This window comes from Tachysurus vachellii, chromosome 19 (genome assembly GCF_030014155.1).
Source record: "Tachysurus vachellii isolate PV-2020 chromosome 19, HZAU_Pvac_v1, whole genome shotgun sequence".
In the NCBI taxonomy this organism is placed as follows: Eukaryota; Metazoa; Chordata; class Actinopteri; order Siluriformes; family Bagridae; genus Tachysurus; species Tachysurus vachellii.
The window spans coordinates 7,212,891-7,336,900 of record NC_083478.1 but is presented as its reverse complement, the minus strand read 5'-3'; the positions used below and the strand labels follow the sequence as shown (position 1 = coordinate 7,336,900).

General features: G+C 38.9%; 4 protein-coding genes across 8 annotated transcripts; 2 read left to right on the top strand and 2 right to left on the bottom strand.

Annotated features, from left to right (window-relative positions):
- The first annotated feature begins 3,225 nt into the window (after window positions 1-3,225).
- Window positions 3,226-17,192, top strand: myt1a (myelin transcription factor 1a). 2 transcript variants are annotated; one of them, XM_060894741.1, is made up of 23 exons: window positions 3,226-3,314; window positions 8,125-8,216; window positions 8,732-8,786; window positions 8,966-8,996; window positions 9,108-9,170; window positions 9,281-9,513; window positions 9,643-10,650; window positions 10,860-10,994; window positions 11,138-11,228; window positions 11,341-11,463; window positions 11,579-11,793; window positions 11,966-12,156; window positions 12,311-12,535; window positions 12,683-12,837; window positions 12,953-13,015; window positions 13,380-13,448; window positions 13,780-13,842; window positions 14,153-14,236; window positions 14,577-14,798; window positions 15,020-15,111; window positions 15,201-15,304; window positions 15,499-15,642; window positions 16,169-17,192. In XM_060894741.1, exons 1-23 carry the CDS (start codon window positions 3,290-3,292, stop codon window positions 16,307-16,309), a joined length of 3,624 nt encoding a protein of 1,207 aa, XP_060750724.1. In that variant the 5' UTR covers window positions 3,226-3,289; the 3' UTR covers window positions 16,310-17,192. The 2 variants fall into 2 exon arrangements, with proteins under 2 accessions (XP_060750724.1, XP_060750725.1); XM_060894742.1 differs by lacking the exon at window positions 3,226-3,314 and adding an exon at window positions 5,297-5,325.
- Window positions 17,193-17,929: 737 nt separating this feature from the next.
- On the top strand, window positions 17,930-21,923 carry pcmtd2a (protein-L-isoaspartate (D-aspartate) O-methyltransferase domain containing 2a). 2 transcript variants are annotated; one of them, XM_060894872.1, is made up of 6 exons: window positions 17,930-18,166; window positions 19,402-19,713; window positions 20,091-20,193; window positions 20,313-20,484; window positions 20,796-20,919; window positions 21,329-21,923. In XM_060894872.1, the coding sequence occupies exons 2-6, from the start codon at window positions 19,407-19,409 to the stop codon at window positions 21,739-21,741; spliced, it is 1,119 nt and encodes a 372-aa protein (XP_060750855.1). In that variant the 5' UTR covers window positions 17,930-18,166; window positions 19,402-19,406; the 3' UTR covers window positions 21,742-21,923. The 2 variants fall into 2 exon arrangements, with proteins under 2 accessions (XP_060750855.1, XP_060750856.1); XM_060894873.1 differs by lacking the exon at window positions 21,329-21,923 and adding an exon at window positions 21,097-21,286.
- A 913-nt stretch (window positions 21,924-22,836) lies between these two features.
- Window positions 22,837-39,999, bottom strand: asxl1 (ASXL transcriptional regulator 1). 3 transcript variants are annotated; one of them, XM_060894870.1, is made up of 13 exons: window positions 39,392-39,999; window positions 34,077-34,159; window positions 33,898-33,900; window positions 33,682-33,799; window positions 33,338-33,500; window positions 30,539-30,612; window positions 30,339-30,423; window positions 29,636-29,755; window positions 28,148-28,314; window positions 27,953-28,049; window positions 27,725-27,830; window positions 26,743-27,646; window positions 22,837-26,547 (listed from the first exon to the last, which is right to left on the bottom strand). In XM_060894870.1, exons 1-13 carry the CDS (start codon window positions 39,446-39,448, stop codon window positions 23,485-23,487), a joined length of 5,040 nt encoding a protein of 1,679 aa, XP_060750853.1. In that variant the 5' UTR covers window positions 39,449-39,999; the 3' UTR covers window positions 22,837-23,484. The 3 variants fall into 3 exon arrangements, with proteins under 3 accessions (XP_060750853.1, XP_060750854.1, XP_060750852.1); XM_060894871.1 differs by lacking the exon at window positions 29,636-29,755 and having other exon boundaries at window positions 39,392-39,534; XM_060894869.1 differs by lacking the exons at window positions 33,898-33,900; window positions 34,077-34,159; window positions 39,392-39,999 and adding an exon at window positions 34,378-34,383 and having other exon boundaries at window positions 33,682-33,801.
- A 2,501-nt stretch (window positions 40,000-42,500) lies between these two features.
- Window positions 42,501-56,848, bottom strand: dnajc11a (DnaJ (Hsp40) homolog, subfamily C, member 11a). Its single transcript, XM_060894363.1, has 16 exons — window positions 56,714-56,848; window positions 52,627-52,756; window positions 50,431-50,504; window positions 50,251-50,352; window positions 50,037-50,165; window positions 49,162-49,284; window positions 48,992-49,065; window positions 46,462-46,651; window positions 45,834-45,919; window positions 45,585-45,701; window positions 45,352-45,507; window positions 45,189-45,258; window positions 44,475-44,532; window positions 44,011-44,153; window positions 43,644-43,773; window positions 42,501-43,538 (listed from the first exon to the last, which is right to left on the bottom strand). Exons 1-16 carry the CDS (start codon window positions 56,783-56,785, stop codon window positions 43,513-43,515), a joined length of 1,680 nt encoding a protein of 559 aa, XP_060750346.1. The 5' UTR covers window positions 56,786-56,848; the 3' UTR covers window positions 42,501-43,512.
- Window positions 56,849-124,010: the final 67,162 nt, after the last annotated feature.

Below are 124,010 nucleotides of genomic sequence, written 5' to 3'. Positions count from 1 at the left end.
ACTTAATTAATTAAAAATCTAAATGCTCTAAATATTTTACAACAGCATAACTTGTACAATGAAGTTCACTGAAGTAAGTTTTTTTGTCTGCATGAATACAAGATTAATAACATCAGCATGTCTTGAATCATTACTTTTGCTAAGACAAGCATTGTTTCTTTTATTTTTTTATTATTATTTAAAAAGGTTTTGTTGCATTTTTTTACCGATGTACTAAAAGTACCTGTGTCTAAAGTCTCCAAAATGTTTTTATAAATCCATTTGATCTAACTACAAACTACTAAAATGCTTAATTATCTAATTACTTTATAAACTCTTTGAAAGCATATACTAGATTTTTTACATTTTTGCATGAAAAGAATGCTCTTCACTGGAGAAATATCATGATTGTTTCACCAGCACGGAGCTAATTCTTCATCTCTGCAGCTACATGTGTAGAAACAAAGGCGTCTGCGGAGGGCAGCTGTACGCAGACAAACACCCTCGCACCTTCATTTCCAAAACACTTTTTAAATCAGGCTCTGAAAGCTTTGTAGACTTTTTGCATGCCTGGTGTCCACTAAGTGTGGATGCCTTAATAAGCGCCCCCTGGCTCTTTCCATGCTCCAGCCCCCCACCCCTCCCTCACTATGGCAACAGCAGGAAGGGGGGTATGCTGGCATCATTATCAGCAGGGCCATCTGTCATGGGGAGCTGAGAGTTTAGCTCATGGACTGGGGATACCTCAGTACCTCAGCACATATGCCTCTGCACTGTGTTAATGGAGAGAGAGAGAGAGAGAGAGAGAGAGAGAGAGAGAGAGAGAGAGAGAGAGAGAGAGAGAGAGAGAGAGAGAGAGAAAGACAGAGACAGGGAGATAGATTAAGCTTGTGAGAAAGAGAGTGATTGAATATCCAATGATTTTGATTTAAATGGAAATTCTGTCGAATGCTTGATTGGTTGATTAACTGGTTGATAGAGACATCTTTTGAAGTGAGGACTGTCATAACAAAAAAGAGCAAATGTCATCCACTTCTATTTTTCATTTGTAACCTATGTTATTGTGATCATTTGCAGCAGAATAAAAGTAAAAAGCAGATCTGTTGTGTGAGTTTGATGTTCACAATCATGCTATGATTGAATACATATTTTAACAACATATATATTTATGCAGCTGTGTGTATGCATGTGTGTGTATATGTGTGTAACCACTGCATACAAAAAAGTACATAAACATACTGATATACTATAAAGTATATGTATATAGCACAATTTATTTGCGATGGACATTTTCTCAAAGCAGCTTTACAAAAGTCGATAAACATAGAATAAAAATGGCATGTATGTATACTGAGTGGTGTCCAAGGTCTGTGTGAAACCATCAAGAAAAATGCTTCTGTATGTACTTATCCTGTAATATATACTAAATTATATTCCAGATATACTGTATGTACATCATACTGCACATAATTATGAGTATGACCTTTACTAAATTACCTAAAATTTTAAGAAATATTTGAAATAAAAATTTCCCTAGACAAACTTTGTATAGACCTAATGTGCGGCATTATATATATATATATATATATATATATATATATATATATATATATATATATATATATATATATATATATATATATTGGGTTTTTTTTTTAAATGAAGTATATAAGTACACTATGAGGATATATAAAAGTATATAAACTATTTGTTTAGGTATACAGTACTTTAGTAGTTAAGTACATTAGTATCCACACATTTTTATATCCATTGCTGCACTAACTGGATCAAAATGAATACCCACTTTAGTGTTCTTCTTTTGTTATGCATTTCCAAGCTTGTACTGCAGCTTCTTTCAGTTGTTGTTTATTTTGGGTAACTTCAGTCACTTCTTCAGGAGGTGAAATGCTGCTCATTTAATGTCTGCTGATTGACTTGGCCAGAGTAAAACTTTCCACTTTTTTCTTCCGATGAAGTTCTTTGTTGTGTTGGCAGTGCGCTTTGAGTAATTGTCTTGATACACAATGAATTTACTCTCAATTAGACTATTTATTTCTCTGTAAATTGGCAGAAAAAATGTTTCTGCTGCCATCATGAATTACATCATCAATAAGATTTGTTAGCATGTCCCAGAAGCAGTAATGCTGGCCCAAACTATGACACTACCTCCTGCATTTGTGACTGACAAGGTTGTATGTTTTGGATCTCATGCAGACACTTTATTTCTCCACACTTTGGCCTTTCCTTTACTATAGTAGAGGTTTATCTTGGTTACAGAACTATTGTGGCTCATCTCTGCATTTCTTTGTGAACTCCTATCTGGCCTTCTGATTCTTATTGCTGATGAATGATTGGCATCTTGTGGTCTTTATATAGCCTCTGTATTTCTGTTTTTGAAATCCTCTTGGAATGGTCAATAGTGATAAATAACCCCCTAACCTGTGGAGGTTGTTAATGGTGGCACTGAATGTTCTTTTTAGGTCTTTCTTCACAACTTTCCAGAATGTTTCTGCTGTTGTTGAAGACACTGATATATTTAGTGGATAGCAAAAAAAAAAAAAAAAAAAAAAACACAAAAAACTATCCTTGTATAGTATAAAATATATATTAATATATATAAGATATATATATATATATATATAATAAATATTAATATATATAAGATATTATCCTTGTATAATATCCTTGTATAAGTATAAAATTGAGTACATTTTAGTTTAAAAACTTTAAAACTAAAATAATAATAATAATAATAATAATAATAATAATAATAATAATAATAATAATAATAATAATAATAATAATAAATAAGGTCAAACTTCATTTTGAGTTTTCATTTTTTTATTTGGACTTGTTCTTGAATATGTTTTTGCTCTGTTCTTGAAAGCATTTTTATTTATTATTATTATAAGTATTATAATCAAATAAATATCCTTCTGAAAACTGCAAAAAGCATTTGTGAAACTTTATCCAAAAGTTTTCTCTAGAACTATTCGGTGGGAGTTGTGACAGATGAATGGAGAAGTGGTTCCCCTTTGCCGTATGTCTGCTTTTGAACAGAGCCAGCCTGCACTCTTTTGTTTTCACTTTCAATGCTCTTTGTTTGCTTGTTTTGGGAGCTCTCGACTTCGGGATCCTTCTGATTGGTTCTCCTTTAGGAGACCGATGACGCAATATGCTCTGATTGGTTAGCTTGGAGAAGTCTTCCCACTCCGGCAAGTTTTCTCTAAGTTATGCTTTCTCTCAGGAAGCAAAGTTGAATGAGTTTGAAAGCTGTGAGAGTGTGAGAAGTATCGGGATCACAGCCAAGATGAAGCTGTGTAAAACCTTTCTCGGTGAGTTGACTGGTAACATTTTTAAACGTTTACTTTCAGCCTAATGCTTTCGCTTCCGGGTGTTTAACAAGGCTTTGGAGTGATTTGACAGAAATCCTTGTGATTATTGTGCGATTCTTTATACACTACAAGAGACTAGTAACAATAATAATAAATATGTAGTATTTTGCTACGTCAAAATAGAAGGATGTTAGTAGAAATATAAGTGTCTGGTTATGTCTTATGGTTTTCTAATGAGCCACATTAACAGTCAATAATAGATATGGAACATTGACATTTCAACAGTATACAGCATTATAGTGATATTTGTAAAGATGTATTATAAAAATGTATGTTTCATGTTCATATAATAAACTAAGCCGAATAACTTCATCTGTGTGCTGCAGGAGATAGTTTTTTACAACTTTCACAACACAATTGCACGTCCAGACAGTTCTCAAACAAAGGGAACTTTTGTTCCCAAAGGGGATTTTGTGTCTCAGCTCTGTGGGGACTTCAGACCACTGCTGTATAGACCCGTTAAAAAGTTTGTATGAGGGAGGGACTTAGATTAGTCCATCTGTCCACGGAGAAGGAGGGGTGCAGGGCCACGGGCTCCTTATTCGCTCAGCTGGCACGTATGTAATATTTATACACGGTCCCTGGCCCCGAGAAACAGACCGCGAAGTTAATTGTATGCTGGAGCAAACACGGCTGTCCATCTGTAGCAAGGTTTAGGATGAGACCGGGTTCAACCAAGTTCCAGCTGGTAACCGAAGAACTTTGGCCTGATTAAATATGCAGGAACATATCGAAGAGGGTTTTTTTTCTTTCCTGGTCACAAGAGCGATACTTGCCCCAGAACTTTTTTTTTTTTTTTTTAACTTTTTTTCTATGAAGTTACTCAAATCGCATAGAACATATTTGCATTCCATATAAACTTTTTTTCCACATTCATATATCACGTATATGTCATATAAACACTTAAGTGTAGAGTAATATTTGCATTGCATTTTTTTGGACATTTTCGTGTGGTTTCATTCTCGTCTCCCAAATGTTTAATTTTCCTTTACTTGATTTTGACACTCAGTGAGCAATCAGGATATGTTCATACCCGGAATCTTGCAAATATTTTAGAGACAAAAAATAGTGAATATATAGTATAACGAACAAGCATAAAATGTAATCACAATATATTCCGCTAGCAATCATTAACTGAAATGTAGCAAAATTGATCGTATTGCATTTCCCTTTGGCTGTGCACCATTTTATACAATTTTAGGTCGTGTTGCTGAATCTAGGTCTGCTATACATAAACTGTATCTCTGCGCATGATAAAGTAGTTCCGGCCCGTGTCCCTGATCATTTTTTAAAGGTCGTAAAACCTTTACAAGTGAATAAAAATATATATTCAAGATGTACATGAAGTAGTACATCTAATCTTTTGTCGTTAATTTGGTTGAAATGATCACCGGTGATGGAATATAAACAACTTTTTTCTTCTCTTAAGTGAACAGTCGTTCAGTGTAATGTAATATTCCTATTCTCTGTGCATTAGAGGGGAAAAAACAGTTCAGGCTTGGTTGCAATGATGCTTTGTGCCTCAGTGGAAGCTGCAGTGGGAAAGAGCTCCTGTCCAAGGTGCTGAAATAAGCTTGAGCTGTCTAGCGTGCTGAACTTTAAAAATAGGCTAGTTCACTACTAAAAATACGACGATCTGCATAATGCTTTGTAATTGTGGCTTTGCAAACACGGCAGAATAACGTGTGTATGATTATTTGTATCAATGTGTATCAGATCGTGTTTTAGTAATTTGCTTGGGTTCTTTTATTACGTTTTAAGTCAGGTTAAAGATCTCATCTTCATCTCATGATGATGCTTTTTGAGATGTGTATATGTTTAAAGTGTGTGTATACGTGCGTGTGTTTGGAGGGGTATGATGGCGCCCACCCCTCCTGTATTGTACATTTTACTATGATGATGTCACAGCATTGGGCAGGGGAGGGGTGAACAATGGGCCTGTGAGCTAAAGGTAAGTTCATATTATTCTCGCCGACAAACGTTATATAGAATTGTTTTGACGCCTATTTGATAATATTCAAACATCAACATTGGATAGAAATGACAAAAAACCCTAATATGAAGAGGTTTCGCACCAGTCTTGGTCGGATTATTTACGGTTTCTGACGGTCAAGGCTTTTATGAAAAGGCGAAGCGGAACAGCACTGAAGTTACAGCTACAAAGAGCAAAAGGCCGCTTGCATCTCATCGTCGGAAGCAAAGCAAAGCTTGCGGTAATATCATACCGAGATGCGGTTTATAAATGCTGGATAAAAATGTTTGCGTTTTCAGTCGGTTAATCTTCTGCCTATCTGTCGCGCTCGGTTGTTGTCGTTTAATGGACGCCGGCTCCGTAATCTTTTAAAGAGACATGTTTCGACCTGGTTTTCTCCTGCCTCGTTTTCATTTCTCATTTTATTTTTTTAAGACTGAAGTGAAATACTATTTTGGGGCTAAATTGAAATATCGAGATATACTATAATACCAACTTTCTATGGGCTATATTCATATAAAGGAGTAAATAAGACAGGTTACTCGCGTTTGATCATTCTAGCTGTGTCGGAGAAGTCAGATTGTTGGTTTGTTGTGTGCTACTTTCAGAAATGCGGGCCTGAAATACTGTCAGTATTTGTCCATGACATGAGCAATGCTAGTTTAACTGCATTAACACAACCTAGCGAAGTTTGTTCAGCGTCGACGGAATATAATATGGATGATTGGACGACTGTAATATACTTTACGTATATTACAATGTCACGATAAAGAAATACATGCGAATAACGAATAAAAACATTTTGTGTGCTTTCCAGTTGATTTCGTAATTTGCCAAAACTTACACGTTAAGGCTAGGTAAATTACGTGTTTTATTTTATTAGTTATTATTCCGAGTTGTTAGATCTGTATTGTGTTATTAATTGCACTATAGGTCATGAATTTCCTTAGATTCCCTGTAAATAAATATAAAAAACAAACAAACAAACAAACAAACAAACAAATAAATAAGCACATTTCGATGTTGACAGCCTGCATCATGATCATGAACTGTGTTTTACTAAATGCTCTTTATGGCTGTGCGGTTATGAAATAGTTGTGATCAGGTTCGTGTTTCCATTAGGATACTTGCTCATCTCCATCATGTATGCTTGGTGAAGGACTAATGGACTTTTTTTTGCTGTTTGGATGATGGAAGTCACTTAAAGGCGTGGGTTGCGTCCATTAGCCTACTTTATTCGAGGCGTACCATTTTAGAATACTATCTTACCCATCTTACGTATCTGGTTTTGTTTGCTATATGTTCTATATTCTTATAGAAAACAAGCTTGTTTACTTTTTCGCAGGTCTGTGCATCAATTCGACAGTTTTTACATATCTTCCTGTGACCCTGACGTGACAAAAACTGTATATAAAAAAACACCAAAAAGTGATTGCTTAATTGTATTGTATTGCATTTTGGATGTGATTGGACCGGAAGTGGCCCGTATGAAGATTTTGTGTCTTATGGATAATCACGTGTAAATGTTTTTGAAATTTATTGGCACATAACATGTCATATTTAATGCCGTAAGAAATTATTCAAAAACTTTAAAGGACAAATTGTTTTTCGTGTGTGTGTGTGTGTGTGTGTGTGTGTGTGTGTGTGTAATGGCGGCATATTTCTCTGGGGACACCCCCACCCTCTTTCATGGGAGCACCAGGTGCCAGCAGAAACCAAATCGCAGTGCTACGTAATAATGGCCGAATGGAACAGCTGGCTCGCGCTCGCAGAGCTGTTCATTCACAAGACAGAACGTGTTCCATTCAGAAGTGCGCGTGCACGACATGTTCCCGCAGAGGCCACGCCCTCCCTAGTGACAAACCTCAAGAGTCATGAACTTACTAGTTTATTATAGACGATTAGTTAGTATACAATTATACAAATGTAACTTAGTAGACATATAGACATTTCTTCACACCACACTCTGAGAAAAATAGTTTAGCATGCAATTCTACTGGTTTACTATATTCTAACCTTCTTATTATTCTGACATAAAATATGCTATTAAGATATAGACTACATTAAATATTACAGAAATGTTAGGTTCTAGAATGCATAAATGAACAAAGTTGTTCTATTGTTGCATAATTTCAGATATCTAAAGTTTTAGTTCTAATTTTGATATTGTTTTAGGAGTTGAACATTTCTGTCGAAGTAATAACACTGAATGCGTTCATCATACATTAAATTAATAAAATGCTCTGTACATCTGTTTAAATAATGTGCAAATTTTCTGCTGCTAGTTATCCATAAGCACAATAATATGATTTGTGCTTAAGAACAACAGAAAATAATTGTATTTGTAGGTGAAAGCAAAATTCTCGAATTTCTATTCACAAATTTTTGGAATACTTCCAAATGGCTGTATGAGAGACAAAGTCTCCTTTCATGGGTTTTATTTATATTATTTTGACTACAGTCATGGTCCAGCAATTCCAAATTCAGTTCCGAGAGTCTTCTTTTTTGCCGAAGCTAACAGTTAAGAACCCCAAAATGCACCAGAACTTTAGTGACAGATATTGGAATAGACTAAACAGGGGCTCTCCAAAGAGTGGAGAGGGAAATGGTTAAACACACAAATTCACTGAATCATCCTTATTGAAGAAGCTCACAGAAGGTGATTCAAAGATATTTGCCAAAATTATAAAGCAGGCCTATATAAAATATAGTACACATTGTACTTAGTGAGTAAACTACTCAATGTGCCATAATATCTTTCTTTAACTCATCCTGTAGAAAATGAGTTCCACGGGCAGCTGCTGAGTCAGAGGTGGACAAAAGGGGACCGGATCAGCAGCTGGGAGAGCAAGAGGAGCAAAAGAATCAAAGTGAGAAAAAGATGTAGTGAGATGTAGTGAGAAAAAGAAGTTGTAATCTGATATTTTTTAACCCATAATGACTTTGCACTGTTCACTTTATTTCACTATTATTATTCAGTTGTGCTCTTTTTCTTCTAAATCATTGCTTTCCTTGTGTAGTAGTTGAAGTATTTCATTCTTATAGTTTCTCTCCCACATCCTCTCCCTAATCCTCTCGCTGGGTCATGTTATGCATCTCAGAGGAACTCACTGGAAGTGTATTATTGATTTTGCTGTTTCACAGAGTGTAAAGTATACACAGAGCCACTCTAGTTACTATAGCATCTCACTGCTCAGCGAACATTAGATATTTCACTGGAGGAGGACAGAATAGAGATCTTGTTATAAGAAATTCTGTTCTAAATGGCTGTTAAATAAAAAAGACATAGAGATTAGACAAAGCGACAGTAAAACATCGAATTTAGAGCAAAAATTACAAATGTTAATAAGCTAAGTTCAAACATTTATGTTTTCATGTACTCTAGATGAGCCAAGACACAGAGGATAAAAGGACACGGACGCGCTCAAAAGGCATCAGAGGTGAGGATAGTTCACTATATGCAATGTGATACAGGAAACCAAAGACAAATCTTCGATCTGTCTGGCCTATTTATGTAAAACCTGCAAGCTACTATATGATATGTGCATGTGATGTGATATATGTGGTAATATTTTTAGTAATAAAACATAAGGAACATCTTTTCCCTTTTCTATCATAGTTCCTCTTGAGCTTGTCGGACAAGAATACAGGTTTGTTTGTGTGTTTTTTTTTTTTTATTATTTGATAACAATTTTATATAGTTTAAACATACTAAATAACAATGTTCTATAACCAAAAAATATGTCTTTTTATAATTTTAGTTGTCCAACTCCAGGATGTGATGGCTTGGGTCATGTCAGTGGAAAATATGCTAGACACAGAAGGTAATATTAAATGAAAGGTTTGTCCGTCTTTGACAGGCAATGTCAGTTTAATTTGATGCATATGACTTTCATTCTAATGACTGTTGGTTTTTGTTCTGTTCATCACACAGTGCATTGGGTTGTCCATTAGCAAAAAAAAGGAAACTCCAGGAAGCAGAAGAGAACCAGTCAGTCTCTAAGAAGAGGCCCAATCCCCTGAAGCTGGCAATGGATGATGGGTTCAATGCAGATAGCGATACAAACAGTGAAACTGAACCAAAGGATGAAACAGTAGAGTCTGATGAAGACACAGAAGATAAAGAGGAAGAGCCTAAGAAGGACCATATATCAGAGCCATTGACAGGTATGAAATAAAATTATTAGCTTTCGCCAATTAGTTACTCTTAGTGTGTTAGTCGCACATAATGTGAATAATACTTGGATTATATTTCCCTCAGTCCTACACCTAACCATACACTTGTTGTTTCTATAGAAGTAATCTCACAAGAAGAACCTGAAGAGAAAAACATCGAAGTCAAAGACATTTCTATTCCAGTAGCTGAAGATGAGTCTAAAAAAGAACACCTTGAGCCTGAAGCGACTCCCATCCAACAAGTGACTGTTGAAACTGAAAGTGAAGTGGGACTTAATGTTGCTGAAGAGATCCAGGCCGGAGGGGAAGAGGAGGGAGATGGATCAGAAGATATGACAGAAGAAGAAAGAATGACTCAGCAGCTAAAAGCCGCTGATGATCCTGTGCAGATATCCGAAGGAGACGGTGAGGAGGAGGAAGAAGAAGAAAATGATGAGGAGCATGAGACCCAGTGCTCAAGTCAGAAGAACAATTCAGACCATCAGTACTTCAGTGGAGACTTCAACAAAGTCCAGGCCAAAGAAACTGATGAGAAATTGAACGATCAGGAAGATGATACTGATGAAATGGAAGAGGAGGAGGAGGAGGAAGAAGAGGAGCAGGAACAGGTAGAGCCAAGACACTCTCCCAGCACTGTAGCCACCAGCTTCTCAGCTCAGGTATCAGAACCAGATGCCATGACGGATAGTGGTGAAAAGCCAAACACCCATTTAAGTGAGGATGAGGAAGCAGAGGAAGAAGAAGAAGAAGAAGATGAAGATGAAGATGAAGAGGATGCATCTAACAAAGCCTCACCCACTGTGGTCATAGAACTGCAATCTGACGACGAGGACGAGATTGAGGAGGAAGAAGAGGATGATGGTGAGGATGAAGGGGAGGAAGAGGTAGATGAAGCAGAAGATGAGGAAATGGACAGCGTGTCTCACAGGTCAGAGGTGACAGATGAGTCTGAATCCTATGACATGACACGGGGAAATCTGGGCCTACTAGAGCAGGCCATAGCAATGAAGGCTGAGCAGACAGCACGCAGTTCTGAGGAGAGTCGGTCTCCGGAGCAGCAGAGCTACCACAGCGCAGACGAGAGGAGCAGCAAGATAGCAGAAAACACACCACGCAAAGGATACTATGGTAATGGTACAGTCAAAACGCATGCTCACTGTTTTACGCATCTGTGTCTGGACTCCGTTCTGAAGCATTTCATAAACATGTCCAGCATTTTTAAGCCATGGAACTAAAACGTACATTATACAGCTTTGCTTTTTCAAATAGTAAACAACAGGCGATCTTGATATACATATGTGTTCTGCTTTCTTCTTGCTGCTCCACTTTCATCATAGAAGGATCCAGGTCAGAGAAGAAGGAAGTAAAGTGTCCAACACCAGGATGTGATGGGACAGGTCATGTGACTGGACTGTACCCTCACCACCGGAGCCTTTCTGGGTGCCCACATAAGGACAGGGTACCACCTGAAAGTAAGTTCATTATCTAATATGCATTCAATTATGGATTACTAATATAAATATACCCTATTGTTCTATTCTTAAATCTATTGCATCCCAGTTCTGTTAGAATGATTTCACACTGACTGTGAATTTTTTTTTTGTTATTTGCTTAGTCTTGGCCATGCATGAGAATGTGCTGAAATGTCCAACACCTGGGTGCAATGGCCAAGGCCATGTCAACAGCAATCGCAACACACATCGCAGGTATTCCTCAGTCTGCTAATCAATATTATCGGTGAATCATTGTTCAAAATGAATTAACAATCCTAATAAACAGTATTAATTACATTCATATAATTTTAAATTCTCTTTTCAGTTTATCTGGCTGCCCAATTGCTGCTGCAGGGAAACATTCAAAGAATTATGAGAAGCCATCTCAGACCCAGGCTTCAGTCAGTGACCAAGCTGTTGGTGGCTCTAACTCGGACAGAGTACTCAGGTAAAATGTCTGCTAAAACATCGATCTCTTCAGTATACCATGTGAAGATTCAAATCAAAAAAGGGGCTTTTCAAGCAATTTGTTTAAAATTGTTTTCTTATCATATCTACTACAGGCCCATGTGTTTTGTGAAGCAGTTGGAGATTCCTCAGTATGGTAGCTACAGGCCTAATGTGGGACCAGCCACTCCACGAGCAAACCTGGCAAAGGAGTTAGAGAAGTACTCCAAGGTGTCCTTTGACTATGCAAGCTTTGATGTGCAGGTGTTTGGGAAACGTATGCTTGCCCCAAAGATACCTGTCAGTGAAACCTCACCTAAAGCCTTCAAATGTAAGTTTACTTTACCACTTTAGCCACTTTATCTGAGGCAGTGACCTCAGCTTGCTATGACATTTAATGGCAATTTAAAATGTATTTTAATCGTAGCAGATTTTTTAATTCACAGTAGTTGTTTGTATTTGTGTCATTGTCATGATTAACAACAAAACAATTTTTTCTAAAGCTTCCTCACCGAACCAGAACATATCAGGAGGTTACAACAAGAGCAGCTCTTCCTCCACCTCCAGTGGATATGATTATACCCACGATGCTGAGGCTGCACATATGGCTGCCACTGCCATCCTTAACCTGTCTACGCGCTGCTGGGAAAGGCCAGAGAACCTCAGCACCAAAAATCAGGACCAGACCAGCAAAGTAAGTAGCTACACTGCAACCCTTAAAAATCCTGTTATGGGACTAACATTGCATAAACTCGAGGACAAAGTAGTCCTCTAAAATGCTAATAGTTGCATATATGTTGGCTGAATTGTCAAAAAACTAATTATCTATTTCTAATTATCATCTGCAGGATATGGATATTGAGGTGGATGAGAATGGAACCCTGGACCTCAGCATGAAGAAACCCAAAAGAGAAGGTGTGACGTCACCTGATCCTTCTTCCTCATCATCATCTTCCTCACAACAGCTTGGAGTCACTTCACCTCACTCTGGTAATACCTACAAAATAGATGAGTGGGAGGGGCCAATAGACTACACCAAGACAACCCGACAGAAAGAGGAGGAGCCTGAAGAGGTTATTGTTATTTTATCAGCTATTCATAATAGTATTTACAGTAGTAATAATATTATTATTCATATACTCTATATTCAATAGAAATCGAATGATAGATTCTTTACAATGACCTATTTTATTCATTGTGGCACTTGTTTTGACTTGCAGGTGGAATACGCAACTCAGTCTTATGCTTCTTCTGATGGAGAGGATGATGACGTAACACAAGAGGGACTAGAGGACAGGAAGTACCCTGGTGAGGTCACCACTTCCAGCTTTAAGGTTAAGCTCCCATCCAAGGACAGCAAGAAAGAGCTCCTGATGTAAGTGTCCTCTTTACAGTCAGCAGAATTAAAGTAACTTTGAGTGGGACGAGCCTGAAATCATTAACTAGGTATTAATTGACTACTGAATCATAACATGTTAAACTTTGTCCAGATGTCCCACACCAGGATGTGATGGCAGTGGTCATATAACAGGAAACTATGCATCTCACCGCAGGTATAACCCAAACTATATAGTAGATCTGGTGCTTACTAATCTTACAGCTATTCTCAGGACAGCATGCCTTTCTCTTTCACCTTAACGCTCTACTAAACCTTTTCCATTTCTGTTTGTGGCACTTAAATAAATGCATCAGTAGCATGCATTTTCCATTTACTCAGACTATTACTACTACAGTAATACTGTACATAACAGCAACATCCATTATGACCATTTAAATGCTCATTAAGTTGAGCCAGAGCAGAAATAACCCTAATCCCACTTGCAGAGTTACACCAGTCATACAGGAGGAATCTTCCTTTTCCATCGTGCACTCAAATTTCTCTTGTCTTTCTTCTTCTGCTCTGCTTTATTCTTCCAGTCTCTCTGGGTGTCCTCTTGCTGATAAAAGTCTTCGGACCCTCATGGCTGCCCACACTGGTGAACTCAAGTATGTCTATGCTGATCTTTCCTCTAATGAGTCTTTGCCACACTGCTTTTTCTACTGAATTCCAATTTTCCACTTTAATCCAATCTACGAATTACAACACTATGCTTTATTATTCTTTACTTTGCTCTGACAACATCCTCAAAACATCTCAATTATGCTTGCCACTGCTTCTAGTCACTGGTACTTTTACAAGAAGTGAACTGGCACTGGCATCCCTTAAACTACAATAATATCTAAAGATTCAGCCAAAAAGAATAATTGTGGTAACAGGTGATGTCTCACCTGATGACTTAAAGATGTTTGGACTGACTGATAACTCTTTGACCTCTAGATGTCCTACTCCAGGCTGTGATGGATCAGGACATATCACAGGAAACTACGCTTCACACAGAAGGTACATCAATTTTATTAGTCTATCAGGATTCTACTGCGATCTAAAACAACTAGAACTAACAGTCTACACAGACAATAAAGAAAGAAGCCTTGAGGAAAATGTCATTTTCAATATCAGAGGCAATATGCCTTGCTACATAGGTTTCTAATACTATGATGTAATGTCCTCACCAGTTAGTTTCTAATACTATAATGTAATGTCCTCATCCATACTGTGTGGTGCCAGCAGGAAGCTTTCAAGTACCATTCAAACAAAATCGAGTTAGAGCAAAATGCAAATTTGTTAGTAACATTTAGCATGCTTTTCATAGTTTGTCTGGATGTCCTCGTGCAAAGAAGGGAGGAGTGAAAACAACCCCCACCAAGGATGACAAGGAAGATTCAGAGTTGATTAAGTAAGTCTCTTTAATTAAAAAAATCACATCACCTTATTTTTGCACCCTTAACACTCTTCAGCTTTTGTTCCATCAAACATCACCATCATGTTGCATGAGCATGATTCAATCTGATTCTGCTGAGGTTTTATATTACAGTTCTGTTAAGCCTTAGTAAAGTCAAAGCAGATACAGCATTTCAACTATATAAAGTAGTACATTTTTGTAGCATATGCTTGTTTTTGTAAGCAGAAAAAAATCCATATCACAATTCTTGTTGTGTTTATATATTGTTAGATGCACCATGCAGTTTATGATGTTTGTTTTTGATGTAATTATTAATGTTAATATCTTCGTTCAGGTGCCCAGTGCCTGGCTGTGATAGTCTGGGTCATATCAGTGGGAAATACGCCACTCATCGCAGTGCCTATGGGTGTCCACTGGCAGCACGCCGACAGAAAGAAGGCCTGCTGAATGGTACGCCTTTCTCCTGGAAGTCCTTTAAAACAGAGGGCCCCACCTGCCCCACTCCGGGATGTGACGGCTCAGGCCACGCCAACGGCAGCTTCCTCACTCACCGCAGGTATGGCAAATGAGTCTAATAAACTGTTTTGTGCGAAATCAACATTATCACTGTTTGAGATAAATACAGCAGAATGGGATATTTCAAATTACATAAGTGGCTTGCACTCAAAGTAAAAATACAAAGTAAGCCACATGAGCAGTATTGAGACTGCATATGGAATGTTAAGGGAGAAAACCGGAATATTATGTAACTGCAATTTTCCACCTATATTCTCACAGCTTGTCAGGTTGTCCAAGGGCTTCTGCTAACAAGAAAAGAGCGAGGTTCCCTGGAGATGACTACATCAGCAAGAAATTCAGGGCAAGCGATGGTAAGGCATGAGGAGCAGTCATTTTGGGATCGGTGGTATATTTGGTGATCTACCCTGCAGATTTTAAAATGTGCTTTTTTTTTTCACAGTTCTTGATAATGATGAAGACATAAAGCAGCTGAACAAAGAGATCTGTGAGCTGAATGAGTCAAACTCTGAGATGGAGGCAGACATGGCCAACCTACACACACAGGTCAGTTCATACAGAGTGAACTCTGTTTGCATGTGTAGTTGTCTACAACAATAAGATGTTCACTTGAATTTGGAAAATTAGATAATCTGATCATTCTGATTCACTGGGTATTATCACAAATGTGATCAAACTTTTTTTTTTTCAATAATTTTGTAATTTTTATTTTTTTTATTCCTTTTGATGCAATTTGGTAGATCTCATCAATGGAGAAGAACCTGAAGAACATGGAAGAGGAAAATAAACTAATTGAGGAGAAAAATGAAGCTCTTTTCATGGAGTTGTCTGGCCTGAGTCAGGCTCTTATTCGGAGCTTGTCCAACATCCGACTCCCACAGATGGTGAGTAAACTAGCGATTTATAGTACAATATGATTTGTCATTCCAAACACACTGCATACACAGCAGAGATTCTCCATACTGTCCACCACCTACTTTATCTAAACAAATTCAAAATATTAGTTTATTTGACAATTGAGCATCTCTAAAGAGTTATATATACATAGCATCTCTAAAGAGTTTATATATATAGTTATTTATAGTGGTTATAATGGTTAAGGTATTAGCACTGCATACTAACACACTATTTAATGCTAGCAAAATCTAGTTACACAGAATCATGGTTCATGTTTTCCATCTCCTTGATTCTAACCTGAAAAAAAAAACCACACATTACCACAGAAAATGCTTGTACATTTGTCGCCACCCAGATTGGTAGCTGTGATGTGCATTGTAGAAGGGAAAATATTAGGATTTTCCCAATGCAGTAACACAATTAATCTCTGTATACACTAATTTAGCATCAAATAGCGAAGGATAAAGTTTGAACATGGTAACCCTTTGCAATTTTATCATTTTTGTTCATCAGGAGCCCATCAGTGAACAGAATTTCGACACCTATGTGGACACTCTGACCCACATGTTCAGCAACAAAGAGTGCTATCAGAACCCTGCGAACCGAGCCCTGCTCGAATCCATCAACCAGGCTGTCAAAGGCATTGAGGTGTAAAGACCAGCTGGGATCAAAAAGAGGAAAGAGTGTAAACATCATGAGTACCATGAGAACACCAAAACACACTGTGGCTTGTAAAACAGACCAACAATATTTGCGCACTGTTAAAGGACATTCAGGTTTTGTATGTGATGATGAAGAGCACCATGAGGCCCTGTGCAGTTTAAAGAGATGGACCAAATTTGAAAATCCAATCGTGCTGCTGTACCATTTCAACATGACCCCAAAAAGTCAGTTGGGCACAGTGCTTAAATTGGTTTTTTTGGGAAATCAACTCTTATTAGTGACTGGCTCACACCTGTCCCAGTCTGCCTTCCTTACTCTTCTCAGTGAATGGAAGTTGTCATGAACAAGCTGCCAGAGAGAGTGAGTGTGTGTGTGTGTGTGTATGTACACATATATGTGTGTGGTTGACATTTAATGTCTGCAGGTACTTTTAGGATTCCTGGCATCCCCTTTATGGATCATGATTAGGCTGCAGCACTGCTGTTGTTTGTATGATGTATGATGGTGTTGTCTCATATTTGGTGGAAATTGGTTCCTGTCCCATTTAGAAATGTTCATAGTATTTGAAAACATAGATATTGCACTTCCATAATAGTTTGTAGTTTTGTTATCTTATTGTTATTGTTATTACTATTTAAATTTGATCATTGATATGTTTAATTTATTATTTATTCATGCCTGGGTGATTATTTTGTTTATTTATTTGTCATTGTCTATTTAAGAGCTTATTTATTTTACAACCACAAAATTCTATAAGCAGCTTTTTATCAGTCAATATAAGGAGAATAGTTGCCCTTTTGTGTTGAGAAAGAGGCAATATTTTAAAAAAAATATCCACTGCAAGTGTTTTATAAACCTTCGTATTTATTTCAAAGACAGAGATTTTTAATCTCTTTTTTAAGTGCAAATATTTTTTATCAATTTTTATATTATTTTCTAATATTCTCTTTTATTTAATCAGTTTTGTTTTCCATAAAAGTATTTTGACACCGTCCACAGTGAAGTGGTTTGAACAGATACAGTATGATGTATTTATTATTATTATTATTCTTATTATTATTATTATTATTATTATTATTATTATTATTATTATTTATGTGATATTTAAGTCAAAATTGAATGGCGCTCTTGTTGCAATATTTATTTTGTAAATGTATCTGTGTTAGTGACTGCTGCATATTGATAGACTTTTGTTCATCTGTTGGTGATACAATAAAATGAAATTCTATCACCTACATCACGTGATTTGTTTTTTAGGAATGTAACCACACGGAGAAACAAGAAATGATAGAAATATGTGGAACAATTGCATGCTAATTATAGCATGATTTCACAGTTTTGTTTTTGCTGACATCTGCTGGATGAACAAGGAAACTACAATTAAAGATATTCCTCCACGTTATTTTCTGCTGCACTTTTAGTAGCCTAACCACCTTACTTTTGCTTTGTTTTATTTTATTGAATGAAAATGTCTCAATGTTGTTCACATATATGACTGTATAAATATTGCAAACATATTTATGTTTGAACTGAGACAAAGCCATTATGGCCATATACATATATACTTATATATACTCATGTGGTTTTTTTTTTTGGTGAGAGTGACGTCACGCAGTCAGCTGTTCAGTGTTTACATCCAGAACTGTGGCCGCTTTGTGCTGAGCGTTTGTGGATAAAGACGGCAGTATTTTTTTCACCATGCACAGCTTTAACAAGAACAACAAACGCGAGTTAAAATAAAAAAAAAAAATCACATCGATTATTGTGGTGCTGACGATATTGTAGCACAGACCACATTACCTGCGAAGCAGCAATCATTTCATCCAGACCGACTGCTTACAGCTGGAGGTGAGCTGAGAATTAACCATTCTTTTTTTATGAGCCAGATGGAATCCATACTGCAATGTTATCAGCTGGACTGAAATAATTTTATTGCACGACCACGATTTCTGATCTTAACAACACAAATAACGTTTAATACGGCGTGCACATAAAAGAAGGTCTTTTTTTAAATTCTGCCACTAATTTGTAACTTCAGCCTGGTTATCATCCGAAAGCATCGACACAAACAACACATAACGCACTAGATAGGTATAAATTCTATAGCACAGTTACCATAGTAACCGCGAAAGGGCTTCTAGGTTAACACGCTACTTAAGTGCAGTAGTGTGTTGTTTTGGAAGTAGTCATTAAACGCACACTAATTGTTTGAGCTATTAAGGAAGGAAGGGTTGGTGGGAATCTTTCTCACAGGTGCTCTTTTGGAAGTAGAGTCTCCTGGAAAATTTGGGAATTCCTGCTTTTCAGTGACACCCTTTGAAATATCTGGGAAATTGCAAGATTTTTCTCTAAAGTTGGGTGAAATGATTCATTTATTCTTTTATTCATCCATCCATCCATTTTCGGTAACTGCGAAAGACTGTTCAAGGTTATGGTGGATCTCGAGCCTATCCTGAGAGTGCAAGGTCCATTGCAGAGCACAATGTGCCATACATTCACAATTATTGCCACTTTGGAGTCACCAACCCACCTACCGGTAGGAGAGAGATCAAATACCGCAGAGGAAACCAACTCGGACATTGGGAGAACACACTAAATGACCCTGAGTGAAATGGTTGTGGATGAATAGATGACATTGTGTGTTTTTTGTATAGTAAAACACTCTCTCTCTCTGTATGACTATAGTACTTTACTTTGTAGAACTTTACAAAATACATTATGGGTTCTCTGGGTCTCTTACATTCTTATTAAATGGGGTTCTGCAAACCAAAGAATGTTTAGGGATTTTTAGATTTTTCGGAGGGGCCAGTGTAGGTACCAGGTTTTCATTTCCAGTGAGGAGAAGCCACACTTGATTGTCTATTGATAGCCAAGCTCAACTTATTAAACAGGTGAAATCAAGTGTGCCTACTACTTGACTGAAATGAAAACCCACACCTGCCCTTTGGGGATAAGATTGGGAATCCCTGTAACGCCTTTCTTAAAGGGACAAACTGAATAACCTTTTAATAGTTAAATGGAACTTTTTAAGATTGTCTTTGTTAATATCATCTGATTAATATGTCCACATTTTGGTTCCTCAGCAACTATGGGAGGTGCAGTAAGTGCAGGAGAGGACAATGATGAGTTGATTGACAACCTGAAAGAGGCCCAGTACATTCGTTCAGAGCTGGTGGAGTGTGCATTCAGAGCCATTGACCGAGCCGACTACTACCTAGATGAGTTTCGTGACAGTGCTTATAAGGACTTGGCCTGGAGACATGGCAACATCCACCTGTCTGCACCCTGCATCTACTCAGAGGTGATGGAGGCTCTGGACCTTCAGCCTGGCCTGTCTTTCCTCAACCTGGGAAGTGGAACTGGCTACCTCAGCACCATGGTGGGCCTCATACTGGGTAAGTCCAAGGTTTATGAATAGTTGCCTGCCGGGAAGGTAGAGGAAGGAGTGAAAATGTTGTATTATCTTATCATCAGGAATACATGTATAGTGTAAAGAGTGTAGTACATACAATTTCCTATTAAGGCTTGATGACAGGAACGTAATGTTTTGACAGTAATTAAATACTGATATTGAAACATCTCTGTGGTTACTCCTGCTAAAGTCCACATAATAGTTCTTGTGTCATGATAATCAGTATGCAAAATAATCCTATATTTACAATAACATGTTCTTGAAAGTCACAACTGTAGGGGTGGTTAAAATATTCATGAAGCTGTATTATAATTTTTTTCAGGATTCTCATGTTTATTGACTCTACATTAAACTGTGTAGGTCCATTTGGTGTGAATCATGGTGTTGAACTCCATGCTGATGTCATTGAGTATGCTTATCAGAAGCTGGACTGCTTTATCAAGACGAGTGACAGCTTTGACAAGTAAGTATCCATGTATTTATTTATTTTTTTTTGAGTTTTTATAGTTTAACATTCCAAATAAGATCATAGAGAATGGGATTTGGCATTATGCTATGACTATATTGTATGACATTCATCAGGTTTGAGTTCTGTGAGCCATCATTTGTGGTGGGAAATTGTCTCGAGATTGCCCTAGAGAGCCGAAAGTATGACAGAGTATATTGTGGAGCAGGGGTCCAGAGAGAGCATGAGGACTTTATGAAGAACCTTCTAAAGGTTGGCGGTATCTTGGTGCTCCCCTTGGAAGAAAAGGTGCGCCTATCTGTCATGTGGTCAACCATGGTTTCTACAATCATTAAAAGACAAGTTACACTACTAAAACTGTTACACTGAGTCTGAATTGTAGTTTGTGCCTCTGTGTGAATCCTTCTAGGTTTTGTGAAGAACCCATTATAAATAATGATTTTTGTACCTTAAAATACCTTTAATGATACAGATCATATAGATAAAGTGTAAGTAGAATTTTTTTAACAATGAAAAAAAAAAGTGTAAATATTGAGTATACACAAGCTTTTTTTTTATGTTTAGGTGTTAATAAACCTTAAGGCAGTTTTTTCTTTCAGCTTACCAAAATTACTCGGACAGGGTACAACTCATGGGAGAAAAAAAGGATCATTGCTGTGTCCTTTGCACCTCTTGTACTTCCGAAACACAGAGAAAATGGCAAACCCACAGCAGTACCACTACGTAAGTATGTTACAACAGTAAATCAGATTTATCTGAAGTAGGACTATTTGCTAAATACATTTTAAGATTAATATGAACTTTTTGATGTCTAGCTAGATGTTTTCTCAGTATATAGTTTCACAGGAGGTAGAGTGACAGTGTTGCCATGTTTGTCAGCTTTGGTTTATGTCTGTGCAGTTTCACATCCCTGTTTCCATGGGTTTCCAGTCAAAACATCCCAGTAGGTGGATTGACTGCTCAATATTGCCTCTAGGTGTTAGAGTATGCAAATGTGTGTATGATGCCCACCCAGGATACATTATCATACATCCCATCCAGGGTACATTCCTTATTTACACACGTAGCTCCTGAGATGCTCTAAAGTCACAGCAACCATTACTAAATGATTCATTTTTAAAATCTTGTACAGCTGCCATGTTTGAAGTGCGAAGCCTCCAGGACTTGGCTCGCATTTCCATCCGGCAGACACTGAAGAAATCTGTGTCTGGTTCCTGGACTCTTCCCCAGAAGGTGGGTTCCAGAGGAAGGTCTCGTCTGAAACAGAGACGTGAACAACGCGACTCCAACCTCCTTACTAACCACTATATGTTTGTGAGTCGCCTGATCCCCAGAGCCATTGACGACAACCAGTCAGAGTCAGATGACGAGGACTGCAGGGGCGTTTGTGAACGCGTGGGCGATGAGCTTGGAGAAGGTGAGGATGGAAGGAGGAAGGAGGGAAGAGTTACAGAGGCTCCTGTTAACTTCCTGAGGGAGAGAATACTCAGCCTGCCTCTTCCGGAGCCACTCAAGACATACCTTCTATATTATAGAGAGAAGTAGGCCACCAATTTAGTGAGTTAACTTATTTCAGTTAATCCACAGACTGTACAAGTCCTAAAATGTCCATCAATTCCTCCTCTCACATGACTTTTGGCTTGTTGGAAGTAATGTGCACAAATTACATTTTTAATGGCTAAATAATCAGCATGGTTAACAGGAAGAAATAAACTCTTTTGAGACATCAGTAGTCAGGCTCTTTACTAGAGGTGCAAATCATCCTGTATAGAAAACACAATCATGAATCTGACAAATAAACCCTGAAATATGAACAGTATACTACCTATACTGGTAACAAACTGTCCCTGTATATACCTTGTATGGCCATCAATACCAAATATATAGTGAAAAACAGTGCAGACAACAAAAGAAAAACTGAGGACACGTTTTCATAATTTTAGTGGTAGTGTTGCAATAAATCAATAAGTACGTGCCTACTAAAAAGTTGTGGCATCATTCGCCTCTCAAAATTATTGTGCATCCTTTTTTTGCCCTCATATTTTAAAATACACAGCAAACATAGCATGCTCTTAATTGAGTGTATGAAAATTAATTACTTTATATATTAAAATGTATTTCCAAGTTTTTCATTTGTCCATGTGCTCTTTCCAAGAACCCTTAAATCTGCTTTTAAGATGTTTTCAAACACTTCAACATTAAACCCTGTTAAAGCTCAGCTCATGATGTATTATTCTAAATATTTTCTCCTAGTGTGTCCTTCTGAGTGATGCACGTTACCATAGGGGGAAAAAAAACATATCAATAATTAATCGAAGTCATGTCTTCGAGTTGGAAATTGTACATTCTAGGTCACAACATATATACAAATATGACCTGTAATTAAATGTTTATGGCTAACTATGCTAAATAGTAAATGTCTGCTGAAAAAGAAAAAAAGAAAAACAAAAAAACTTTGTAACTTTACATTATAATAGTCCTACAAAAGGCCAAGAGGGCGTTCGTTTTTCTTTAAAGGTGTGAGAAATTGAATTGTGTGATACTATTTAGTATTTATTCCTAATCCACATAATGTCACATCAGCAAATAGACGTTTATTGTGCAATTAAAAAAAAATGAAATTAAATGTACGAGCCAATCTGTTCGTTGTCAGCTTTATTAGATTAGAATACTGTGCTTAACTGCCAAGTACAGACTGGACTTCACTTTGGATAAGAAAATAAAAAAGGAAAGGAAGCACTTACAAAATAACAAAAGAATTGGCTTGTTTAATGATTTAAAAAAATATTTCTTTGCAAGACAAGATGCGCAAAACAACTTTTTACGCTCTCTTTTCAGAGAGGTAGGTGAGAGAAAAATGCAAACATGAACACCACCATTTTCACACTGAACCAATGATTGGTGTCAAGTAGATGAGGTAAATGTTTTGTGGGAAAGAAAGAAAAGGCACAATCTACAATCAACCGTGCCATGTAAATTCACTTAATACCAACAATAATAATAATAATAATAATAATAATAATAAACAACAACAATAATAATACACATCATAACACCATCATAACAGCAATAGAAAAAAATATGAGGCAAAAAATACAGACTAAATTTGATCTTGCAGGGCATCAACCAGCCCTATTGTTTTGTCCAACATCAAAAATTAGGCCAGGTATCCACACTAAGAGTTCAACCATATATTTGTTGCTCAGTTGAGTCCAAAAGTTTCTCACAGTCTTGCAAGGCCAATGCACAAGCATTGACTTAGACTCAGATGAGAGGTGCTGTAACATACTATCTGACCACCAGACAGGAAACACAAAGTTTGGAAGGGCCAATGCAATCGTCATGGCAGAAAGCACCGCACCCCTGGCACATAATCATGGCCTTGAGGCGGCAGGAGCACTTAAGAGCCACCTCCTCTGCAGCACTTTCAGCAAATGCCTGGATACTAAGGGCAGTGCTCTGGCTTCCAGCGTTCCCAACACTAACGCGTGGCCTCAGTTGGAGCACACTGTCTGCAATGCTGCGTGAGAAGCCACTACCATCCACTACAGAGACATTAGCGGTGTAGCTGAAGCCAGATGATCCTCCTCCAGTGTCTCCACTCAGTGAACCTCCACCTCCACTCTGCTGCAACTTAGGCAGCTTTCCATACAAATGGTAAGAAAATGATGAGGCAGAGGTAGCAGAAGAGGAGGACACAGGTGAGACTGAGGAGTCTGTATGACGGGTGTAAATATTTTTACCTTGCTCTTTCTTTGCCATTCGTGCAAATGACATTTCCATGTTAAGCAGTCCTTCCATAGCTCCACCACTACCTGTATAATTGTCTGTGGAGCTCTGGGGTTCTTTTTTGGGTACAACAACAGAGCTATTTCCTCCAATTGAAGCCTGTGAATTTTTGGTGAGAGCTTGCTGGCATGAAGGGCGTGAGGCGACTTCATGTTTCACACTAGCCCCATGAGAGAGCTGCTGCTGATAAGACTGAGGTTGGAGTGGCTGTGATTTGGATGGACGCCAGCTGATCTTAACAGTAGGTACAACTTCAGAAGGACAAAGGTCACCATGTGGAGGGGAGGGAGCATCAGGTGTGGTTCTGCAAATTGGCTGGGAGAGGTTAATAGTGTGTACCTGAAGACCAGCTGCTTGCTTATCTGGAGTGTCACCACGTGAAGGCTGAGGGATGTGGTGCTCTTTTATTACAGCGGACTCCAAATTTTGAGCACTTTGAGAGTTCATGTCCACTGAATGCCTAGAAGAAGAGAAAGTGGAAGGGAGGGAAGTGATGACGGGTACTGCACCAGCAGGCACAACACTCCCTGACTGTTGAGGAACAAACTGCTGGACAACTGTACCACGAGAGCTGGGTTCATCAAGCATGCATGCCATTCGAGACTGTGAAGTGGCAGGTGGTGAGGGACCATAATTTCTTCCAGGCACAGGTGACTGATGAGTAGAAGGGGCCCTGTGCTGCAAGTCCAGACCAGCAGGTTCTGTACTCCCTCCAGTTTCGGTAGGGGCTCTGAAGCGGGGAGTCATGTTTCTGGGAGATCCTCCAGGCTGGCAATTTGATGGCAAGCCTGCTTGTGCCCCTGGGAGTCTGTTTATCTCCAGCTTACTTGCAGAGTGTGACTGGGGTAAGACTTTCTCCAAAGGTAGGCTACCTTGAAGAAGCTGGGTTACCAGAGGGTTGTTTGCCTCTACAGAGGACACAGGTCGTGCATTACCTTGAATTCTCTTAACAGCAGAAAGAGTGGCACAATTTTTAAATCCAGAATCATCTGTAGGCAATCTGCAGAAAGGTTTTCCCTCATCTTCTGTTGGGATGAAGGACTTTCCTCCACTGCCATCATTTGGACCGTGAGACTTGCTTTGATCCTTCTCCACGTGCATGAGATACGACTGCACATGGACCTGGGTCAAGGAAGTGGCATTTTGATCCTGAACATGGTTTATGCCGTGGGTGTGGACTGAACGGTGCTTTTGTGTATGAATCACTGCCTGGTTTGGCATGCCATTGGGGAAACGAGCCTGAATGACAGTTTGACTGTGGGCAGGGTTAGAGACATGTGCCTGGATGACAGGCTGCTGATGCTGAGGAGAGCTCAAAGTGCATGAAGTAAGACGATTTGGTGTCTGAATGACAGGCTGAGTCTGAGACTTTGTATTCTGACCCTGCGCTCCATTATGGTCCATTGTTCTATGCCAGTCCACTGTATCATCCTCGGGAGTTTCATTCTCAAAGTCTGATGCAGTCTCTGTGGAATCACTGTGCACACCATCTTCCTCTCTCATATCATTTGGTAGACAGGAGAGGGAACTTGCGTATTTACCCTCCGTTTCAGTCTCTACGCTCTTGTGCTCCTGCAGTAATCTCTCTCTCACCACATGATCCTCTACACCACCTACAAAACCATTGCGGGCTGTAACAAAAGTCTCTTTGGGGATTTTCACATCTGACCCGTGCTGAATGACCCCAGTAGTGCCAGAGCGATGTTCACCTAAATATTGCTCACCTTCCCAAGACTGAGATGATGCTGCCAAAGTTCTGATCACATCCACTCCTTGGGCACCAAACCTAGGAAGTGAGTCAGGTATTGATGTGGGAACAAGATTTACTGCTTCAGTTGACACCGGTGTAATTGTGTAACTGGGAGTCACTGTTCTGCTCTCATTTGAATCTGCTTCTTCAACCCTACTCTCTTGCTGACTGCCTACAGACTCAGGCTCACTGGGTGTAGGCACAGGAGTGTCCGATGTCTGCTCAGAGGCTTTATCACAAGAGCTGACCATCACCTCCTCCCCTCCACAGATATCCGCCTGGTCCTGGGAGGCTGGACTGTCCGTCTCAGTTGGTGATGGCGTGAGGGTTTTAGGGGACTCAGAAGGCAGCACTGAAGGATTAGAAGATACAGATGATGGAGATGGCATAATTTGTGGGGTAGAGACTTGTTTTTCTACATTTGATAGCTGTAGTTGTGCTCCAGACGAATGAGAGCTTGCAGACGATTCCTGGTCCTCCACGTCAACTCTTCCTCCTCCTCCTCCTCCTCCTCCTCCAGGTTCAACGGGACCCGGGTGCTCTCTCGAACGCCTCCCGCTGGAGCAATCCGGTATCCCAACACCACCCCCCGGGCCGCCCCCCCCAGGCCCTGCCCCGTCCCCAGTGGCTGCAACAGCAGCAGCGGCTTCCCGCTGTGCACGGGCTTGCTGGGCACGGGCTTTGATGTCCGCCAAGGTGCGCGCCCCCGTCCCACTGCGCCGCGACCCCTCGCTGGGGGGCACGATACGGGGACAGATTTGGTACGTTGGCGGCCCTTTGACCCACGGAGGTTTGATCCGGGAGAGCTGAATCTAGGAAAAAAGGGTACAGAAGAAAAAGGGGAAAAGGTGGGGAATAGGCACTTAGTTAATTAATGGAAAGTATTATTTAAATTGAGGCTAACTACATAAAGCAAAAGCATAATTATAACATTCATTTGAAAATATCCAATAGAACAGCCTTAAAATCCTGACAAACACTAAATGTAAAAAACTTGGCCGCCATACCCGGATTGGCGGGACCTTGGGTTCCTCTGTTGTAGGCTGTGGCTTTTCTGAGTGCACACAGTCAACTGTGTTACGAAAGGACTGATGCTCATCCAGTCGCGCCCTCTTCTCGGGAAAGCTGGTAAAGGCCTGGGACTCATCGGGTCTCCTCTTCTGTTCCTTGAGCTGGATGGCAGGGCTGGCTGTAGAGGGACTTGCCGCTGGGCTGCTCTCTCTGCTGCTTGCTCCAGTGCCTGCTGTGCCAGTAGTGATTGAGGCACCATCATCGAGTGGGTCAGTGGCAACAGCAACAGTTGAGGATGAAGAGGAGGATGAGTCAGAGCTAGCAGCAAAGGCTCCTTGCTGGTCAGAGGTAGAGGAAGGCGATGAAGATGGAGAGGATGAAGAGGATGTTGAAGAAGATGATGAGGAAGGAGAAGAAGTGGAGGCAACAGTGGGCTCAATAACTTCAGGCAGCAGGCTGGTAGAACCTTCTGGTTCATCGCACGTTGAGCTTGTAGAGGCAGGAGCAGGAGTAGAGACAGGGGCTGGGGATGGTGCTGCCTCTGTACAGAGTGTCTCCACTGGTGTTTCTGATTCTGATTCGGCTTGAAGGACCACCTCTGCTTGCTCTGTGCTGGTTTCTGGGACAGGTGAAGTAGCTGGAGCCACAACTTCTAAAGGCGCTTGGGTTTCCGCCTGTTCTTGAGCCACTGCTGCAGGAGTAGTTTTGCAGAGTGGGCGGCGGGCCCTGCGTCTAAGGTCAGCACGTGATCGTCTCCTGATACGACCCTCTCTTCGTCGTCTTCCAACACCTCTCCTCTTGGGTGTGGCTGTAGCAGTATCAGCCCCGAGAACTGTCCCAGAAACCTCTCCAGCATCACTCATTGTGAGTTTTAATGCCTCCTCACGAGTTAAGCCGGATCTATAAAGAAAGTTGTGGAATAATCAGCGCTTAAATAAATACAACAGGGTTATTTTAAATATGACAAAAGAACCTTACTTTTGGCCATGATACTCCTCGAAGAATTTCTCCTTCCATGCCTCTACTTTCTTTTCCTTTTCCATCTCTTGTCTAAAGCGAACCTGCATCTCATGTGTGAACTCACCTTAGGGAGAAAAGGACTTTCCATGTTAATCTACTCTCTAAAATAAGTGGACATATCATGGCCATACCAGTTACTGAATGACTAAAAATAGAACTGTGTCCCTGTATCAAAGTGACCCTCACCTTCAGCAAGCCTCTCTTTCCAGCTTTGAGAGGCATGAGTAAAAAATTCATTATTCAGTGCTGAACTGCTGAGTCGGGCAAGTCCATCAGGGCCAACCTAAACAATAACATACAACAAAATTCAAAGACTGAAATGAACTGTTGACAGACATCGTAACAGTAAAGGAGAAACGGACAGCAGCCGTAACCACACACCTGCCTATCTACTTCAGGGAGAAGCTGAAGAAGCTGTTGCTGAGAGTGAGGAGGAAATGCTGCAAAAGTGCGTGTATTAATTAATGCACGGATGTTGGTGTTGACAAGGATCGAGCCTGGGGTCTCGAAGTCCACCTCCACACCACCTCTATTCCTCTTCATGGGTCCTGAAAATTCAAATGTGAAATCAACACGGCTGCTGAACATATAAAGGCAAATGCTATGTGACAATATAAAACCCTATATTACATAACCCACATTAGCTCCAAATATATTGACAGATGTCAGAAGTGATCACAGTGACAATCTCTGATTTCAGGTTGCAAACAGTATTTTATAGCACAAAGGGCTGCATAAAATATCCGTGCTTTATAACGGAGACCATGATTTGTCTCTTCCTGAAATTTGATTCAAGAACTAGGATTTGCACTCCTGCAACCAATGAATAAAACATTCACTTTTCCTCCTTATTCACTGTGACCAATGCCCACTGACACGACTACACACACACACACACACACACCATGATGACTTGAACCCAAGCTAAGCTGTGAGTAAATTTTAAAATAGTCCAAATGCCACTGTTGAGAATAAACAAATTGTCCTAAACAGAATACATCAGCTTATGCGCTAAATGCAAAATTCTCAATCAATAAACTTGAAACGAATGACTGGCTTCTTGCTTAGAATTTAGCAATACAAATGTAACTAAGCCAGACATTCAAAGTGAAGTCAAGCTGTCACAAGCATCCATTAGGAGGTTTAGTATTCTGCTTAAGTAAGGTAAGAATTTAACAAATACGATTTCACCACAGCATGCTCGAATTCTTAATTTTGATTAGAAGGAATGTGTTAATTTCCTAGAAATCGGCTGGGCTACGTTATAGTGTCTGCTAAAAGTCTGCAAAAATACAACTAAATGGCTGATGCATCATAATTTAAAACAAGAAATCAGGGTTGTCTTTTTTTTTTTAAAAACATTGGCCAAAAACATTGGATGTTAAACTTTGGGGTAAATAACTTCCTTACACATATTCCAGTAATTTAAAGAAAGCCATAATTGTTCAGTGAAACATGTCGCTCAAAGTCACACCAGCATGGCAGGAAAAAGCAAATACATGCCCTTCATTCAATCCCCAGCCAACATAAATTTAAATGAACAGACAAGCAAAAACATCAAGCAGTACAGTTGCCATTCACTGATGCATTTCCCCAAACAAAAGAAATAAAATGCTCACTGGAAAACATTCAACTCAAGTTTAAAATATGGCCATTAGATATTGACAAATTAAAAACAAACCCTTGTTCAGTGCAGCAAACCCTAACCTATTGGTCTTCCACATTATTTTAAGAACCTATCATTTCATCCTATGACAGGTCTGGAAGGTGGTGCTGAACAGTGTAAATAGATGGGATGGTTAAGTGGTGCATTAAGTGGGTTTGGGGTAAATAGCAATGATGGGTCCCACAGGGTCTCATCCTCTGTACCTGAACGTAGGCCACGCATGCTCTTGAAGTGCTGGGGGCGTTTCCAGCCCAGCTCGGAGCGGGCTCGAAGTGTTGGGCCTGGACCCCCCCTAGACCCTTCCCTGCGCCTCCCCGCAGCTCCTGAGGGGACAGGTGGGGGAGGAGGGAGGCTGGTGAGACTTGGAGAACGAGAGTGTGGGAAGGGCAGCACAGGCAGAAAAGCCAGTGACATTGGAGAGGCTGGAACAGCAGGCAAAAAGTGCTGGCTAGTGTACACACACAAAGCCACAAGGACAGATGTCCCAGACATGGAGATACTAAGCAAGAAGGGTAAGTGGATATCTCAAATGAAGATGCAAACGCAAAGCAGAGGGGTCAGATATCCATAGGTCATAAAGCAGGGCTTACAACCAGAAACACTGGTTTCACACACTGCGAGCAAAGGGAGGTACTAAGAACAAGCTACACAAAGTCAGTGCCTGCTGGGAAGATGCTGTTTTAGTGTTAACAGACACACAGAGGAGGCTGTTGACAGGATGGAATTGTGGGGGTACTGGCCTTGAGAAGACAGCAGAATAAATGATTAAAGTCTGTCAGTGCATAAAGTTATAAAAACTGTCAGATCACAGTCAGAGTAAATGGGCTTACAAACCACTGCAGAGAGAGTAGAGTTTGGCAGGAAAGGATGAAGAGAAGGAAAGGATGAGAGGGTAAAGAAAGTAACCTGAGGAGACGTGTTCACCGTTGACTTTCAGTGGAGTAAGAACCACACGAGGCATCATAACAGATTTCTTCCTCTGTCTCCCTGACTGTAGAGAGGCAAGGACAACAATCAGTAAAATTTGAACCATGCGTTTACACGGAAAAGAAATAAATAAATAAAATAAAACAGTGAATATATAGGGGTCAGTTTTCAACATTTACCTGTGAGGATCGACTCAGTCGTGTCTGTGGCTCTGTGGAGCAGGAGGCGCTGGAGGAAGTCTCATCCACTGATGCTGAAACAGGAAGCAAAACCGGGAAAAAATTGGTAAATGATCGCTTACTATAATGTCAATGCAGTGAGAGGATGAACTTCTGTAACATATCTGTAACAATGCATTATACTTTGTTTAATAACATTCAAAAGTTGAGACAAAAGTTTAAGAGTGTAAAACACATCCAAGAACGTGTGCAGAATGTGGAAGTAAATCCAGAAATGTTAAAGACCTTTTACATTTTCTCAGTAAAATGACAAGGTGCTCTTTATGTCTTATAAACTCCAAAAAGAAAAACAATCCGATGCTACCGAAGGAAGAATGGTCAAATATTGATAATCGGAACTAACCCATCTCATGGGCATGCCACAACATTAATTGTAACTATAAATAGATAAAATGTAAAATGTCATTCTTTAATAAAGCAAAATTTGATAGTGTCAGCAGATTGTTGTGGAACAAAAAGAATTGAATACTTCAGAATGTGCAATTATTAAAAAATAATTACTGGTTGTAGAGCATGACATCACAGTTGTTGATTCTTTCAAAATAACTTTTAATTCAATACTTTTCAAAACATTTCCCCTAACATTACAAAAATCTGTTAAGTGACAGTTCTTAAAAGGTGGGGTCTCTGCGTTGGACTGCCAAACAAAACAAAAACAAAACTAACGTGTAGCCAATGAGCAGAAAGGGGCGCGTCTTGTCGATATGGGCGAAGAGTGTTCAGTGCGCATGTGTGACATCAGCAGAAAGTGGTTTTAACATTGACATGGAGGATAAAAACAAAAATTAAGCGAAGAAAGGCTTACGATAAAGGCAAGAAGTAGGACCCGTGTTAATATAGGATCAGCTTTCCAGCGCTGGAGAGAACTGAAGGAGCGGGAAGGCCTGTGATGGGACACCGAGGGACTTATGTAAAGTTGGCCGCATATTAAATAAAGTAGGCCGTTTGTATTAAAAAAAAGACATTTCCCCCAAATAAGTGTTGTGGTATAACTATCAGGACATCAGTGATGTGTGAGCTGAATTTGGTGACAGTACAGTGTATTACAGTGAAGTTATTGACTTTTTTTTGGGGTTTTGCACTTTGCAGACGGTCCCTTGGAATCTCTCTCTCAGTCGACCGCACAGAGACTTGTGTATTTTGTCCACCATGGAAGAAAGCTGATTTTGAGGAAAATTGGGTTGTATCTGCGTCTCTACATTACTACGATAGAAAAGAGGTGTTATTTGTGTAGTAACAGCATTTAGCTCAGGAGTTATTGACTCTGGGAAACTCGAATCTGTGAATATGTGGCCAACTTTACTTAAGACGCCGAGGTCGCTTTTTTCCTTCTCGAAAGGTGAGTAACGTTGGTTTTGCTTTGTTTCACAGAACTAATATATGCCGTCCGTTGCATGATTATGCTTGTGTGTCATTTTTGCTTGTTTGTTTATCTGCAATCGTACTGTTCTTCCCTTCAGCTATGATAGACATTTCTTTCCATTAGTTGCCTGGGTTACGCATGTATGTGTGGGCGGAGCTATCAATACAGGGGTGGGACCCATTTGGGTTAGGGGCATGTTTGTTTTGGTGATTTCAAATGTCAACATTGGCTTTCAAACAACGGAGACCCCACCTTTAAGAAAGCTGGAAGGTGATGTTGAAAAAAGCAAGGTAATGAGGAAAAATAGGTGCATAACTTAGTATAGACACTCATGCTATGCGTATCTCAGGACATGTTAATCCGTCTTGGTCCAACCTAATCGTGTACATGTGAAACTTTCCGCCAGAATATTTGGTAGGATGTCTGCACTACAAACACGTGCACTTTGAATGTACGATTGTGGTGATTAGTGCCAATACGAATATCAAGATCAAAGACCAAAATGACAAGCATAGCTGAATACAAAGCTATGATAGTTAAGATTCAGAAACGGAAGTCTTTATAAAAAAATAAATAAATAAATAAGACACCCCACCCCTTCACAAGTGCACTTGAAATCTGCCTTCTGACTCCATATGTAAAACACTTTCATAATTTAGCTCTAATTGTCCCTATTAGATTTGTCTCCCTCCATCACACACACACAATCATATGCATGCTTTAAACCACTCTCAACTAGGTCACTGCGGGATGTCATGTGCTGCTGCAGTATCCATGGCAACACACACATTCTCAGTGGAAAAAAAAAAGAAAAACAGGAAAGAAATCAATGTTTCCCTCTCATCCTGTGTTCTTGAAGCTTAAGGTAGCTGCGGTCCTTAATTTGGTTTTCATTTTATGTAAAGCCTTAAATCTCTGAACACATGCCCAGAACAAAACATGTATTGTAGTGTTAAGATGCACATAGCAGACAAAAAACATTTAACAAAATGCATTATATTAATACTCGTTTAAGAATGCACAATATATATCTTTTTAAATCTCTATGTGTAAAACACTTGAGACAATTTGAATTTCAGATCATTTTTATATCAATTTTCCACTACAAAGCATCATCTGCTTACTAGGGATGATGATGCGAGCCTAAAAATGTTGACACATGATTAATACCTGCCCAGATTCCAGGTTGTATGATAAGCCATACAGGTTGTATGATACTTTCGTATACTGAATACGTTATGCTGACTGGCATCTAACAGATCTTGCACACAAGCACATTCCTGGTGGTTCTACAGTGACTCCGGGACATCCTGATATAAGAAGCAAAAGATAAACCTTTAGTGACGGTGCAAACAAACCAGTTGAGTTTCACACACCATCATTCTCACCACTAGCAGCTGTAGTTTCTGTGGAGTCACCGCTCTCCTGCTCAGCCCCTTCTGCTGCTCCAAACGAAGCTGTGGATGAAGCTGCTGGTGTTGCGTTTGGGTCTGAAGCCTCCGAACCCGATGGGTTCTTCGTCCACTGGAGGGCATTTTTCTGGAAATAAAGAGACTTGTATATCAGCACCATCAAAATCTAAAAAAAAAAAAAGTACACAGCATTTGTAAATGCATGGCTAGAACAGCATACACACTTTCTGGAAATTAGCACTGTGGGCTTCAACACATTTGGCCAAATCAGTGAATCGTTCTCAGGGGCAAACATGCATCATTGCTACCTTTAGTGTGAAAAGGCTCATTCTTCCTGGCAGCTTGAAGAAGATGCTGTTCTTCACTCGATCACCTCTCACTTGGGAGTGGAGCATGGTAACCAGGCAGGCCAGTGGGGCTGTGCCACTAATTGTATGACAGACACAATTAGATCAAGTGAATACAGAAACTTCATAGCTTCAAAACATTATAGCATAAAACAACATAAAATCAGATTAACTCACCTTCTATTTTGTGGTAGTGGGTGCCATCAAATATTAAAGATTGGAGAAGAGGGAAAACAAAGATATTCAGTATACAACTCATAAAAACAGCTAATGTATAGCATAAGAGATTTATCTAATATATCCGTCTCATTCTCGCATGCACACACATACATATACATACAGCATTAAGGACAAACCTCATTTCTTTGAGTCCCTTTGTCTGGATGACGTGAAGGATCTGTTTAGGGGTCATTGGAGCATCTGAGAAGTTCTCAAGAACCTATGGAAGTGGAGGAGAACATCTTACTTGTGAGACACATGCAGGTCTTGTGGCTGAGCACAGTTACGTGACTACATTTGTCCACTCTAAATCTAGACCAGGTTTTGTCCAGCAGTTGCAACTGGCAGCATCTTATTCCTACAATAATGGTCTTTCTTTCAGGTCTGTGCTCCAGCCATTATACCGGAAACCTAAAATCAAACAATACTAGTTTATTCTCTCATTTCTTTTGCTGGTTACTCTATATTCCATGTTCCCCAGGGTTTTAGGAACAAATCAGCACACGACAGCAAATTTGCCATTATAAGCTAAAATCTCCTCAGGTAAACTTTACTATGACCATGGTAACAGTATGTTTAACAGGCAAAGGCTAGTGCGAACGTTTCTCTCTGGCTACAGCAAGCTGTTAAGGATGTTGACGTCTTCCTTGTACGAAAGGGAAAGCCACAAAATCGTCTCTGGTGCTGTAACAAATCTGAAACCAAGACAGTGAGACAGGAAAAGGAATTGAAAGTAACGCTGTGCCGTGCAGAAGAACAAACACACCCAAAGAAACAGGTCACTCCAGCAAAGGATATTTAACAGTAGTTAGAAGGGGGAAAACCTAATACTTAACCAAAATGTGGCCAACCTACTGTACAAATGTATTCATTTAATACTGTATGTATGTATGTACTTATAAGCATACATGTAGCAACCTCTGCTTAGTATCCTCTGTTCAATTAGGTACGTTAACTTCATAACGTGTTAAAACAAAAAACCAAAAAAAAGGGGGGGCATCAATTTTCCCAGTTCGTCTGTCAAAACCGGCAAGGTCAAAAATGATGTAATCCATTTGTGAGAATTAATTTTTTTGTAAAGCAGCATTATTTTTTACATAAAGTTGTTCATCTGACTTACATACCCGTACCAATTCCATATCTCTGAAGCAATATTTAAACCTTTATTCGCTACAAGCCCAATCCTCAACAATGTGCTGCCTGTATAACTTGGCTAACTAAGTGTGTAGTGTTTGGGAACAGCAGCATTTATCAGGATAAGAAGGTTGTGTTTTTCCTTTGTTTTAGTTAGAACTTTTAAATTGCATTTATGGAGGTTTTTCATTCATTCATCTTCTACCGCTTATCTGAACTACCTCGGGTCACGGGGAGCCTGTGCCTATCTCAGGCGTCATCGGGCATCAAGGCAAGATACACCCTGGACGGAGTGCCAACCCATCACAGGACACACACACTCTCATTCACTCACGCAATCACACACTAGGGACAATTTTCCAGAGATGCCAATCAACCTACCATGCATGTCTTTGGACCGGGGGAGGAAACCGGAGTACCCGGAGGAAACCGGAGGAGAACATGCAAACTCCACACACACAAGGTGGAGGCGGGAATCGAACCCCGACCCTGGAGGTGTGAGGCAAACGTGCTAACCACTAAGCCACCGTGCCCTATGGAGGTTTTCATTTAAAAATATATACGTGTGTGCATACAGTCTCAATTAGAACGTTTCGAAAAATCGTGTCAAAACATTCATCCAAAATAACCAAATTATTGCGAAAGTCAGCGAGCACTATAAGGACCGTGACCTAGAGGTTTTTCAGAGCATCTAAACAGAGCACAGTGTCGCTCACATTGACAGCTTGTGCAAAAGATATTGGAATTTTGTTAAATGTGCGCCGTTCAACAAAGGCTTCATATTGGGTATTTCTAAGGGGTATTTTTCAATAATAAACAGTGCTCTGTGGGACATTTAAGCAAAAAGCAAAACATCCAAATCCCAGTCAAACTAAACCATCTGGAGAGAACATCCAAGCATTTATGAAGTGTCGCTTGTCCCCACAAATATGCAGTCCCTTCTATTATAGCAACAGCTTAAAAAAAAAGCCCCACCCAGTTTTTGCCATGCAACAACACATCCACACACCACACAAGCACTAATGAGGCCAAACTGTGCTTTGATAAAGCAGTAAAAGGAAACCGTTAAAAAACGTTAGATGCTCATATGGCACATTTATGAACACACTGAGAAAGCCTAGGGAGTGACACATTATTACATATAGATACCCTTCATATTTAGATCTCTGAATGTAGACAATCTACATTCTAGTCTCTGAAAATATCCTCCTGCATAAACAGTGGATTTCAAACATGTCTAGTTTTTTAAACCTTTGGTAAATAACTGGGGGCACGGTGGCTTAGTGATTAGCACGTTCGCCTCACACCTCCAGGGTTGGGGGTTCGATTCCTGCCTCCACATTGTGTATGTGGAGTTTGCATGTTCTCCCCGTGCCTCGGGGGTTTCCTCCGGGTACTCCGGTTTCCTCCCCCGGTCCAAAGACATGCATGGTAGCTTGATTGGCATCTCTGGAAAATTGTCCCTAGTGTGTGATTGCGTGAGTGAATGAGAGTGTGTGTGTGCCCTGCGATGGGTTGGCACGCCGTCCAGGGTGTATCCTGCCTTGATGCCCAATGACGCCTGAGATAGGCACAGGCTGCCCGTGACCCGAGGTAGTTCGGATAAGCGGTAGAAAATGAATGAATGAATAAATAACTGATCAAACTGAGGGGAAAAAAAAGCATGGTAGTCACTACAAACAGTAGACAATACAAGCATAATAATAAATAAGCACTGTGAAGGCTCCAATACCAAAAAAAATAAAAAAATCTTTGCAAAATGTATCCAAAATTTTTCACAATTGAGTTTATACATTTTCAGTGAGAACAACAAAATTAATACTAAATACTAAAAATACTGAAATTCTTCTCATGGCCGGAAATTGGGACGCTGTCACATGGTTGCAATTACATGCGTAACACCAGATGTGTTCACACAAGTGTGGGAGACGACTACATGTGTGTTTACAAAGAAATGGGAATAGTGTAGAGGATGTTTTGTAAATAAAGTCACAGGACACCCTGTACATGTATATTCACACACACAAAATTTATGTGAATGGACATTTCTTACCAACGTATACTGAATGAATGAATAAAAACAGAATATTTGGGAATACGGTTAAAAACCTATAGAAAGTCCTGCAGATATGACTTGGGGCCATGAAAGAATTTCACCAACTGTAATTTATAATGTAGTTCTATGTATACAAACTTAATTTATGTAACATTAAACGATTAAATCTGACAATTTTGATTAAAATCTCATGTCTTCAATCAATTTGAAGCCTCTTAATGCCATAATTTTTGTCCCAAATGTAAAAAAAAAAGCAAAAAAAAAAAAACTCATGTTGGATTAACCACGATGCTTTGGGAACAAAATGCTTTATACAGATAAAATAAAAAGCAATATGAACCTGAATACAATGATTAACTGTTGATACCATTTGCAAACACAGTCAAAATAAATAATTATAAGCCTAATATTTTTATTTTTCTATTATATTAATCTTTGTATAATAAACTTTGTGTGTTATGTTTCTTATGTTCTGTAAAGCTGCTTGAGACAACGTCCATTGTTAAAAGCGCTAAACAAATAAATTCCAATTGAATTGAAGTCATGCAACTAGCACTGCACTACTCTCATCAGATGTAGAAACCATCAGACAGACAGACTACTAAGCAAACATTAGTCAGGCTATCTAGAAAGCAATGTGTCAAACAATTAGGAAACACGTGACTTCAGATAACACTACAAAGCACGCCTTTTTAAAAAAAAAAAAAAAAAAAACCACACAAGTGCCCCTGTATGACAAAATATGGGGAAACGGTCTGGTGACAGCACGCCCCACCCTAAACAGTAACCTTAGACTTGCAGAAGCAAATGTCACTAGATAACCGGTTGCATTGGCATCGTGTGGCTTTACATTTCATGCCAGAGTCTGAACTGTTGTGTCAATACCCAGTCCAGACATTCTCAAATCATGATCTAATATCATGGATAAGATCAGACATACATGCATTATATATGTATGATCTATAGATATCAGATAGAACATTTAAGAAGTTTAAAGTAAAACTAGTAAATATCATTTACAGGTTAAAAAAAAAAAAGCACTTCTGAAGCTTTTGAATGATCAGCACAGGCCATCAGAAGTAGTAACGCATGTTTATCCATGTCTACCAAAGCAGAGATTTTATATTAAGCAGTGTGACAACAGTAAATATGGCTCTGCTCTTCAGTGGTTTAGCTAAAGCATTTCTCTTGGCTGCTATTCAATACTTTGTGGAGAACATCTGAAACAGGAAGCACTTCTCCTTCTGGGTCTGATGTCTTTTATCTACAATACAAGTCGCTGCATGTACTTCAATTCTGGTTTGGATCTAGTTTTCAATAAAAACATTCTGAGGTTTTAGATGAAGTTTTTTTAAAAAAAAAAGGTTTAGCCTATTTTCAATACGGGTCAAAATGTTTGTATTTTCTTATCGAAATACATGTTTTTATTTTTCCACATCCATTACAAATTTGCTCGATATAAAAGCCTGTTAAAATAAATACCTAAATAAAGCTCTATAGAACTACAGACTAATATTTAGGAAAGTGAGGGGATAATATTAAGATTCATATTTACATATTAAAAAAAAATAAGGTGTTACAGGAGATTAAGAGAAAATTAAATCCAGCTCAAATTCGTCAGTGATTTTTTTTTTGTCAAGGTGGTTCGTGTAAATCTACCTGCTTGTAGTAGGATTTTTACACACTTTAGACAAACGTGTATTTTGTATTGAATCGCTTATTTCCTTTAGCAATCTGAAGCTAACCAGTTAGGAGGCAGGAAGCCCTGGTTGCGTCAAACTGTATAGAATTTAAAAAAAAGCCCTGCAGTTTAAAACTAAAACAAAAACAAAAAAGGTCGAGCTGAAACCGGACAGGACGTGGTTTATGACAGAAAGGGAAGGATGGTGTCGAGTTTAGCTATTACGTGCTTTCTGTAATCTTAAGCTAGCAAGCTAACGCTAGCTAATATGAGACACGCAAACAAAGGGTCAAACGGGTAGCAATGCTAATAAAGATAGCTAAGCTACAAGTCGAGCGTTCATTCGTGTACGAGCACAACAGTTATACGTGTCAACGGGGTGTATTTTAAAACGTGTTTTATTTAGACTCGAACCCCACGGCGTTGTCCTGACTGGTAGGGAAACGTGGGATGAGCTACACAAGGCGTCCGTCTGCAGCGGCTTCATAGTAACAGGAGCTTTGTCTGGGTGCGCGTGACGCACAGAAACATAAAAACTGCCATTATGAAGACGATACAAATACAAAACGTTCGTGATTTACCATGCGAGCAGCCTCGGCCCATGTGCGCTCCTTCTTCCTCTTCTGTTTGTCCTTCATTTCCTCGGTTTTCTCCGTGTTTCTGCGGCTGGCTATTGCCGAATAATCGGCGAGCGCTGGACAGGAAAACGTGTGCGCGTGAAACAGCTAGATCGCTCGTGAGCGGAGCAAAGTGACCCGGCCGAGCTCGCTGTGATCTCCAAAACACTCCACACCTACTCCTCTTTTTTCCCCTGGTTTTAGCGCCCTTACACTGCAACACACGCGCCTCGGTTAAAATATAATACAGCAATGATGTCTCGCTGCTAGATCGAGAGCTAGCTAACTGCAGATGCAGGTAGGTAAACAGCGCGAGCCTTTTGTAAGCTAGTAGCTAGTAAACACGTCTAGGGCGCAGCGCGTGCGAGCTACCTCCTTCTGGCATACTGCAGGGAAAACCCCTCACTTTGGTATGCAAGGAGAAGAGAGCACAACAAGGAGGTCAAAGGTCAAGCACACTGCAGGAATGCAACACAAAACAACTCATTGCCCCATCCCCCTCTTTTAAACTCGCTTTTTTCCTCCCACAGCCAACCATAGACCGTGAATGCAGCCAACCCTTCACTACACAAGCGGCTCTCTTTTTCTGACGTATCAGACTGCGCTGGGGTGGGACACGCCCATAATTACACACACACACACACACACACACACACGCGCGTTCAATCAGCGTGCTGGAGCACAGCCGCATTGATCATGAATCAGCATCAAGATTCATAAATAACATCTATATTCATTCCTGTCTATTGGACGTCGTTACAGCAGTATATATATATATATACATATAACATACAGAGTGCATTGCACAAACTTTACATTGGCGTTTTCAAAGTAAAAGCTCCATATCCTGTTCCATAGCCTGTTCTCTCTAAGGCCCTCTAGGGCAGAAAAATAAATTGCCCTAAATAAATAAATAAATAGCCCTAAGTACAATTTTTTTAATGAATAATCCACTTATTTAAATATCGCATTTATTATTTAAATGTGTACAGGAAACATTATGTATATGTTTACATGTTTTTGAGTAACTGAGATTTGGATTAAGCCCATTAAATTCCAGTCAAAAAATAAAAATAGCTATAAGGGATTTTTGAAGTATATATATGTGTGTAATATATGTAAATATATGTGTATATATATATATATATATATATATATATATATATATATATATATATATATATATATATATATGCGTGTGTGTATGTGTGTGTGTGTTAATTTGATTGTCTAACAACTTTTTAACATTTATAATTGTCCTTCATTTTAAACTACTATTCAATTAAAACCTATTTCATTATATGCCATAAAATCTCTCATGCTCATGTAACACGTTATGATATGCAAATGATCACGACGAATTAATGAATATGCAAATTATCCACGGAATCGTCTGGCTGCATCCTGCTCGTTCATTTGCCACTAGTCCCTGAAAAGGGTTGGAAACGCTGATGATTTGTTGTTCATTAACGAGTCGACTCTTTGAGCCGGCTCTTTTAGGTGAAGGCTGAGCTGCGGTTCAGTAGAGTCCATCGATATTGAGCACTGAGCTGTGATTAGTAACGAGCACAGAGCAGGATCATCTCAATAAGCTCAAGCCCATAAGAAAGGAAAACCACCTTATATGAGTAAAGAATGAAAGAAAAAAGGGAAAGCAAAAAAATGTTGCTTAAATTACGTCATAGTGACTTTTATTTTGGAAAAACGCTGCTACTCAAAACGGGAAGTGAACTATTGAGACCAAATGTGTAGTACTCAAACACGTTATATTGAATAATAACACTAAGGGTGCTATTATTTTGTAATCATTCCATCACGGCAGTAAAAAAAAAAAAAAAAAGCTTAACATGTATTAGCGTTTTAATCACTTCATGTCCGTATGTATGTTGTGGGTAAAAATGCTTAAAAGATGCTTTGCTTAACATTTCACCAGCAGGTTCAGTAACATGCTGTATGCCATATAAAACACAATCTTATTTAGTTTGTTGTTTATTGTCAAATCTTTTTCTATTAGCCATAATCATTATTGAAATAATGGTTGAATTAACATTATTAAATTGACTAACATGCTATTGTGCTATTATTAAATAGGCTCATGGTTATGTTTACTCAATTTGAAACCTTCATATTGCACTAAAATCATAAAAACCTTCTGCAGAATGCTGTTTTGGGGGATGCTCACATAAACACAACCCATGATGATACACACCCTTGATGATCTTTTAAAGCTCACCTAAGATTTTGTCTGCATTCAGAAATTTTTCTTTTTTGTTACTTTTTTCTTTTGGGACAGCAACAGGTTTAAGGAAGAGACTTAATGACACCACAAGACTGTATCATAAGGATAGGTCGAACATCTTTTAACTAAAGCAAAGTCGATACAAACAGTTTGCCAAAGCTGGTGTTGAAGTTCGGGTGTCCGTTAAAGAGCATTAACATCAACACCACTAAACAGGAATGCTGACTGCAACCCAGGCATCCTCACCTGTTATCACCTCTTGTAGCTGAATGAGCAAATCCCACCAGCATCGAAAATCGAAAAATGTAGTTAGAAGCCTAACCAGAAGGAGATGAAGGTTATTATAACGGTACATGGAGACTAAATTTGGAACGGGAGCGTGAGGTGTCCACAAACCTTTGGTCATATAGTGTAACAAAAAGGAGTAAAGGAATAGTATCAAACACACAACAGACAGGCCACTCTCATTTTGTCTGACATGCAGCTTATACTGTGGTTGAGAAGTACTGTTAACATAAATACAAATTACATGGCACCTGTTTTTGGATAAAATCAGGTGAAAGGATTTTCCTTCAGATTAAATTTTTTGCTCATAAAAGTCTAGCTAACATGTATATATACATATACACACTGTATATAGATAGCCCTGCGATGGGGTGGCACTCCGTCCAGGGTGTATCCTGCCTTGATGCCTGAGATAGCCACAGGCACCCCGTGACCCGAGGTAGTTCGGATAAGCGGTAGAAAATGAGTGAGTGAGTGAGTGAGTATATAGATAGATAGATAGTCAGTAAGTGATTGCTCCCACCCCCCAAAAATATACACCATTTAAAACCATTTTGATGTGATTTTAATTAATCTCTCCCAGCCCAATGGCACATGTTTATTTTACTAATGATAGACTCTTTCAGAGTGGAACAGAGTTGTTGTGCAACTACAGAAGTCATCGTCAGTTATTGAAAGTTTGTGATTGCAGTGAAAGAAGTAAAAAAAAAAAAAATCCAAATAGCACAGAAACAGGACTTTTTAGAGAATTCACTAAGGCATGGGAAGATGATGAAAGCTTACACACAAAAAGTTTTACCAACCATATTCAAGAACTGTACTTGATATTTTATTGTGCACATTCTGTGGCATTTTAAATCAGTCTCTCCAGACACAGAATGCCAAAGCATGTGGTGTGTCAATTTGTTTGATCACAGAGGAAAAAATTATTCTAATGTTCCCATGCTTTATATTCATGTAACAGTTTCATATGGGAGCTGTTGATTAGTTAAATTTCAGCTAGAATGGAATGGTAAATGTATTACAGTTGGCCAGCACCGGTATCACAGAGGCTTGGATATCATTTTTTAACAAGTATAGAACTGTTGAGAGATTCTGTTTTATATAATATTTATATGTTGATAATCAAGGTCAATGCTTGGGACACTCCTATTGGTATTTTTAGTGGGATTGTGTGGATTGTTACAGCAGCATGCGCTGAATACAGGCACAGTTGAGATCCTGGAGATTCATATGTTACCATTGTTTTCCTGTGGGGAAAGGAATTTGCCTGGGGAAAAAAACCTGAGGCGAAAATAACAAGAAAAGTAACAAATACTTTGCATATTCTTACTCAGATTTTAGCTACAGATTTATCAATTGGGGATTCAACAATTTCATGCATTTTCCACTGGACTCCATTAAACATGCCTTTTTACTTAAAGATTAAAACTCCACAAAAAGAAGGCTGTAGTGCATGTGAATGGCTTTTAGACCACATGGAATATCCAGTTCACAATAACAACCATTTCTCTCATACATCAGTCCAAGTTGTCCCTTTCAGCGATGTAGATAAATGTTCCTAAGTGTCATTATCAATTCTGTGAGCTAGAAAGAAGATGGAAAAGACAAATACATGAGACCAGTGGACAAATACAGACAGAAACTGAAATTATATAGCAATATAGCAAAGTAAGAATAGCAGAGACTTACATTGTTTTGGTATCCTGAGTGCTTCTGTGTCACCAGACAGAACCTGGTGCATGACGCCCCGAAACTGATACAGCACCTTCAAGCTCTTTTCTTCTCCCACACAGGGGTCGTAGAAGCCTGGTAAGCCAGTCTGACCACAACAAACCATGTCAGTGAAGCACTTTAGCTGAGGTAAATACAATATCATTTGATACATGTAATTTTTTATGTTTTTTTTACACCACAGCACTGTTGAATTAAATTCTTAATTCTGATTGGACAGAGACTATGGAGAAATTTCTAGCATGTTGCCATGTATTATTGCTTACATATTAAACATGTTAATGATGATCCGGTCATATTTAGTTAACTGGTTTGAGTGTGTTACCTTTGAGGCCTCTGTGAGAATGAGTTTGGAGTCTTTCACCAGGCACTGTAGAGGTACAGTCACATCAATGACTCTTGCTCTTTCATGCTTCCTGCTGTTGTCCGTCACAAACTTTCCATACCAAGCGTTGAGTATGATGAGTCCTAGGGAGATAAAAAGAGGACATAGTTAATGAAAATCTGTTGCAAATTAATCTGAGGCATTATTTTTTTTCCGTAAATGCTATATTCTTGTCAGGGTCAGCGTGGATTAAATTACTTAATAGTTTATATTGTAAAAATGAAAAGAAATGCATAAAGACTTACCTTGACTTATCATGTACTGTAGTAACACCTTTATTATGTAGTCTATGACAACTCAATATTTTACCAGTGAACCAAATGCCTGTAATTTCAATTGTGTTCAGAGTTGTAGATTTGTGAAGTGCGTTTTGACACGAACCACATGGACTCATAATTTCGTACCCATTTTGGACTCCTCAGCTTCAATGATCCTGCGCACTGACTCCTGCATTAGCAGAACCTGAGACACAAGAACACAAGCAAAAATTTTACCTTATCCATTAAAAAAATATTTTGAAATTACGGTCACAAAATTGTTTTAGGTTTACGTTAGCAGTACAATATTGTGAACAATAGACAGGTTGTATATTTTTATTTTTGGCAACCACAAATTTAACATAGTTTCTCTATATTTGTGACAATTTTAAGGATTTTCAAAATTGTCGTTTGTTGTGTACTGCAATCTTTCACTGGAATTTGAATTAATCCTACATTTTTGTATTTTATTTATTTATTTATTTTTTTGTTTTCTCCCTTTTTTTACTCTTGAACGTAATTTCCAGAAAATTTTGACATTTGAATGTTAAAATTGACAAATGTTGAGTACAATTCTTATACTGATGGAATGGCTACCGTGTTGAATTTAAGGCATAAATGAAAGGTTGTGTCATTGTTTTCAGAGACACCTGATGGCGCTGTCCCTCCAATTGGTGTCTCCAATTTGTCCCACATTTCAAAGTGTCATAATTATCACCAAGAAAAGTAGTACTAATGGATAAATTTGGAACTGTGTAGTCTAAATGTATTGCTTCTGTTCATGCTACTCAGAAGGACTGCAATTAACTAGTCTACGTTAAGAACCATCAGCCGTATAATAATAGTGCCGTGTGGACGTACAGCAGACTCGGCTTCTTGCTTCTTCTTGGCAATCTCAGATGCGGCACTCTCCCGATGCTTCTCCAGTTCCCTAAAGTGAGAAAAAGGGTCACGGGTAAATTAAATACAAAGCCCAAAATTCCTGACAATTTTGAAGATTTTCAATGGGGAAACTGTTCCTTACTGTTCCTTCTGAGCACACATGTAAGGTTTGATAACAAGACGCTGGATCGCCAAGTAAAATACAAGAGGACCGACAGTGGCGTAGAACACTGCACTGGGAAGGAGCTGGTCTGTCAAATGGATTGGAAAGAAATATGTCTGGCTGGCTCTGTTCAACCTGAAACGTAAAAGTTGTTTTATATACATGGTGTCAAAAATGAATAAAAACAAAAACAGAACACGTGAGCTACATACTTGATCTTGAGGGAAACACCTTGTGGCACTCCAACACTGACTGTAGCACCGAGAACACTGTGTCGACTGATCTTAGTCTCAGCACCGTACTCCACCACTGTTCCGAAAAAGCCTGATCTATACACAAAGTGTGGAAAAAAAGACTTTAAAATCGTTTCTTGTTCATATAACAAGGTAGGTTTAGTAACCCAAAGGCAAATTCAACTACCTATAATGGAACCACTACATAATAGTTACTCAAGCACATACTTGACTGAACCCTTGATCTTGGTCTGGTCATCATCTTGGAATTTGTACTGGTAGCTCATCATAATAAAAGTATGTGGGATCCCCAACTGTCAAACGAAATACAACAGGATGACACACATGTTTTCAGCCCTCCTTTTTTGACATTTGTAGTATTAAAATCTGAAAGTAAAATGAACTGAATTGGGACTAGAGCTTGTGAATGCACACCAAATAATCCATGATCTTCAATTTGTGAAAGTAAACAGAGTTCTCTGGATGTTATTGAGTGACAAAAGTATGTGAAATTTATTCATTGTATTTTCTTTCCATGGGGGAAAAAAAAACTGCAAGATTATTTCAAATAGAACACTTTTCTTAAGTTTAGGCAAGAGTGCAAAATCTTTAAATGTTAAAATGCTTCACAATACAGTCGCATTTCTGCTGCTAAAATCTAAATTTACATCAGGTAAGACATTGTGTTGAAGAAAACACAGTGAAACTGGAAGAGATTTGGGATTTTTTTCACTTGGATCACAAACAAAAAAACCTCTACTGTAAAAAAATAATTGAAAATTATTATTATCTACTTTCTAAGAGAGCATTGCCGGTGGAGCCACTCTGCAATAGTCAGCTTTATCATGTTACTGACCTGCACAGCAAATGTGAAGTGGCTGCTCTTTGTGTCTCTCACAATGCTGGTGTTCATGGAAGACTGAGCACCCCAGCGCCACTGTAGGTAGCCCATTGTGTTTTTGTCTAAGTGGCGCGCAAGCACGGTGGTTATGCCTGGACGTACACCACGTGACGAAAACTGCATTGCACATTGAGCAGTCATGAAGCTGAAAGACACGAACACACACACATCCATGTGTAGTACTAAAAAGGTAGAAGAGTGAATAATCATGATTGTTTATAGGTCTTGGACAGTTGAATGAGAAACAGAAGACATTTTGGTTATCAAACATTTTAGATTCAGGGAACCTTTTTGTATTTAAAAATACAGTGATGCCTCGAGATACGAGTGCTCTGACATGCGAATTTTTTGAGATACGAGCTGTGATTCGACCAAATTTTTGGCTTGAGATACGAGCAAATTCTTGAGATACGAGCATCCGAGCCGCCGCCGCCGAAACAAAGATCCCCAACAACAACGTGTGCTCTGTTTCCCCCGCCTCAGCTTCCAGCGTCTCACTCGGTTAAAGCCTCCTTTCCACTGCACATGACAAACGACGGCCGATAAACAGGAAGTCATTCATTTCCTATGGACAGTCGCAAAGGGGCTACGTGAGGTGCCGACCATCTGTTAAAAAATTTTTACTTGTGCGACTACACCGCATCTGATATGCCGACCGGACGGGTTTTTATTAAAACGACCGGCAGATGTTAGTGAGGAAAGAGTGACAAAAAAGGCAAAAACAAGTGACGAGAAAAGCGATGAAGAAAATTAAGCAAAATGAATGCAAAGAAAACATAAATTGTAGCAACTAAGTTCAGAGAATTTCAGTTCTGTCAGGATCACTTTGTCAAAAGAGAATTTATTAGATGATATGCATACAGTGTGAAAAGTAGTGTTGGTGGTATGGTTCTGTTCTGGACAAGAATCCATGCGCCCGTCCGCATGCATGGACTGAGCGGAGAGAGCAGCGAAAATAGAATAGACCCCCCGTATAACAGAACCACTAATCATGCATAGTATTAGATATGCTCGCTTACGCGTTTTTGGAAAGTAATAAATGAATGAATTGATAAATAAATAATTAAATAATTAGAGAGAGAGAGAGAGAGAGAGAGAGAAATATGTGGAGATTTATGACGTAAACTGGTACAACGAACACAGGTTCCGGCATGGTGGAGTCGGGGTTGGAGGAGGGAGTTTAAATCGCGAAGCGCTAGAGCGGCTCTATGAATGGGAATTTAAATGGTCGGGTAATATGGATGTCGTAACCGGATTGGTGCGCGTCGTGGACAGCTGATTAACAGCTGATGCACGCTTGACGTCGTGGCCTGCAAGAACTAACATGATGCTTGATTTTTAAGTTCGTTAATTTTAGTGAAGTTTAGTTAAGTTCCATTTAAGTATAAAGTAGCATTAAGAGTGTACAGTAGCGAGTAAGTGAACGAAAGTGAAAGTGTACGTACGAGACAAAATTCCTCCTGTTTACTCCTCCCTCAACCTCCGTGCGCATCTTCCGTAAAGTAAAACCAGTTTATTTTTTTAACATTCTCTTTTATTACTGTATGTTTTTATACAATATTTGTCATTCATAAATACAGGTACTGTACATTTTTCATATTCAAAACACAAACAAAACAACTGGAGTGGAATTTTGTGAGCTGGAACGGATTAATGGGATTTCAATTCATTTAAACGGGGAAAATTGTTTTGAGATACGAGCAATTTGAGATACGAGCAAAGTCACGGAACGAATTAAACTCGTATCTCGAGGCATCACTGTATGAGGCACATTCCTTAAAAAAATTAATGATTGTTTTAGTTTCTGAACTTGTCCATAAAAGACCCTAAAATAACTAACTGCACCATTTCACTCCAACTCTTGTATAAATGCAGTCTGGTTTCAAAAAGCAGCAAATGGAGAATCTAACAGGGGTCGAAGAAAACTAGCCATGTCCCCACGTATAAAAAAAAAAAAAAAAAATCAGGATTTTATTATTAAATCCTGTAATATATGCACTGAAAGAGACACTGTCATGTGTTGGCCTTCTACATTCTACACTGGTGGTGTTGCTGGTTTATCAAAACTAACACATAACTAAAACTATCGCGGCCTAATGGTTAGAGAGTTTGACTCCTAACCCTAAGATTGTGTGTTCGAGTCTCGGGCCGGCAATACCACGACTGAGGTGCCCTTGAGCAAGGCACCGAACCCTCAACTGCTCCCCGGGTGCCGCAGAATAAATGGCTGCCCACTGCTCCGGGTGTGTGTTCACAGTATGTGTGTGTTCACTGCTGTGTGTGTGCACTTTGGATGGGTTAAATGCAGAGAACTAATTCTGAGTATGAGTCACCATACTTAGCTGTATGTCACATCACTTTCACAAGCATTTCTCTGAGTTGATAAACCATCTAAATGACTGAAGCTCTTTTGTGTCAGGATAGTTATTTTCAGTTTCTTTTTCTTTAAGAGAACTTCACTACACTGCTGACATGCATTACTCACCAGCGAGGTGTCAGGTTGCGAAAAATCTTCAACCCAAATAGAGGACCGTGTGTATCTCCTGCTCCTAACTCAACCTACAAACAGAATAAAGGTCAAAATGTGTCTTGCATTCCCTGGAATAACAGTCATCATAAGTTTGTATTAAAATAGCAAGCCAGCAAAGTTCACACCTCTCCCCAGCCTTTTGCCGACGTCACCCGTCGCAGAGCCAAGTTAATGCTTCCACCGCCGTTGCCATTGTGTGTAGAAAGAGAGCCAGAAAGAATGGCCGTGTCTGACGTTGTCAGAGGGGCCTTGAGGAGAGGAAAAAACCCAAACGACAAAAAAAAAAGACATATGCGTGTGAGATAAAATGTCTAAAAAGCAAATCTCATATAATGCTGACAGCACATACTAACATAAAGGAGCTGACTCTGATTCATCAAAGACATCCAAGGTGAATTAAAGCAGATTTTACACACAGTGTCAACTTCAACTTTGAATGCACACCTGCTCTGACTGTTAACCGTAACCTGCAGTTAAAGCAGATTAAAGCATCCTCGTAATTTACGTGAAAACATTGTGAGAAGAATGTTTTGAGAGTCATAGCCTCTGTTTGGCTACTATAAGAATAACATCATAATAACGAATGAAGGTTAAAACCTTTTTTCCCCCAATATTCTGAGTTAAACGCACGGTTTAATTGTGTAAGGACTTGAAGGAGAAATGAAATGTTGAGGAAAATGAAATAATGGATTTCAATACGAGTTGTTTATGTCAATGTAAAACGTTAGCTTCGACCGAGTCTTCAAATTGTGTCAAGCATCCTGAAAATATTACAAATATGACAATAAATGGAGATCACAATCATATCATAGTCACCCAAGCTGAAGAATTTTCACATCCGAACCAAACGCTGACCAAATCATCATTAGTCAGTGTCTCTTCATTACACATCTCTGATGAAGAAGATATTAGGCCTGATCGCTTTTTAATCTCTAATTAATATAACAAGGTGGAATCGACTCAAAAATATAATCAAATTCCCTCTGGAAAAATCACACACCTCTATGGACTGAGATATATGCATCTTGTTAATCTCAATGTTGGGGAAGCCACCAACAGAGAGTTCTTCATAGTCTTCCTCATAGTGATCAAAAAGGTCTGTGGCATCCACACCCACACTGATTGTCCCCTGCCGGAGAGATGATGAATAAATCAGTAAAATCCAGACGCCTTGAGACTTGAAGTGAAACGTTCAAACAGAAGAGAAATAAAACCTTAGGATTGGTCCTCTGGTGAAGCCTTCTCTCCTCCCTCTCTCTCTGAAGGCGCTCAAACTCTTCCCTGATCTCAGCTGGCGTTCTTTTCCTCTCTACTACCTAAAAGAAAATTAAATTCTCTCTTTATTTGTGCTTATTATATCGTTACAGGCAAGCTCTATTTGAACCCAGACTTACCTCCCATCCTTCCACGCTCAGCCCTCTCTTCCCATAAATATCATAGATAGCTCTGGATTGTGGATCACTTAGAACTGCACGGAGAGAAAATATTGTAAAATCGCAATGTTGTTCCTCCTCTCTGGTACAATATACAACTTGAATTCCCAGAAATGTTGGGACGTTATTTAAATATGAATAAAATGAAAACTAGAAGACTTTCAAATCACGTGAGCCAATATTTTATTCACAATAGAACATACAGTAGATAACGAATGTTTAAACAGAGAAATTCTACCTTTTTATCCACTAAATGAGCTCATTTCAAATTCGATGCCTGCTACAGGTCTCGAAATAGTTCAACGCGGGCATGTATACATGGTGTAGCATCTCCTCTGCTTTTCAAAACAGTTTGAAGACATCTGGGCATAGAGGTTATGAGTTTCTGGAGTTTTAGTGTTGGAATTTGGTCCCATTCTTGCCTGATATATCAATAGGTTTCCAGCTGCTGAAGAGTTCGCTGTCGTTTTTGACCTATTTTTCGTTTAATCATGCACCACATGTTCTCTATAGGTGAAAGATCTGGACTGCAGACAGGCCAATTCAGCACCCGGTCTCTTCTACAACAAAGCCATGCTGTTTTAATAGCTGCAGTATGTGGTTTTACATTGTCCTGCTGAAATGCACAAGGCCTTCTCTGAAATAGACGTCGTCTCCAGGGGAGAATATGTTGCTCTAAAACCTTTATATACACCTTTCAGCATTCATAGTGCCTTCCAAAACATGCAAGCTGCCCATACTGTATGCACTTATTCACCCCCATACCATCAGAGATGCTGGCTTTTGAACTGAATGCTAATAACACACTGGAGGGTCTCCCTCCTCTTTAGCTAGAAGGACATGGCATCCGTGATTTCGTACAAGAATGTTAAATCTGAACTCGTCTGACCATAGAACACTTTTCCACTTTGAAACAGTCCATTTTAAATGAGCCTTGGCCCACAGGACATGACGGCACTTCTGGCACAGCGGGTTGTGATTTCCGACAGTGGTTTCTGGAAGCATCCCTGGCCCATTTAGTAATGTCATTGACACAATCATGAGTGATGAGTGATGCAGGGTCGTCTGAGGGCCCGAAGACCACGGGCATCCAATAAAGGTCTTCGTCCTTGTCCCTTACGTACAGGCATTTCTCCAGTTGCTCTGTATCTTTTGATGATGTTATGCACTGTAGATGATGAGATGTGCAAAGCCTTTGCAATATGACGTCGAGGAGCATTGTTTTTAAAGTATCTTTTTACACACTCTTTCAAAGATTGGAGAGCCTCTGCCTCTCTAAGGGCCTTTTTACAGCTGGTCACTTCATGTGTTTTCTCTGATCCGATAGCTATCTGATTTGTTAAAACTGTTCCATTTACATTAGGCCACATAAATGCATCTTGGCGAATCGGATATCAATCCGATCTTTCTACTCCCGCCCAAAATGCAAATATATTTGACCTCATTTCCGTTTCTGGCGCAATGCACGACTCGTGAATCACTTGCGAGTAACGTACTTCCGTTTGGGAGGAGTATAGCGCTGACATATGTGGCTTGAACAACCACATTCATTTACACCTGTACAGTTTCATCTGAAATGCGTCCCAGACCACCTCCTGAAGTGGTTTGAACGATCGGATTTATATCCGTCTTGAAAACGTTTTGGAGGGCATTTAGACCTGGTCTTTTTACCATCGGATCACAGAAAACGCATGAAGTGACCAGGTGTAAAAAGCCCCTAAGACATCTCTTTTATAGCTAATCATGTTACAGCCCTGATATCAATTAACTTATTTAGTTGCTGGATGGTTCTCCCAGATGAATATTTTCAAAATATCTTGTTTTTCAGTCATTTATTGCCAACTGTTTTTGAGAAATGTAGCAGACATCACATTTGAAATGAGCTCATTTAGTGTATAAAAGTGTAAAATCTCTCCTAAAATCTCTCTCCTATTATCTTATCTATGTTCTATTGTGAATAAAATATTGGCTAATGTGATTTGAAAGTCTTTTAGTTTTCATTTTATTCAAATTTAAAAAACCTCCCAAGACTTCCGGAATTCGGGTTGTAAAATAAAATTTCATTAAGAGCAATAAAATAATAGGCTGAAAGCAAAAATGGCCGAACCGTACAGCTTAAATATTTTTTTTTGTGTGTGTTAAACGCTGTTATCTCACCTTCATATGCTTGGTGCACCAGGTTAAAAAGCTGCTCGGCCTGTCTTTTCAGCTCAGGGTCTCTGTGTTTATCAGGGTGATAGAGCATGCAAAGACGCCGATACGATGCCTTAAGTTCCTCTTGCGTGGCCTGAAAGTACAATATACGCATGATGTATCATGGTTATAGACTTATAGTACTGTTTGTCTGACCACTTACAATACCCATAAACACAAATGATCTAGATGTAATGACTAAACAGCATAGGCACTATCTTTACTAGCAAATTAGACACTGTTGCCCACATCCGATTAAAGGAGGTTAGAGACAAAACAGGTTTTTAGAACTGCATACAAGGACAGTATATCCAGCTATAGACAGGCTCTAAAAGCTGCTAGCGCTGAGCACCTGAGCAAAGTCATAGAAAATAAGCAAAACAATCCAAGGTTCTTATTTTGCACAGTGGCTAGATTAGCAAAACATCTGATATCGGAAAATACTATTCCTTTACAGTTCATTAGTGAGGATTTTGAGATTCTTCACTGATAAAATTTAAAATATCAGGAACAAAATAGTTGGTGTTCAACCCGTGACAGCATCTCGTGATCCAGTCTCACCTAAAGCTCTACACTCACAACTACAGCGCTTTACAAGTGGACAGCAAGCGCTAGATAAACTTTTACTACAGCTACTACTACATCAACATGTTTGTCAGATCCCATTCCAACTAAATTACTGAAAGAAATGTTACATACAGCTGGTGAGCGTCTTCTTAATATCATTAATTCCTCGTTATCTTTAGGTCACATCCCTAAATCCTTCAAATTGGCAGTTATTAAGCCCCTCATTAAGAAACCTAATGTAGATCCTTAGATGAATGATCGAATTACAGACCCATTTCAAAGCTTCCGTTTATGTCTAAAATATTAGAAAAAAATTTGAAGAGTTTCAGTCAGGTTTCCGGCCCCCATCATAGCACAGATACTGTTAAAGTTACAAATTACTTCTTGTAAGTTCGGACCAAGACTGCATGTCACTAAATTCTACTTTCTCTCACAGGGCTGCATTTGACACAATATTCTCTTAGACTGCTTACAAAATTATACAGGTATTCAGAGACAGGTTTTAAGTTGGTTTAGATCCTACCTGTCAGATAAATAGCATTTTTTTTTAGAATTTAATTGAGAATCGTCCTGTTTCCTGCCATTTAATTATGGGGTCCCTCAAGGATCAGTTTTAGGACCTCTGCTTTTCTCAATGTACATGCTTCCATTAGGGAACATCATTAGAAGGCATACGATTAGTTTCCGTTGTTATGCTGATGATACCGTTATATATATCATCAAAACCAGATGAAATATCTAAATTGTCTAGGTAAACCAAGTGCAATAAAGAGATAAAAGATTGGATGACCTGTAATTTTCTGTTGTTAAATTTTGATGACAGAAATATTACTTATCGGTCCAAAAGAAAAAAAAAACTAAACCGAAGGTCTCACAATTCAACTTCCATTTTAAGGGATGTGTTGTAACTACTAGCTCAACAGTGAAAGACCTGGTTGTTTTATTAGACAGCAACTTTTAAAATCATATCACCCATATTACAAAAACAGTCTTTCCCACCTTGCAAATATTGCCAAGCTAAGAAACATCCTAACGTTATCTGATGCTGAGAAGCTAGTTCATGCATTCTTGACCTCTAGACTGGACTATTGTAATGCATTACTAGGTGGTTGTCCTGCATCTTTAATAAATAGGCTACAGTTAGTCCAAAATGCAGCTGCCAAAGTTCTCACCAGGACAAGAAAATATGATCATATAACCCCAATTTTATCATCTCTACACTGGCTACCTGTTAAGTTTAGAATTTATTACAAAGACGTTCAAGTCTTTTAATGATTTATCTCCCATGTATCTAACCAGACTTCTAACACACTACATTCCTTTATGCTCTTTGTGGTCTAAATGTTGTTAGACAGGATCAATCGGTTACTAGAGATGAATGAATGTGAATGTGAGTGAACTAACAATGCTGATCTGCTTTTGTATCTTTCTTAGCTGTAGTACTATAGCTTAGTTAACCAGTCTTTAGAAATGTTAGCCATTGTGTGTTATCTATTTGCTGACTACTGAATAGTCATTTATTCATAAATACACCCCAATGTCTTTTCCTGTACCAGTCTCAGACATCATTAAGAAGTACTGTAAGAAGTACTGTGTAGTAAAAAGTAATAAAATCGTGTATGTGAAATGTTTCTAAAACAGTTATGACCTAATCTCATTAACTTGTATTGACTTGCAATGTTCATTAATCTCTCAGTCGTGTCGAGACACTTACATATTCACGAATGCATTAACAACAGTTCTCAGACATATATAAGACAGAGATAATGTACCATCATGACAACAGCAACAATGATATTATTATTATTATTATTATTGTTGATGATTATTAAAGTAAATAATTTTAAAAATACAGAAAAAAAATGACTTTCCTTTGTTAAATGGTTAAATGGTCATAACTATTTTTGCTGCTATAAGACTAATATTTAACATTTGTAATGAATTGGTCCATCTCTATTAACAGTTATGATTTAATGTCAGAAACTTACATTAACGATTAATTCGATAGCAAGTGAAAGCAGCACAAATTGAGACCCAGTCGCTATTGATTAGTTTGATTAGTGACGTCAATGACAGAGCCGACGTTAGTCAACATGTTATTACGTTTCGTTCAGTGAAGTCTGCATTGAAGAACCATCTACAGGGCTGTCAAGTATCGCGCATTGAGCGTGACAGTCACTCATTTGGGTCTTTTGTCACGCTCTCACGCCACACATTGTATTTCTCACGCAGAAAAACCTACTATTTATCATATATTTTATATGCCGCAGCACCCAAAATGTATCTGTCCGCACTGCTGTCTCTATGGAACCGGACAGGAATCAAGGAGCTCCCCTGGAGTTCTTAGTCGAGACTGACACTTATCAGCCAATCAAAAAAAAGAGGCTACACAATAGCCAATCAGAAAATAGCACTATTGTATATGGGTAAGATTTAACGCAACAACCAATGAAAAAAAGCATATCCTGGAATTGTTCAGCAGCATCCTCATTCACCCACAGAGAAAAACACTGGAGCTGCGAGCATCACTTTGAGCACAGAGTAAGTCATGATCTCCTGTTTTAATGTTACAACAAATTCACAACTTGTTTGACACAAACAATGACATTTTGACTGCTGTTAGAGATGTTTCCCAGATAATCAGCATCAGTTTTTCATGAGTGTCTGTAACTTAGCCAACAGTTTTACAGCCTGTTCACTGACAACACCTGCTCAGAACAAGTAGTCTAGGCCAGTGGTTCTCAAACTGGGGGCCCTGAGATGGTGCCAGGGGGCCCCGGGTCACTGACAACACCTGCTCAGGACAAGTAGTCTAGAACAGTAGTTCTCAAACTGGGGGCCCTGAGATGGTGCAGGGGACCCCGGCTTTATGACACTTTATAAAATAATGAATTTATCATAAATTAAATCTCAAAAAATAAGGCTACTAACCAACAGCACTAAACTGTATCATTTAATGTTTTGTTTTTATTCAAATATTAAGTTTTGAAATTTTTTATGTCATAAATGGCCAGTAAACGTGATTCTGATCAATTTTCTCTCTCTTTTTTAGGGGCTAGACATATTTAAAATGTCACTCTTGCCTGTCTTCAAAACCTGAGAGCCCTGCATCTAGAAAATAACGCCAGTCGCCTGTCATATTGAAACTCAATGTGCTCAGTGCTAGCTTCATAGCACGCTAGCTTTGGGTGTTAGAATAACTTTGTGTAACAACTTTAATACAAAGCATGTAGGAGATTTATGTAAAGGGTACGAACATTTCCGAAGTCACACATTTATACGGTAAAAAAAAGAAATCAACAGAATTTAAATTTGATATGAATAAACAGTGTCTTGCTGCAATGTGCAATGATAAGCAAAGGGTCACAGTGCTAACGCGTTAACTCAATTCACTCTAAATCTTCATTTGCTTTATCTTTCTGTCAAATATTACCACATATAACTCGAACTATACATTCACAACTAAATAACGTGGATCCCATACCTCTCTCCTCACGTTTAATAGCGAATAGTAATCATCATTGTCAATCTCATCCTCCTCCAAGGCCGCCGCCATGTTTACAACCTTTCATCCCAACCTGCGTCCGTTTTCATACGGATCTGGAAACGTTATCGCCCCTTCAGGCGCGGAGGTGAACCTTTTTTTCCTCCTTCCTTGCTGAGCATATAACATGCTGCATAGATTGTTTTTAAGAAGTTACTGCTCTCTACATTGGTTAAATATAATATAATGCTTATTAAACTATGCTCTAAATTTATTTGCACTTTATATAATCGACACAGTAATTATTCCTAAATGGAAAGGATTTATTATTAACTCAGATTGCACAGTTTGATATTTCTTTATGTACCAATTCTTACCCCTGGAGATCTACAAAGTCTAAAAGCCTATTTTGAACGCCTACTCTATTGCACATTAGGATATTCTTTGTTATTGGTAGGCATAGGCATCTTTAATCTGAAATTATACTTTCACTAATTATGACACGCACACTGACAAGATTTATTAGCTTCATAAACAAACTATTGCAAGAATAAACCCAATGCAAATGAATGAACACACAGGCGTAGTTAATTACCAGTGAACATTTCGTACTTACAAAAAGTAAACAGAATTAATCTATGCAGCTACAAGCCTAAGTACACTATTTTAAAACTCCAATTTATTCTGCTGAATGAGAATTAAACCCCACATGATCGTTAATTGATCTCAGTTTTATTATGCAAGAAAAGGTTTTTTGTCTCTACAGAGAAAGCAAAGGTCTGACAAAACAAAGGTCTTTGCACTTTGTCAATTAGGCTACTTTACCACTTCATGACTTTTCTATCGGCGATGAAAAGGTCAGGATTTGGAGAGTGTTACCATTTCCTATGTTATCAATCGAATGCAAGCAATAAGGATCATATTTTAATGATGGCATTTCACGGTCTGTTTTTTGCTGCGGGCAAAGAAACATTTAATTCATTATCTATGAGCTTGCTGCAATTAAAGAATGTTCATTAATCTCTCAGTTGTGTCGAGCCACTTACATATTCACGAATGCATTAACAACGTTTCTCAGACAAATCAGATAATGTAACTAAAGAAAGTAAAAGTGGATTGACCTAAAAGATATTCATCATCATCATCATCATCATCATCATCATCATCATCATCATCACAACAGCAATATTATTATTATTATTATTATTATTATTATTATTATTATTATTATTATTATTATTAAAATGCCCAAAAGTCACTCTCAGGTTTAGTAACACTATATGGCCAAAAGCATGCAGACACGTGACCATATGTATCTATTTCAAACCATGGACTTTAATACATTGCCTGTCCCTGTTTCCTGGTATTGTACCTTCCACTATTCTGAAAAGGATTTTCACAAAATTTTGAAGCCTGGATGTGGGGATCTGTGCTCATTCAGCCACATTAGTGAAATCTGGAGGTGATGTAGGGAGAAAAGGCCTAGTGCACAGTAAGAATTACAATTTATTTAAGCTGTTCTTTCACACCAACTTCATGATGAAATGTGGGTTGGTGAAAGGAAATTTTAATGCTTCTGTATACAAAGACCGTGTAAACAATTGTGGGCTTCTGAATTTTGTAACACTATGAACCACATACGTTTGACCACTCTATGCTGACCTACACTATATGTAATCTCAATTTTGAGAGGAATCTTAAGAGACACTCACTTCCATTTTTATTTGAATTAGGTTTTTAATAAGGACCAGTTGGTAGTGTTTAAAGCCTCCTGCACTCTCTGTATGAGTCTTGCTCTCTCTGGAGCTGTCCCTTCAGCACCACCTCTGTGTGATAGCTAGTTCTATTCTGTTCTCTTTTTTATCCATTAACCATATACCGACTACGTAATTCACACAAGCCTACCTCATTACTGAAAATCATTTACCTCATTAATAGATAATCGGGCAAAGTTCCTAATCACAGTAAATTTAATTAAAATGTCTTTAAAGGAACACTTTAAAAGAGCACAGCATTTTCTTAACCTAATCTCTATCTACATCATTTTGTAGCTTACTTGATTACTATTCACATGCATTTCCAAAATGTTCCTACATTAAAAACCTATTGTACTCAAATCTTACCCATAATGGATGTTTAATGTAAGCTGTTTGGGGAATAATAAAACAATAATAATAAAAATAATGCATACACTTTTATGAATCTTTTTGGACAGGGTTGTTTGATATGGCCTGATGCAAAGTGGATTATGTTCCTATAACAGCACACCCAAAAACACTTTATTATTGCTATAGCACAGTGATGTGGTATATTATTACCAATTGTTACTAGTTCATTTAATAACAAATGACACATTGTTCAATTTAAACATTTATAGTTACATTTAATGTTGTGGAACCTCTGCAAAACAAGTTAGTTCCAGTTAATAGTTGCATTATATCAGTTATAAACTACTGCTCCTTCAGCAGTCTTTCATTTTTCTTTCTCCCTAAATTAATAGAACAAAAAACAGCATGGCACCTCACAGAGAAACTGTATAGTGTAAACCTGTCTGTTCAGAAAGCTTTCTGTGGGGAAAAACCTACCAACAATGCAATGTGCTGATACTAGAGTCTCCTTCAATAAATGTCCTGCTGCATAAAACTTCACCATTTTCTTTGATAAATAACATATTTTTGAAATGTCTGAGACTTTGATTATGTCGACTGTGAACCATATGAATATGAATTGCCCTGAAATAAGCTGTTATTATAGAACATACTAGAAACCCATTAAACTATGTCTGTGATTTGAATCACAGTCAGCGCTAATGTCAGCGCTGCTGTTCATCATATGTATTCAATACCAACAGCTCCAGATTCTACCACAGAACAAACAGTGCTGTAATATAAACCTTTAAGATGTTGTTTTTTTCAGTACACATTTATGGATTCTCCAGTAAAAAAAAACAAAATCTGTCTTTTTCTTTGTGACAAATCTGTGGTCATTGTAGAAAACGGCTTGCATCTCACTTTTATTTATAGTCCTGAATAGTGTATTTCTTAAACATCTACTCATGTAATTCAGCAACTGCCATTAGAACTACCATTAGATATTATAGCAAAGCTTAAACTTTCATACAAATGCCACCTTAGGTGCCATCATCTTGGCACCCAAACGCCAGCTTCTCACAGGAATAATAAAAACGCAGCAGCATCAAGCATCAAATTAACAGTAGATTTGATAAGACACATTTCAAATACTTCAATCTAAACGTATGTGTTTCGGGGTTGACATTGCCTTTTAAAATAAAGCACATCTAGGTTAATTAAAGAGTCTGTATTTGGACATCGATGGTGCAACCCCTTTGCCTTGTCCTTTTTGCCACCCTATGCACACGTTTATCTTAAACTTACTAAGAGGAATTCTCTACAGAAATCTCCCTTGCACATTTTATAGTTTCAAAAGAAGCCTCCTGTGCCCGTTTAGTCTTACGCACTCCTCTGACGGTGCACGGTTCAGGCACGAGCTCATCGCGTATTGGCTGTCTGTCTCTCCGAGGCGTGGAAGCTGCGCCTAAACATCCCTCCATCACCCAATGATCGCGAGCGGACACTTGGAAAGGGAAGTCGTTTCTCGCTGAGCTCGCCGGCTATTTCAGCATCCCGTGGCCAGTCATCATCCCACAGCCAATGGTGGAGTGGCTTGGAGTTGCCTCCCGCTCAGCCGGTCCCTCCTCGCGCTGTCCTCGACGTGCACGCGCGTGGTGGTACCCAACGCTCGCGAAGAGGAGGAGGAGGAGGAGGATGTGGCGCGCGGAGGGGAAATGGCTGCCGAAAACAAGCCGGAAGGTAAGAGGCAAAAGCTCGGGGATTATAAATGTTTTTGTTTACTACTAATGACAACAGTGTGAATGGAGTGAAAACATTAAACAACGGGTCCGAGGGGGCTCGCAACTTGCGACGCGAGATGCTTCTCGGGTTTCCGCATTTATCCTGACACACTCGTTATTTCTCCATCATTACCCTAGCCAGCTATGGTAGCTAGCCAGCAATGTGTATTACATTAAAAAAAGAATGAGAAAATTAGGAGACTGAAAGAAAAAGAAAAAGAAAAAGAAAAACCCGACAAGCGTAAAAAAAAAACGCTTTTTCTCTGCGTCTCAGTTCAGAGAGCAAACTTACTGACAGCACCGTTTTAGTAGTCGACCACTAACTTCTCTTTTATTTATCAAGCTTCTCCGGATGCACAGGAATTGTTCCTAAGTTGCCTGTGTTGAATCGCACTGCTTTTATCCACCAAGTCTGGCGCTGACATGTCTCAAAAAGCTTAGCTTGTCTGTAAGAATCTACTTCTAACCACAGTGATGTGCTACTTTCTGTGCTCCAAAGTACTGCTCTGTTGCTACAGCATGTGCATGAACTACTCAGCTGAAATAAAAATACACGTAAACTATACCTGTGGGACAGCTTTAGAGTTTTTTCTTAATGCCAGCATGTTAAATAAGAAACCAACAACTGATTTGCATGTATTGGATGTGATGTCATTTTGGAAAACTTTACATGTGCTGTCAAGAAGGAAGTTAGGATTGAAATCAGTAGGTAGTCCCTGTAGAATAACGCAGATCAGAGCAATTTGATATATTTCTTACAAAAGGCCTTAGACTTGTCATTTTGGTATTAGATTAGTTGGAGGATTACTGATGGTGATGTTAATGATTAGGCTATTTTCGCTCTCAGTGTGTGTCTAGATCAAGTGTAGTAGGTATACATTATGTTCTTGCTGAACTTCTGTAAGGATTAAACTAATCACAGCTACTCTTTATTGTGATTGATACAATTGTCTTTGGTAGAAAGTAAACCGTAGTCAGTGGTTGTTTCAATTTAATAGAAAATTGACTATATATATATATATATATATATATATATATATATATATATATATATATATATATATATATATATATATATATAATTAAAAAACTACTAATAGCTGAAGGTTGTCTTTTTTTCTAGCCACAGGGTGGAGACCTTGTGTTAAAAAAAAAACTTTTATAAAAAAAAAACAACAACAACAACAACAACAAAAAAACACCAGTATTTTTATTGCACAGACTTATTTCTATATATCCCGTTATTGCTGTGATTTTTGATTACTGACATAAGCAAAGTTAAACTTAAAGAGTTCAAAAGGACAATGCAATGAATCCGGTTATTCCCTCATTGACCTTATACTAGAATACTAGTATGAAGCAGCACTCATGCAAGTATTACTGGCTTACTTATTACCTTGTAATTACAAAGCTATGAATATAAAATCAGCGATCAGGAAACAATGCAATGACAGTAGGAAAAGTGTGTTGGGTTTGAACCAGTGCTGGAACACAGGGGGGTGGTATTGAGCTTTGTTAGTCGCCACACTACACGTTTGTTTTACTATGCACGGCGTGTCAACTGAGAAGGGGAGTATTGGAATAAAGAGATATCTACCTTTGTGTTGAAAGCATCACATGGCTCAGGGCTACCCAAGCTTGTTCTCTATTTGTTACAGATGCAAACAAACACATCCGGGCTTGTAATGCGCACCACATTCATGTTCTTCCTCCCGCTGCGTTATGGCTGCCACGTGCTTTTTAGATCGTCTGAGCTGAGACTCCCCTGGCAGAGCAGGTTGAGTTATTTTTGACGTTCTTGTGAGGTCAACGTGCGGAGGAGGAACATGTGTCACACACTTACTCATGAACGTAGCTGCTTCTGTGCTGGACAGGTTGAGGGCTTTTGGTTTTGCATATATACACACACACACACACACACACAAATATTCTATATATAACTATATTCTATATATTCTACCCTACTGTGCCAATTTAATACTCTAGGCCTACTTAGTAACAATGTGAAAAGTGAGTGGAACATTGCATAGTTTTTACATTTCTTTACCTTTTTGATTACTCTCTGTCCCGTAACCTTTTGTCCTTGAAGCAGCAGTGTTTGTGTTGAGCGCTGCTCTCCAGGGCTTCAATATTTCACAGATTTTTTTGCACATAAGGACAGGCTGTTCTTTGCTAGAGGCTACTACGAAAACATGGATAATATCTCTTATGTCCCACTGAGTGCTCCTGTCCCCTGGTTTGACCCTTCCAGAGAATCCCACTTCCAATACAGTGTTTAATAATAGGGTCTTTAGCAGCCTGTTGGCTATCACATGAAACATGATATTTTTTGACTGTGACACTATTTCACACAATGGTTTTATTATTATTTAAAAACTATGTTATTAATAGTAACTAATTTAATATCAGTAACAGACTCTAACTGGATTACGACCACCTGCAAACAAAAGGAAAGACACAAAACCTACGAAACTCTCTATATATTGTTTTTTTTAAATGTGGTAAATGTGCCAAATCAGTAGGTTATATTCATTCTTTTTTCTGATTCATATCGCCATTTATTCCACTGATATTTGCAATGGCTGAGCGCTACTTCAACCCTTTTTTTTTACTTTAGCAGTATATAAAATGAGTTTCTGAGAGAAACATGTTTGACTAAACAGACTAACAATATTAGTCTGTGGAAATAAAATGTCACTGCAAGTGGATTTATTAATATTTAGACATACATTTATTCTCCTGAACAAAAATGAAACAACAAAACAAACAAACACAAATCTATTTGGTATGTAAGCTTATGCTAATGCTAGTTATCCACTTTCTAATAGACTCATCAGCCGCTTCACTAGCCAATAAAGTGAAAAACAAGTGATAGCAAATGACTGTATATATAAAGTAAAAAGTAAGGAAGAAAGAAAGAAAGAAATGTGTAAATATATTTTGAAAAAGAGGAAGAACAGAAAGAGGACATTTTCTTATGTGTTGTGACATGGCATGACTCTACTGTAAATCTGTGCTACTCATGCTAACACTAGCTTGCTAATAAGTGTGCTAGCTATTCATTTTCTGAACTAGTCAGCAATGTAAAACTGATGACCTTTCACATAAAGGAATAAAAACAAATACATTATTTTGAAGCAGAGCAGGGATATATTTCCTTGTGTGTTTTGATTCTGTTTCTGAGGTAATTATGGTTTAACACTAGCTTTGAGCTTCATAATAAATGAGCTAGATATTTATTTGCTAAACTAGGCAACAGTCCTCCCTTACGACCATTTATTTAAAGGTAGCCATATATTGGGAAATTATTGTAAATCAGAGCAGGAGTTTAATTCTTTGTGCTGCTTATTTGATATTTAGCAGTTGAGCTGAAGTGTATTTTTTTTAGAAGTAACACAAGGATTTGTACACAAGGCTGCACAAAGTATCAACCATTTATAACTAGAAATAAATAGGAATATTGTTCATAAGTATTCCAGTCTCCGTCCTAGAGAGACAGGACAGTTTGGTGATTTTTTTTTGCTTCAAGATACCTGATTCAGATCGTCAGTTAATTATAGGGTTTAGTAATTTTGTGAAGGAAATCACCAATTTGATGTCTAGTATCAACTTTATATTTAAATTGCCTCTATAACATGTAACACTTAAAATAATCATTTGAAGTTGCGTTTATACTGTACAGTTGTAGAATTTGTATTAACAGGATCAATGCATTTTATTACCAAATTAAATTGCGACTGATTCATTTAGATAGAAACTACACCGTAAAGTGCATAATACATTTTTTTCTTTACCTGATTTTATTATACCTTGAAATCAGAATATCACAGCATATCTCAGAGCTGTGTTAATGATTTATTTTCTAGCCCAACATCAGTATTGATATTAGCTTCAGAAATCTCATGTTGGTCAAGCTTGAGTGGAGATCCGCTTGGGGATTTATAACTCTATTAAATGAATTAGATCATTCATGTGGTGGGGGCATGGATGAGTTTATCAGTGCGTACTCTAATGTAGAAACAGATACTTTAACCAGTTGTGATGCCTTACCTGCTTCAGACAAGCAGACATCATTTTGCTCAATGCAATGCAAACCGAACTTCCAAAAAATTTCCTAAAGCAAAATGGAGGAAAATGTTTGAATATGTATTTCTTAATGCTCAGCAAAACCAAGGGAGAATAGAAGGTCAGGAAAAGAAAGAAATACACAAGCAAACTATCTGACACTGTGAAATTAACTGGCAACATTTCCCAAAAGGCATTATCCCAGGAAGGAAGAATAAAACTAAAATGTCTCTCAGCAGTTACGATAACTCTGTTATGCTTTTGGAAAACCATGCACAAGCAGTTAAGATTCTCCCTCGCATCATCTTTTCATTGCATATTCAGAACTTTACATATTTTTTTCAGAGTTGCCACGTTGATCTTTTGAAGCTGAATTATAGAGTTAGATTCTTGATCTTCAGCACTGGCCCATATACTGTAAATAATAAACAGAGTGTGTTCAGGTCTGGTGTAATGAAAACATACACACTGTCATCTTCTACAAGATGAAAGAGATTGCTTTTGTACCGTCTCAAAGCCCAAACCTGAACCCAAATAAAATTCCACATGTCCTCACCACTAGGGAGCAACTTAAGTCAAAGCAATCCCTTCTGCCCCTCTGAACATGCACAGTGAAACAGCGGTGTAGACTTCGTGTAGAGAAGTAACTTTGGCTTAGTGAACCTGAAAGCCGAATTGAAGAGATTGCATGAGAGAAGTTTTTCTCTACTCAGTGACGCACATGTCTGACATGCATGGGGAGGGAAGCTTGGGTTCACAGCAACTAGCCAGTAACTGGTCAGTGTGTGTGCATGGGGAAAATGTAGAAGGTCTCAATGTTAAGTTATTGTGCAGTTTTCTTAGTCTCTTCTCTTTTTCTACTCTCTCTTTCTCTGCCTCCGGAAGGACTGAAGAAAATTCGTAATCCGGATCGAATGTACAGATCAGCTGTGTGTTATTCCGGCCATGCTGCTCCTAAGGGTGTCAGTGATGACACAGAGATGAACAGTAAGAGCTGGTTATTAATATTGCATCCGTGGCATTGCTTGAAGGGGCCACTTGCTGGCTGATCTATTATTCATTCATCGATTCATTTATTTACTTCTTGATTTCATTATATCTTCCTCCTTATCCGCTGGGAGTTCCTTCCCAGAGCTTTCTTTGAACCTTGAAGTGTCTTCTTGACAGCAGCATGCTATCAATATCACAAGTGTTGCCATTTGCTAAGAGCCAGACCTGTCCATAAAGACTGCATTACGCCAGACTCTCATACTAAATGCTGCCATCCACTACACCGCTGACCTTCTAAAACTCGCTACTACCATCCATCTAAAAGCACAGACTTTATCATGTTGTATATTGCAGAGTAGGCAATGCTGTAGTTTGTTGAAATGATTTGTGAAAACCGCGAGTTAATCTCATTTCGAACCGAGAAAACAAATGTTTTCTCTTCAGAACGAAAAAGCTATTTGCCTTTAGATCAATTATGTGTATTAATGTATGCCGACGCATAGAACGTTGATTGCTCCATTAGTACTCCAGAAGTCTCCATGCTTAATACGCATCGAGCTGCTCTCCTGCCACCCCTGGAGAATTTGTTGATCTGTGTAATTAAGTGCGTTTATGTTTGCCGTAATTTAGAAAACGGAGCCAGATCACGCTCATCTCCTTGTTGTGCTATTCACTGATTATGCTCTTTCCATTGAGTTCAGTCCTCAGCGCTTCAAAGCAGTGTTTTAATGAACGCTCTTCTGGGACTGGAAAGTGAATGGCAGAAGCTTCTGTTTGCATTCATCCAGTATACAGCTGTGCATTTGTCTGTCTATCTGTCTATCTGTCTGTCTGCCTGCCTGTCTGTACCATATGTATGGGCTTGCTTATATCACTGAGATTCCATACCTCTTGCATGCAGCATGATCTAATCGCTCTGCGTGACTGCGTCTGGTGGCCCAGTTAACATGGCAGCCTGGAGGTTTGTGTATCACTTGGACCATTGAAAAAAACAACAAAAAAAATAAAACAACGTCCTGTCCGAAGCAGGTAAACCACTCATGTGAGTAATTGTGGAAGTGGTTATGATAAGGATAAAGGGCTTTAGTGGGGATCTGGCAGTGTGTCCTCTTATTGTTTAGTGGGTGTGTGCATGTGTGTGTGCTCTCAGGTCCTCACCTCCTTTCTCCCTGAGATGGGATTTTCATGGATGGGTGAGTTTGGCTAAGGCTGAAAACACATAAAGAGTGTTTTTTTTTCCTTCCCTCAGTTAAGGCATATACTTGAGCTGAATTAAGACATCGATTTCCAACATTTCTGTCTAAAGCAAGAGTGTTGATATTAGAATAGAAAGCTTTAATAAGTGTAACGCCTAACGTTCAAAAGCGCTGAACATTTTTACACTTATTAGCCAAGGTTAAAAAACAAAATGTAGATTTTTTTTCAGTAAATAGCAGATTTAAAGGTCAAAAGTAAATTTTCACATCCTCATATTATAAGAATGGTGAGAAGATAGTAGTTTACAGAAGACATTCAGGCTTCGAAAAGGAAGCCTAATAAAAGCCTTTATTCAAAGTAGCTCTTTTGCCCCATCAGACCTATTCATCAAAGCTTAAAATATTGACCTTGAAGCCTTAAACACCATGTTGCAAAATGATTTTTTAATCATATTGCACAAACATTCACCCTTTAAAGCAGGGCCTCCAGAGCTGAAGAAAATTTACCCTTCAACAAGACAATATCTAGAGCTGTTTCCTGTCATGGCTTTGTGATTAATGGTTCTCGGTGTCCTGCCAGCCATGCGAAATACCACAAAACCCTGACATGCCATCGGTATAAGTATGTGGAAGCGAAAACTTGGTAAAAGGAAAAAAAAAAGATCAGTTATAGACCTTTGACTGGCATGTCATCTCTTAAAAGCGATTCTGTACCTAATTTGCTTTGATATGTCTTCCCTCTCTGTAGCAATATGATAGTTCTGGCTTTTGTAGTTAAGCTAAAAGCATGGCTTTGACATTTAATCTAGCCATGTGTTCATTTTCCTGAAAGCCTTCGCTGCTTATAGACGAGCCTGTGATCTAGATCTAAAAAGATGGTGCTAATTAAGTGCGTAGTCCGGTGCAATCAAAGCTGTCTTTTAAAAGCAAGTGCATCTATCAAGGAGTCTCATTGACTTTGGTTGAAGGGACAGTGTTGCCTATGTATTTTGGAATTCTAGTTTTTGAGATGTGAGTATTTATTAGGGCACCCATAATTCATAGCTAGGAGAAACCCTAGCAGTTTTCGTCTAGTTGATTGGCTCTGATTGCCAGCATTGTGATTTAGGCAGCTTATTGCAACTTGTTAAAGAGGAATGTTCTTCATTAGCTGGGCTGATCACAATCTGGAATGAAGCTCTCTTCTTATTCCAGACTGTTATTACTCTCTACTGTAACATCTGTTAAAGAAAAAAAGCCTGCATTGATAATGTAGTCAATTATTTAATTATATAGCAGAAGTGGATTCCTTTCTTTAATTTTTCTGATTTTCTAAATATTTGAGTGTCAGGACACATTTTCTGACTAGACTTTTCCTTAGGAGAAGTTGGAGAAGTCCAACCATATTAAAACTCTCATTGTTACACTAGCATTAAAATCTTATGCCTCCTGTTACTTTTAAATACTGATTTTTTTCTAATCTCTATTTTGAACGTTGGGTAATTGAGTCATTAAAAAACGTTTGAGATTTTCAAGCATTGCATGTGAGTAAAATCCTTCACTGACAGAAGACGTTGATCAGTAAAAGCTGAACTGTGGCAGATTATTTTGAAAAATGATCAGTAATACAGTATCTCACAGAAATGAGTACACTCCTCAAATTTTTGTAAATGTTTTACTATATCGTTTCATGTGACAACACTGAAGAAATGACATTTTACTACAATGTAAAGTAGCGAGTGTGCAGCTTGTATAACAGTCTAAATTTGTTGTCCCCTCAAAATAACTCAACACACAGCCATTAATGTCTAAACCGCTGGCCACAAAAGTGAGTACACCCCAATGTCCCCAATGTGAAAATGTCCAATTTGGTCCCAATTATCCATTTTCTCTTGATGGTGTCATGTGACTCTTAGTGTTACAAGGTCTCATGTGTGAATGGGGAGCAGGTGTGTTAAATTTGGTGTTATCGCTCTCACTCTCTCATACTGGTCACTGGAAGATCAACATGGCACCTCATGGCAAAGAACTCTCTGACGATCTGAAAAAAGAATTGTTGCTCTACATAAAGATGGTGTAGGCTATAAAAAGTTTGCCAAGACATTGAAACTGAGCTGCAGCACGGTGGCCAAGACCATACAGCGGTTTAACAGGACAGGTTCCACTCAGAATGGGCCTTGCCATGGTCAAGTTGAGTGCACGTGGTCAGCGTCATATCCAGAGGTTGTGTTTGGGAAATAGACGTATGAATGCTGCCAGCATTTCTGCAGAGGTTGAAGGGGTGGGGGGTCAACCTGTCAGTGCTCAGACCATACGCCACATACTGCATCAAATTCGTCTGCATGGCTGTCGTCCCAGAAGGAAGCTTCTTCTAAAGATGATGCACAAGAAAGCCCGCAAGCAGTTTGCTGAAGACAAGCAGACTAAGGACATGGATTAATGGAACCATGTCCTGTGGTCTGATGTGACCACGATAAACTTTGGTTCAGATGGCGTCAAGCGTGTGTGGACTCCAGTGGCAACCTGTGGCGCTCTGGTGAACTCCGTGCCCAAGAGGGGTAAAGGCAGGGCAGGAAAATAATGGTGGCCACACAAACTATTGACACTTTGGGCCCAATTTCGACATTTTCACCTAGGGGTGTACGCACTTTTGTGGCCAGCGGTTTAGACATTAATAGCTGTGTGTTGAGTTATTTTGAGGGGACAGCAAATTTACACTGTTATACAAGCTCTACACACTATTTTACATTTTAGCAAAGTGTCATTTCTTCAGTGTTGTCATATGAAAAGATATAATAAAATATTTACAAAAACTGTGAGGGTGCACTCACTTCTGTGAGATACTGTATGTACCATCTAATTTCCTTATAAAAAAAAGTGTACCTGAGACTAATGCTGCATTTTTAAAGGCAAAACTCCAACTACTGACTTTGTTCAGTTTAGTGCTGTTTACTTCTCTCTATATCTTTTTTAAATGTAGAAAATGTTTAATTTGATTAGTTTCAAAGGCGTCTTTGGTTTTTAAAAGACTTTTTTCACATCACTGTGTTTGTTTGAGAGACCCATATTGCTACAGTATAATTGAGTTTTTGGTCACTTTATGTTGCTGTAGTAAAAGGAAAAAAGATTAACATCAGTGCTGTGGTTTGTTTTCATGTTTTTTGCTGCATTGTTTCTTAAGCTGAAACATTAACTGAATGCCACAGTCCATGTTTTTAATCTGTCTGACTGCTCTGAAAAGATACAGTATATGCCCAATGTTTATGGACACCTGACCATTACAACCATAAATGTTCCTTCCTCAAATGCTCGCAAAATTTGAAGCGCACTATACTGTAGAAAATATTTGTTAGCTGTAGCACTACAATTTCCCTTGACTGTAACTAAAAGGCCTGGACTTCCTCCAGCATGACTCTGCTAGCGTGCACAAAACAAAGTCCATGAAGACATGAAGGTTGGGATGGAAGAACTTTAATGGGCTGCAACTGAACCCTGACCAAAATCCCAATGAACACCTTTGGAATCAGTTTTAAGAATAGAGTAGAAGGCTCTATTTTGTCACATATACATTACAGCACAGTGAAATTCTTTTTTCACATATCCCATCTTTGGAGGTTGGGGTCAGAGCACCAGGTCAGTCATGATATAGCACCCTTGGAGCAGAGAAGGTTAAGGGCCTTGTTCAAGGGCCCAACAGTGGCTTGAACCACAATCCTCTGATCAACAACCCAGAGTCTTGGCCACTGGAGCCACCATTGACATAGTGCCACTCTTGCCTGTGACACCAGGACTTGACCTCACTAATGGTCTTGTGGCTGAACAATCAGAAATTCCCAAAGCCATGCTCTAAAATCTAGTTAAAAGCCTGGGGGTAAAGGGGGACTAAATCTGGAATAGGATGTTCAAAAAGCACATATTGGTATGATGGTCAGGTGTCCACAAACATCGTTGCAAATATACACATTACAATTATATGTTGTGGAGAACATGTTTATAACCGCTACCCAATTGAGTCATAAATTTAAATGGGATCCAAGAGAGTTCCTTAATATGCTTAATGACTATTATTATTATTACTACAATTGTGTATTTATTTGTAACTAGCCTTTGATTGCCATTTATGGCTTCTATAGTTTTCATAATGTTTATTCTAGATAGCGTAACAGGATTTTTTGTGCCATGATATAATCAGTTGATGTAACGTGCTAAATGACAAAAACTATTATACATAAAACACAACATGACATGCTATTATAAGAAAATAATGACCAATATGCAGGTGTGATGTGGCAGAGGGCTTCGCACTGTGAAGTTTATTATTTTCCAATAACAGCATAAAATGACATTCCAATAAAACCCCACAGTCACTGAAATTTGCTAATTAGTTTGATCCCTTTAATGATTTGGAACATCTATTAAACAAGTTGCCACATCCACTATAGCAGCTATAAACATCAGTTCCTTCATGTGATTCTTTTGCAAGGTGCAAACTTCTCTGTCCTGAACACTCCCCTGTGGCGGAAAACTCTTACTAAGCATTGATACTGGAGACTCCTTCCAAAAATGCTAACCGCCTCCTACCAGAAAACCAATTGATCAATTTATATAGATTGTGTACCACATAAACTTGCGATTTGTCAGAGCTACTGTTATTGAAATTGAACCCACTTCTTCTGACCAATCAAGATATGAAAATAAAACAGTCTGGGATATATCATTTTAGTCTTAATATCGCTGGGTTGTTTGTGCACATGACATTTCTATTATTTGCTTGTGGTGCACAGTAATGCACCTTGTCAGTATTTGTCAGTGCATTGTTAGACATCTTGTATTATTCAGTTCAGTATAGTGCTTTTAACAGTGGACATTGCCATGAAGCAGCTTTACAGAAAACAAATATATATATATATATATATATATATATATATATGTATATATATATATATATATATATATATATATATACATATATATATATAGTACACTCCAGCTATAAATTTTCCCTAATGAGCCAGTCAGAGGCAACCAGAGCAAGGAGCAAGGAAAAACTCCCTGAGACGACATGAGGAAGAAAGGGATCCCGTCCTCATCTGGGTGACACCAGAGAGTGTGTCTTGTGTTACGTGTTTCCTTGCACATCTACAAATCTCATGAATTATTTGTCCTCACTATATGGTGAAATCTGACATGTATGTGAACAGAAGGCTGTGATGGTGTGCATAAGAATATAGCATCTGTTGGTGATATCCATGGGGTAATGCTAAATTTAGATGACATGCCAATCTCTGGAAAGCACAAGTTATTTATTTATTTATTTATTTATTTTTTTTAGAAGAAGCTGGCCTGCCAGGTTTTTGTTTAAATTGAGTTCATCTTTTGAGCTGTGGGCGTCAGTAGCTTAGTAGAATGACGCACTGCTAACAAACAGCTCGATGGCTACGGTTCTCCATCACGATGGGAGGTGCACAAGGGCGAACTAGGATTTCAGTGTCGCAAAAAACAATTCGGGTCTCGCCAGAAGATTGGAAGGTGGGGTCTTGTTGTTTTAGACCGTTTTATTGCATTCATGGTCTTGCATCCTTGATAGATTGATTTAAAAATGACTTTCACTACCACAGTGCCCTGATTATTATTTCAATTCATTTTTCTGGCCCTTTGGTCACAGGAGGCATGCTTTATTAGATTAGTATTGAATGGATCAATACTGCAGTTGAGAATGATTTTTATAACAGCCATCTGTTGTAATGTCAGGTGACTAGTGGACTACAGAGAGCCGCTTTACAGTCTTCTGTGTTAGTGTTCATGTGCCGAATTAGCATACACGTTTCATGTCTAGTCCAGAGTTTATACACTGAATATGGAAAAGATTATATTCGCACCATTTAACTCTGCCTGAATTGATAAAACATGCTTTTAATATTTTACAACATCCATAATGGTAATCCTGCTTGCAAAGGAAGAACAGAAGGGCTTTGGAGATTGAATAGACTATTTGATGAATGTAGGCGTACTCTAGCATTACAGCTACACCTCACTGAAGGAGGCAACAATTATAAGTGAATAGTGTCACTCAGCGAGCAAGCACGCAGACAAGGAAGGAGAGAGCGTGAGAAAGAGGAAGAGTTTTGTGTCGTGCGAGATATCGATTTGAGATTTGTTTTTGTCAGCCCTCTCCAGTTTCATGACCTGCTCAAGTCTCCAGGGTGACACCGGCGCAAGCTAGCATGACTGATATTGTTAAAGCTTCTAAACAGACTCCTTAAGGACCAGTATCAGGGATAATCTGGGGGAATTTTTTTCTCCTCCATCTTTTGGTTTGACATGCTTTCCAGAAGCTATAATCAGAAATAACTTTGGCGTTTGGAGAGCGTCAGGATGTGAGTGTGGGCGGAGCATTATGGGTATAAGGAAACATCAGCAATTTTTGAAAGGGTATAGATTTTGAAAGAAAAAAAAGGCAAAGACAAAAAAACCTATAGACCTGATTTGTGGTTGCACACACACTGACAGGAAGGTCCAAGTTCAAGGAGAGCCACTGATCCAAATCTGATCTCAGACTTCAGATGTCATGGTTGGGTTTTTCTCCTACCTGGTTTTTCTCAGGAAAGATTCTCCTTTTCGTGTGGGTGGCAAGTGCAAGCAAAAAAAAAAAAAAAAATCTCTATTCCGCGATCTCTTTTCTGTCTTTCTTCATTCTGCTGTTACACTTCTACCATTTCTTCCCATTTTCCTTCTACGATACCCAGTCTGTCTCTCTCTCTCCCTCATTTTTATCAGGAAGCCACTTTCTCTATATCACAGTCCCACTGTTTTTTATTTCCTTCCAGTTCTCTGTCATCTCTTACTGTCTCTCTCTTTCTCTTTCTGTCTTCCCTACATTTTCATTGCCATGTGGGCATGTGGGCTCATTCTCCTGATCAGCCCGGGCTCTATAATTGGCTGCCTCCCAGCTCAGCTCAGCCCTGCACATATAATATAGTGGCATTCCAGTTTCTAATATAGCGCCGTTCCCGTTTCAGCCTGCCTTGCACTTTAGGCTCTAACAACTTGATTGTTTTTCACTGCCAGGGAGACTGAGTTATGCTAATGCTTTTGTTGTCGTCACTGTTTTTAGCAGGAAAAACAAAGTGTGTGAGTCAGCAGCGGAGGTTGGCTTGGGTACAGTGGTGTGTGTAACCCACATCCACGCGAGCACGGTAATGGCTTCCACTCAGCATCTGCAGTTGTAGCTACCGCTATGTCTCTAGAGGAGACTCCGTCCCCTTGTTGTGTTATTGTTTGTGTGTATTTCTCGACAAACCGGCCACCGTCTCCTCTATCTGCCTGCTTGCTTTTTATTTCTACTTCTTTTTTCCTGTTTGCTCTTACCTAGTTTTCTCTTTTCTGATTGAGCGCTCCAAAGCCCTAATAATGCCGCATAAGTTTGTTTATGTGCATAAGTATTTTTTTTAATATAGTATATTCTCTTGATATTAAATTAAGCAGCGTCATGGGGATGAATTAATATTCAGCCCTGTTTCTTATACTCTTAACTTCCAAGCAATAAGCCCTGTGTTCTGTCACATCTGTTTAATTTAGTGAAAAGGGAGCAAATCAGAGACTTCCTAAGATCTGTCCCATACTGCATACTTGGAGAAGCTACACAGTATTTTACCAGTGTGATGAGTTTTTAATTAACAGTCATCCAGCATCATCAGAGATTTTTTTTTCTTCTTTTCCTCAGGATATTCCTAACCCTGCAGTTCCACGGCACTCTTTGTAACATCCAGAGTTCTTCAGTAGTCTCTGCACTGATGTAGAAAGGAACGAAAAAGCTCATCGGACTTTTACCTTCACAGGTTCACTTGGTACCGGATCATGAGTCAGGGTCTTGCTCTGTGAGCCAACGGAGAGAATGATTACATCAGTAGGAGTGTTTGGGAAAATGTTATAGCTCCTTTTGATCAGCGAGACACAGAGACAGTGCTTAATTATGAACTGAGTGTGTGCCTTGGACAGGATTGATCACAGCAAGCCAAGCAGGCAGTTGAGCAGAGAGAGAAAGAGAGAGAGAGAGAGAGAGAGAGAGAGACTGTGAGAGCTGCTGCTACTCTGATCTGTGCATGAGGCTGTCTGAGACCAGCAAAGGTCTAAATCATACCTCCACTTTGATTACTGATGCAGTGATGCTACAGTTTTTCATGGGGTTTAAGTGCACAGGGCTCAGTATCGATGTATAGTGACACTCAGTGGAAATATTTCTTATAGAGACAAAACTCATAATGTTAGTCTTTATGTATTTTCTATTTTTTTTTTAAATATTTGATATTATTTTCAGTTTGATGCTACGGAAAATATTTTTCCTAAATTTATTATCTAATCTAATTTAATCCAATCTAATCTATTATAATTTAAACATAATCTAATCATAACTTACTTGAAAAACAGCCTTTTTTTGTCAAGCTGAATTAATTAATTTCACAGTTACATTAAGAAATGTTTTATGAAAACTAAATTACTTCAGAAGATACGCGAATCGTGTGAAATTTATGTATAAGAAGACCGACTAAAATGAACCTCGGCACGATCGCCTTCAAATAACTTAAATGGCACGGGTTTGCTCTAAAAGTGGCAAAAAAATCCAGCAACTTTACAGATTATGTTGTCAAGCTTAAGTAGCTGATTTATCTCAATTACAGATCCAATCTGAATGAAAATTTTGCGATACTTTGTGTTTCACATTAATGAATATATCGGACAAAGGAATAGAATACTGTAAGAGGAGGAAAGTTGTGTTACTGCTGATGTGCTGCAATGGATGAGCTGGATTTATCAGCATATACATGTTAGCACAAAGATAAGCAAAGATTTACAAAACTTTTGTAAATCTAGCAGGAACTTTTATTTTGTTTTGGTCTATATAAACATTCACATACAACTTTTAGGATGCTTTATTTGTGGCTCCTGCTGTAGATGTATCACGTACTTCCTGCTCCATTATCCGCTGGAGGGATTATATCCCACTGTTGACCTGGGAAAAAAACACGGTCTTCCAGGAGTGTCTGGAATGATCTTCTCAGCCTGCTGTCACTACGACTCCTACCAGAAAAAGTGGGAAGAAAAAAAAATGAATGAACCTTTTACATAAGAGCTGGAAAATAAAAAGATTCTATCTATCTCTGGGGAAACCATTAAAGGTAAAATAGGGTTTCAAGTAGAATCCAGATATCCAGAATATCAGATTGCTTAACAATCCAAAGAACCTCACTAAATCAAAGATCTCAGCACTGCATTTAAGCTAACTACTGACGTGGTAAGCTAGTTGATAGACATGTTTGGAGTGCATTCCTCTTTAGATAAAGGTGCAAGTATAGTTAAATTTAAAATAGTTAAGTATGGTTAAGCTTTTAAGAAGACAAAGTCTGTACAAAGCAGCGATTTTAAAAATGTTCACTGGGTTCCTTGTATTTGGAAGGGAATGTGAACTGTCAGGCTCCGGGCCTAAAGACAGACGATCTTTTCCTGTGTTTGGAGTCAGACTGCTTGTATAAGTTGTGTATTTATTTTTCTTTCTTCTTCAAACCTGGAGTGATGCTAAAGCACCTTGTTATTTGTGAGCAGCTGCTCTGTTGCAGTGTTAATTGAGCGAAGCAAATCATCCTAGATACAGTATCTGCTCCCTACTGTAAGAGCAATTTAGATCTGCAAAGCCCATTTTCAGCACACGGCATGCACCAAATGTCAGGGCTGAGTCACCTCGGTGCAAATGGAAGAAAGCCTGGGAGTACTGCTCCTGGTTCGCATTCTGCTGTGGTAGATAGGAATCCTTCATTAGTCCCTAGGAGTCTTTTTACTTTTCTACTTTTTACCTCTCTTGTCCACCATGCAGTCATTCTGTAGTCATTGAAAAGATGATGTAAGCCTCATCACCCTTTTAGAAAGAAAAAGTTTTTGCAGCCATGGAACTCTTTAACTTACAGAAATCTGCATTTTGCTTCAGTATAAACTTAATTTTGCAATATTATTTGCTAATAATGTAATATAAGAATACAAATAATACAAAAATATAATAATAATACAAATAACTATTTGTACGATTTCAACTGTTGCAATATCGGGCTTATTTTTTCAACGTATGCAGTCGTATGTTTGATTTTTGGGATTGATTTCTGAATTTTCTGCTCACCTTTGGGTTAACATTTGGCATAATTTATAAGCTGATTTGTTTCTAACTTTTTACTGGTTTTACTTTGACCCTGACAGTTCAAAACGTGTCGAGTCTTAGGGAGTCGATACAAATGCAGGCAGGGTCAAAGTAGCATAATTGATTGAAAAAAAAATGGAAACACAGGCACTGTTCAGAAAAGCAGAAATACGTTAATGATAAGAAACGTTGCTCAGAAATGCACAAAATAAATGACAAGAGTTTGCAAGGAGGAGAGAAATAACAGGGTATGAATAATATAGTAATTAATGAAATAATTTATTCATAGTACAGGTGAACACATAAGGGTCATTAACCAGTGTACAGGAGTGGAAACAAATAAAAAACATAAACATATAAAAAAAAAATAATATTAAAAATAAATGTGGAAATCAAAATAACCAAATAAAGCAGTATTAGCGGTACTTTGAATTACGACTCTCGCTAAGAAGGAACATTCGTGACACACATAGATAAATAGGAGACCTCAGTAATAAACTGATAAAAGTGTGTTGTGGTTTCTGCCTTCTGGGGGTCCCTGAGCCTGACTTTCAGAACCTTGGCTTTAAGATCGTTCACAGTATCTGACAGTTTTACGACTCGAGCAGATCATTAACGAAAGAACGGCTCAAACCGAAGTAACAAACATTTTATCCCAAATCCACTGAATCGACGCAAGCAGTAAAATGCTTGCTCACACACTTTGAATAAGTGCTACTCTTATTCCACAGGCAGTGCTGGTGTTAAGGGACAGGAGGGCGAGTAAAAGTCAAAGCTGTAGTTGGAAACTATTGTTTTAAGACCACTGGGAAAATGTCATGCTAGTGGATTACATACATTAATTACATATTTAAAATTATGCATTAAAAAGATGATAAGGCTTAATAAATGCTGAGGCAGATGGAACAGCTCAGTATTGCATAAAGCCTTGGGATTATGACTTGAATTAGCCCGCCGTCATTAAAACAAATCACACGTTTGTATTTGTACTTTGGATAAAAGCGCATTTTTTTGTCGGGCCAGGGCCGAGAAGATAACAGGAAAAGAATAATAAGAAAAAAATTCATTTAAAGCCATATTTTTCTGAGTCTAAACAGATGACAACGTGCTCTTTGACAAATGTCTGCAATATCAAGAGTCGATTGCCTGACAACTAGGGAGAGCATGAGGGATATGCAACAGGGACGCCGCCACCGCGCTTTACATGCGGCTTCTGTCATTTCACAAAGCAAACACGGCCTCTGAGGATTTCTCAGAAGAACTGATATTACTTCATTGTGGTTGTCATCTCCTTCTTATTGTGTTATTTTTCATTGTGTGGATTGGATTGAAGGGAAATTGATTTAAAGAAAGGCACCCTCATACTATGGTAATTTCAATTTTGCACAAATTGCCCAGTGCGTCTCGCACGCAGCCATTGCTGGGAATGATGTAATTGGCTTCACTAGGTGTACCCAGATATGTCATCGGTGATGTGAGTGGCGTTACAATACGGTGTGAAGAGTAAGCCCATTAACTGTAATCTCAATTTGCAAGCTTTTAGTTTACTCCAATTGCAGGCTTGCTTGAAATGACATGTGAATTGTTATTACACTATTGTAGCAACATCAGAGTCGTGCTGGTGTTTCTGACGATGACTCAGAAGCGCTATATGACACAGTTGACTCATCAGCGGTTTGTGTTTTGTTGTTCTCTCTAAAACCTTAGCCTCTTGCTAAAACCGTGGGATCATGTAGTTCTAACTAAGATAGCAACTAATTAGATAAAAAATACCCACTTGAATCATTCTTTTGCAAATGATTCATAATTGAGTCATGTACATTTCAGCTCAAGCAGGATTTAGAAACGGATTATCTTTCAAATTCCTCTTTTGTTTTATTCATTTTAACACTTAAAGGGTAAACGTATATAGATTAACGTTAAAGCCGTCACCGAGTAGCTTTCTTGATTTGTCAAAGCCCCTGTATTCTGATCCAGACATGTTCCTGGGGGAGGATTTCTGGTTTGATGTAGGCATGTGCGATATAACAGTTTAATCATCCTTGCATGATATTACACCACCACGATATCCAGTGACGTTCACTCTGATTATATTATAATACCAGACCTGCCATCCATTTTGCGTAGGAGCGCTGCAGTTTAACGCTGTAGTACACAAGTACGAGTTATCATTTAAGAAGGAAAAATCGATATTGCACAAGCCTAGTTTGAACCTGCTGAAATATTTTGTGACAGTTTCAAAGGTTTATTTGTGAGTGTTTGACATAAAACTCGTAGAGCGTAGCGGATTGTATCCATGATGAATTGCTCAAGCGATGAACAATATAGGTTACAAATTCACCATTAGACATCTTTTATATTTAATGCTCCAGACAAACCAGTCTCTTAGTGTGTTTAATTTTTTGTTTTAATCTTTTTTTTGGCTACCACCTGCTATTGTGAGAAACAGGATTAACCAATCAGGATCATACAGTTCCATGTTTCTGTTTAAAAGATGCTCGTCAGCAAGCTATAATAATGCAGAACAGGATACTGGTGGGGAGAAAGATGTTGGTTTTATAACATAAGATGTCCATTTCTGCCTATTACTAACATCTTATATGAATCAATTTCCAGTACTGTGATTTTATTTAGCATATTTTGCTCCTTCCCCATTGATTTCTTTATTGAAGGTTGCTGACTTTTTTCATCTTGCTAATTTTAATCCAGGTTGAATATTTGGTTAAATTTACATGTATATTATGGTTAATGTTGGAGTATTATTCTGGAAAGAATCCTGTCATATCCTATAAAGATAACCTGTGTGTGTGCGTGTGTGTGTGTCCCATCCTCTATTCCAGTGAGTTTTTTTATTGCAATTGGAAGTGAGTATTATGTGAGTGGGTGCTGGTGAGAGACGAAAGCGGAATCGTCACAACAATAGTAACAAGGTGATTATTATTGCACTCTGTTCGCAGTTGGAGACAATATCATTATAATTTAGACATTCTGCTTCCAAACAATGAAGGCAAATAGCAGTGATTGGACGAGTCTGTTAAGCCTTTTGCCGTCAGCGAGACGTGGCGATAGAATAGAAAGGCTGATTTATAGCCCTGCCTTAACTGCCCTCTGAACAAACTGTATTCGCCTTTTCTTTTATCCCTCCCTGGCATTTGTGCTTTTTACCGTTCCGCCTTAGAGAGACGATCAGCATGGCTGTGGACTTTATTGCATAGTTAAAGTCTTAATGAAGCTTACCATCATTCCTTATAAGGCTTTAAAATCCAGCATTGTTCCAAAGCCTTCTGCTAACCATGCACTCTCAGATGTCTAAAGCCTTACTGGTTACTTTCTTATTAATGTCCTGCTTTCACTCCAACTTTTCACTAGACAAACAAATTTATTTATAAGTGAGAGTAAAAGTGGGGGGCACGGTGGCTTAGTGGTTAGCACATTTGCCTCACACCTCCAGGGTTGGGGGTTTGATTCCCGCCTCTGCCTTGTGTGTGTGGAGTTTGCATGTTCTCCTCGTGCCTTGGGGTTTCCTCCGGGTACTCCGGTTTCCTCCTCTGGTCCAAAGACATGCATGGTAGGTTGATTGGCATCTCTGGAAAATTTGTATGTAGTGTGTGATTGTGTGAGTGAATGAGAGTGTGTGTGCCCTGCGATGGGTTGGCACTGGGTCCAGGGTGTATCCCGATGACGCCTGAGATAGGCACAGGCTCCCCGTGACCCGAAGTGAGTGAGAGTGAGTAAAAGTAGTTTGCGGCATATGCGAATCATGACTTAATGTTGTATGAGATTTATAGTTTGTTGACTGAAATGTTGCTTGTTTCGGCTGACAGGAGAGGAACCCGGTATGTGGTTTTACCTTCAGGTTTGACATGTTGTGTATCCTGAGATGCTTTTCTGCTCATCACCGTTGTAAAGAGCGACTATTGGAGTTACTGTAGCTTGATCCTGTCTGGTCATTGTCCTCTGCGATCTCTCAAAACTGCTGCTCACTGGATTCTTTTTTGGTTTCGTTAAGTCTATAAAGTTTACACAGTATGATGTGAAAACTGAACCCTACAAGAAAACCTAACATTACATTTTTAAATTTTTTTTTTGTGTTATTTTGTTGTATGATTGTCATGGGGAGATGTTGCAGGTGTATGGGGCAGGGGTAACTAAAGGTTGGGATTTGGGGTTGAGGTTGCAAGGCAGTATAACAACCAGAAACTGAAAGGGACTTAATTGGGATGATATATCAAGACCTATAATACTGAAAAAAATGAAGTCTACAAAATAAAGTCTGCAAAACTAAAACAATTAGAAATCCTAACCGTAAGGCTAAGTTATTTGACTACCAGTCAGAAGGTTGTGAGACTGAATCCAAGATCCACCAAGCTGCCACTGCTGGGCCCCTACAGGCCCTTAACCCAATGGCCTTTACCCTCAATTGCTCAGTTGTATAAAAAATAGAGAGACAGAGAAATGTAATTCACTGTGGATAGGTGCGTCTGCCAAATGCCATAAATGTGTAAATAACTCTTCACCCTCACTGCAGTAAGACTCTATAATTTGTTCCTTTTAAAAGAGACAGGGCTACAACATCAAATCTTTAGCTGGCTAATAAGGAATTACATACCATCACATCAGATATCAGGAGAGTTTATGGGTCTGAGCTTATGGCTCTATTTTACATATATTTGGAATAACAAAGATGCTCTTTTCTTCTAATCTTACAGCTAACTTACATTCAATAAGACGATTTATTATTTAGAACACGGATTAAAACCTTTCCTGAGCAGATCCTGGCGAGTGGGTGGTATGACTGACAACCCTGACCCGTAAGCCGAGTTTGACCAAGATATCATATTTTAGATGTCGGCTGTTTTATTTAGGTTTGAACACAGACCTTGTACTGCCACTGACCTACTTTATTGTACAGTGTGTAAAAATGTATATACTCAAGACTTTACCTCGCTGACACACTTTCTGTGCTCTTCTCTGTGTCCTCAGATGAACATGGACATTTGAAAATATACCTGCCCAAAAAGCTGCTTGAATGTCTACCAAAATGCCCCTCATTGCCAAAAGAGAGACACCGGTGGAACACGAATGAGGTAAGGTCACCTCTCCCTACCATCTGCTGCTGTCTTTTTTTTTTTTTTTTTTACTGCTGCTGACCTTATAGAAATCACACCTCTTTATTTTAAGCTATGCATCTGACACCGGGTTTTAGAAGGAAGTGTTACCGAGGCTCCGCACACATATTGAGCAAAAGCAGCTGCTGATTTCTATGTCAAAGCCAATCGTATAAACTTTTAACACGGCTTTGACGCGTTGTTACGTAAGGATGCAACAATACCACCGCTCCTTCAGTCTTGAGTACGAGTACCTGTTATTTGTACTCGTTGATAACGATACTGATAATAAAACGAGTGACGTACAGTACTTAACCTATGTGACCTACAGTAGATAATCAACCAGGAACATCATGGAACATTTTATTCAGCTATGTTTATATTTCTCTTACTTTAAATGGTGGCCTTGAAGAACGCACACGTGTCCGTCCATGCACGTATGTTACTAGACTTGTACTTTAAAAAAAAATAGTTTATTTTAATTCAATGCTTCAGCTGGTTTTTGATAATGGCTGCATGCATGTTTGGTTAAATTCAGGAAAGTGCTTCTGTACAGCTCTAGGTCAAATTTCATCACCTTTGTTGCTTCATTTTCTCAAGAGCCTCAAGAACAGCCTCAGGAACAGCTTACTGGATAAGAGCTGTTATTTTCACTAACCTAGCATTGTGTGAAGCCATTTTTTCTCATCTAGCTTTCTATAGCATCGGTTACTAGCAACAAACTCTTTCTGCTTTTTATTTGACATTTATGTTTAAGATGTTTAATCAGGTAACAGGATTCTGGCGTTGCATTGTGTTTCTCAGCACAATAAATTAGAAACGGTTTACGTCACATAGCATCACAGGGTATTGGAGTATTTTTTTGCACGAGTGCACAAGCACAGTGTATGACAGATACCCGATTATAGTACGGTATACAAATATAGCATCCCTATGATTACAATATTATATATAAAAGACTACTATTGACATGTTGCTAATGAGCACAGCTGCATTCATTATCGGTGTATTAACATACATATTTTGCCTTCCCTGCATTGTGAAACATGCTTCAGTGCTTCATTCAGCATAGAGCAGAAAACTCATTAATCATGTGAAGTAATGTACATTTTACATACTGTGAACACTGTACTCTAGTATACAGGCGTGTGAAATTTCAGTCTCTCTTCTCAGATGTAGGTTTTTCTGATCCCCTGAACAGCAGTTTGCAAGTTAGAACTACATCATATAACTTTCTCAACCATCTGCTTCCACCATTTTTATTAACGTTACCACTATAAATAGAGTGCGGATTATTTATAGAAGGGACTAACATATGGTTTTGGTTGCATTAGTGCACACTGTCATTTCTCTCGGTACCACTCCTTATTTGGGCTGGAATACGAGCACGGCTTGTCTTTTCCTCAAAATGGATTTCCCTCACTGTGTAATGTCGAATCTCTTTTTGAGCCTCGCCAATCTATACAAGTTCTTTCACAGGTATTTTTTTTAAATGGCAGACTCAGCGTATCTATAATCTTAACGTTAAAACATATAAAAGATGATTTGCTGTAGAGGATTTGGACATAAAGCTCAGTCTTATGGTTTATCTCCCTAATATTGTAGTCAGCATGCTATTTTACACACATCCGTGCCCCTGCAGAGCAGCCGGGCTATCTTAAAAGTGCAAAGCTCTAAAAATCTGCATATGAAAATGCACTTTAAGTGCATTTTATCAAAGTTGGAAGGTATTTCACACAGAACGCATCAAACAAAATAGGAAAAAGATAAGAGCGCTTTCAGATTTTCTTCCATTGAACATGAAAATACTCACTGTTTGTTTGGGACTTTGTGAAGAAAAAAGACACAGAAGCAGTTTGCTGCTAGTCCTTGACCTGTAGGCCAGCCATTTTAAATTAGTTCATTTCTCTCAGTCTGGCTATTTTATCGTTTAATGGAAATGAGACAGTGTTTCGCTTGATTTTCACATTTTATTTGTAGTTCGTGTTCTGTCTGCTTTTGTGGGTTTGCTTTTCCCCCACACCATTCGATCAGGAGAGTGAAACTAAGCATTATTTAGCTGCTTAAACCTGGTAGAATTTTAAATGATTGTTATTGCACAATTTCTCAGCAGGAATTCATAAACTCCATGACTATAGAAGGTGTGGCGTGTCTAATACAATACATTTGATCCATGTCGCTTTAGCACATTAAACGACAGGCAGCGGTATCATCAAAGTATACAACCCTTGGTGGGTTTTTTTTTTTGTCATAATTCATGAAGTTTTTAAATGGCTCTCCTGTACTTTTTAATGAACGCTGTTCTCCTGAGAAGGTTGTTAAAGGGGGTGGGTATTGTGGGGGGGTGGATAGTGTCGTGGTGGGTAAGCCTACCTCCCTGGAAATCATAAAGCCTGCCACCGGCATGTACATAACTCAAATGTCACTCTCGCATCAATTTCAGACCTGTCTAAAGCCCCCGGTAACAAATCACTGCCGCGGCCCTCTTAAAGGGATATTTATGAATTGAATACACTACTTCATCCCATGGTGTATACTTTATGGAGTGACAGCCATGTTTTTTTTTTGGAGGGGGTGAGCAGAAGGAAATGAATGACAGCGCTGAAATGTAAAGTTTGAAACACTCTTTGTGTGTCTTGTCTGGAGTAACTCGAAATGTTTTCTCTACATCGCTTGTGTTTTGTTTGAATATACAGTACACATCGTTCAGATCTTGCAGTCTTTCCTAGTTGTCAGTTAACACGTTCCTAATTGAAGCTGATTATGTAACATATCTGACCGGCAGTGTTATGCTCCCAGTCAAAATTAATTTGTTTTTTTTTAATTGATTACAGAATGTCTGCAACCTCACAGAAGCGAATAGCTGGCGGACGCGTCTTCGTACAGTCCGTCAAGACGTTCATAACGGAAATTAAATAACGACAGACGGTTTATAAGGAAGGAGAAAACTAGTATTGTTTTCAGCATCACATTAAAGAGCATTTAATATGTTGTCAGGTGCCCTTTAGATTAATGTCAACTTATCAGTGTGTGGATGCTCAGAGCGGGCTGCGACTCAGCCACGGAGACAACCTAATTCTTATGTGGCGCACATCAAGAGAGGCGGTAGCATGGGAAACCGGGGAGTCAACCTTCCCCAAAACCAAGGGCATTTCTCTTTCATGTGCGCCAGACACACACACAAGGGCTGGAGTGACTCACTGATGGCAGGCTGAGAAGGATTAAGGAGTCTCTTGTTGCTGCTGATGGTATGACTCTTACCTAAAGTGACAACTCATTTATTCTCTGCATATTCCTCCTGCCTGTCCTGCATCCCTAATGCCTCCTTGTTTTTCTCCTTGCTTGAAATTTAGAGTGTCTTAACATGCAAAAGGGAGCCATTGTTTTATTTTAAACCTATAATGATAAAATTGTTGTTTTGTGCCTTTTTTGTGCAGTTGATACTTGAAAGTCGTGCACTGTAGTTCTCGCATAGTTTTTTGTGTCCATACAGCACACAGTACAGCGAGGTACTCCAACTTTTTTTGGAATCCAAACAAAATCAGTTCACCACTGCAGCGATTTAAACTTCCCTGCAAGTATACAGTGGCTTTTACAGTATACAGTGGCTTTTACTCCAGTCATTATAATATTAGATACTTATACTGTACCTGGCAACCATTACACATTCAGTGTAATTACACTAAACTTTACACATCACAATTCAACATAGACATCTGCCTGTTACTTTTACCTCAATTGCCTGGTGGTATCTTGGAGTTTCAGAATATAAGAATATAAGTGTTGGATTAAGGATTTTGTCCAAAAGTTGTAGCTTGATGATGCTGAGAATTGAATCTGTTCAGTAGCCCAGTATCTCAACCACTGAGTTACCACAGCACTATCATATGTTCCTGAAATGTCACAAATGCTCCTTTTCCTGTCTTTTTACCCCGTCAGAGTTGATTTTGATAGATGTTAAGTCTAACATCTGGCATCTAACATCAAACTGAAAAAAAAATTTATATCATACTCCACAAACAGACAAGAGGGGTCTAAAAACCAGCCTGGTGCAGAAACTGTGTGTACATGGCAACCTTTCCCCATTCACTCGATTTTCTCTGAGATGTTTGAATATGAGTCATTGCCATGATGATTCATCCATGTTTTTCTGATTCCTGATTCTCCTTGTGTACACACACAGGAAGGAAAATGTGCTAGAATACATCTCAACCAGAAAATAGATAGTAAATCCATATCAAAATAGAAGAGAAAGCAGAAGTAGTGAAATGGGGTAAATAGGGAGGCGGTTAGGAACTTTGTTTCTAAATTGTCATTAGGAGATTAGGAGGAAATCTAGGCCAGAGCCAAGCAATTTATTTAGCAAGAAAAACCAAAAGCACTGCACTCTTTTATAACAAAATCAGTATTGTTACAGCATTATTATCTCAGTCTGAGAGATATTATGGCGGCTAATTATAGAGGCAACCTAACAGAGCTAATGATGAAGAAATTCAGAGCTCTTATCAGACCTCTTAGGGCCCAAACCTAATTTTTAGCATCGCTTCAATAGCATGCAGTTTTGGGCTGTGGGTGCGATCCATTTTATAGATGGCAGCATGTTCCTGAATGTCCCATCGCATACTAAACTGGGTTTGTGTATGTAATAATTTATGAATAAACCTTCCCAGAATTCTATTTCTCAGATCATTTACTAGAACCTTTATTCCAGTAAAGTTTCTTATGAGAACAAAATGTTTTTTCCAAAATTGAAGTGACACAGCAAGGGCTTTTATTTACTATGTTAAAGATTAGAAAAACAGTTTAGGAAAGCTGGAGTCCTAAAAGAGACTTTCAAAAAATGATCACATCAGTGCTATTATGAGACGGACCAATTATGTTTTAACTGGCCACTTTTGTATTGAAGTGCCAAATATGTCAGTGTGAAAGCAGCACTGTATAAGAATACTGACATACTGTACGGAGTGTCCTTTCATATGACTTGAGTTGAGGGTGTAGGTTATCTGCTTTGGTGCGAAGTGCCATGCCGCAGTTACAGTGATGAAAAGCTTAGATCTCCAGTGCTGAGCTGGTTTGACATCCAGGCCTTTAATAAGTTTTGTCCATTCAATAATACGCATCTTTGGGATACACGAGCCGTCAGAGTCAACCGAGCCGTGTAAGAGCTCTACATTGGCCTGTTTCACATTTAATACCTTGTCATTAGGTATAATTACCTCCACCTTACACCGGTGCGTTGTGGTGCATTGGCAAACCAACATGGCACTGGAGCGGCCCTTGAGAGAGGTGAGATGAGAGGACCGCAATCTTCCAGTTACACACTTGTCCGGTCGCTCCTATCCAGAGAGAGGGTTCTCGTTACGGAGCAGGAAGAAAGGAAGGAAAAGAGAGAGGATTGGCACACCGGGGCAGAAATGACTACATTCCCCTTACCAAATCACAGACAACACGATCCCTCTCAGGAGATGGGACGAACCCGCCAGTGAAACCCATTTGCTTAGATTATTGAGAAGAACATTCTTCTGTGTCTGTATTATGAAAATGAGTGCATCTTGAGCATCCCTATGAGCAGCAGGCCATTGATCAGAGCTATGGGAAAGTTGGCAAACCGTAGGGAAATTCTACTTCACTAGGTCTAAGCTCTAACAGGAAAGAGTTTTCTCTTTCATATCTCTGTTCGTTCTTTTTTCAACAGTTTTTGTCTTCCTGCTGTTACGCAGCAGTCATCTGCGTACATTTTGTCCTCTGTCCTTGGAAAAATAATGACAGGTTTCTAAGCATTTATTAGAACAAACTCTGAGAGAGATTTTGTAATAAAAATGAGAATGTCATTTCTGAAAGGTAGAGAGGTGTATTCTTTCTGAAAACCAGCATGGAGCATCATGTAACGTTCTGTATATTCCTCTACAATCCAAGAACCAAAAGTGGCTTTCATGTCCCAGGGGTCAAATCACAAGATACGGTTATGCACCTATAACATGTCTGAAGAAATCTGAGAATCCTGAAATGTATCACCATTAAGAAAATCCTGACTTTCCCTTTAACTTCTTCCTTGACTTGCCTGGGGAACGCTGTCAGGGTATTCCTTATTAATTTTAATACTCTCATATATACTGTCCTGACAATCCAGTATTTATGTCCTGTTCAGACTAGCCATACTTCGCATAACCTGTGTGATTCAGCCGTTGAAAGTAGTAGTAGATCAGCATGACTTTTTTTTGTCCTCCGTAGCAGCCTGTATGCTAATTTAATTACATTTATTTCCAGTCTTATTTTAGATTTTATTTTAGACTAAATGTTCTGTTTTCTCCATTTACAAGTTCACGGAAATATCAAAAACTCCCAGATCAGCCATTTCTTGCGCAAGTGCCACTGACTATAGATAATCTTAGATTTCTTGGCATTGTTTTGTATAGTTTATGAGTTTCTTGAAGTTCTTCAGGCCTGAAATTCCATTATGCTTCAGTAGGAGTACAGCAGCTGAGATGCTGAGAAAATGGCAAGACTTTGCAAACAGTAGGGGAGAAGGAACAGGGTATAAATAAGTCCACTAAATGAGTCCCAGGTGAATGATATAATGAGATGCAGGTGCCGGTGGCTAGTAGGACAATGATTCCAAATGCTGAGAGCCTGGGACAGGAGGAGGAATGGCAGGAGGCATAACAGCTAAGTACAGGAGTCGCGTTTTGAGTCGGTTTTTTTTCCAGTTATAATCTTGCATCGTGGCTTTTTATGCAGAACGGCTCATCGCTTACACAGCGGAAGCTTACATTTGTAGACTGGGTTCTAAAATAAAACCCTGTGAATTAAAACAACTGAAAAATAATGGAACGTGTTCAACAAAGCCAAACAGGGATCCGTGTTAAACAAAATTCAGAACACCATTCAGAATAAAGCACTGTCTGCATTGAATCACATACATCCTAATGTTTTTGTTGGATAGCAAGATTCCACCATTTTATACTGTGTATAAGAAACACACCTCAAAATTAAGTGCAGGCTTGATGTCAGACTCCGAATGTTCATAACGTCACAGGAAGGATATTAGATAATTCGATTAAATATATTAATAAGTTATTAGGCTAATGATTGTAACTTTTTTTGTTGGGTTTTTCTCTAAATTGATTGCATTCATAAAGTAAACCTTTACATCAGCAGGGTTTTATTAAAACTCTCAGCATGGCAAAGATGTTAGCATATAATATGTACTGCATCTCTAGCCTTTAGCTTCATGTGATGGAGAAAATCACGCATATTATATGTGTAATCGGTTTGGAAAAATAAACCCGACGCGAGCTCTCCTTGTCGTAACCCGTCTGCCACCCGGCATGAGATGCTTTTCTGCGATTGGTTGAATCGTATCTTTCCTATCTGCTCAAATGTCTCTGGTCTTTCTCCTCACATTCTCCTCTAGCATCTCTCAACAAATTGATCTGCCGCTCGCTGGATGTTTTTGTTTTTAGCACCATGCTGTTTAAATCCTAGATACTGTAATGTGTAGATCTCAAGAGATCAGATCTTTTGACCTGCTGCGACATGATAAGCTAATTGGATAAATGCATAACTGTGTAGGGGTAGGTTGATGGAAAAGTTCTAACATTTTATATCGAATTGTACCACAAACACTGACATCATTCGCTTTTGATTTAATACACAGTAAATGAACTTATATTATATTTAACTCCCTTCTGATTTTGATTGCGCAAAAACAAATTAGTTTATCTTATTGTTGCATCGTCTGCGTTTTCCATAGTGAAGCTCTTCTCATGAGAAAGAGAAGTTCTCTTTCATGTTAAATTATTGTTACTATTGTAGAGGGCACAGAAATACATAAAACGAAGAAATCGCCATGCATTTAACACACAATGTTCTAAGGTGCTCAAGGGAGAATTCTCACCACAATGCAACATTTGTCCTCTAGATGCATTTACTGTCTGTAACATCAGATGACAAACACACCTAGAATGCTCCGTTCCCATCCATGAGCAATTTGTTTTCTTTAATAAGTTTAGATTTTCTTTATGTCAGCACAGCACAGCACAGACTGCCTTATATTGCACTTGTTGCACACAGAAGAGTCCATGATCCCTGACTAAAATTTAGCTTGGCAGACATTTGCCTGTCCAGAATGTTGATATATTCCTCCCTCCATGGCTTTTTGAGCCGAACATTCGTGTTCTTGTGGGTGGCAACCTCTCCCCACCTCCCTTCCTTGTTCCTTCCCCTGCTTGTGTGTTTGTGCTGCCGAGGACTCGGCTCAATCCCCAGCAGAATAGCCTGACCTCATTACAGGATTCGTCTGGATTAAGGCTCGTGTGTATGGATTAGAACAATTCTTATTAAGACGTTTTAATTGTTTCTGTCACAAAGACAGGCATTTAACTTTTTAATGACCCATTTGGATACATTTTGCTGATTACGCAAACAAATTAGATGATTTTGGCAGCTGTCAATTCTTATCCCTTGTCACTTTCTTTTTTAGTTAATTGAAGCCAATACTGTTCATGATTAAATGTTTGTCTTCCCTTGAACATGTGAATGAACCCCCCCACTCTCTCCTCTCTCTCTCCTCTCTCTCTCTCTCTTTTTTTTTTTTTTTTTTTTCTCTTTCTCTTTTTCTCTCTCGCTCTCTATTTCCTTCTCTCTAGACTGTGCACAATTAAAATTACCCTGCCTGAATCACAAGTGTTTGTCGAGACGTTCATTAGCTTCTCTGGGGCAATCAGTAGAAATTAAAGGTCATGTTTGTTTTCTATGAGGAAATGCCTTAACGTTTTTTACGAGCAGCTGTCCAGGGCATGACTGGAATGTCTAATGCGTCGAGCAGAAGTCTCGGCTTGAGCTGCCGATTTCTCCTCAAATGTCATGTCTGAGATTAGGGCTTTGAATATCATCTTCTGCTGGGAGAAGCTGCATTTACATAAATAGTCCTGCTTTCATTTACATGCCATAACATTTGCATACCATTTGTTTGCTTCACTTGAAATTGTAAATATAACAGCGAGTACCCATGTATTTGTACGGAATTGCTTACTTCTTTGAATCATGATGATATTTTCGCAGTAAATTATATCTAAATGAGACTGTAGAGCCAGGGTCTGGAAATGCATCCTTAAAAGCCTTGTTAACAAAAAAAAACCACACACACACACACACACACACACACACACACACACACACACACACACACAAAACAGCTTTTACATGACACAGCCATAATTAGGATCTTAGCCTGGATTTCTTTGTGGTTTACAGACCTAGCAAGCTGGGCTGATAAACCTACGACCTACGAGGGACGTCTCGACTTTTTAGCTGTAACGTTTTTGAGCACGCTTTTGAGTGAAGTGACCAGGGGGCTTTTGTGTTGTGTTATTCATAGCACTGACTATGGCTCACAGTCAGGGGGGTGATGGGGTGTTGGTGGGAGCAGGGGATCATTCGATCCCGCCGGTCCACTTGCGATTGTTTGTAATGAGAACCTACATACAGGTCAGTCTGGGGCCATGAATGCTATGAGGACCTTTCAGTTTTCTTCTGGATGTCTGTCTGTAAGGCAGGGGGCCCCCTTATGTTCACTCTGTTGACAGGTGGGGCCTCACAAAATTCACCTGACCTCTATTGTAGCCTATACAGTTCACCACACCTCCTGTGGGTACTTCTTAAATTGAACCCAGTTTGTTCTTTCGATTCTTATTCCACTTCCACCTCCCGTGTCCCTCCTCCCGCCTCCCATTCTCTTATCTTCCGTCTTTCTTCTTTCGTTCTCCCTCGTGTTCATCGAGGTGAGAAGTTATTCAGGGAATGGAGAAATAGATTTCTACCTTTGGTATTGAACTGCTTGGTCAGGTTTTTGTGTTCCAGTATTGTAAATAGACTTTTAGTTTATTTATCAGGTTAAAAAAAGAAAAAGAAAAAAAAGAAATGTGGGAGGCCCTGATTGCATGCTTTACTGCCATACGCGAGCATTGCTGGTTTCAGTGAATTGTTTTGGCCCTAATATTTACATGATTGTGCGAGTAAATGCCATTGTGTTCTCAGCTCAATGGATCAAATGGCAGGGGAGCTAAGCCACACATGCTGAAGGCTTATGTATTATTCTATTTCATACGGGCTGGCAGCCTGGTGTGCCTGCACTGCTCTGTGTAATCGACACCCCTCTTCCTCTGCCTCTTCTTGAAATAAATAGGATTGGTATCTGTCTCCCTGTGTCTCCGAGATGAAGTGATTGATGCATCTTGGGCTGGATTAATTATTGAAGCTAGTTGTTTCGCCTCTCACAGGCAAAGGAGACTACACAACTCAGCCAAGGCTAGCCCGGAAGATGAGGTCTTGCCAATAAAATGACTCATTGTTTATGGAGACGGTTGCTTGGAAAAACCCGACAAGATGTTGCTGATTAATGATAGATTTGCTGTACTTTGCAGGTTGCAGTTCACATTGTTTTTTTGGCACAAATGAAAAAAAAAAGTGACTAGATTCATTTTATTCCTTGTCTTTCTTTTTTCTTTGCTTTTCTTTTCAAGGAGGATTCTGAGCCTCATGTTCAGGCATTATGTTCAGAAGCATCTGCTAACATAAACAAAGGATGTGCCATATGTAAAATAAACGGACAGAATGAACAAAAACTGCAACATCCTCGACGAAGACACACAGAGAGAATAGATAAAAGATGCTAAGTCCCAAATGTGTGAAATATGCGTACGTAATGCAAATGTAAACACCCCCGAATCACCCTGAATCTTTTTCCAAGGATCTGTCCCATGAGGTGCCAGAAGCATCAAATGGTGAGTTGAGCCAGCAAGTGGACAAGGATGGAAAAGGTCTCAAAACATATAGACACAGGATTGGGCCAAGGTATAAAGACACCGGAACAATGTGGAATCAGCAATACTGTGACAGGACTGGAGGTGTCGAATACCTGCATCAATGAAAAAACAGAGTTTCTTAGCTTGTCAATTTGTCCCCGATTACTCCACAAAGTTGCAGAAATGCTTGACTACATGCATCTGATTATGAGACGCATTAAAGAAAAAAAAAGTCAGCATAGGTATGGGATCCATGGATTTAAGCTTTGGCAGAACTTGTGTACATTTGAATGGATCATACTGTATGTCAGTGGAAGTGCTTATGTCAACAACTGTTCGGGCATTTAGGCTAGTTTTTATGCTAGTTATAAATGTAGCTTTGGGTATTTTTTGCCACCCCATGCCACCCCAATTAGCATTTAGGTGTCGTTGGAGATTTCTGAGGCGTGATTAAAATGTTTGAGTTATTCATATGCACATCAGCTCCTCTTCTCAACTTTGTCTTAATGCAAGACTGACATCCTGAGTCTTTATACTTATCTGTTTTTTCTCAAGTTTATTGTTAAAAGCGCTTTTAACATTGTCACAAAGCAGCTTTGACATTGTCACAAAGCACCATTATATGAACTATGAACGCACATGGATTTAGATCCCTAACGAGCAAGCCAGAGATGACAGTGGCAAAGTCTCTCAGATGACATAAGAAAGAAACCTTGAGAGAAACCAGACTGAAAAGGTGACACCATGTCGAGGGATTATAAATGATTACTTTCTGTAGTCAAGACATGTTGTGAAAAGCAGTCTTTATTAATACTCAGCAAATCGCCAGGTACAAAATCGTCAGTCTTCTTCTGAGTAGTACTTGTAGATAAATCTCAGGACTTCACTCAGTACTCTTAGTTTCCAGCTGGTTGTATTTTGTTGCTTTTCTTTGGTCAACCAAAAGGGTATTGCATGAACACTTTTGTTAACACCACTGGGAAGCTAAAGACTGTTCCACCAAACCTCATCTCACCATGAGTGCACATAACACATACTTTACTCGCACATAACAAGCAGTAATGTGAAAATTGCTGTGTGTTGCATTTGGAAGGAGATTCAGAAGGAGGAGGGGGATCGGACCGAGTAGATGGAAGTGAGTCACAGAGGCTTGTTTTGAAACCTCTGGCCTGACGCTTTGCCTTTGGATCGGTGGGTGGGATGTTCTCGCCTAATCAGTGCAAGGGCACCCGGGCTCTCTTCTGCTTCACAGTGCTGCTCCTCAGCCACGCTTTCTTGTTGTGTTCACGCCTTTGATCTTTAAAGGTCCTTGAGAATGAGGAGCCAGCAGGCTGAGATTCTCTCTGGCTTTGTGTGTAGATTGTGTGATGGACAGCACCAGACTAAGCAGACTGCTTACTCTCTCACTATAATTTTTTATGTTATCAACTATCCATATTTATTATGCTCTTTTTGTCTTTCTGTATGTTTTAATGCAGTGATTTATTTCTATTTATTTGCTTGTTTTGGAGTCTGATACATTTATTGGCATTTATCTGTCCCTTTTTGGGTGTTTTTTTTTCTCCTGGAAGCATCTTTACTTCCTTGAAGATGCAGTTCTTGACAGTGGAGTTTTTGAGATGGAGATGTTGGGTGTACTGTAAGCGTTTATAAGACTCGTAGAAAAAGAACCAGGGCTTAAGCAAAATGACAAGGCTCCCTGGAATGAACTAACTTGGCTGTCATTACAGTCGAAGTTAAACTTGGTGCTGCTGTCAGAAAGAGAATGGTCTAACCTCTGCTAACAAGATTTTTTGCCAGATCATACTTTGCCGGTTTTAAATAAATGTGCTCAGGTAGTCATAACTTGAGTCTTTTTTTTTCTTTCGTTTAAGCCAAGTGTCAGTCTTATTGAATTCCTCGAAAGATTATTGCTAAGGAAAGTTACATGCTTGATGTATTAATAAAAAAGAAATGAATCGATAACCATAGATATGATCAGAATTGAGTTTATCTATGGTAGAACCATTATACTGCCACAAAAGTCCATTATATTTATTTTTCACCTCAGTAAGAATATTAAAATCCAGTGAAGGTGTCCTTGAGGAACTGTGACACGTGACCCTTATAGACGTGAAGACATCTCAGACTGCCGGGCTAAAAAGGCTGACACGGCCATAATCATTTATCCCTCTGCTCTCCGCTGCTTCCTGCATGTCTTGCTATGTAAGTTATATGCGATCAGTATGCGATTGCAGAGGAGCGATCTACTTACCCACATGTGTCTGGACTCCATCCTCTTATTGTGTAATGATTAGAGATAATCCGCTCAAGGGTAAGCATATTTCTTGTTGATGGTGAGCCACAGTTACATGCAGCTCCAGAAAGAGCCCTATAAATCACCTCGGAGTTAAAACGCAAAGCACCGTCTGTTTAAAAAGCCATCAAAATTGCATGAAAGCTTCTATTTGGTGACTGTTCTTGTGTTTTTGCTGTTTGGTTCTCTTTTAAAGAGAGTAAACTGTGATGTAAAATGCCCCATCAGTTATTTTGCTGAGCATATTCACACACATTCTTAATCTGCGATTTTAAAAGCAATTAGATTAGCAGATTAGATGCTATAACAACACTAGCGTGTTAACCAACGGTGTCAACACTGACACATAAATTTTGCAGGTGTGAGAGTTTTATCATGCTAGATAGATCTTCTTCGTGCTAAATGAATTCGAAAGTTACCCAGCAAAGGTCAACCAGCTAAATTCAGATTTACCGCATATACGGACTTCTAAGTTTGAGGCTGTTCTTTTTTTTTTTACGTCAACAGGAGATTGTGTGTAGCTCAGAATTATGTGCAGGTGTAATGTTTGGACTAGAGGGGCATGAAGTAAGTGTAAGTTCTCAGCGTTTATTTTATCATAGGCTTTCCAGGAATCGTTGTCAAAATCTATTGCGGGGGGGCAATATACAGGAAGAACGACACCACACATGGACAATCTATAAACACAGAGGGAACGGTCAAATCAATGAAACAGGACCATGAAAATAAGGCTAAAAAAATGGAACAGCAGGGTATACATTTAGTCACTCATCAGTTAGTAACACAGAACATGTGGATACAATTGGGCAACAAACCAATGACAGGATGGGGGGGTGACTGGGGCAAAACTAAATCCAACACTATTACCAACACTGTGGTAATGGGAGATTTGTGTTGAACAGATTACTTGCTAATAAGATCATATTTTGATCAAGATATCACTAATAAAGCTTCTTTTAAAGCTTTCAGACTAAATTTCAACACAGGTTTTACAGCTAGATTTTTTCTAATTAGATAAATAAAAACTTCCATCCATCCATTTTCTTTACCGTTTATAGCAACGTTTATCGTGGAGAACCTGGAGCCTATTCCAGAGTACTTGGAGTGGGCGACATGGGTGGGACTCTAGAATGGATGACACACACGATACAGACAATTTAGAGATGCCAATCAGTCTACAATGCATGTCTTTAGTCTAAGGGAGGAAACCATTGAAGCACAGGGAGAAGTTGCATGTTCACGCACACAGTGCAAAGACAGGAATCAAATCCTCAACCCCAGAGGTGAGAGGCAAACATGCTAACTACTAAGCCACCGTGCACCAAGTAACTATGGACTTAGAACATGTCATGTCTTATGCTTTATTACGTGACCAAACAGATTATACCCCATAGGGTAATCAAGAAACCCAACACATAGAACAAAATTCTAAAACCGTTTTTGAGTGATTGTTAAGACTATTACATTTACAGCACTTGCCCTTCTCCAGAGCGACACATCTGAGGATGAAGGGCCTTGCTCAAGGTCACAGTAGTGGCAGCTTGGTGGACCTGGGGGTTTGAACTCGCAACCTTTCGATCAGTAGTCCACCACCTCAACCAATGAGGTACCACATCCACAAGATTTGTAAATAGAAGAGGAAATATTGACAATACATATAAATTACATAGCTGTTGAATTTAATAGCTTTAGGAGAGGTGGCATGTTGGTGCAGCTGCTGCATCTTTTTTCCTTGGTTTGATCCTGAGGTCAAGATTTTTCACCACCAGTGGTTTCTTCTAACCTTCCTAACTCATACCAGGTGGTGGATTGTCTGAATTGTGTGTGTGTGTGTGTGTGTGAGTGAATGAGTGTGTGTGTGTGTGTGTGTGTGTGTGTGTGTGTGTGTGTGTGTGTGTGTGTGTGTGTGTGTGTGTGTGTGTGTGTGTGAAAACATGGTGTCGTGCCATGGACTGGCATTACATCCAGGGTATATTCCTGCCTCATGCCAAGCATTTTCAGGATAATCTCCTGTAACCAAAACACTGACCAGACTGGAGCAGTTTCTGAAAATGACTAAAACATACATAAAAACCCCGAAAGCTGAAGCATTGAAATGTGTTTTTGGCAATTCATTAAAATATTCCTTATTTTCTCCTCAGCAAAGTTGTTAGCGATACAAATTAGGCGTCGTCTGAATTTTGTCGAGCTCCTTTTTTTTTTCTTTTTTTTAAATATCTTTAGATGAGGTAATGTGGACCGGCGATAGCACTGAGCTCCGAGCTTGCACCGAGCTTGCACCGAGCCTCAGCAGGTCTGAAAAATGAAAGCAGCTGCTTAGCGGTAAAATCTGAACCAGGCCATGTCTGGCACTGTGATGGTCTTTGAGGAAACTTCAAATATCAAACTGAGTGAAACAAGGATGTTCATTTCTATTTGTTAATATATGAAAACGCTGTTTCCAGGGTTTTGTTTTTTGCTGATAAATGATGAGTAAAACAGCGTCATGGGTGACAATAACTGATTGCAGCATTTCCGTTAATTATTAATGATCACAAATTGATTTTTACTTATCGAGCCTGCACAGTGTTCTTCTCTACTGTTATCAGGCTCCAAAAAAAAAGCCCATGTTAATTTATTGGCATCATTACAATTTAAAAACATTTTAAATTGGTTGAAAACCTAATCCTTAAACACAGGGTCAGCATTATTTTGCTCCCTGTATAGTTAATGTGAGTTTTAGCTGCAGCAAACAATTTCACTCCAGATTGACTTGACTATATAAGTCTATGTGCTTTCACTAAAATATTGACATTAGGGATTTATTTACTCATTTTATAAGGTATTTTTTGCTCCAACATTCTCGTGTACTACACTTCCCTCCAGTTATTTTTAGCACGATGGATTTAATTAAGGCGTCATAAATGGTGCATTTGCTAGTTAGTATTTCAGAGTGTTACTGGAGCTTTCACACTGCAGAGAAATAAGACACTTTAATTACAGATATGAGCAGGGTTGTAAATCTACCCCCCCTCTTCGGCTGTTGTCTTAAGAGATGAATCGGCTAAGGCAAGCACACATCCAGACACAAATCTTCATTAGATGTGGCTTGATAATCCATTAATCCATTCTTTCAGTCTTTCGTTTGTGTGCATTTTTATCGTGTCCGTCCACGCCCAGCAGCAGCACACAGAGTGCCAGTCTGCAGAATTCTGATCGCATACTCTGAATTTTGATTCAGCGCCCAGCTCTGTGATATGCATGAGGCCGGGTGTGAAAATGAGTTCATATGAACGAGTCCTTTAGATATTTCTTTGATATCGTCAGACTGATCAAAAGAATGGGATATTTAAATGGAGTCAAATGAGTTCTGTTTTAAATAATAGTAATATGTTGCCTGACTCAGTGAACTGGAATTTAAGTGCTCTGGGGTGACCTCTGGCTCTGATGAACTTTGTTAGAAATCGTTCCAGTCTCGATGAAACAGCTTCACAGTTGTGATTAGATTCCGCGTTTCCTTTTAGATGCTGGGCTTCCTCTCGTAACAGGAAGTCAGAGTGATAGCTCGTTGAAGGGCTTGACTCATTCACTTAAGAGGCAGTAGCATTGACGGCATCCGCATCGAATCTAAACAAATTAGACCACAGCTTAGTGAAGTAGCTAGATACGGAGAACAGTAAAGAGTTTAGTGAGAGCCTTTTTTACAACTGTGGAGGATTTCTTATCACCTTCTTCACCCACGTCTGGTATATTTGCCGAGCTTGGGATCCTAGTTAACAAGATGTTGTGGCATACAGTACGTGTTTGAGCTGAGGTTGACTGTCAGTGACGGGAGGTCCCCGAAGCTTTTCAATGGTAGGTAAAATGGTATTACTCTTACTGATGGAGCCCGGACAGTGTATAAATATGGAAACACATTTTTGCTCAATCTGAGAAAGTGACATATTCCAGCAAGCCCCAAGTTGGTAAAACACTCCAAAAAAAAAGTGCCCATCACATAACTGCCAGCTTGCAGAAATTCCACCCTGTCCACAATGAAGAAACTGAAACCAGTGATAGATGGAAAAGGGACTAGTGTGTGGGAAGACGCACAGCCCAAAGTACACAAGAAACCCTGCTAACTAGCTGCTACTTTTGAGCAAGCCCCGCCCACAGGGTGCAGCATGAATGTTCTAGGGAATTTAATTGGACAAAAACAAGAATTTTATGGTTATGAGTCATCAAAAAAAAGTTGATTATTTTCCTGGACGTTACAAACTCTATTTTCTTTTAAATTTAGTCGTTCCCAAGTCGAGCCAGCTCGTCCCGATCATACAACAAATACCATCTAGGTGAAGTTTTGGAGGAAAGCTCAGTCCACCCTCTTTCGCATACATGGGCTTACAGATGCCCACCCACGATTGCCAAGTGTTGCGATGATTGATGGGAGAAAGGATGTGCCATCTCTCCCTCCCAGAGAACATTGGCAAATTTGAATTCTGTAAATTTTTATATTCAAACTTGTGATCTTTGTATTGGACAAACTTTTCTCTGTTGAGCCCTAAAACTAATTGTTTGCCCTTTTATTTTCTTAATATATTACCGTATTGGTGTCTTTAACCCTAAGAGATTATAACAAGCTCCACAGCAACAGTTTTGATTTCAGGGTCACTATAAAGATACAGTACCATCCCCAGATGACAAAGCCCTGATTTGCTAACGGCTTGCAGGTGCAAATAAAAATAAATACCTGTACTTGATAACACCTGTGCGACCTGATTTATTAACAGGGTGTATTTAGGATTTTATTTTTCGTATGAACAAGAAAACACGTTTTGCTCATTTTGCGTGCCTCAATCCTGCAGTTTACAGAAGGTCACTTTGAGAATTCTGATTGCATGTAGAAATGAATACAACCATACGGCAGGTATTACATTGGCATACGCCTATTTCCATCAAGCCATTTGTAGGAGTGTGTGGCACGGCAAAAAAAGATCATATCACGATATTTATGGAATCTTCATGACACTCAGTATTTATCACGATATAGCGTTTTTGCTGGAAACAGATTCGGTTAAAGATACCGCACCGCCCTTTCCTGAGAGATTTGATTTGTGCATCTATTTAAAGCATCACTGTAAGTCTGATGCAAAGATGTGAATTTGAATTGTGATATCTCTTGCTGAATATGCAAAAAAAAAAGTAGGAAAATGTGCTGCGTGTACAGTATTACTATAAACAGCGCATTGATAAGATGGGAAAGCATGATGAAGCTGACTCAAACATTTGGGAGTGTTAAGTTCAGCTTGTTTTATCAACAGGCTAGAAATGCTTAATTAACACAGCCTTAGTAAGTGAATCCATTCCAGGTGATTCACGATGCAACCAAATTCGCTGCAGTTTGAGAGACACTAGAAGATAAATACTGTTAGTGTGTGAGAAAGCGAGGCAGCCGCTGTCCTTTATCTTGCCTAATGTGTAATAAATTTGTTGTCTGGACTGGTCATGAGGTCTTGCTATCCTATTGAAGTGCACCACTGCAATTTTTCAGATGTCTCACTGGTTAAATAATTTAGCCTTTCAGTTCAGGCCGGTTTTTCGTTTCTTACACCTCTATAGTGAGCATCATGTGCTGAGTTGTTCCCGCTGCACCTGAATTTGATAGATATGAGGCGTAGAAGTAGAATATGAACAGCAAGAGCAAGTCATTCTTTAATAGCAGAGATAGGTCAGGGCCTGCTAGCGACTATTTAAGTATGTATTTAATTCTACTCTTCTGTGGACACGGTGCCTGTAGTCATAACCTCTTGAATCAACACAGGAGCTTGGGGTGCAAAAAAGTCTGTAAAGGAAATTGCTTTAATTTACAAGAAGATGTTTTTTTCCTTTTAGGTCTCCTTAGTATGCTTAATACCTAAAGGCTTTTTTTCTTCCTAAATTATCATAATTGAATGTAACAATAATAAAATGTATTTGATATTTCCCTTAATTTTTTTTTTCCATGAGAATGAGATTTTTTTTTTTATTTGGAGGGCATGCATAATAATTGATATTGAACCCTTTGGACCTCCACACAGTAAGAGTTCCTTAAGAAGAGCTCATGAAACGTGCGAGACGTGACTGACATGCTAACAAGGATAAAAACTTTATCCTCTGCTTGAAAATCAGTGTTTATCCTTAATATGAGAACAGACTGAAACCTAGAAGTTGTTTAGTCTCTAGATAAAAGGTGCATACATTTTTAAACCCCACCCCCTCCCAAAACCTACAATTTTCATTATTATTATTATTATTATTATTATTATTATTATTATTATTATTGAAAACATCCGTCACAGAGCAACACCGAGGCAACACTCAGTTGATGCTTCGACTTATGCGGCAAATGCAGTAGATTATTAATGGGAGATTGTTGCTGGAGATATCACTAAGCCCACATTAGAGTATTGACTACAGGCCTGAATAAGAAATTCACAGGTGGAGGTCGTGCCAAGGCTTCGGTTGAAGCTTGATCCAAAAATTCCCCCGTAACCAAACCGTGCTTCCGGAGATGAAAGACAGAATTGTTGTGATATGCCGATCAAAGCCAGCTATCGCACTGCTCCAAAGGAACACCTGGAATTCTAATGGAGGATTCTGCATGAGCGAAGGAGCATTGTAATGCATAGTGTTTCCTAAATAATAATTATGTAAACATCTGCTTGGGGTGTTTATCATTTATTTATTTATTTGATTTATTAATCTTTGGCCCCTTGCACGAGTATCTGATCGTAATTGAATAGAAGCGTCTCATATTGAAATCGAGCGACTGACAAATGATTGGCTCACTTGCTGCAACGGGAAACGAACAAACTCTGATTTAAAGATATATCAGTGCGGAGAGGAGAAAGTAAACAGTGACCCTCTGTTGTTTAGACAGTTCTCTTACATAGATTACTAACAGCCCAAGTAAAGAGTGCTAATTTAGATGTTCGGTCAGATAAATGCAGTGGTGCAGTGGGTCAAGCTTTTCCAGTTTCCATTGAGCTACCAAAGGTGGATTGTCCCTAGATTTGAACGAGTGTGTGGATGTGTGTATATGACTCGTGCTCTGTGATAATCGACTCTGGATCCAGCGTGACTGAATGAAACTGATAAATTGCACATGCTGTTTTTATGCCTATTAAAAGTAAAGAATTGAATTTCAGAACATCATGTGACTTGACAAATATGTCATTAGATTTCAAGTTACACTGGAAAAAAAAATCAAAATATTATTTTTAATTAAAAAAACAAAACAAAACAGAGAAATATAATTATGTTGTACTAGTTTCACTATGTGGGGCACGGTGGCTTAGTGGTTAGCACGTTTGCCTCACACCTCCATGGTTGGGGGTACGATTCCCGCCTCCACCTTGTCTGTGTGGAGTTTGCATGTTCTCCCCGTGCCTCGGGGTTTTCCTCTGGGTACTCCGGTTTCCTCCCCAGGTCCAAAGAAATGCATGGTAGGTTGATTGGCATCTCTGGAAAATTGTCCGTAGTGTGTGATTGCGTGAGTGAATGAGTGTGTGTGTGCCCTGCGATGGGTTGGCACTCTGTCCAGGATGTATCCTGCCTTGATGCCCGATGACTCCTGAGATAGGCACAGGCTCCCCGTGACCCGAGGTAGTTCGGATAAGCGGTAGAAAATGAGTGAGTGAGTGAGAGTAGTTTCACTATCATTACATTTGTTAGAATTTTTTTATACTTTTATAAAATTTTAAAAACCCTAAAAGCTGAAGCACTGAAACGTATTTTTGGCAATTCATTAAAATATTCCTTTTTTTCTCCTCAGCAAAGGTTTTTTTAGTAAGCTAAGCTAATTTAAAGCTAATTTTAGTATTATACTGATCTTTGCCTTGGTAATATTGACGCAAATCAAAGAAAGTTTAATAAATTCTAGGCTTTAATCATACAGTATTTATAGTGGGATTAAATATTGAGATACATGTATGATTGTTTTATTCTACTGTTTCAGCACTTCTTTGTTACACACTATAAAATATAACTGACCTGGAATTAAGAATTATTTTTGATTCAGTTGTTTTGATCTTCCTGTGTTTTATCATTTCAATCTTTTTGCTGAACATTATATCAAAACATAAAGCCTCACCTCAGCAAAATGAAAATGTCGTTTAGTCTCCTTGCACATTAAACGGTGAAAAACAGCCCAAATTTAATACCTGCCCTACAGGTGTATTTATTTCTCATTCCTAAAGTGAGCTTTTAGGCTGTTAATCAGACTGCAGGTGCCAAATGCATGTATTTGCATAGACATCACGCTGTATTTTACACTTTCACATAGAAACAAATCCATACGCATATTTATTCACGCAAAATATCAAGCTGTGTCTGTTTGCTCTTATGAAAAACGTGATATTCCACAGAACCAGGGCTTTTGTCTTTAGATATCAAAATGCATGATTGAATAATAATATTGTTTGTGAAAAATAGAGCACTGCTATTAAACCCTGATGAGATGTGTTTATTTAAATAATTTATTATTTCTTTCTACGACATGGTCCGTCTTCGTCAAGTTGGGAAATTGCTGCGTCTCACTTTCCTGCAACCTGTTAACATGTCCTGTTTGCTGACACATTGGCTTTTCCAGTGAGTGAGCCGGCCTGCCAATATCGGAGCGCGTTCACAATGGAGGCGGCACTCTCCACGTCTATAAATACCACAGTCACACTTCTATCAAATTAGCTCACCACTTCTGAAGCCAGCATAATTGCCACAGTTTTCCTCTTTCAAGCGTTCTTTTTGTGAATGAGACATTTTGCAGGAACTGAGTAACACAAGTGTGAGTAACACATTGACCTGGCTGGTAGGCATATCATCATCATCATTAGGCATATCATCATTTTAATTACTTGTTATATTTGGTGAGAGGAGAACAACACAGAGGTGATAAATATAGATAATTATCTATTCATTAAAAACACACACACATACAAATGTAAATACATGTCAAATATAAAGTAGTCTGCACTATCGAAGTGCATTCTTTTGCCTGATAGCTAAGGTCAGTGGAGTCAGAAACACAGACAGCTAGCAGGATAAAAGCTTTTCGGTCTCTGCGTTTGTGAATGAAAGCTCTGTAATAAATACTGAATGGAGTCAGTGCAATCAAAAAATGACCTCTGTTATTATTTAATATTTCTCTCAATCCTTATTTTAAATTCTCACAATCCTTAAATCTTACACTACATCTGTCCTCTGAGGTATTCCGAGCGTTCAAGGGGATTTCTGCTTTACGAAGACACTGTAAAGTTTCTCCACATTCAGACACCATTCATGTCCTAGTCTGTGTGCCATGTGGATGTTCCTGGGTGGATTTAAAAGCTAGGCCAAAGCTCCTGCTGAGACTGCAGGCTCCTGCGATAGCTCAGAATTAATGGCATCCCATCGTCCTGGGGTTTATTAAAAAAAATAAATAAATAAAAAATGAGCCGGGGATGATGAGAGCTCATGCTTGGGACAATTGTGGGACTATTAAAAAAGTGTAATTAGTAACAATGACTTTTGGAAGCATCTGTCGAACATCTGTCTCACCAGGGGACAGTTTCTGAAGACGCGCTGTACTTGTTTACGATTGGGCCTTAGCACACTGGGATCCTGAGTCTAAATAAAGAGAACTAATGTGCGTGGATGCAGTTAGCGGGCGATTTGTGAGTGATTTGCAAAGAATAACTGCATAAATGACGTCAAAGATGGTAATGAGGTTTCTCTCTGTGCTACGTGTTCTCCATATCTAATGACGATATGTGAGAAAAAGGTACAAAAACGAGGACACGTATGCTTAATTACACATCCGTAAAGGTCTTGAAATTGTTCAAAATTCGATCTGAATGCAAAATGAAGTGTGTACGCTCAGGCATGCACAAAACTAAAACCTTTTCATAAACGCGCTTTAAACACTGTTAGTATTAAAGGTGCAAATATGCAGCGAATATCTAATATAAAACCAACTTTACTGTGATAATATTAAATATTCATTTCGAGAAACTTTCTCATTATTTTCAGATACCGAGACTCAATTTTGAAAAACATTAATAATATAATGGTTTTATTTTTCTTAGCAGAAATTAATACCTGCCCATCAGTGTTATTAATTTGAGTATGCAAAGAGTCATCTCAGAAATTTCTTTTTCCTAAATTTTGCTTGTAAAAAAGCTGAAATTTTCACCTGCTTTTGTGAATGCCATGAAAATGTTTTTATAAAATCTGATCCAGGTAAATATAAAATACTGTATGTTTGGCTTTCCAGTATATAAGAAGCTTTCACGACCTTCACGGCTGTAATCGATTGAAAAATACACATCATCCGTACGATCTGTAAGAAAGTTTCTTATTGTGAAAGGGCTATACAGGCGCACTCGTGTTTGGAATAGAAGACTTAAGACGCTGTTATTTTCGGAGCTCTTGGTCTGCTGAAGAGATTTTGATTGCGCTTCCTGTTTCTCTTTTTAAACAATCCTTGGAGCAACAGCATTATCTTTGCTGGCAAATTACTTTCAAACAGCACTTGTGTTTTAGATGTTATTCTTTGCTGTGTAATTAATATCACACTTTTCTTGACATGTGCGGTGCAATTAGCTTTGTTTCTCTATAGGGTTCCCTTTGTAAAAGATAGTTCTTTGTATAATAGTTGCCTTAAATATCACACTAACAAACATTATTTCGAATGAAAAACAATCATAGATCCTTCCTCTATCTGATCATCTTACATAATACATCTTTTCCGCTAGTTTCTTCCTAATGACCCAAACTCCAGATATGTCTTCCTGTTTTTCTTCCTGTCGACGTGCTATGCTTTGTGGAAATCTAGCATATGGCAGTGTCCATGACTGAGGTAACACATAGAGAACAGAACTATTTTTCACTCCAACCATCTGTCCATTCAAAAAAAAAACAAAAAAAAAAAAAACGCTGCACCCAAAATGAATGTTGTTTCCATCCTGCTGCTGAGGCGCCTTCAGAAGCCTGCTTCCATGCTGTGCTACTCAACCAGGAGTCTCGAGCGTTCTGTTACACTCCTGCCTGCTGTGGGAATGAGAAAGCATGATCGGCTTCTGACAGGAACATCACAGCTCGGTGTATGGGAGGATTACACAATGCAGAAATGCAGGCGCTGCTCAACACACGTCAGCATTTACACACAGGCCAGGTGGATTCAGCTAAAATTTGTGCAGGTCTAGCTTCGTTCGTTTCTTTGCTTTAAAATGGTACGGATAAGCAATTAACGTGACTGAGTTACCTTTTAATTCTTAACCTTTAGTGATTATATAAATAGATTAGAACCATCAGCAATTGTTTTGTTGCGCAGTAACACTTCACATTATCACGTTCGACTAACGGCATTGATTTTGAACTCGAATAAATGCATACTTCTTTGTCCAGTGGCTTATTCTTTAAGCTTTTTCTTTACCACCATTTTTCTCCCATATGTGGCCATTTGGTAATTCCCACTAACAAGCCAGTTCTCACAGCTACCATCCGGTATGGGTGAAGACTAACACCTGCCTCCTCTGAGACATGTAAAGCCTGCCTCTGCATCTTTTTATAAACTGCTGCTCAGGTCATGTCACAGGGCAGTGTAACACACTTGGAGTAAAACACTGCCTGTCCTCTTCCGCATACACAAGCTCAAAGACACTCATTAAATGATTAATGCTGCTGTGACCATTGGCCATTATCAGTTTGTGCAGATCCTGTGAGCTTCTGAGATCTGAAGTCTTGCGAGAATGTTGCTGCTGATAGGAACAATAACTGTAGTATAAATTTACAAGAGTGACCTTGTTTTGTTTACATTTGGCAGATGCTCTTCTCCAGAGCAACTTACATGTTGTTTTATATTTTTATGCAACTGAAGGATAAGGGCCTTGCTCAGGGACCCAGCAGTGGAAAGCTTAGTGAACCTGGGATTTGAACTCACAACCTTCTGATTAGTAGACCAACATCTTAAACACTAGGCTACCACGTCCCAAATTTGATGCTGAGATTTGTACCTTGATACAGTAAACATGATAAAACCCCACAAGTACAAAACCAAATAGTGTTAATGTATATGTATAATAATGTATATCCAATCAAATCACACGGACCTGATGTGCACATATGATTGAAGTAAATTCAGTATACTATATTATAATATTTGTCAACTGCTTGGTTTCTGTTGTTCAAATACTTTGCTGAGTCCACAGTCCACATCAGATGCCCACTACTGCACTTTTGCAGAACTCTTATTTTTGTTATTACGCTAATCCCAATGTTTGATGGAATGTCTTTTTAAATGGCTTGATGGGTTGGGTTAGCGCCTGGTTATATATTTTTAAATATTTACTAAGGCTTGAGCTTTTGAAGAATCTTCTATTTCATAAAGCAAGAGAGCGAATAAAATGGCCAATTTGGAAGCTATGGGAAAGCGATTTTGGGAGACAAATGATTATGATGTGAATGAAATTTCCTGTGCTCATTATTCAGCCACATTTGAAATGTACACAGGGCGGCATTAACGTGACTTTGGAAGAGGAATTGGAGAGTAATAACTCATAAAACAAAGTAATTAGTACGAGCAGCGGTAACACGGTGACCCCCATTCATCAACACAATTGCTCTTGTGTTTCAGATGTGCAGCAAATTTATTTATTTTATTGCATTAATACCGTGAGACTTTGTAACCACGTTTTGGAGGACTGCTGAGCTGGAAGATGGAGCAGGAGACCGTTGTAATGACAGACGTATTTGTCTGGGTTTTGCTCTGAAACAAAGCTCTTCCATGCTCTGAAGGACATGAAGGCTGCAGGTGGTTCCCAAGCTAGGAGCGGAAAAGGCTAATCCAAGGTCTGCAAGCAGCTTTAATAAAGGAAGTGTAATTAGCCACCAAGGAAGGCTGGCTAAAGGGGAGACCTGAGATAATTGAAGTCTGGAGAGGGAGGTATATGCTCAGCCTGATGCCCTGTGTTTCTCACGTACCGTTAGCTCTTAAGGTCATCTAGACTAAAGAGTTGGGGAGCCAAAGGTTCAAATGCAGTTTAAATGTTACTTCCAGGCCAGGGATAAAGTCATTCTGCAGAGCTTTACACTGAGTAAATCCAATGTGTGCATGCAAATATCCCATAAGAGCTTCTCTGAAGTACAGAATATGCCACATTTTGGCTTTATTAATATACTACTCTAGGTTGTCTATTTTTGAGGGTGACTTTGTGTTGTGCAGGAAAACTCATTTCAGAATGGATGATCTAAACAGTGAAATAAGGCACTGATAGGCTTTAATAATTTGTTCCCCCTTAGAAAATCAATAGCTTTTGATGGGAGGGCGGCTTTTTCCGCTGCAAGTGTGTCAACAACAATGTCATCAATGGACCTGGTCTTTTTAAACAGCAGTAATCTTTGTTTATTAAGAACTCAGCTCTTTTAATGTCGGAGGAGATTTTCAGTTTATTACCTAAAGCTTGGCTGTCAAATATTGACTGTGAAATGTTTATGCATTTAGGCTGCTAGGTTTGTTCTTTAACCTTTTAGCTAATAAACTTGGTGGTTTTTACACTTGGTTGTGGTTAAATTATAAGTGAGAATGTTCCTGGTGCCTCACAGCATGAGCTTGTTATCAGACTCACTTGATGCTATCGAACCCTGGTGAATGTGTAGAAAGGCACCTCACATCTACTCATGTGTTGTGGAAAATAATGACGTCGTCATCGGCTAAAAGGCACACACGAGTTACTTTACTTACCGAACCAGTGCAGACCCGAGTACAAGTTGCGTCCATTTTGTTCACAAGAAAAGCGTCAATGACAGATAGTGGCTGATTGTCAGAAGCCACATCGAGGGTAAACAATAAATTGTTAGCTGCTAGCAATGAACAGTTTTATGTTTAGGATGTTGTGTCAGGTTACTTGCATTGTGCTGTAATTTCTCCTTTTTATGTTTTCACAGAGCACAGTATGCAGCCAGCTTAGCTTTGATTACCACAAATGTCTGTCATTTTGTGTCAGCTGTAATTATCTGAACAACATGCGTTAAATTCGCGTCACACTGTATCATCTGGTATCTGTGAAAGTACGAATATAAGGATATGAGCATGCTATTGCACTGATATCCAATAACAGTATCGAAATTGATGCATCCCTGATTAAAATATTTAATATATATAACAAAACATTAAGGAAAGAACACACCAGCGTGATCTAAACATGACCGCTGCTGCTAAGCCTTAAGAAGAAAATGACCCGGATACAGGTGTGTACCCTAGGAAGCCTGAAGATCTCCGAGACAATGATTTATGGACAGATTAGCTAAAGATTAACCTGAGAGGGTCTTTGAGCGAGTTGTGGAGGGGAAGAAGGAACACTTTCACTTTCCTCTTCTTTATTGACGATGTGACTGCAAGCAGCACTGACAGAGTGAATTTCTAAAGTGAACAGAAGCAGCTTTAGTGCTCAGCTCCAACCAAATGACTCAAAACTCAGTAGATGGCACCTTTTTTCACAGCGAGACAATGACCTGAAACCTTTTGCTGAAGCAACTTTGGTGTTTTCACAGTCAATCACCCAACCTGAATCCCACTGAGCATGCGTTTTACTTACAAAAGACGAGATGGAAGGTATAAGCACGCAAAACAGGCTATAACTGAAAATGGGTGCATTACAAGCCTGGCAGAGCGTCACTAAGGAAGAAATCCTGTGTCTTGAAGCAGTCAGTGATTGCAAATACTGCAAGTACTAAACACTGTTTAAGGTAACGTTAAAGGTAAAAGAAACCATGAACAAAATCTTTACAATTAACAAGCAATCTTCAGTGAAGTCGAGATTTATTTTTTAATGAAATTCGTAGACGTTATTCCTTGACACGCTAACAGTGTGGTACATTACCCACAATACCACTTCACTTTCTTTGAATCTATAGTGTACCTACAGTGGTACCAGTAGGACTTGTAGAGATCAGTGCAGCAGAGTATCAGTCCTTTACACTGTTAATACCACCATCAACATCATCATATTTGTCATCTTCTGAGCTGAGTAACTGCTTAGACTGTCGCGTACATTCTGGGACTTTTGAGCCTTTTGCGCATTTAGCATTTGCTATGTCCTATACTTAATTTTTCTGATTTCCTATTAATATGAAACTCAACGTTGCTGAGAAATAGTGAGGGACAACAGAAGCTCTTGATCTTTTGTTTTTAAGACCTAACTGCAAAACCTAACCAATATTCATTATGTACCTGATACTAATGAATTTTTGCAACTAGCAAGTTTCCTATGTGATGTTTAAGAAGCAGACAAAACACTTATCAGCAAATATGTCACAGGACCTTAAAAAGGAAATTATCATACCTAAAGGACAAGAATAGGTTCTGTTTGCTAGCCCCAGACTTTCTAAATCCTCACAGATGAATTCCTTTGCAGCCTCACATTAATGTTAGAGCTTGTCCGAGCTTCCAGCAGAGAAAGTTCTTGAATATTAGCACAGCAATGCCTTCATTGTTCGTTAGACTGTATAAACCTTGACTGAATATTAAAGCTGCATTTAAAATAAGTGACTGAAGGACAGATTCCCTGAAGGACAGTACCTGTATTCTATTATTTGAACCTGTATTATTTTATATAACCTATATTGTTTGTATACCCATTATGTATAAATCTAAACATATTTTTATATACATATATATTTTTCATGTAGGCAGTTAGTTGTCAGTACTCATTACCTTCATACTGTTCTGATTATTTTTCTTATGACAGTTTAATAATCCATCTCTAACTCATGCTTCCTCCAAAACATGAAGTTTTTTTGATATCAACCATCTTCTGCATACATGAACTCACAGATGGTCACAACCTTCCCTACCAGTCCCGACAGTACGACCTCCATTGGGTTCCATCACACACGGCTGTGGCGTCGTCGGAATTCAACCGTGTGATCTTTCGATGATAGCGAGAACATTTGTTAATACAAAATGATCTGATGCGGATGCCATAAATTAAATCTTATAATAAAGGGAAGCATAGCTGCCCCTGCTCATTACATGTCTGGTATAAAAAGTTTCTTCATGTTGGAAGAGAGCTTGGTCTGTCCCCAGCCTGCAGTGTTTTTGATATCACACTGAGCGGACGTAGCTTCTGTTAATGATCGCCGCCCTGATAGAAGTCCCACCACACAAATGAACAGAGGAGCACTGACAGCAGGAGGGCTTCTTCTGAGATGGGATTTAAAATTGCTCTTTTTTCTCTCACCAGTTTGATGAGAAATTACACTTGAATTAGTACGCCTGTTATTATATAATTCCCTTTTCCCTGTCCAGATAAAACCACTTTTCCCTCAAGGACAGTACGATCCGGCTGAGAAGACATGCTGCAATGATATATTCTCACTGCAAACATGTTGCACTCTTAAAACTGAAACAGACAGCAACTTAAAAGTTCACTTGTCATGTTTTCTTACCATCAGTGAATGTGTCCTGGCTGTTTTTTTTTGGTTTGGGTTTTGGGTTGTGGGCGGGTCATGAAAAAAGTGTCATTTGAAGAGAATTACATATAATAACCATCCATGATGTGGAGAAGAATAGAGCTAGGTGCTGTTGTTGAAAGTGAAGTAGTGGCTTATCTCTGTAGCGAATGGGCACATCAATCATAGCGCAATGATTTTTCGTTCATTTTGACCCATAATGGCCCTGTTTCCTCTAGTGCTTTCTGGATGGGATTAGTGATTGAACACTTTAGTGCGACAGACCTCCACAATGTAAGTCGATTGGGTGCCTAGATTGAAAAGTTGCTCTGAAACCTTGTTGTCTTGCCCCCAACCTGTACAACACATACACACATTTATTGCGCTGTGCGCATCTTCATGGCTCAGAGAATGCTACAAAGATGTGTCAGCCAACGTGTAGACAAATTAGTTGACTCTTTCAACTGGTGCATTTCATTTGTGCTGGTGCTTGAATTTTTATTTAATTATTTATTTATGTGGGGATTAGGGGTTGGAAAAATGATAACAGACATATCGTGTTATGTTTGGCTTTTGTTTTTTTTGGGGGGGGATGAAATGGACAGATCCTGTATTGCTTTTGCTCGGAATCTAACTGTATTCTGTTTTTACAATTCGCTAACACCATTAATCATAGACTGAACGTGAAACCTATTGAAATCTGAGGTGTCTGGCATATAAATTTACACCCAGCTCAAGTGAGAATCTTTAGATGTGTTTGGACTTCAGCATGAGAGGCAGAATGACCTTTGCAGAGAAAGATCACACACATTTGATATGTGATAATAACTTTTCAAAGCAATCGTGTGATTAATACGAGAACATGTGGAAAACATGTGAAGGTGCATTTCACCTAGACATGCAAGGAAATTGTGAATTTAAACCTGACATCATGTGATTAATATGACATCTAAGATATCTAAGAGAAACATGTAGAAATGTGAGAAATCACATGTTAGTATAAAACCTCATCAGAAATTAAATTCATATGAAGAAATAAACAAACTGGGGGAAAAGAAAAAAATCTTTCTCCCATGAAATTCATGGGACTTTTCTGTAATAGTAACTTTTACTGATAAGGGTCAAATAAATTCAATTCAACAGTCAAAAAAAACTTTGCTTTGGCACAAACATATGAAAACCCACACAGAAATGCTTGCTCTATTTCATAATACAAATGTTTAGCACATTGCTAGCTTTTTATAAATGTACTCAGAACAAACACAAAGCAAAGTGATACTGATATATTTATATGCACAAAGCAGAGAAAAATTGTATTGAACAATTTAAACGATTGATAGCAACAAGTCCCTGCTTTTGTTACTGACTCACTGAAAATAAAAGAAGAGGGGAAGTAATAAATGTTCAACTTTATCTGTAGTACTCTTTAGATTATGTATGCAAAATGCATCAACATACGATATGATCTACATAACCGGGATGGATGTACTAATTTTTGTGTAGAGGAACGTTGTCAGGAAAATAATACCTAGAGCTGACGCGTCAATTAACAGTAGATCCTTTATCATTTAGAAAACATTCAAGTGCTCCATGCAGGAATAACATCAACCTGATCATTTGAGGAATGTCTTCTTCTTTTAGCCACTACTTTTCAAAACTGGAACATACACCTAGAATCTATGAGGGACAGAACCTTAGGCTACGGTCGTCTCACTCGAATGTGCATTTTGTAATGATTCTATAATTACATGCTGACAGTTAAGCCGACTCTATAGGACACCACTCCAGCACGGTCGTAACGGGAAAGACTGGCTGAAGAAGACTGGCTGGCACAAGAATGGCTGAAATGTACTGAGGCAGGTGCATATGACATCTATGACAGTTCAACTCAGCAGCCATTCACACTGTGCTCAGACTACCTGCTCCATCTGTCCTACATGCACACACACACACACACACACACACACACACACACACACACACACACACATACACACACTGTGTTACAAAGAAAGTAAGCAAGTAGGTAGTTATATGTCTGTATTAAAGAGTAAAATTTGTATTACAAAGTAACTAAGTACATAAGGATGGAAGGAAAGAAGGAAGGAAGGAAGGAAGGAAGGAAGGAAGGAAGGAAGGATGGATTGAAGTTAGAAACGTTAGTAAGTTTGGAAGTAGGTACAATTCTATGTCAGAGCTTCAAACTTAGCAAAGTTAGTATTAGGAAAAAAGTAAACAAGTGCATAAGCAGGTACATATTTAAATAAGAAAGTAAGCTTAGGTGGTAGTCATATGTCAATACGAAGTGTGAAGTGAGGATGTGATGGTCCAGCGGTCAAGGCGCTGGGTCCCTAATCAGAAGGTCGGGGTTCATGCCCACAAGCTGCTGAGACATCTACGTTGGGTCCTTGAGCAAGGCCCTTAATCTCACCTGCTCCAGGGGCGCCGCACGATGGCTGACCCTACGCTCTGACCCCAGGCTCATAATAGCCTGGGATATGTGAAAACCAGGGGAAGTCGTGGCCTAATGGGAGAGAGTCTGACTCTTAACCCTAAGGTTGTGAGTTCGAGTCTCAGGCCGGCCACGACTGAGGTGCCCTTGAGCAAGGGCACCGACCCCCCCCAACTGCTCCCCGGGCGCCGCAGATAAATGGCTGCCCACTGCTCCGGGTGTGTGTTCACGGTGTATGTGTGTTCACTGCTGTGTGTGTGTGCACTTTGGATGGGTTAAATGCAGAGAACAAATTCTGAGTATGAGTCATTTTCACTTTCATACTAAAAAGTCAGTAAAATTAGTATTGCAGTAACTAAGTACATGAGTAGGTACATGATTAAATAATTAAAAATTATTTAATTAATTGGGTATTACAGAAAAGTAAGTAAATACTTACTTTTTTTTTTAAAGGAATATAATGAATTAAGCAAGTACAGAAGTCAGTATGTAAGTAAGTAGGTAAATCATAGTGAGTAAATCAAATCATTAAGCAAGTAAGTAAATCATCAGTATTAAAAGTGTAGTAAGTGTAAGTGTAAGTACAATTTTTGACCAAAGTGCTGTACAAACTGCTATATTTAACAAGACTTTCCACCAGTCTATATAGGGCTTTAAATACATATAAGAAACCTTTATATGCTGAGACTGAGCTAGAAGCTAGTGAATGAAAGGTAATAAAGGTAATATGGCACAGTTTCTGTTCTTCTTATACATAAATACAGTACGTTACAGTAACCCAGATGTTGTGAAATAAAAGCTATTTAAATAAAAACTAAAAATGTTTCTAGGTCATGTGAAGAAAGAAACGGCAAAACTTCGGTTATTGTTCAGAGCTAAAAGAAGTTGCTTTTTACAGCTGCATTGATTTTTCAAATTTTAGCTCTTGGTCAAAAAATTATCCCAAGTTTATTTGAAAAGCTTAAATCTACTTAACTGAGTCCATACCAATGATCCAGATCTTTCTTGGAATATACTGTATAGGCAAGTGTTTTTTTTTTTTTTTTTTTAGATGAAAAATCGTGTTTATTTGTTGTTATTGGTTTGTCATTTTTGTTCTGTATAATATGACAGAACAGGACAGGAAGAGATGTCTGATTTTTCAAATAATGTTTTGTGTTTACACCTTGTAGCAGTGTAACTTTTTATCTGGTGATATGGAAGAATAAAGTGACTTATTGAGTACAGCTATATCAGAGTTTGGGGACTAGTAAGTTGTTTTTTTTACGGTCTCACCCAGAAGAACATAAGGTCCCTTTTGAGTCTACTTCCTTTTAAGATTCTTTCTTTAAGACACAGAATTTTTTTCTTGACATCATCACCTCTGGGTTATTCATTAGGAATATCTAGACCTCTCTAAAGCTGCTTTTTGAGGAAAAATAAAAAATGGTAGAATATTTTTGGTAATTCATTATTTTGAGGTTTTAAATATTCATGCATTTTACTTGTGTTAAAACAAGAAAATGTAGTTAATAAATATTTTTAGACTTTTCATATCTTGGGACATTATGTAAAACCAGCGGATACAGGCTTGTCGATCAAATCCAGTCATTCACTGCCTGGAAGACAAATGTGTTTGTTTATATTATAAGCCCAGGATTAGGTCTGTATGCAGACTACAGATAAATCCTGCTTATTTGCTTTGAAGCTTCTCAGACTAAGTCCAGAACACAAGGGTTTGAATCCGAGTAGATTTAACCCCATCTGTTTTCTCAGAATATTTGCTAATTACTCGTTTATGCATTTTTATTTGACTTCAGACCCGCGGAGACGAACGTGAAGGAAGCTCGAGCGAGTTCACAGTTTGATGCTGTTGGGCTGGGGTGTTTAAGCAGGCACAAACAGAAGCTCGTGGAAGCATATGTGGGAAATGTAAAAACATGTGTGCTCTCATCCTCAGAGAACATCCCTGGTCGATTTGCATATTGCTTAAATTATATACATGTATAATGTCCCACGTGTCAGTGTTCCCTGTAATGTAGCGCTCGCATCAGGACGTCATTATAAACACATCATGTACACAAAGTGAAACAGGAAAATGGCTGGAGAAGAGCTGGCAGTGTTGAAGTCCAGGAGGAATCAAATCATCAAATCATCGCTAGTACTGTGCCAGTTTTTTAATATATTTTTTTCTTTAACCATTTGACATTGTGCTTGATGGCTGAGAAATGAGCATTTAATTACATCACTGATCTGGCTCAGTGAGCGTTAAGCTGGCGTTTTGGGCTCTTCATCCTGACACGCTCGACTCTGTGCCATCTGGAACGATCTTCCGTTGCTGGCCGAAATGCCTTTAAGCTCTTAAAGTTCCTCAAAAACTGCTGAAAGCTGCTGACTTTGAGGAGTGCTGGAATGCTTTGTATTCTGCTCCGTGTCTGAGCTGATCAATAAGTGGCGAGAGAGGCACAAAGGTGTGGAGACCTTGTGACGGAGGCCAGAGTGACTCTGTCATTATCACCTCCATTATGATCCTGGCCTTAATGCTGAGATAGGCTCAGTGAGACTCTGAGACACCTGTCTGTCTGGGTCAACAAGTACTGCAGTGGCTCACGCTGCCCTTTTTATAACATGCTGCTACTGTCGAGCAAAGCTAGACATCAAATGGTGAAAATCTGCTGGCATTGGTTTGGTATTTTATTTATCTGCGCATTGTTTAGGTTTATTTTCAGAAAGTTGGGTGATATGGCAATACGATAGGTATTGCAATACTGTCAATGTTTGATTTTCCCTCCTTTTATTCTCTTTAAATACTCAACAAAATCTTCGAGTATAGGGTTTTCCTGTAACATGTGGATAGGCAAGAAGCGTGAAAATTGAACAGGGTGAATCCAGTACTCGGGCAGATGGCAGGATAATCCATAACCAGGTAACACAGAATAAAAGCTCAGAAATGAACGAGATAAACAAAGCATGGTAAGACTCATGACACATCAGGGTATAAAAAGACAAGCTGATCAAGAGGAGAAACACAGAATAGGTGGACACAATCAACTAACTATCCAGTGAGAGGACGGGTCAGAGAACTCATAAGTCGAAGAGAAGATCTCGGAAGAAAAGCAAAGAATCGCTTGTGGTGGCGGGAACTCGTGCTGAGAGAGGAAGTTTGACATTCGTGTCTTACTAGCAGTTTATTATCAAAGTTTATGCAAACCTTAATATCGTTCAGAAATTACAATAAGACATTTCTGCCATTTTTCTGCCATATTGCCAGCCCATACTGGGAAACAACACCTGCGTCTGCTCATTATCAGTATCACAGCGCTAAAGTTTGTGACAGATCCAAGAAACAGGAAGTGAGTTTTGTATTTTCTTTCAAGAAAAAACGTAAAAAAAAAAAAACACAGCATCAGCTCTAAAAAGGTAATGTGTTATTTTTCTCCCACTTTTCATTAGCAAATGTACATTGAACATGGTGTAGCTGTCAAATTTGAACATCTGTGAACACAAGCTTTGATAGAAAATAAAGTAATATTTGCTGATGCTTTTGTCCATCTAAAAGCAATCCAACTCATTGAGTTTGTTTTCAATTTCCCTCCATGTTCCCTCATAATGGAGATGGAAATCACAGTGATTGTAAAATTATTGGCTAAACCTAATAGAAACGTTCCAATGACCACAATCAGACAAGCTCTGACAAGACCGCTTTAGTAAATACACTTTTGCAGAAAACGATGGAAGTCAGTGAGATCCTGTGCATCTGTTCTGCACAGCGTTATTACAGAATGCTGTTATTACAGTAAAGAAATCAGTGCCAGTGATGAAAGCGTTGTGAGCTGAGTATTTAAAGCCCACAGAGCAGCAGAAACCACATATATCTTAAGGTCTTATGAGGTCTTCCATGACGTTCATCTGCTTATATTCCCTTTCGCCCGTTTTTAGCGTCGGGGCAAAAACACTATAAATGACGACGTCTGTGAAGGATGGTTTCGCTACACACATACACTCTGATGGTGTATTGATTCTCAGTACAATGCTTAAATTGCCTGTCTGCCTTCCAGCTCCAAACACACATGTGACAGCTCCAATATAGGCTAAGGACTGTGCCGAGAGCCCTGGCTCATCCCCTCCAGCACCACGCCTGTATGAGGCCGTAAACGGTGAGCAAGACCACAGAGACAAAGCAAAGAGGAAAAAAAATGTGCCGCTTCTGGCTGTGGGCATGTGTGTGGTTTATGCATAGCAATCTGGCAAGCTGTTAAAAAAAGATCCATTTTAGTGATAAAAGCCAGGGAGAGGGTAAAAAAAAGAGCATTATAAACATTTTAACTTGTGAAGTAAAGCCTTCGGGCTGCTTTTTTGAATGAAAGTGAAGGAAAACAGCATTTGTATGAGACAGTATGCTGGGTGTTAATCTGAGAACAGTCAAACATGCTTTCATTTGACAATACACAGCCGATCTGTGTGAAATATAAAACCATTGTTTTGAAAAGTAAAACCTTATAAGAGAGTGCCTGCAGTATTTATTACATTTTTTATTAAGGGAACTAGCTGGTTTATGGAGCCAAACCATCACTGTTATAGTCCAACAGAACAAATTAACAGCCCACTGGGTCGAATTTTGGGCTTTAGTACTTATAAGGTGTACTCAAATAAACAAAAGAAAACAAAACAAACCCTGAATCCATGATAGCCTGCAGAGTTCATCTTAGATCCATCGTCTCATTCTTTTTGACCGGTTATCTATAAACACGCAAAATACTGGCACACTAAATAACCTGCTGATTTATTCAAGTCTGATAGAGCAGGTTTTGAAGCCCATTAAGGAAGAAATATCACATGACAGTCTGTGGTGTTAGACAAAAAATAACAGTTTAATCATCCTGAAGCGTATTATTTTCATATAACGGCACAGTCTGATGTGTGTTATTCCACCACAGCAGTTTGACAACAATTTTTTTTTACATTTATTATCAAACGTCACATTGAGCTTTTGATCTGTTTTTAGTAGAGATGGTTTGATAACACGTTCTTTTTCAATACCAATATCGAAACTTTCCGTATTAGCTTCTAGCGCTATCTAATATTGTCTCTATTAAGAACTGCCAAGCTTCTAAGTTTGAGTTTTGCCCTGTGATCTGTTCATGTATTTAAACCTTCGTGTATATCTGAGTCATTGAATGGTTCAGTTCCTTTGTGTCCGTCAGCGTAACGATCTTGCCTGTTTGATGTAGATTTTCTGGGTTTGTTTCTGCTTTTCCCGACCATGATTTGTGTTTAACCTGTGTTTAGCATATCGACCTACATGTGCATGTTTTGAGCAAAGTATTTTTGGAATGTCTTCTTTTAGCCAACATACTCACTTGTATTTTTAAATCCTTTCCATAATTAATATAAATAATATATCAAGTAATAATATATCAAAGAATCAAATAAATAAAAGGGGAGAAGAGGCGCTGTATGGGTTAGAGACTGTAGCAGTGAGGAAAAGACACGAGACAGAGATGGAGGTAGCAGAGTTGAGGATGTTGAGGTTCTCTTTAAGAGTGACGAGGATGGACAGGATTAGGAACGAGCACATCAGAGAGATGGCTCAGGTTGGCCGTATTGGGGTCAAGGTCAGAGAGGATAGATTGAGATGGTTTGGACATGTACAGAGGAGGGAGATGGTTATATTGGTAGAAGGATGTTGGAGATGGAGCTTCCATGTAAGAGGTCAAAAGGAAGGCCAAAGAGGACATATAAGGATGTGTTAAAAGAGGACATGAAGGTAATTGGTGCGAGAGTAGAGGATGCCGAGGATAGAGTTATGTGGAAATTGATGATTCGCTGTGGTGACCCCTAACAGGAAAAGCCAAAAGTAGAAGAAGAAGAAGAAGAAGTAGAATCAAAGCAATCCTAGCAAAAAAAAAGAGAGTCATGTCTGGGTATTGGATTGGTGCCATCTTAAAATTACAGTTACATTTAATGTAAAAACATGCATCAAATAAGCTAGATCCTGTTATTACACAGGTTTTAACAGTTTTATCCTTACCAGCCCTTATTTTTCCTGTCTCTTGACATTAATGAGACAAAACCACAACTTGTCATGTGACTGAGACACCTGAAAGCTCAAAACTCTGTCATACTGGGAAACTTACTGACTGTTAAATAAAAGCCCTGATCCTAGAGACTCATTCTATAAATTTTACATAACACACGTTTTTACTTCATCTCTCATTAGTCCCTGTGTAGGAACGGTTCCTATGGGAACAAGAAAATACTCTCACACTCACTCATTTCTACCGCTTATCTGAACTACCTCGGGTCACGGGGAGCCTGTGCCTATCTCAGCCGTCATCGGGCATCAAGGCAGAATACACCCTGGACGGAGTGCCAACCCATCGCAGGGCACACACATACTCTCATTCACTCACGCAATCACACACTACGGACAATTTTCCAGAGATGCCAATCAACCTACCATGCATGTCTTTGGACCGGGGGAGGAAACCGGAGTACCCGGAGAAACCCCCGAGGCACTGGGAAGAACATGCAAACTCCACACACACAAGGCGGAGGCGGGAATCGAACCCCCAACCCTGGAGGTGTGAGGCAAACGTGCTAACCACTAAGCCACCATGCGCCCCTACAAGAAAATACTAGAAGGAGCCAATAATATAAAACTATCCGAGCTGTAACCTTGTTATCTGGCAATGAAACGGTGCTATGGTGTAAATAAGGAATAAATTCACTGAAGAGATAAACTGTTAGAAATAACATGATGATGATGATGATGATGATGATGATTAATTAAAATGTTTTAAATGCTTAATCTATGTTGTCAAAACAAGTTTCTATGTTTCTGTTTACACTTTGAGAAATGTTTTATATGAAAATGAAATTTTGGGATTCCCAAACCGCCAATACTGCAGAGAGCAGACCAGCTGTGTTGATCAGCACTGGGACATTTGCTCAATTAAACGCATACAATTATTCGTCCTTAAAATCCTTCTGAGTCATGTCGTGTTGTTGTGTGAGCTTGCTAGTTGGAATCATTTCCAGTATGGCTTCAGTAATCGGAATGACGACTAACATGCGGGAAAAGCTGCATGACTTGTGATAATCAAACAGCATTTCAATCGGTTTTTTTTTATTATTTAATCGTTCCAACCGTTTTTTGTAAAGCCGTTTAGAAGCATTTAGGGTTTATGTATCTACAATACACAATATGCATGGGGTTATATGGATGTGCTGACAAACTGCTAGCGAAACAGAAGTGTTTAAATCGTGGCTAATCGTCTGCTTTCTGTTTGTTTGCGTCATCAAACAAAATATCACAATACGGATGTTGTCTCAGAAAAGTGTATTGCGACATCACTGATCACGATAGTGATGCAATACGGTCATATTGCACAGCTCAAGAGACCTTTCTGAATTTTTCTTGATGAAGAGTAACAGCGTGTGTGACTTAGCAGCATGGCATATTTAATTTCAGTGTAGTGATATGATAGATGAACAGTGATCAAGTCCAAGACATTAATAAGGGAGAGAAGGATGGATGGCTTGTTTTAGAGAGGGAAAGAGAGCCTGCTTTTTTATTCAGCATTAGGTGAAATCAGGTATCTGCATGCTGCTCTTCTACGATAAGCGATTGTCGGGAATGTAAAAGCGCTCTGAAATAGCTTTCATGAGAGACGTTCTTCTCGGTTAAAACCTTAAATTTAGCATCCTGACCTTAAATGGCACATAATAACCATGCCACTTTGTGGTCTAAATATCACGGATAAAAACCTGTCCTATGGACGACGTCCGCAGATATCGTGAGCTAAATGGCGCTTTTAAGGACAATAAAGTAATGGTTCTTGTGTCATTGAGTGGAAGGTTGCGCCGTCGGTATCTGTGAAGATAGAGGCTCTAACGTTTCTGTTTGCCTCTCGAGCTTTGACCTTCACTAAACTCATTCTCCTCAATTTGCTCTCCTATTACAGCACTTACAATGTTCTGCAATGCCCACTTCCTTAGAGCCTATCTCTGCTGCTCATTTTCCTCGCCCTGATTGAAAGTGAGTGCAAAGAAGTGCGTTTCATTTTATCAGAATCAGACCCACCACACACACACACACAAACACACACACAAAAAAAATAAAAAATACGGTGGTGAGTCTCCAGAGACCAATGCAACAGATATCAGAGTGTGTTGGCTGAAGTTAGAAAATCAGAGGTGCTTCTCAAGGATCTCCGGTTAGGGCACCAACAAAGACAATAGATATTACACGATTGACTTTAGTGACCGTCTGCATTAAACAACAAGGGAAATATTTCAGGAAAACAAAGAAGACAGGGAATAAATGATCTGCTTTCTAGCCCAAGGCATGGTTTACTACCAGAATACCAAGCCTAGAGTTCCACATGGAGCTGGCATGTAGCAAATAGTCTTCTGACTTTGAGTTTGAATGCTTGGTCAGATGGTTGCGACTCATATGTCACTGTCTCGGAAAGAAATATTTGGGAGTACAAACAAGAGAATGGAACTGACGAATGTCTTCAGCGAGTATCGATCAGCTCTTTAGCGAATCCCTACAGAACGGGTAATTGTGTCTCTGTATTCTCTTGTTTTAACAAACTACATTCTGTCTGAAGTGTAAAATAGCACATAGGAGTCCTGGCAGATTTCAGATGAATGTCTGTGTGCAGAGAGTCCATTAATTCAGCAACCCGGGTTTTATTGGAAAACCGCGTTTAAAAGCAGCCTCCGTGTTTGAGTCGACCACATAATTATACATAACCGTAAATGTTTTGATGACTTGTGTCTCATCAGAAAATTTGCATGTCTCCCTGAAGTGTAATTTGTCTTTGATGAATTAGCGACGCCTTTTTTTTTTCTTTTTCCGTTCGAATCTGGTTCCCTGATCATGGAAAGAATTTCATGTGTTATTTGAGGAAAGGAAAAAAAAAGCGGTGTTTCAACTAAAGGGGAAGATCAATAAGAAATTCTCCATAACTGTGCTAAGTCTGAGTGTGAAATTAACAATATTCCCACACGGACACTGTGAACTTAAATCTTCTACTGGAAATAGGGAAAATGTATTTGAAAGTATCAGTAACCTCAATGAAAGGATTTGTCATTTCCTGTTTTTTCGTTTTTTAACAGGAGAAACTTCTGTAAACTTCAAAGTCTTAAGTTTATAGTGTAAGCGATGTCTGTTTGTTGTCACGCCAACACCGAATGATGGTGTTCTAGCAATACTAGCATTACAGCACCATACTAAGTAAAATCAGCCCTAAATCCAATAAACTCCTTCCTTATCCATCCATCAAGTCATAGTTTTGTTTTACAGTCTGGTAAATCAGGGTTAAATTAAGGCAGGCTTTACTTATTCCAAACCATTCGCCAACTCGCTTCAACAATGATGGAGATGTTTAAGGCGCACCAGCAATCGCTCATTTGTCACAAAAGCAATCATGCAGCGTTTGAGCGAAAGATTGACACAAGTGTTGTTTGGAAAAATTTACTTCAACCAAATTTGGCAGCGTGATGGTTTTTATAATGTCATTTTAGAAACAAAATTTGTCCAAGAACCTTTCCAAAAAAAAAAAAAACATTTTTGGCTGATAAGCATTTACGCATTTTAAGAGTAAAAAAATAGAAATATTTGAAAATATTTGAAAATATTAGTGGAAATAATTCACTTTATCCGAAAATGAAGTAACTTGAACCAACACGCAATATTTGTCTGTAAAGTTTTTTAAAAATGTGCAAATATGTAGTAAATAAAACAGTGGCGTAGCTCAGAGGGTGGAGTTTGGTTTTTAAACCCTTCCTACATTTTTTTCCAGTTTTATGTGGTTAATCGTGTATAATTAACGATACACACACACACACACACAGTGCTGGTAGCACAGTTACTTCACAAACCCACGTTATTCAATGTCACATAAGATTTTGTTCGGTAATGATGTTCATAAAAGGTCA

Excerpts from the sequence above, each read along its gene's own strand:
- asxl1 (XM_060894870.1), bottom strand. The coding sequence starts at position 39,448 with ATGAAGGACAAACAGAAGAGGAAGAAGGAGCGCACATGGGCCGAGGCT. Across the intron at positions 28,315-29,635 it reads CATGCGTGGCCTACGTTCAG|GACCCATGAAGAGGAATAGA; the intron begins GTACAGAGGATG and ends TTGAATTTTCAG. Across the intron at positions 26,548-26,742 it reads CCAAGGTCCCGCCAATCCGG|ATTCAGCTCTCCCGGATCAA; the intron begins GTATGGCGGCCA and ends CTTTTTTCCTAG.
- myt1a (XM_060894741.1), top strand. The coding sequence starts at position 3,290 with ATGAAGCTGTGTAAAACCTTTCTCG. Across the intron at positions 10,651-10,859 it reads ACCACGCAAAGGATACTATG|AAGGATCCAGGTCAGAGAAG; the intron begins GTAATGGTACAG and ends CTTTCATCATAG. Across the intron at positions 12,838-12,952 it reads AGCAAGAAAGAGCTCCTGAT|ATGTCCCACACCAGGATGTG; the intron begins GTAAGTGTCCTC and ends AACTTTGTCCAG.
- pcmtd2a (XM_060894872.1), top strand. The coding sequence starts at position 19,407 with ATGGGAGGTGCAGTAAGTGCAGGAGAGGACAATGATGAGTTGATTGAC. Across the intron at positions 20,194-20,312 it reads ACGAGTGACAGCTTTGACAA|GTTTGAGTTCTGTGAGCCAT; the intron begins GTAAGTATCCAT and ends GACATTCATCAG. Across the intron at positions 20,485-20,795 it reads TGCTCCCCTTGGAAGAAAAG|CTTACCAAAATTACTCGGAC; the intron begins GTGCGCCTATCT and ends TTTTTCTTTCAG.
- dnajc11a (XM_060894363.1), bottom strand. The coding sequence starts at position 56,785 with ATGGCGGCGGCCTTGGAGGAGGATGAGATTGACAATGATGATTACTAT. Across the intron at positions 45,508-45,584 it reads GGTGTTTCCCTCAAGATCAA|GTTGAACAGAGCCAGCCAGA; the intron begins GTATGTAGCTCA and ends TTTACGTTTCAG. Across the intron at positions 44,533-45,188 it reads AGCAAGAAGCCGAGTCTGCT|GTTCTGCTAATGCAGGAGTC; the intron begins GTACGTCCACAC and ends CTTGTGTCTCAG.